The sequence below is a fragment of the Mus musculus genome, chromosome 1 (assembly GCF_000001635.26).
Source record: "Mus musculus strain C57BL/6J chromosome 1, GRCm38.p6 C57BL/6J".
Taxonomy (NCBI): Eukaryota; Metazoa; Chordata; class Mammalia; order Rodentia; family Muridae; genus Mus; species Mus musculus.
In genome coordinates, this window is record NC_000067.6 from 4,542,839 (window position 1) to 4,687,017 (window position 144,179).

General features: G+C 41.3%; 4 long non-coding RNA genes and 1 pseudogene across 10 annotated transcripts; 3 read left to right on the forward strand and 2 right to left on the reverse strand.

Annotated features, from left to right (window-relative positions):
• Positions 1-4,307: 4,307 nt before the first annotated feature.
• On the reverse strand, positions 4,308-66,165 carry Gm37323. Of its 4 annotated transcripts, XR_001778812.2 has the most exons (5): positions 65,882-66,165; positions 56,071-56,120; positions 55,275-55,403; positions 40,568-40,640; positions 40,289-40,405 (listed from the first exon to the last, which is right to left on the reverse strand). It is a non-coding gene; the product is annotated as a predicted gene, 37323 (long non-coding RNA). The 4 variants fall into 4 exon arrangements; XR_001778806.2 differs by having other exon boundaries at positions 55,275-56,120; XR_003947660.1 differs by lacking the exon at positions 65,882-66,165 and having other exon boundaries at positions 55,967-56,421.
• Gm39586 lies at positions 52,219-55,413 on the forward strand. Its single transcript, XR_003947708.1, has 3 exons — positions 52,219-52,584; positions 54,615-54,758; positions 55,322-55,413. It is a non-coding gene; the product is annotated as a predicted gene, 39586 (long non-coding RNA).
• On the reverse strand, positions 60,071-63,854 carry Gm46082. The gene is made up of 3 exons (XR_001778820.2): positions 63,643-63,854; positions 62,069-62,273; positions 60,071-61,204 (listed from the first exon to the last, which is right to left on the reverse strand). It is a non-coding gene; the product is annotated as a predicted gene, 46082 (long non-coding RNA).
• Gm29874 lies at positions 66,067-74,967 on the forward strand. Of its 4 annotated transcripts, XR_001778816.2 has the most exons (5): positions 66,067-66,164; positions 66,285-66,372; positions 72,178-72,301; positions 73,712-74,167; positions 74,683-74,967. It is a non-coding gene; the product is annotated as a predicted gene, 29874 (long non-coding RNA). The 4 variants fall into 4 exon arrangements; XR_001778819.2 differs by lacking the exons at positions 66,067-66,164; positions 66,285-66,372 and adding an exon at positions 70,091-71,362; XR_373196.3 differs by lacking the exons at positions 66,067-66,164; positions 66,285-66,372 and having other exon boundaries at positions 70,091-72,301.
• Positions 67,406-68,791, forward strand: Gm7369 (annotated as a pseudogene).
• Positions 74,968-144,179: the final 69,212 nt, after the last annotated feature.

Below are 144,179 nucleotides of genomic sequence, written 5' to 3' on the forward strand. Positions count from 1 at the left end.
TGAAAACAATAACCACCTGTAAAGAGAATACATATTGGATTGTAGCCCATGGTGCCCACACTCCAACAGCAGACACTGTACTGTCATACAAAAGAAAATATAAAACCTTCTGGGCTGAAGGTAGGGTCAGTGGTTGAGAGCACACTCAGTGTGCCAAAGGCCCTAATTAAATCTCCAGCACTGTCAGAAGGAAAGAAAATCTAGGAAATTCAGCTTATATTAATTATTTAGCACTTGAAATTTTGCTCTTGTTTATGCTTTATAAGTATACATGCTATAATATAGTAGCATATTTACATACTATATTAAATTAACAACCACAACTTCTTGTTCTGTTCAAACACTTCATTTTCTTTTATTATTATTATTTTACTGTGTGTGTGTGTGTCTGTGTGTCGTGTGTCTGTCTGTGTGTCTGTCTGTGTGTGCACACATGGGCAAGCAATAAGGGGGTTGAGCATGTGCCCTGCACAAATGTGGAGGCCATAGGACAACTTCACAGAGCTGGTTTTCTCTTTCCACCTTTTCATGTATTCCTGGGATCAAAATCAGGTTTGTAGGTGACTCTACCCACTGAGCCATCTCACTGTCTCTCAACTAGTTTAACTGATGAAGGCTACGAGATTAACTTATTGCTTGATACAGGGAAATGTTAGCTTCTCAGGGAATGGTAGTTACCATCAAAATGACATTTATGTAGGGTGAGGCTTGGTGGTAAAGCTCAGGCCTTGCATGAGATTTACACACTTAAATACAGTTTTCATTTCTTCTTTTCTGTTGCTGAGAGTGAGATTATGGGGCTCATTAGCACGAAAGGCAAAATTTATCAGAGTGAATCAAAACTGTTATGCCAGCCATAGGATCAATGTTTTTACCATAATCATTTAAAAGTATGGGAAAACATTAAAGTCCAAGAGAGAACAAAGCATTTTAACTTCCATGCCCTTAGCAAGCATTTAGCAATCTGAAAATTATGGACTGCTGAACTCCATTTAAGATGTACAGAAGCCATTTGGTTTCTTCCTGTCTTCTTTCTTCAACCCTGGGACTTGCTAGGCTATGCTACTGCTCCCCCACGGAGCTCCTAGTTGTTAACCCTCCTGCTCTGCACACTGAAGCCCAGGATCTTGGAACTATGGGAACTCCAGACATCTCTCAATTCCTCCAATTACTTCGGTCCAGGATTCAGGCGCCTAATCTGGGCCTGGCGCTCTCCAGGCCAGCTTCCCTGCCATTCTTTGCAAGAACTGTGTGTACGGCATCAGACTTACTTTCCCAGAAGTGCTTCTGGGACCAGAGTCCACACAAAGGGGCTGTTAAACGTGCTTCCCTCCCTTTTGGCTCAGCTGGCTGCTGAGCCTCAGGTCACACACAGCTCACAGTTCCTATCAACTTTTCCCAAAGGATCCCTGGGCTCCTGCAGGAGCCAGCCCGTCCCTGGGGCAGGAAGTTCTGTTTACACTGTCTTGGAGCCAGGTGCTCATCCATAAAAGGGAAAAGAGCCCTTTAGGAAAAGGGCTGGGTGCTTGGAAACTCTTTAAAAGTGAAAGCCCCAAGGCTGCTGTCTGTTGTTCTGCACTTTGGCTTGATACAGTTTTTCTGTACACAAAAGCACAGGCTGTGGGGTTGGCTGAACAGTACAATTAAAAACCAACATCCAATAAACAGAAAGTGTGAAGAGAATGCCACAGGAACCCTCAACACTGCACAACTGGGCCAAATTACTGTTTGTTTGTTTGTTTGTTTGTTTGTTTTTGTTTTTCCTTTTCCGTTGATGTAAGCGGTTACAGGTAAACATCAGGTGTCTTTCCTCAATCTCTGTCTTTTTACATTTACTTTTTCCCATTTATGTTAATAGTGCAGGGGAGGTCAGAGAACAACTTTCAGGAGTCAACTCTCTCTTTCTACCATGAGTTCAGAGATCATACACATCCAGCTTGATTAGCAAGTGCCTTTACAGCTGAGCCAGCTCTCTAGCTCCACCCTGCTATTTCATTAGCCTTCTGGAGCAGAGTTCTGAAGGATCACTGGTAAGTGAACAACTGTCTCCGTGGTGCTTTGGATAAGAAGGAATAGTCATGCAGACTTTGAAATATTATGACCTTATAGCTGCCTCCAAATTTTCACATGGTGTCTAGCAAGGAAGCTATGTTCTCTCTGTTGCAGACAAATAGATCAGTGACATATACCACAAGCATATGTGAGAGACAGGAAACGGATAGCAATGCGGTGGGAAGGAGGGCTTTGGGAATCACAACTCTCAGGGGACTCAGTCTTAACAGGTAATGCTATTAAATCAAAATGTGAGGTATTAGAATTTCTATTATTTAATAGTAATTGCACAGTTATTAGGAATTGTTACCAAGTTTTAGGTTAGGGACTTTGCAAATCCAAACTCATTTTACCTTGATGATAGCATGTTCAGTTTGGTGCTGTCAGAGTTTTCAGTACCCAGAGACACCAGGCAGTTAAATAACTCATTTAACATCAGTGACACTGGGATAGGAACCCTGGGTAGTTAGCCACCAGCGACCTGGACATTTTATTTCACTTCTGCTTGTAATGTGTGCCCTTTTACTTTCTAGACACTTGAGATATATTCATATTTTAAATATAAACAACACAAATAATGAGACAGCTTAATGAACTGAAACAACCACTCAGGAGTTGAGAAAATAGCTTAGCTGAGAGTGTGATGAGCACACAAACTTAAGGACCTCAATTCAATTCCCAGCATCCATGTGAAAAGCCAGGCATGGAGGCAAGTGCTGTAATCCCATTGGTATTGAACAGGCAGATCCCTGGGTCTTGCAAAATAGCCTAGGCTAACTGGTGAGTGCGAATCCCAGAAAGAGACCCCGTCTTCACTGGCATTTTCAGTGATACCCATGGTTTTCCTCTGGCTTCCACATGCATGTGCACATAAACACACACACACAGTAACCCCTCAGTCATTCCCTCATTTATTCAGCACTTTCTGACAATTAGGACCATACTTAGAGATTCTGATGTTGTTCTTCACTAGTGAACTCAGCCAGAGACCAGGATTCAATTATAGCAAAGTTCTCATCCAGTCTCTACCATACTGCAGAGTGGTTTTCTGTGTGCCTTATGCATGGTCTTCAATGCATAGACCTGAATCACCAACCTCTCAAACTCCAGTTTGGGCCATGTGTGTCTTGCGATCTCTGCTGAGCAGAGGAAGCCACTCTTCCTCCCTGTGTGTTCTCCAAGGGGTCTGCTAGCCCATATGTGTTCCAATGTGTACTTGCCTCATCTTACATGCCAGCATGCAGGTCCTCGAGGAGAGATGAGCTTGTACTAATATGACTTCTCATTCCTTAAATGCACTCCCTAAATATGCTACCTATCTATTGAGCTGATGTGGCAAAGCTCTTTTGAGAAGTCCCTCTCCCCAAAGTGCAGCTGCCTCAGGGAATACCCCAGGAAGCTGAGAACTGCAAGTATATACTTACCATAGTTTAGAAGTCACTGATGACATTAATTAAAAAAAAATCTTGAAATAGGACGTGAATGGTTTAGATGGTAAAAAGGTGATGAGACAACTTTGATGGTAAAAAGGTGATGAGACAACTTTGATAAGTTGTGTTTTGCGGAACAGCAATTTGACAAGCTAATAGCCACAGGAATAAGAAAGGTTCTTGTTCTTGTTGTCTAGCTGTTGCTGTAGTTAAGATGACAGAGACCTTTGAATATTTATGAGAAAGAAGGAAAGTCAGTAGAAATATGGAAGGTATGATGGAGGTTGTGGAGTGGCTCCCCTGACAATCAGATTTCTCAAATGAGGCATCTAGATTCCTTTCTTCATATTCTAAAACTCTCCCTCATCTCATGTCAGTATGTAGTTTTCTTCTTTTAAAGACCACCAATGACTTCCAAATTGCACAAACAGCAAGGGTACTTTTCACTGTAATAAGTGCAAGACTGATTTTGAGGGGAGGGGCTGGCATTTCTCTTCTCTTCTCTTCTTTCTCTTCTCTTCTCTTCTCTTCTTTCTCTTCTCTTCTCTTCTCTTCTCTTCTCTTTTCTTCTTTCCTTTTTTTGGTGTTTTGAGACAGAGTTTCTCCATGTAGCCATGTCCTGGAATTCTCTCTGTAGTCCAGGCTGGCCTTGAACTCTCAAAGATCTGCCTGCTTCTGCCTCCTAAGCACTGGGATTAAAGGCATGCACCACCACCATCCACTGGCATTTTCTTTTTTATGACATATGAAGTCAAGGCAACTGGGGTAGATAAAATATTTGAAGAAGAATTACAAAGATGTTTTAAGAGCATTGTGAAAGGGCTGGAGAGTAGGTAGACTAGAGAAGTGTGAGATTGCCAGGAGTATGTTGCACCCTGGGAGGCTGGTGTTGGAGCATTTCCAGTCATCTCTGTCTGGCTAGTTGGGCTGTCTCTCAGCAGCCCTCAGTGGCCTGGTACATATCAAGATGGAGAATGTGTTGATATGATTTGGATTTCAAGCTTGCCAGGTATGCAAGGTTCGCATCATAGGCCACAGGATCCAACCTGCACATCAGGACAAGTCATGAAGAAGGGCCCATAAATGGGAAAGAGTAGATGGGAGGGGGAGTGGAAATGGTCTAGAGAGAGGAAGGGTGACTGTGACAGATCTGAGTAAGCTTCAGGGACAGGCAATATGTCAGTGAGGAGGGTGTCTGAGACTGAGGGTGGAGGTGGAGCCATTCAAGAGATAATGTGGTTTAGACTTCTTAGCCTGCACTGTGAGAACAGGAAGCCAAAGCTAAGCAGAGAAAAGGGTCATTAGGTCAAAGATCTAGGAGGTCACATGGTCACATATGCCCAGAATAAGGGCAAATGTGAAGATGAAGACGAATGAGATTCTGAAGTTTTCCAGTAGCAGTGACAAGTGTCTAGTGGTGGGCTCAGCAGAGGGGTTCTTCAAGCTTCATTGATGAGGGACAGACAAGGAGGAGGAGGAGCTTGAAATGCAGTGATGCTCAAGTTTCCAATTGCAGGGCATAGGCTTTCAACCTGTAAGTTAAATGTATATTATTAACCAGTGCCATGAAAAGTTAGAGAATACTGAGGTATAGGGTGGCCAGTGAATGATAACAAAGGGTCTTGCTGTATAAATGACACCAGGACTTCCCAGAGGGGACTGAGTCCTATCTTCCGTTTCTCCTCCTCCCTTCATTGCCCATATCAGCCACAGGTTTGGGCACTCTCCAGGTGACATGGTTGACACTTTTCTCCAGGATCCATGCCCTGCTGGTCTCAGTCCCAAACAGTCTAGAACAGGATACAAAGGTTGACTCTGAACTTCCCTGATATTCACTGTCCCCCGCACCCACCTCTCCCACCAGCTCCCTACAACAGCTAGAATTGTTTTCTGTTTCTTCAAGGCAGCAAGCACTCATCACATCTAGGCCTTTACCATGTTCCCTGACACACCAACTCCAGCCTGTGTTACAACCTCAGAACTCGGTGTAGTAAGTATTCTCTAATGTCCACAAAACACTCACCACACTGAAGTGTAACTCTGGAATAAAGAAAGTATCTATTTCTTCTACCTGAGTATCAGCCCCAGAAGACAGGGTGAACATGGTACTTGGCAGAACTGCTAACATGTGCCAAAAATGTGCCCAGTAATCTTGCTCGAAATACCCAAATTACTGTTAAAGTGCACAAGACCCAGAATTCTCTGAAAGTGTGGGAAAACAAATGACTCCCCCCAAATACATATGTAACAAATTCCCATGAAGTACATACACCCAATGATCTTCCAAAATATTTGAAAAACAACTCCCACAAAGTGTATGAGACCCAGTGATCCCAAAGCACATGAAAAAAAAAAGCTTCTCAAAGTGTATAAACCTACATTGTTTAAAGTATATGGGACCCAGTGACACCCCAGGTCTATAAAACACAATGACCCCAAAGTGAATGAAAACAACTCCCTAAAGTATATCAGCCCTAATCCCCTAAGTGTGGGATTCAATGACCCCCCCAAAAGTATATAAGATCCAGTGATGTCCCTAAAGTATATGTGAACCAAAGACACCCCAACAACTCCCCAAAGTATTTGAGACCTAGTTACCCTTCAAAGTGCCATTTGTCTCATATTTAAGTGAATGAAGAACTCATCAACCATTGACAAGACAGTGATCACAGCAATTTGGGTTCTGGAATTGCTGTAGTATTTGCAAGACCCCACTCTGTGCTCAAACTCCCACTCCCCCAAACATAGGCCTCACCAGAGCAGAGTTTGCCTATCACCAGGCAAGAACAGTGACTCTTAAAATATACATATTCTTTAAACAATAAGAAATAAGTAAAAGGCCTTTAATCCTGACAACTTCTGTATTAGTCATTTTTTTCTGGGGCTGTTATAAAATACCACAACCAAAGACACCTTAATAAAGAGAGAGTTTGTCTTGGTTTACAGCCCAGAGAGGTACAGAACCCAGCACAGGAGGGAGAATTGGCAGCAAGAGCAGGGTACTGGGAGCTCCCATCTCCAGTAAAAACACAAAACAGAGACCAAAACTGAATCTATACAATCTCAAAGTTCACCCTGACCCCTCCAAGGAAACTTCAACCACCTTGACATCCCCAAACAGCTCCACCAACTGGAAACCAAGTATCTTAACACCCAAGCCTTAAGAGGACATCTCATCAGACACCACAACCACCTTAAGATTGCTGTTTCCCTCTCACAAGGCAGGCAAGAAAAGATAATAATTTTAAAGATGTAAAAACATGAAAGGAAGTATTTACAGCTCTAACATAGTAGAAAAGCACAGGTTTCATTCCACCTCAGAACTACATTTTCTACTGCTGTGAGACACTGTGAAACATTCCTAGCCATGAGAATGGTCATTCAAATCTAAGGATGAATCATTTCTTAAAGGTAATTAGATTAGAAACTTTCTATTTAAAGTCAGAAGATTCGGCACTCATAAACTAGACTGGTAAGAGAAAATCAAGAAATGCCTTATCTCTGCGTAAATGTGAGCTTGTGGGGCGGTTAGCACAGAGCAGGGGCACTCTGCCCTAACTCACTTTGTCCAGGAGAAACTGGCTCAGGGGACAGAGGATCTGTGTTTCCCAGCTAAGGTCAAGGGACATCAGAATTCAGTCAGTTGTTCTTGCGGTCCAACAAGTGAGGCTAAAGAAGAAGCTAAAGAGTCTTTCATTTTTCATTTTAGAGTCATATGACTCCTAAACATATTTCTTATGTAATAAAACAAGTGTTTTTCTGATGTTTCTTACATCTGAAACAGTTGTGATTTCTCAATAACAATTCCTTGGCTAGGCTTTACCATAACACATGAAGAAAGTCTATTTTTAGCTTTGCCTTCATGGCAGGAAAACACAGTCATATGTGGAAAATGATTTCACTAAGCCACCCATTGAGCAGTTCACAGGATGCAGCAGGACAAATTAGACTTCTTGAGGTTCTAGTAATACTTACAGGCAAAGAAGAATTCTTACAAAACCCTCTTGGCATCACAGTAGGGCACTAGGTAAAAGGCAGAAGTACAGAGTGCAACATACAGAAAGAGAAAGCTAGCAACAATCAAATCACACCATACACTTGCATGAAAATTTCATTATGAAAACCATTATTTTATACTAATATATGCAGATGAATACTCCATTTCAAGTGGGGGTTGCTTCCTTTCTCCATTTGTGAAAATTCTGTATCATTTCCCTTGTTAAGAGCTATGACTAAGCTCTAATATCTTTAAATTATATGTCAAGAGCAAGAGAATCAGCAATGCCCAGTCAACTTACTATACTGGTTTTGCTAGCAACCAAGCGGCCAGCAAAATATATTTAATATATAAATATATAATTTATAGATAAATATATAATAAATTACATTTTATATGCCCAGGAAACTAATATGTATGTGTATATATAATATATATAATATATACATATACATATTATATATAGTATGTACATATACATATATTGTTATATATATACATATGTATGTATACATATTATATATACACATATACTATATGTATGTCTATATATGATATTTTATAAATGTCACAAAAAGGAACTAAAGAAATGGCTCATCATATTAATATATTGCAGAGAACCCAGATTTGATTCCAAGCATCAACATAATAATCCATAATTTTCTGTAACTCCATTCCCAGGAGATACAACACCCTCTCTGGCCTCTGAGTTCACTGCATGCTCAAGATGCAGACACACATGGTACAGACACACATGCAGGAAAAACACCCATAAACATAAGATGGAGCAGAGACTGAAGGAATAGTCAACCAATGACTGGCCCAACTTGAGACCCATCCCATGGAAGAGAATCAACCCTGACACTGTTAATGATACTCTGCTATGCTTGTAAACAGGAACCTAAGATAACTGTCTCCTGAGAGGTGTCATCCAGCAGCAGATGGAAACAGATGCAGAGATCCGCAGCCAAACATTAGCTGGGGCTTGGGAAGTCTTGTGGAAGGTCTGGGGATAGAATCAGCTGGGCTGGAGGGGTCAAGGACACCACAACAAGAGTGGTGCAGAGTCAACTCACGTGGGCCCAAGGGGGCTCACAGAGACTGAACCACCAACCAAAGAGTAAGCAGGGGCTGAACCTAAGCCCCCCCAACATTTGTACAGATGTGCAGCTTGGTCTTCATGTGAGTCCCCTAAAAATTGGAGCAGGGACTGTCTCTGACTCTGTTGCCTGCCCTTGGATCCCCTTCCCCTACCCTGACTGCCTGTTTGGACCTCAGCGGAAGAGGAGATGCTTAGTCCTGCTGGGACTAGATGTTCTAGGGTGGGATGATCCCGAAGCGGAAGCCTCCCCTTTTCTGAGGAGAAGGGAAGGAGGTAATGGGGGGAGAGATTTACAAGGGCAGTACTAGGAGGAGAGAAGGAGGAGGGCCGTGATTGAGATATAATGTAAACAAAAGCAATAATTATGGGGAAAAATTTAAAATATCTGGCCAACACAAATGAGAAAAAAATGACTACTAGTTATAGCTAAAGATTTTAAATAATTTGTAATTTCTAAGGGCTGAAATAATTTTATTCAAATCTCTAATTTTTAATTTAATTTAGTTTTAGACAAGGTCCTACTATATAACCCTGGTTAACCTGGAAAACTGTACATAGACAAGGCTAGCTTCAAATTCTCAGATATACCTGCCTTTGTCTCCTATGTGCTGGGATTAAAGGTGTGTATTAGGATGCCTGGTCTGAAATCTCTAATTTTTATTATCACCATAAGCATAGCCATAAATGGTCAATAGGTTTGTCTAATCATGTCAGTTTAATGATATTTTCTGCTGTCCTCAATCTAAAGTTAAATAGTAGAAATATGTAAAGTGTTAAAATGCATCCTTTGTTGTGTGCATAGCTCCTTACATAACAAATTTCAGGATGCTCCCTTTGTTAGCTATGAAGATGAAATTGATGAATAATTCAGAAAAATATTGGGGAATTTGTAACGGATAACTTCATTCACTGTTAGAGTCTGTTTCAATGTTGTCTTGCAACTACATTGAAAGATTACTTGGGAAACAGAGGTAGTTGGATCTTTGTGAACTCCAGGCCATCCAGAGCTACAAACTGAGACCCTGTCTCAGAGAGAATAAAATAAAGAAGGGAAGGAAACAGGGAAGGAGATGTATGCATATTTCATGCAATATTATGTATGTATAAATGTGTGTACATAGACATGAATACAGATACATATGAGTACATATGCATGCATATTAATGTTTGCCATTGCTTTCTTTGACCTTTGGAATTAGAATCTCACTATGTGACCCTGGCTACCTGGAAACTAGCATGTAGACCTGACTGACCTCAAACTGGAAGCAATCTTCCTGTGAAGTGGAAATTTCTGGGTTTTTTTTTTAATAACTCAGTTGTGTCATGTGATGCTTTGCTGAATACAGACATGTGAGAGGGTGCATGATGTTAGAGAGAGTATAAATGAGACCCCACAAACAGCGAGAGGACACTCTTGTATTGCTATCCCATGCAATGCTTCCCTGCTCTTTGCTGGTCTCCATTGGACTTCACTTTGTAGAGAGAAACGTGCCAAAAAACTTCTCATGGTATTCCAGCTGCTTCTGTTGACTCATTCTACCAATAAAGATGGATGTTTGGTGTTTGCTATTGAACTGGACTGCTGGTATCCTGACAACCAAGAAGTGAATCTCTCCCAAGGAACTACTTCTAAACAGGTCCACAGCATTCTTTTCCTTTTAACCATCTTTCCCCCCTAACTCTGGTCAATGGGTTACAAGGGAGGTTGAAACATTTAAGCTCCCTAAATAAAGTAAGTTTTGAAAAAACCTAAGCCTACACTCCTGCCTTTCCTCCTGAGTGCTGAGAACACAAGCATTCAATGTTAGATTTTATTTTCTAACGGAACTGGGAGGTCATTTGTATCTAGGTTAAGAAATATGACTTGGTCAAGGATATAAATTTTAAAATAGTTTCTCTCAATCTTCAAATACAAAGACAAAGTGTATACAGCAACTAAGAGTTGATGATAACAGAAGGCCCCTATTTAACAAAAGTTCCCAAGGTATTTGGTGAAAGAGACCCTTGCCGTCGGGTTGATATTGGGTCAAATTCCTCGTATTCCAGTGCCCCAGGCAAAGAAATGAAATGATTTATCCAAGGAAAATCAGAAAGTTCAACTTGTAAAACAGTGTGGGTGCCTTGGGGGGGGGCAGTATTTTTTTATGCCCATTCAACAGGCATTTATAGAAGGTGGCAGCAGTCAGTACTATGCGGGACTGCCAAGTCACACAGATAATAAGCAGAAGGACCTCAGTCAAATTCAATGTGTCCAGAATAGGTAGCACACAGGGCATGAAGACTCCGGGGAAGGCTTCTTACTCAAGAGGCTGCCTGGACTGAGTCACGAAAGCGGGAGTTTAGACTAAGTCATTTACCCGGTAATCTACAAGTGTAGCAGGTATATTTTTACAAAACAATTAAAATTAATCTGCAGGCTATTTATGTGTCCATATGTGTGTTCTGTGAAATACAGAAAATAATTAGTTTGTACGACAATCTGCTTCAGCTACACTTTAATACAGCAAGCAAACTGACGATCTTGGCTTTTGTTAAACTCAGTTTGGCCTGCATTGAGAACACTTTCAATAATGTGTGGACTTTTCTTTGATAGCCAGTGAAAGCATAACATGAAAAGCTCAAAATGTACAGCTTCTTATATCAGAAAGAATAAGGGTAGAAGTCTCAGACTGCCTCTTCTTCCTTGACCGAGGACATGGCTGTGCTCCTGGTCTTCCTAATATAGCAGAAGCAAATTAAAATGCAGAATCTTGGGACTTCCGTGAAACTGCATTGTCAGGCTGCACAAGCCACAGAGTAAACGGTGGAAGTCAGAGGACAACTAGAAGGAGTGAGTTCTCTCCTAATGTGTGGAACTCTGACGCTGAATTTGGGTCACTAGGCTTTGTGACAAGCTCCTTTACCTATCGAGCCGTCTTGCCTGATTCTGAAATGTCAAGTTCCTTGACTGTGGCTCTAGTTACAAGCTGTGCTCAGTTTGATAAAATGCATAAAGCTGTACCCTGAAGATATTGCTCTACATGAAATAAGCAAAACACAATTATCCACACTACGAGCAGCAGCCTTGGTTTCACTAGTGTCTGAGGCTGCTGCTACAGGGGTAGCTTTCCCTCCTCCCAGAAGTCTATGCATCAAGAGCCTACCCTCCATGCGGAATGAGTAACCTCCTCCTTACCCAGCTTCCTTTGCCCCAGTTAAACCTCCCAGAGATGCACAGAAGGCCTTCTCAGCTGACTGATTTTTTAACTTCCCAGATAACTTCCTAGAGATAGTTCTTCTGAAACAAATTGTTTCCTTTGAATAAGAAAAATGTTAAAAGATATTAAGACAGTCTTGCTGATTCATCATTCTGATTTAAAGAAAAATTATTGATGCCATTTTTAATTGAAAATAAAATAACTTTTTTTTTAGTAATTAAAAAGCAGTTTATTAGACAGATACAATTGAAAGTATGTTGGTCTAGCACGGATACCAAGTCAAACACAGGGGATTTCCCCTAAGATACAGGTTCACAGGAAGAGACCTGCAGTCATTCCACCCCTTTATTTACACAATATATGTTCTTTTCTAGATATCCAAACATTCACATTTTAGCTATCAAGACTTGGGCATTTTTCTTTCCTTTTTTTCTTTTTCTTTTTAATTGTATATTTTTCTTTATTTACGTTTCAAATGTTTTCCCCTTTCCAGGTCTCCCCTTCAGAAACCCCCATTCTATCCCCCCTTCACCTGCCTCTATGAGGGTGCTCCCCCACCTACCCATCCACTCCCACCTTCCTGCCATGGCACTCTCCTACACTGGGGTATGGAACACCCTCAGGCCCAAGGACCACTCCTCCCATGGATGTCCATCAAGGCCATCCTCTGCCACATATGTGGCCAAAGCCCTGGGTCTCTCTATGTGTACTCGTTGGATGGTGGTCCAGTCACCAGACCTCTGGGGAGCTCCAGAGGTCTGGCTGGTTGACACTGTTGATCCCATCATGGGGCTACAAACCCCCTTAGCTCCTTCAGTCACTTCTCCAACTCCTCTACCTGGGACCCCGTGCTCAGTCCAATGGTTGGCTTCGAGCATCCCCGTCTGTATTTGTCAGGCTCTGGCAGATCCTCTCAGGAGACAGCTATATCAGGCTCCTGTCAGCAAGCACTTTCCAGCATCCACAATAGTGTCTGGGTTTGGTGACTGTATATGGAATGGATCTCAAGGTGGGGCAGTATCTGGATGGCCTTTTCTTCAGTCTCTGCTCCGCACTTTGTCTCCATATTTCCTCCTGTGAGTATCTTGTTCCCCCTTTTAAGAAGCACTGAAGCATCCACACTTTGGACTTCCTTCTTCTTGGGCTTCCTATGGTTGGTGAATTGAATCTTGTGTATTCCGAACTTTTGGGCTAATATCCACTTATCAGTGAGTGCATAACATGTGTGTTCTTTGGTGACTAAGCTACCTCACTCAGGATATTTTCAGGTTCTATCTTGCCTTCAAATTTCATGAAGTCATTGTTTTTAATAACTGAGTAGTATTTCGTTGTGTAAATGTACCACATGTTCTGTATCCATTCCTCTGTTGAGGGACATCTGGGTCCTTTACAGCTTCTGGCTATTATAAATATGGCTGCTATGAATATAGTAGAGCATGTGTTCTTAATTCATGTTGGAGCATCTTCTGAGTCTATGCCCAGGAGTGGTATTACTGGGTCTTCAATGACCAATTTTCTGAGGAGCCACCAGACAAATTTCCAGAGTGGTTGTACCAGTTTGCAATCCCACCAGCAATGGAGGAGTGTTCCTCTTTCTCCACATCCTCGCCAGCATCTGCTGTCAACAGAGTTTTTGATCTTAGCCATTCTGACTAGTGTGAGATAGAATCTCAGGATTGTTTTCATTTGCATTTCCCTGATGATTAAGGATGTTGAATATTTCTTTAGGTGCTTCTCTGCCATTAAGGTTTCCTCAGTTGAGAATTCTCTGTTTTGCTCTGTTCCCCATCTTCTAATAGGGTTATTTTGTTCTCTGGAGTCTAACTTCTTGAGTTCTTTGTATATATTGGATATTAGCCTTCTATCAGATATAGGATTGGTAAAGATCTTTTTCCAATAAAATTACTTCTTTAAATATTGAATTTGAGAAACATTTAGAAATCTTTTGTTGCTGTTGTTGTTGGTGGTGTATTTTTGAAATAGGTCTCACTATGTAGCTCTGGCCATTCTCACTATGTAGACCAGGCTGGCATCGAACTCAAAGAGATCCTCCTGACACTGCCTCCCAAGTGTTTGAATTAAGGTATATGCCACAACACCTGGCTAATCTTTATGATTCTTCCAAAAAAGTTTTACATACAATTTATCAGTCTGAATTTAAACTTGAGATTCCTGTTTCAGTCTCTTAAATGCAGGAATCTCATGACCCTCTAAGCGTTTATAAACACTATACAAAAGCATCACTTGTACTTGAACAAGGCAGTTTGATTAATTACCTTTAAATATTTTCAGATTTAGTGTGCGTGCGCGCGCGCACGTGTGTGTGTGTGTGTGTGTGTGTGTGTGTGTGTGTGTGTGTGTGTTCTTAATAGCGTTCTCACGCCCGGCCAGGAAGAACACAACAGACCAGAATCTTCTGCGGCAAAACTTTATTGCTTACATCTTCAGGAGCTAGGAGCGCAAACCCCCAGCCCCAAAAGCGAAAGCCACCCCTTCTTACATCTTTAGGAGCCAGAGCTCCGGCGCGCCAAAGCGCAGAGCGCGCTCTATTGTTTACATCTTTAGGCAGCGAGAGAGCGCAGGGCGCGCAGAGCCAGAGAGATGCCAGCGAGAGAGAATGGCGGAAAACCCGTCCCCTTTAAGGAGGAGTTATCCTTCGCTTAGGACGCATCACTCCCTGATTGGCTGCAGCCCATGGCCGAGCTGACGTTCACGGGAAAGGCAGAGTACAAGTAGTCGTAAAATACCCTTGGCACATGCGCAGATTATTTGTTTACCACTTAGAACACAGGATGTCAGCGCCATCTTGTGACGGCGAATGTGGGGGCGGCTCCCAACATCTCCCCCTTTTCTTTTAATAAGAGCAAATAGGCCACCCATATTAATGAGAGTGGAGATAGAGGTCAAATCCCCAGTGTGTAGGTAAAGGAGCCGTACACATAACCTCCTCCCAGGCTCATCACCCAGAGGGGTCCTGGTCTGGTCCCGTGTTGTTTTTCCTGGGGGAAGGACACTTGAACACTCAACCTTCTTGAAAGATGACATGTCTCCCTAGAATAGGCTCATTTTATGCCGCAGAGCCCTTCTATTGCAGTGCTTAGCCGTGCAACTCTCTCGGGCTGCTGAAGCACACTCACTCTATCCCGTGCAATGAGACTAGCCTCATGAGATGTAAGAGCTGAGTGGCCAGCGACCTATTGCCTAAGCATAGATAACCATATATCAGGGGGAGCACCATGTTCTAGAGCTGCAAGCGCCTGGGCAATAACCACCTTGTCTCTCCTAGTTTAGGCCTTAAGCTTACAGACCAACCAAAGAAGCAACACTAATCCACAGCAAAGTGTATCTCCAAATAATATCAATACCACCCATTCTTTAAAGAAGGAAAATGCTGAGGAGATCCAATTGGGTAATCCTTTGGTCAGGGACAGGTCCAAGCGCGTGGAGTTGACCTGAAGTCTCAATTCCCGAAGGATCTGTTCAAATTCAGCCATCCAATTCTGTAACATATACTGAAAAAGACTTTTTGACAAATTAGCTGCCCTAGTAAATTTCTCATACTGAATGGAAGTAACACACAATCCCGGAAACTTTTGTTTACACCCCAGCTGAGCTATTTGCCATAATACATCTAGTTGTATCTGGACAAGATCTATGAGTTGATTAACCAGCATGAGACCTCTCTGTATCTTGACATTAGCTGAGGCCTGTTTATCTATGACTGTAGTCACTGAGGCTGACAAAGTGTTAATGGTGTCAGTCGTCTGGACCTGTCCAGACAGAGCCAAGGCTGTCTGAATCAAGGCTAAACCCAGTTCCTAGTTAGTGGTAAAAAAGCAGGAGAATACTTGAGCATTATACATCACCGTCATCCACCTTTTGTAAGGCCTGGTTAGCAGCTAGAGTAAGAGTCCTAGGGGAGGAGATATGAGGATCTCCTTCTAAAATACCAAACAAAGGCCTTAACTCAGCGGAAGGAATCTTTAAAAAAGGTCTGAGCCAATTAATATCTCTCAACAGCTTTTGAAAATCATTTAAGGTATGGAGGTGATCTCTTTTTATCTAAACATGTAAATATTGATTTCTCTCAAAGGAGGAAATATGCGTGACATCCATTTGTCAGACCTGTAATGGCCTGACGCCACGAGGGTTTACCCCTACGTGAGTAGATAAAATTTGACAACAATCTAAAGGCATTATTAAGTAATCAGAATCATTTTTAGTAGAACCAATCCCTCTTGCAGCTCTAGGAATACCAGAGGAAGAAAAAACAGCCATGTAGGCTTGGCAAAATTATTAGTTGAGCTATTCTGTCTCTTTGTGATATAGAAAAGACAACTTGAGGACAAGAACAGAGAACCTGAAGTTCCCCTTTACAATCCTGATCTACAACTCCAGGGTGGACAATAAGACCTTGTAGGCTGTAAGAGCCTGCCTCTGTCATTATTGTCCAGTGGCTTCACCTGCTCGGGAGAGCGCCTTCCAGGCCCTAATAGCCTTTTCATCTGATTCAGAACTACTAAGAACTGGCTTCTCTAATTGATCTTTTTTCTTTTCTTTTTCCTTCTCCTTCCTTCTAATCTCTCCCCAGGTATTCTTACCTGACCTAAACTTTTCCTCGGGTTCAAGACCCTTGGAAAGGCCTGTATACTTATTTTGTGAACCATATTTTCTCTTTGCTCCTATTCTCTCTCCCCGCTTTACTTCTGATAGATTGTCCTGAACTTCATCCAGAATCCGCCCTGCCTTAACCACTTGATAACATGTGAAAAGGAACAAAAGGGCTTCTAACACTAGAGAAAGTTCAAGGCCAAACATATCTTATAAAGCTATTTTCCACTTTACTTCTGATAGACTGTCTTGAATTTCCTTAGAAAGTTCAAGGCCAGGCGTACCTCGTAAAGCTGTACTCACTGGTACTCTCGTTCCCCAGCTGAAAAGTTCTGAATTCATGCAGTTGAATCCTTCTTAACAGTCTGCTCAGGCGGAAGCACAGAGGCGCTGAGGCAGCACCCTGTGTGGGCCGGGGACAGCCGGCCACCTTCCGGACCAGAGGACAGGTGCCCGCCCGGCTGGGGAGGCGACCTAAGCCACAGCAGCAGCGGTCGCCATCTTGGTCCGGGACCTGCCGAACTTAGGAAATTAGTCTGAACAGGTGAGAGGGTGCGCCAGAGAACCTGACAGCTTCTGGAACAGGCGGAAGCACAGAGGCGCTGAGGCAGCACCCTTTGTGGGCCGGGGACAGCCAGCCACCGTCTGGACCGGAGGACAGGTGCCCGCCCGGCTGGGGAGGCGGCCTAAGCCACAGCAGCAGCGGTCGCCATCTTGGTCCGGGACCCGCCGAACTTAGGAAATTAGTCTGAACAGGTGAGAGGGTGCGCCAGAGAACCTGACAGCCTCTGGAACAGGCAGAAGCACAGAGGGGCTGAGGCAGCACCCTGTGTGGGCCGGGGACAGCCGGCCACCTTCCGGACCGGAGGACAGGTGCCCGCCCGGCTGGGGAGGCGACCTAAGCCACAGCAGCAGCGGTCGCCATCTTGGTCCGGGACCTGCCGAACTTAGGAAATTAGTCTGAACAGGTGAGAGGGTGCGCCAGAGAACCTGACAGCTTCTGGAACAGGCGGAAGCACAGAGGCGCTGAGGCAGCACCCTTTGTGGGCCGGGGACAGCCAGCCACCGTCTGGACCGGAGGACAGGTGCCCGCCCGGCTGGGGAGGCGGCCTAAGCCACAGCAGCAGCGGTCGCCATCTTGGTCCGGGACCCGCCGAACTTAGGAAATTAGTCTGAACAGGTGAGAGGGTGCGCCAGAGAACCTGACAGCCTCTGGAACAGGCAGAAGCACAGAGGGGCTGAGGCAGCACCCTGTGTGGGCCGGGGACAGCCGGCCACCTTCCGGACCGGAGGACAGGTGCCCGCCCGGCTGGGGAGGCGACCTAAGCCACAGCAGCAGCGGTCGCCATCTTGGTCCGGGACCCGCCGAACTTAGGAAATTAGTCTGAACAGGTGAGAGGGTGCGCCAGAGAACCTGACAGCTTCTGGAACAGGCAGAAGCACAGAGGCGCTGAGGCAGCACCCTGCGTGGGCCGGGGACAGCCGGCCACCTTCCGGACCAGAGGACAGGTGCCCACCCGGCTGGGGAGGCGGCCTAAGCCACAGCAGCAGCGGTCGCCATCTTGGTCCGGGACCCGCCGAACTTAGGAAATTAGTCTGAACAGGTGAGAGGGTGCGCCAGAGAACCTGACAGCTTCTGGAACAGGCAGAAGCACAGAGGCGCTGAGGCAGCACCCTGTGTGGGCCGGGGACAGCCGGCCACCTTCCGGACCGGAGGACAGGTGCCCGCCCGGCTGGGGAGGCGACCTAAGCCACAGCAGCAGCGGTCGCCATCTTGGTCCCGGGACTCCAAGGAACTTAGGAATTTAGTCTGCTTAGGTGAGAGTCTGTACCACCTGGGAACTGCCAAAGCAACACAGTGTCTGAGAAAGGTCCTGTTTTGGGCCTTCTTCTTCGGCCAGGAGGAGGTCCAAATACAAGATATCTGCGCACCTTCCCTGTAAGAGAGCTTGCCAGCAGAGAGTGCTCTGAGCACTGAAACTCAGAGGAGAGAATCTGTCTCCCAGGTCTGCTGATAGACGGTAACAGAATCACCAGAAGAACAATCTCTAAACAGAGTCAACTATAACTACTAACTCCAGAGATTACCAGATGGCGAAAGGTAAACGGAGGAATCTTACTAACAGGAACCAAGACCACTCACCATCACCAGAACCCAGCACACCCACTTCGCCCAGTCCAGGGAACCCCAACACACCTGAGAACCTAGACCTAGATTTAAAAGCATATCTCATGATGATGGTAGAGGACATCAAGAAGGACTTTAATAAATCACTTAAAGAAATACAGGAGAACACTGCTAAAGAGTTACAAGTCCTTAAAGAAAAACAGGAAAACACAATCAAACAGGTAGAAGTCCTTACAGAAAAAGAGGAAAAAACATACAAACAGGTGATGGAAATGAACAAAACCATACTAGACCTAAAAAGGGAAGTAGACACAATAAAGAAAACTCAAAGCGAGGCAACACTAGAGATAGAAACCCTAGGAAAGAAATCTGGAACCATAGATTTGAGCATCAGCAACAGAATACAAGAGATGGAAGAGAGAATCTCAGGTGCAGAAGATTCCATAGAGAACATCGGCACAACAATCAAAGAAAATGGAAAATGCAAAAAGATCCTAACTCAAAATATCCAGGAAATCCAGGACACAATAAGAAGACCAAACGTACGGATAATAGGAGTGGATGAGAATGAAGATTTTCAACTCAAAGGTCCAGCAAACATCTTCAACAAAATTATTGAAGAAAACTTCCCAAATCTAAAGAATGAGATGCATATGAACATACAAGAAGCCTACAGAACTCCAAATAGACTGGACCAGAAAAGAAATTCCTCCCGACACATAATAATCAGAACATCAAATGCACTAAATAAAGATAGAATACTAAAAGCAGTAAGGGAAAAAGGTCAAGTAACATATAAAGGCAAGCCTATCAGAATTACACCAGATTTTTCACCAGAGACTATGAAAGCCAGAAGAGCCTGGACAGATGTTATACAGACACTAAGAGAACACAAACTGCAGCCCAGGCTACTATACCCAGCCAAACTCTCAATTATCATAGAGGGAGAAACCAAAGTATTCCACGACAAAACCAAATTCACGCATTATCTCTCCACGAATCCAGCCCTTCAAAGGATAATAACAGAAAAAAACCAATACAAGAACGGGAACAACGCCCTAGAAAAAACAAGAAGGTAATCCCTCAACAAACCTAAAAGAAGACAGCCACAAGAACAGAATGCCACCTTTAACAACTAAAATAACAGGAAGCAACAATTACTTTTCCTTAATATCTCTTAACATCAATGGTCTCAACTCGCCAATAAAAAGACATAGACTAACAAACTGGCTACACAAACAAGACCCAACATTTTGCTGCTTACAGGAAACTCATCTCAGAGAAAAAGATAGACACTACCTCAGAATGAAAGGCTGGAAAACAATTTTCCAAGCAAATGGTATGAAGAAACAAGCAGGAGTAGCCATCCTAATATCTGATAAGATTGACTTCCAACCCAAAGTCATCAAAAAAGACAAGGAGGGACACTTCATTCTCATCAAAGGTAAAATCCTCCAAGAGGAACTCTCAATTCTGAATATCTATGCTCCAAATACAAGAGCAGCCACATTCACTAAAGAAACTTTAGTAAAGCTCAAAGCACACATTGCGCCTCACACAATAATAGTGGGAGACTTCAACACACCACTTTCACCAATGGACAGATCATGGAAACAGAAACTAAACAGGGACACACTGAAACTAACAGAAGTGATGAAACAAATGGATCTGACAGATATCTACAGAACATTTTTCCCTAAAACAAAAGGATATACCTTCTTCTCAGCACCTCATGGTACCTTCTCCAAAATTGACCACATAATAGGTCACAAATCAGGCCTCAACAGATTCAAAAATATTGAAATTGTCCCATGTATCCTATCAGATCACCATGCACTAAGGCTGATCTTCAATAACAAAATAAATAACAGAAAGCCAACATTCACATGGAAACTGAACAACACTCTTCTCAATGATACCTTGGTCAAGGAAGGAATAAAGAAAGAAATTAAAGACTTTTTAGAGTTTAATGAAAATGAAGCCACAACGTACCCAAACCTTTGGGACACAATGAAAGCATTTCTAAGAGGGAAACTCATAGCTATGAGTGCCTTCAAGAAAAAACGGGAGAGAGCACATACTAGCAGCTTGACAACACATCTAAAAGCTCTAGAAAAAAAGGAAGCAAATTCACCCAAGAGGAGTAGACGGCAGGAAATAATCAAACTCAGGGGTGAAATCAACCAAGTGGAAACAAGAAGAACTATTCAAAGAATTAACCAAACGAGGAGTTGGTTCTTTGAGAAAATCAACAAGATAGATAAACCCTTAGCTAGACTCACTAAAGGGCACAGGGACAAAATCCTAATTAACAAAATCAGAAATGAAAAGGGAGACATAACAACAGATCCTGAAGAAATCCAAAACACCATCAGATCCTTCTACAAAAGGCTATACTCAACAAAACTGGAAAACCTGGACGAAATGGACAAATTTCTGGACAGATACCAGGTACCAAAGTTGAATCAGGATCAAGTTGACCTTCTAAACAGTCCCATATCCCCTAAAGAAATAGAAGCAGTTATTAATAGTCTCCCAGCCAAAAAAAGCCCAGGACCAGACGGGTTTAGTGCAGAGTTCTATCAGACCTTCAAAGAAGATCTAACTCCAGTTCTGCACAAACTTTTTCACAAGATAGAAGTAGAAGGTATTCTACCCAACTCATTTTATGAAGCCACTATTACTCTGATACCTAAACCACAGAAAGATCCAACAAAGATAGAGAACTTCAGACCAATTTCTCTTATGAACATCGATGCAAAAATCCTTAATAAAATTCTCGCTAACCGAATCCAAGAACACATTAAAGCAATCATCCATCCTGACCAAGTAGGTTTTATTCCAGGGATGCAGGGATGGTTTAATATACGAAAATCCATCAATGTAATCCATTATATAAACAAACTCAAAGACAAAAACCACATGATCATCTCGTTAGATGCAGAAAAAGCATTTGACAAGATCCAACACCCATTCATGATAAAAGTTCTGGAAAGATCAGGAATTCAAGGCCAATACCTAAACATGATAAAAGCAATCTACAGCAAACCAGTAGCCAACATCAAAGTAAATGGAGAGAAGCTGGAAGCAATCCCACTAAAATCAGGGACTAGACAAGGCTGCCCACTTTCTCCCTACCTTTTCAACATAGTACTTGAAGTATTAGCCAGAGCAATTCGACAACAAAAGGAGATCAAGGGGATACAAATTGGAAAAGAGGAAGTCAAAATATCACTTTTTGCAGATGATATGATAGTATATATAAGTGACCCTAAAAATTCCAACAGAGAACTCCTAAACCTGATAAACAGCTTCGGTGAAGTAGCTGGATATAAAATTAACTCAAACAAGTCAATGGCCTTTCTCTACACAAAGAATAAACAGGCTGAGAAAGAAATTAGGGAAACAACACCCTTCTCAATAGCCACAAATAATATAAAATATCTCGGCGTGACTCTAACGAAGGAAGTGAAAGATCTGTATGATAAAAACTTCAAGTCCCTGAAGAAAGAAATTAAAGAAGATCTCAGAAGATGGAAAGATCTCCCATGCTCATGGATTGGCAGGACCAACATTGTAAAAATGGCTATCTTGCCAAAAGCAATCTACAGATTCAATGCAATCCCCATTAAAATTCCAACTCAATTCTTCAACGAATTAGAAGGAGCAATTTGCAAATTCATCTGGAATAACAAAAAACCGAGGATAGCAAAAACTCTTCTCAAGGATAAAAGAACCTCTGGTGGAATCACCATGCCTGACCTAAAGCTTTACTACAGAGCAATTGTGATAAAAACTGCATGGTACTGGTATAGAGACAGACAAGTGGACCAATGGAATAGAATTGAAGACCCAGAAATGAACCCACACACCTATGGTCACTTGATCTTCGACAAGGGAGCCAAAACCATCCAGTGGAAGAAAGACAGCATTTTCAACAATTGGTGCTGGCACAACTGGTTGTTATCATGTAGAAGAATGCGAATCGATCCATACTTATCTCCTTGTACTAAGGTCAAATCTAAGTGGATCAAGGAACTTCACATAAAACCAGAGACACTGAAACTTATAGAGGAGAAAGTGGGGAAAAGCCTTGAAGATATGGGCACAGGGGAAAAATTCCTGAACAGAACAGCAATGGCTTGTGCTGTAAGATCGAGAATTGACAAATGGGACCTAATGAAACTCCAAAGTTTCTGCAAGGCAAAAGACACTGTCTATAAGACAAAAAGACCACCAACAGACTGGGAAAGGATCTTTACCTATCCTAAATCAGATAGGGGACTAATATCCAACATATATAAAGAACTCAAGAAGGTGGACCTCAGAAAATCAAATAACCCCCTTAAAAAATGGGGCTCAGAACTGAACAAAGAATTCTCACCTGAGGAATACCGAATGGCAGAGAAGCACCTGAAAAAATGTTCAACATCCTTAATCATCAGGGAAATGCAAATCAAAACAACCCTGAGATTCCACCTCACACCAGTGAGAATGGCTAAGATCAAAAATTCAGGTGACAGCAGATGCTGGCGAGGATGTGGAGAAAGAGGAACACTCCTCCATTGTTGGTGGGATTGCAGGCTTGTACAACCACTCTGGAAATCAGTCTGGCGGTTCCTCAGAAAATTGGACATAGTACTACCGGAGGATCCAGCAATACCTCTCCTGGGCATATATCCAGAAGAAGCCCCAACTGGTAAGAAGGACACATGCTCCACTATGTTCATAGCAGCCTTATTTATAATAGCCAGAAACTGGAAAGAACCCAGATGCCCCTCAACAGAGGAATGGATACAGAAAATGTGGTACATCTACACAATGGAGTACTACTCAGCTATTAAAAAGAATGAATTTATGAAATTCCTAGCCAAATGGATGGACCTGGAGAGCATCATCCTGAGTGAGGTAACACAATCACAAAGGAACTCACACAATATGTACTCACTGATAAGTGGATACTAGCCCAAAACCTAGGATACCCACGATATAAGATACAATTTCCTAAACACATGAAACTCAAGAAAAATGAAGACTGAAGTGTGGACACTATGCCCCTCCTTAGAAGTGGGAACAAAACACCCATGGAAGGAGTTACAGAAACAAAGTTTGGAGCTGAGATGAAAGGATGGACCATGTAGAGACTGCCATATCCAGGGATCCACCCCATAATCAGCATCCAAACGCTGACACCATTACATATACTAGCAAGATTTTATCGAAAGGACCCAGATGTAGCTGTCTCTTGTGAGACTATGCCGGGGCCTAGCAAACACAGAAGTGGATGCTCACAGTCAGCTAATGGATGGATCACAGGGCTCCCAATGGAGGAGCTAGAGAAAGTACCCAAGGAGCTAAAGGGATCTTCAACCCTATAGGTGGAACAACATTATGAACTAACCAGTACCCCTGAGCTCTTGACTCTAGCTGCATATGTATCAAAAGATGGCCTAGTCGGCCATCACTGGAAAGAGAGGCCCATTGGACACGCAGACTTTGTGTGCCCCGGTACAGGGGAACGCCAGGGCCAAAGGGGGGGAGTGGGTGGGTAGGGGAGTGGGGGTGGGTGGGTAAGGGGGACTTTTGGTATAGCATTGGAAATGTAAATGAGCTAAATACCTAATAAAAAATGGAAAAAAAAAAAAAGAATATAAAAAAAAAAAAAAAAAAAAAACAGTCTGCTTTACGGGAACCTTTATTACCGCGACCCGCAGTTCTGGTTCTGGAATGAGGGATCTTCCTTGCGCCGGTCCCGAGTTTTCTTGTATTTTTTCGTCCCGGATTTTTTCTCGTCCCGGATTTCAGCACCAATTCTTAATAGCGTTCTCACGCCCGGCCAGGAAGAACACAACAGACCAGAATCTTCTGCGGCAAAACTTTATTGCTTACATCTTCAGGAGCTAGGAGCGCAAACCCCCAGCCCCAAAAGCGAAAGCCACCCCTTCTTACATCTTTAGGAGCCAGAGCTCCGGCGCGCCAAAGCGCAGAGCGCGCTCTATTGTTTACATCTTTAGGCAGCGAGAGAGCGCAGGGCGCGCAGAGCCAGAGAGATGCCAGCGAGAGAGAATGGCGGAAAACCCGTCCCCTTTAAGGAGGAGTTATCCTTCGCTTAGGACGCATCACTCCCTGATTGGCTGCAGCCCATGGCCGAGCTGACGTTCACGGGAAAGGCAGAGTACAAGTAGTCGTAAAATACCCTTGGCACATGCGCAGATTATTTGTTTACCACTTAGAACACAGGATGTCAGCGCCATCTTGTGACGGCGAATGTGGGGGCGGCTCCCAACAGTGTGTGTGTGTTTTGTCTGCATATTTCTATGCACATGTGCATTCCTGGTGCCATGGAGGTTAGAAGAAGGTGCTGGATCCCCCCAGAACTGGAGTTCTTGTGAGCCAACATGTACATGCTAGGAACAGAACGTGGGTCCTCTATGAGAGTAGTGAAGCACTATTAGCACTATGACCAAATATCTGATAAAGCAACTTAAGTGGGGAGCTCTCTGTAAGACTTATTTTTATTTATGTGTACCTGTGTCTGTGTGAGTCTATGCCTAGAGTGGGATCTGCAGAGGTCAAGAGGTCAGATCTCCTGAAACTGGAACTACAGGCAGTTGTGAACTGCCTGACTCGGGTTCTTGAAACCAAACTCTGGTCCTCTAGAAGACTAGCAAGGACCTGGAGGAAGGTTTTATTTTAGCTAATGATTTGAGGGTATATAGTCCACTATGGAAGCCATGGAGTTAAGTGGCTTCATGGTGGCTGAGCCTAGGAAAGCATTATCCCTAGGTGGTGCTTCTAAAGCAAGATGCCCTAGCGAATCGCTTTACTTAGCCTCTCAGTTTTTATTGCCTGATGTTTATTCCCAAATTCTTTATAACAACCTTTTAATGCATTGTTCTTAAACTATACATACTAAAGCTCATATTAAGTCCCACCCCAATATCATTTCAAATTTCCAAGACTTCGTAATTCAAGTTTAAACCTTGTAGTTTTCTAATGAATTAAATTCTACTCAGAGAAACAAAAACCTCTTTATTCACTGAAAGTTCTTTCTTACACACCAGAAAATATTAGGTTAAGTGTAATCTTGTTTTCTTTTGTGTTTTGAGACAGAGTCTGTCTACATAGTTCTAACTGTCCTGAAACTCGGGCTGGTTTTTAATTTACACCAGTGTGCCTTCCTCTGTCCCCTTAGTGCTGGAATTAAAGTGTGCACCTCCACACCTAGCTAGGTTCATTTTATAGTTCTAATGAGATTCTAAAGAGCAGGCAATTTGATAATTCAATTCTGCTAAAAATGTCAGGCAAAAACATTTCAGTGGTCTTAATTTCTATTTGTCATAAAAGAGAAATTCTGTAAGCTTTATATCACTATATATCCATTATCATATAGTACAGAAAGCATTACTTTTTCAAAAATAATTTTATTAAGTAGATAATAGAGCATTTTATAGGCAATGTTTTAGTGCACTAACACATTACATTATAATCACCTCTTTAGTTACTTACATGTCTCTCAAACATTTAGCATGTTTTTTGTGATAAGAACATTTGGAATCTTTCCTGCAGGCTTTGTGGACATAAAGTGACACCATGTTCCCAACGGTGATAAGTCCCGCGTAAAATAGCATGAGCATTGCCTCCTCTTGGGCTGTGGCTGACATTGTACCCATTAAGCACCTTCTCCCTCATTCCCTCACTGGCCCCTGGTAACTAATATTCTGCTCACTTGTTCTATGAGTTCAATGTTTTTATATTTCCCAGATAAGTAAAACGTAGCGGGCCAGAGCGAGTGGGGCCAGAGCAAAAGGGAAGAGGGGAAAGGGGGAGAAAACAAATTAAATGTAGCATCTATGTCTGGCTTGTTTTGCTTAACATTATCACTCTTATCCATGTTAGCGACAAATGACATAGTAACTCTTTGTGGGCTGAAATTATTCCACTCTGCAATACTACATTTTAAAAATCCATCTACAGATCAAAAGATGGCCTAGTTGGCCATCACTGAAAAGAGAGGCCCATTGGACATGCAAACTTTACATGCCCCAGTACAGGGGAACGCCAGGGCCAAAAAGTGGGAGTGGGTGGGTAGGGGAGTGTGTGGGGGGTATGGGGGACTTTTGGGATAGCATTGGAAATGTAAATGAGGAAAATACCTAATAAAAATATATTAAAAAATCCATCTACAGACAATTCAATGGGTTCTGTATCTTGGCCATACACCTAGTATGTGCTTAGCAAGCACAGGGCCCTTGGTTCGGTACCAAGTACTACATAAAAAGTAAGTGGCACATCTTTCTATTATAAATAGTATTTCATATAGCATATCAAACAAACTTCTGCTCTAGCCCATGTATATTGCAAGCTAGATCTTTGATATGTTGATTTCATATCTTTAAGGATTTCACAATGGTGTGGCATTGGTGGATCATATAGTGCGTCAATTTTAGTTTGGGGTGTTTGTGTTGTTGTTTGTTTTCTGGTATTGTTTGTTTGTTTTTGAATACTTTCTGTACTATTTTCCTTAGTGACTACAGTAACTTACACCAGGAAAGTAGGAGTTCTTCATCCTCACCAGCAAACATTTCTTTTTGGCTTTTTAGTTTAGTTCTAATACAGATCTAGTAGAGATGGTCTCTATTGTGAGTTTGGATATGCATCCCCTTGATTAGTGAATTGGGCATTTCTCATATATTTCTTCATCATTTGTTGCCCACTTTAATCCTTAATTTTCTTATTATTAGTTCTCTTCGCTGTTGCTTTCTTCAGTTCTTTTGTGTTCTGGATATCACCTCCTGTTTGAATGAATTTGTTTTCAAATGCTTTTTCCCATTCTGCAAGTGTGATCTTCAAGGAATTGTGTGGGATGTAAGAGAATGTGTTGGAGGAATTGGGTTATTAGTACCTTGTGAACGCCAGGGACAGAGACTAGAAACAGGAACTTCAGAAGCTAAATATTCTGCAAACAGGTTATAGAAACAAATCAAGAGCCTAATGTAATAAAAATGACTGGCAAAAAAAAAAAATTCTAGTGAGGGTGTTGATAAATCCAAATGAGACTTGAAAATGAGGTTGTTTGTTTGGAAAACAGTTCTCAAAAATTAAATACCATGTAACCCATAAGTCAACCCTCTGTATGTGTGTGAATGTGTGTGTATGTGTCCAAAACTTAAAATGTGTTCACATGAGGATTTAGACAAATAATACCCAGGTGGTGGCGGCACGTATCTTTCATTCCAGCACTTGGGTAGAGGCAGGTGGATCTCTGAGTTTGTTTTTTAGCTGAGGTCTGCCATTTGCCCAGGAAGGCCTCATAGTCATCTATGCATCCATCAGCTAGTGTCACCACTGTCAAGGCCATGTATTGGGAGAAGTTGTTATCCTCAGTTCTATCTAAAATCAGGTTTGCACTGCACCGAGAGGAATCCCAAGAAGCACAAAGCAAATATCTCAGCCTACAGGGTTCCGTTTCATCCTCCAGCCAAGGGTCCCAAACTTCTTTCAGTGAACATCATCTTCTTCCAAGTTCTGGTTCCGGTCAACATCAGCCTGCCAATAACTTGCAGATCCAGAAGCAGAAGTTTGAGAGCTTTTCTGGTAACAGTTGGATTAAACTGTTGACTTCTGAGAACAGGCAGCTCAAAGTTCAAAACTTTCTAGCAAAGGTTACTGCTAAATGCTCATAACCTAATTAAAATATGCCAAGCCCGAGAACATCAAATAATTTTTAATATTAAGAAAAAATCCACCTTAGTCTCTTGGGTTTTTTTTTTTTTTCCCTTGACACAATGCTACTAAGAGGACTTAATGGCTTTTTAAAAGTTTATAGTTTAATCCATACCTTTGCTTTACAGTTCCATAAATTTGAAAATAACTCAAATATACTAAAGGTCAGTGGCCAGGAGTGATGGAGAGCTAGAAGGCGCAAGGCCCTGGGATCCACCTCAAGCACTGTAAATTAAATACCCTAAAAGCTGACCACTAGGCACCAACAGTAAGTGTTGTGAGTCACATTGCCCACTTTTCCTGCAGAAGCAAGGCCCAGGCTAGATGATCACAAGTGCCAGACCAGTTTGAGCAACACAGAAAGACCTTGCCCGAAACAAACAAACCCTTATGAGTGGGAAAAAGAACGCAAGATGCTTAGGCTGAGGAAGGTATCTAAGTATTTAAAACCCCTTGAGTCAGCTCTCCATAGGAAGCTTCGCCAGCTGCTCTGGGAGCGAGGGAGCTCTACAAGCGAGTGGGACTGTGCTCCTTCCCGGGGTGGGGTGAGCACAATGGGCCGCTGCGCTGCAGCGTCTGCAGTTCCCAGGGAAAAGGTGCTACAAGCCGTCTCTGCCCTGCGGGGCGGCGAGCGCCTGGCGGACAGTTTGTGCCGCGGGGCAAGGACAGGAAGCGCGCGTTTCTGCAGCCGCGGCTGGCCCGAGATAATGCCATTGTGTCCCGGCGCGGCGACCGCTCCCACCGCCGGGCCGCGCTGGCGTCGGGCTCCCTGGCTGCGAGCCAGTCAGTAATGCAGCCTGCCGGGAGGCGCGCGTCCCCTCCCGTCCCCTCCCGTCCCCTCCCGTCCTCTCCTGTCCCCTCCCGGAGGCGCGGCCACGCCTAGTCCTCCGCAGGAAACCTGGCCACAGCACCAGACTTCGTGACTTCTCTTTTACGAGCTGCGCCCACCCGGCCTGGCCGGGCTTTTGTTCTCAGCTCACTGAGCGCTGGCGCGGAATTTTAAAGCTGCAGGCCTGCAGGAGCGATGACAGAGTTATTGCAAAGATACAGTATCTTGCTGAGCCCTGCTGCCCGCACTGCAACGCTGGGCTCTCTCATCACCTTTGCCAACACCTGCCTCTTCTGTGCAGCCTTCCATCAAGTATGACGGGAGCCCTCACCAAGGACGATTCTAGACATATTTAGCAGCAATATTGTTTGATTTCAACTAGACATTGTTCTAAACACAAAGGAGTTCAAGGCTGGGGCTTTGATTTTTGTTCTCCCCTCCTCCCGCTTCCCTATTCTTCAGGCTGTCAAGTTTCTCTGGGAAAATGGGATCAAAATGCTTGGTGACATTTCCACAATAAAACACTCACATATATATAAAATAAAACTTAATATATTTATTAAGATTTCCTTTCTAGTCGTGTCCAGATTATAACTCAAATCTACAGAAGTCAGATTTATGTCGACAGTTTCCTCCTAAAACCTTCAACAGATGGACAAGCAATGTAAGAATTCTGCTCCTAGTAGAACATTCCCAATAAGATGGAGTACCAGAAAGTTCCTTCCCTTCAGAAAGTTCCTCAGAGTGAAAAGGAGCAAATGGTTCTTTCAGAAGCCAGTAAATGATTTCATGATATAGGAGGTAAAATAATTACTTTACTGCCTCAGGTTTCTTTCTTTTTAAAATAATTTATTTCTATTTTATATGCATTGGTGTTTTGCCTGCTTTGTCTGTGTGAGGGTGTTGGATCCTCTGGAGCTAGAGTTACAGACAGTTGTGAGTTGCCATGTGGGTTCTGGGAATTGAACCCAGAGTCCTTTGGAAGAGCAGCCAGTTCTTTTAACCTCTGAGCCATCTCTCCAGTACCCTGTTTTAATTTTGTTTGTTATAATTTTACAAATAGAAAAAAAAAGGTATCTAAAAGTCTATTACCTTATATTCAAAATGCTGGAGATTGAACCCAGGGCCTTGGAAACACTAAGCAAACACTGTACCACTAAGCCATTATCCAGTTTTCTCATCTATAAAGGGCAGAGTAGGTACCTTTTGAGTTACTGAGATGTTTCTAAAAGCAGTTCCTCTACAACAGGAAAATATCCATTGGGTAAAGGTACTTATTCAAGGTTTGATGAGGAAAATAAATATAATTAAAATGAACGTCCAAAAAGCAATACCAACATGTTTTAAGTATTAGCAGAAAGGGCCTATGGAAAAAATCCTAGGGAATGAGTCTAACAAGAAAGATGCAAGGAAATCAAAGGTCTCAGAAAGAACACTAACAGAAAGCCATGACAGATACAAAGTATCACCAGGCTGCCCAGGATCAACAAGCCACCATGCTGGTTCTACAGATATAAAGACAACACATGAAATAGCATATGATCTCTATGTAATAATTTTCCTTTTTAAGAAAAGTTGATATATTATTCAGCAGGTGCAGATGGCAACAAGGGGAAAGAACTGGGAATTCTAGAAGCCCAGGAAAACTGCAGCAAAGGAAGGGCAGCCTAAAATAGTCTGCTCTCAGCCAGCTCCCCCAGACCCTACTTCATAGACTGTGAAATATAGGAAGACAGAATTTTGAGTGGTCTCAACACAAAGAAATGGCAAATGTCACAGTAGTGAGTATGCCAGTCACCCTGACTAGATGACTGAAGGTTGTATGCAGCTATTGAAATGTTAATACTGAGAATACTGAGTCCCATAAACACACACAATCGCTGTGTGTGCCAATGAATATATATATATATATATATATATATATATATATATATATACACATATATACATATATACAGTGAGCTGGGATTAGTTAATGAAAAGCTTCTAGCTAGGAAGACAGAAATGCGTTCCTGAAGTACAGAGACTATGATGTCCTCTGCCTACATCATGGCAGAATGACCCAGGGAAATGAATGTATCATTTCTCTGATGATGATGTAGCAAGAAAGTCCTAGTGGTCTACAATGACAAATCTTTTATCTCTCAACTTAGAATAGAAATTTAAAACACCAGTTTTGAACGGTAAGTAGACAGATCAGCTTAATTTTCATATCTGTAAGGATATTGTAGTTAAAAGTCATCCATCAGTCCACAGCCAAGAAGACTGTGGGAAAAGGAAGCCACTCCAGACCAATTTCACTTCCATTTATGATAGACAGTGAGCTGTGTAATAAAGGCAGAACAATGGATGTGGAATGTGCTCCCAGGGCCAGGGAGTAGGAACTTCCTTGTCAACTTTCTCAGGCCGGGCCTTCTCCCTGCCCACCTGCCTGTGGTGGCTTCTAGTTCCCAAGCCTGCATTTACTCCTTGAAGCACACAAGTTGCTTTTTGTGTGGCAAGTGTGAGGAGGAGCAGAGATCAGAGCATTGAAAGATACCTGACATGAGGGTCCTGACCCTTGCTGACTTTGATTTCTGCTTTTATTAAATGGGATCAAAATACCAGTCTTTCATGATCGCTATGTGCACACATCTTCTCCAGCTCTGGACTCTAACCAACTCCTAGACAGTTATTACAAGAAATGTTTCGTTAAATATATTTTAAACTAATTTAATACATTATATATTAACATTAATATATAATATACATTACATTGTATGATATAAGATAACATGTGATTATTATATAAAATATAGCATACAGAATATAGAATATAGAAGAGAATATAGAATACAGAGCATAGAACATAGAGCATAGAACATAGAATATAGAATATAGAATAGAATATAGAACATAGTATTTACAATGTAGAATGTAATACAATATATAGAATGTAGACTATAACATATAGAATATAGAAAATAAAAAACAGAATATAGAAAATAGAATATAGAATGTAGAATTTTGAGTATAGAATATAGAATATAGACTGTAGAATATGGAATAGAATTCAGAATACAGAATATAGAATGTATATGCCCACTAGTAAAATTACATTGAATTTTGGTCTCTTCATAGCCCCTTGCCATTCCCATGATGCCCTTTGGAGCTGGTGAGCAGCTCTCACCAAGGCCCAGAACCGTCAGGGGAGAAGCTGTCTGCTCTCAGCCAGCACTCACTGCAGGAGCTTCTTTCCACCTCACTTTTCCTCCCTTGCTTCTTTCCTTCCACCATCTGCTTCTCAGTCATGTAGGCCTGATGCTGACAAGAAAGATTCAGAACTGTAAATTCATCCATGAGACCACTCCTGTTCCCCAGCCTGAGTTTCTGGAGGGTTCAGGGTAATCAGACAATGACATTTCAGCACCTATTGGAATAAACTTGGAGTTTATCCCCACCCTCCTACTCTTTGCTATTGATTGTCCCTTTGCTCTGACCCCAGAATGACTTAGCTGAATGTTGGCATTTGTGTCCTGGATGTGCAGAGAATTGGTTATTTGTCTGGGCAGAAGGGAAGCACAGGGTGGGTGAACAGACAGTGCATCTCTCTGAGACAACGGTGGAAAAAACGATAAGGTTAAATGTGGTGATAGCACAGTGTCTGTTAGGTCAGAGAAGGGGCTGCTGACAGCCATGACTACCAGATTCTGTCTTATGATTTTAGGAGTAGCCCCATCAAAGCAAACTCTTACTGCCCGATCTCATCTTTGACTTTCTTGTACTGCCCTTCAATTCCTAGAGGAGCTTTATGGGCTTCAGTTTTCCCCAGAGGGCTTAAAATTAAAGATACCCATTGATGTCTCATGATTCTTGATCAGCTCTGTAAGTCTTAACCAAAAGCAAAGAAGGGTGGGGCAGAAGAGATAGACACTCCGATGGATACATCACCTATTCAATGAAATGATTCAGCTCTACACTGCTGAAAGCACATGGAGTGTCCAATGCTGTATGTAGAAAGCCACCCCAAACTATGTGTGAACAAGATAACTCTGCTGCTAAATAAAAGAAAAACTCAAGATTTTCCATCATGGATTAGCTCTCCCTGTCAGCTGGGTAAATAACATCTCAAACTATAAACGTAGTCAACGCACTATACTCTCAGCACATCTGAGTGTCACTCACATATTCCAGAATGCCATATTAATTTGTAATAAACTCTCATCCAATGAAAAGGATAGGACAAGTCAGCATTGCTGTTATGATACAGACTCCAGGACAACACTCTGTCCATCACAGTGTTACAATAGAGGACAGATGTGGTTGTTTCATAATTAGCAAGTGCAAAGGTGAGATCCTTTTGAAATTCAGATCTCAAGAAGGAAGAAAGGAAAGGAGTGAGGAAAATGAGATCTGAATGCTGCATCTTCTCCAACAGAGACCTTGTCATAAGCTCAATATGAGGGTGGCTTTAAGGATTTATGAAACAGTGTTTCTAATACTCAACCTGACTATCTCAGAAGATAACAAGGCACAAAGCCAGGCCTGTGGGCTGTAGGGGTCAGAAAACTGGCTCTGCCTCTTTACCACTTCTTAGTTGTGTGGCTGTGCAAATCACTTAATCTCTTAGTCTCTGTTTCTTCGTGTGTAAGGTTAAGTAAGTAACAGCAGCTCCCTTGCATGATAACCCCTCCAATCCAGGCCACTCTATCAGGCTACTTCCTGATCAGAGTTCGTGCTGCCCTGAAGATAGGAAAGATGAATAATTATGTTGTTAAATGAAAGTCATCTAAATTAAAATAACTTATAATGTAGAATTATGTATATGTGTCAATGGTATTTATAGTCATTATGAATAGTATTTACTGTCATATCTTAAGCAATTGCAAGGTTCTGAGAAACAAAGACATCTGGAGAATGTTTGTATTAAAATATGGATAAATAAAATGTGTTCCAAAAAAGTTAAACACAAAGCTGCCATATTACCAAGAAATTTCACTTCTGCATATATTTACAAAATGATCTACTTTGATCCTCTGTTGCTGTGATAACCATGATGGCCAAAAGAAACTTAGGAAGAAAAGTTTTATTTGGTGTTTAAATCCTGATCATAATATATCATTGAGGAGAAACATGTCAGGAACTCAGGTAGAAGCTGACACAGGGACCATGGAGAAACGTTGCTTACAAGCTTGCTATAAATGGCTTACTCAGCTTAGTTTCTTATACAACCCAAGATCATCTTCCCAGAGACACCACCACCCACAGTGTGCTGACCTCTCCCATATTAATGATTAACACCCCCCCCCCAACACACACAGACAGATATTCTCAGAAACAGAGATATTCTTAACATGTGCCATAATTCACTCTTTCTAAAAGCAATAAAATGTTCCATTGTGTGGATATACCAGTTTTGTTCAGAATAACTTTTTTTAAACAAAACAATCAGTAATATGATGCTTCCCTACTATTTACCTATTAGTCATTGAATCCTCAACAATGGTATATGATTTTATAGCAAAAGAAAGCAAGAAACACAAAAGTTTAGACCCTGACTAATCGAGACAGAGCACCTTGCTTATAACCAAACAGGGATTCACATTCTGGCAGATACTCTAGAAAACATTTGATTGTTTTTATGGTTCCAGAAATGGAATCCAGGAACTCACACATGCTAGGCCACACCCAAATTCTAAAAGTTACATTCATAACACAAAGTTTATCAATTATCCTTCTCACTGCTCCTTCCTTGCACAATGTCCCCTTAGTAGTGCACACACCAAAGGTAGTACCCAAGCTCCACTCGATCCTTCCCCAGAACTCTGGCTTCCATGCATGTTACTCATGATTCACTCTGCTGAAATGCACCAACCTCTATGATTGCCTGCCTCAAGTGCTCAAGCATGGCTATGGCCAGACCACCAATTAAGTATTCACTTGACATTTTTAGGGTTGGTTCACATCATAAGCATCATTTGTTGCTATGACAGCACCTTTCTGAAGCCCCTCCAGTTGTGCTATACCAGTAGAGTGTATGCTACCCTATCTCAGCTTGACTTTGGACAGCAGGCATCACCATCAGCACATTGGATGCAGTACATGGTGCATTCTATGTTCCTCTCTTTTTCTTGTCTATAGCCATATCCCCAGCACCAGAGAAGTACCTGCCTGACAGTGGAGACTGGTAATAATTGGTTTGAAAAATGTTTCAAAAAGACCAGGTATATGTCCATGGTAGAGTGACTGCCTCACAAGCATAAATCCTTAGGTTTAGTCTCATCATTATGCAAAAGTAAAGCCAATGTTTGTCTCTGCATCATTTGTCACATTTACCCATGTTGGTTAGCTATCCAGTTATTTAATGGTTATGTTTCTGAAAAACCTAGCATTATTTCAAGCTATGTTGATGACCAATTTGAGTGTTCAGATGAAGAGAAAGTTTTTAACTGTATCTTATTTCCTGTCCCCGATAGGAATTCCTCAAGTAGAATAAGCTTAATAAAGATATATATACATATATATAAACATATACATATATGTGTGCTTATATGGTGCTGCTATATAGTTTGTCATGGAGACTGTAAATGTTTTTTTTAACTATAATATTACCAGATAAGATTGATTCTCCTCTTGAGTTCTGTCTACAATAAAAAAGACCTCACCACTCATTACATAGCGCAGTCTAGCATGGAATTTATCAATCTAATTCAACTTTAAAAATATATTTCTTGAATGTCTTCAAAGAACCTGAGGTCTATTCATGGTGATGATAAACCAAATACTGGCCCCAACACTGAGACATGTATAGTCTAAGATAGGCCTGTCCAGGTGAACCCCCTGAGATGATGGAAATATTCTATCATTTGTGCCCAGACAATCTAATAGGTCCAGCCTGAGTGTTGTGCCACTTTGGAAAGTTGCAGTATTGCATTGCATTGCCTCCTGTGGTCTACAGAAAGATAACTAAATGAGATAAAAATGTTGTAGCCACTGCATTTCTGGGATGTGCAGCGGACTGGGTCAAGGATGAGGAAGTGTGACAGGAGAGATGACTGGTGGGTAAAGAAAGTACTTGTCTCCGAAGCATGAACAGATGAGCTTAGTCCATTCATCCCTAGAGCCTATGAAAAGCCAACTATGGTAGTAAGTGTTTATAAGCCTAGTCTTTTTTTGCGGTGAAATGGGGCAGGAGAAAGTAGGAAAATGTCAGACCCTTACAGGCCAGCTAGCCAGGTATACAAGCAGAAAAAGAAAGAGACTTTGTCTCAAACAAGATGAGGGCTGATACTAGAGCTTGTTGACTTCCAAACATCATATTTTACTGTGTGAGCACCTGCACTCACACAAACAAATGTGCACATGTACATACATGCACACACATTGTACACACACACACACACACACACACACACACTTCTTTAAAAAAAAAAAGGAGAAGGGGGCAGGGGCAATAGCCACATCTTAGCAGTAGCCACACTTGCCTAAAGGTTGCATGGGGAGTGACTTTCTACATGGTGTGAAGGAAGGATAGGGAGGTGTCCAAGGGATGCCTTAGTCTGCTTGAGGTTGCTGGCAGCAGCAGATTCAGTAAGGAATAAAGAGGAGAGGATAATTTTGGTTCATGGCTCTCTTCTGATGTCAAGGAGATGAGTGTGGTGATGACATTGTCCTCGGAAGTGTGGGATGAGAGGGGGGGAGAGGCTAAACTGACCCTTCTAGCTATAAGGACTGTACTCCAGTGTGACGTTCAGAGGGGAAAAAAAACATGGGGAGCATGAAAGCCTGTGAGTGAGGAAGCGTGAGGAGGAAGAGGCAAAGATTTGAGCAAGTCAGAGATGCCTGACTCATAGGCTGGTAGAAGGGTCTGAAGAAGAAGACAAAGAGGCGGGAGGCAGAGGGTTGCACAGTGCTTCCATGCCTGGCCTGAGGCTAACTTAAGTTCTCAGAAAGGTTATTTGTGCTGCGTAAAAATTTTGACTTTCTATGACTGTGACCACAAGAGGAAATGCCCTTCTTTGTTACTCCAGCAGCAATCAAGAAAACAGTTTACTCCCTCTGCAGTGAGCTGGCCCCTCAAGTGCAGTGGTGCTGCCTCAGGTCCCCTGACTTTCCTCCAGCCCAGTCACCTCCAGCCTGTGCCACATGAAGGTGTCCAGACCTCTATGTTTCTGGAACCACATCTGGAGCCATTAGAGTTGAGAGCTGGCAAAAATTCTCTAGAGGTTTGAATTTATGGATCACTTAAAGTATCATAGACTTTTTGAGGAGAAATTCAGCAATACACAGAGAATTCATGCATTTGAACGAAGCATTCCTGCTCTTTTTAATTAAAAAAATGGAATTTATTGCATAAGTAGTTACATGGTATATGATAGGCCATTCTAAGGTACAAGGGACACTAAGAATGTATGGTATGACCCTTCCTAAAATGTCATGTTCCATTAAATAGTGGTGACTTTCAAACTGTGTTCCTAAGGGCTCCTGAAATTCCTTAAGATGTTTCCAAAAGTCCAGAAACAGACAAGGTAAAGAAACATCCTAAGTCCCGCTTTAAGCTGGGCAGGGCTGGTGTGCTCTGACTTATGTGTATGCGTTCCCTTCCAGATCTCACTGGAATAAACTGTTGCACAGCGATAAGGCTGTTAACAGTCAAATATCTTCTATGTGATGAATGACATCTTAGTGTACCCCCATAGGCGGAATCTATTCTGGCCTGAGAGCATACTGGGGGGAGGGCACTATTTTGAGTATCTAGGCTTATAATTTATTTATGGCTTTATTTTTACTACTTATATGTTTTTTTTTAAAGATTTATTTATTTATTATATGTAAGTACACTGTAGCTGTCCTCAGATACTCCAGAAGAGGGCATCAGATTTCGTTACAGATGGTTGTGAGCCACCATGTGGTTGCTGGGATTTGAACTCGGGACCTTTGGAAGAGCAGTCGGCACTCTTAACCACTGAGCCATCTCACCAGCCCCTACTTATATGTTTTAATTGCAATTCTAAATAAATAGTTCTAATAGCTAGGTATGCATAGAAGCAAATAAATAACTTGAAAACCCAAATTAAGTAAAACTTTGCATTGCAAGCCATAAACTACAATTGAGATTCCATGGTTTGCTTAGACTGCTTAGACTCTGTGTAGTGTGTTTACATTTATTTCTGTTACATAGGTTCTAACTACAGGTACTCAGTAATTTTTAAGAATTTTTAAATTTTAAGTTGTAAGTGTATATGTGTGTGTGTGTGTGTGTGTGTGTGTGTGTGTGTGTGTGTGTGTAGGTGTTGGCGTCTGTGGAAGGCAGAAGCGCCTGACCACCTGGAGTTACAGGTGGCTGTGCACTGACAGATATGGATGTTTGGAACCAAACTTGGATTCTCTCCAAGAACAGAACATGTTCTTAAATTCTGAGCCACCTTTACAATCCTAATAAACTTTTGAATAAAGAGATTAACTTAAAACTCCAACAAGAATGGGGTACCTAAGAAGGCCCCAAACTCCTTATTGTAAGATAGTTAGTTAAAAGATATGAATACAGAAAAACGGAGATCAGAAATGAAGGATAAGTTGTGACTTAATATCTGAAACGGCTTCTGTGTCAAAGAGTTTTTTATTATTATTGTAATTATCATTATTACTTCTCTGTGTGTGAGGTGCCTGTGCTCTTATGTGAACACAGTAGGCCAGATATTAACACTGGGCGTATTTCTCTATTGATATCCACCTTTAAAAATTAATTAATTAATGAACCTTACTGGTCATTCTGGAACCCACTGTGTAGATCAGGCAGGCCTAGAACTCACAGAGACCTGCCTCCCTCTGCCTCTTGAGTGCTGGGATTAAAGGTGTCTACCACTACGCCTGGTTCTACATTTTTTTTTAAATTTTTTACAAGTTTATGGCTGTTCGGTCTGCATGTGTGTGTGCGCACTATGGGTGTATAGTAGTCAAGTAGGCCAAAATGGGGAAATCAGAGTCCCTGAAACTGGAATTGAAGACAAGTTTATCTACCATGTGGGTATTGGAACTCAAACCTGGGTTCTCTGATAAAGCAATGAGACTCCTGCTGGCCACCAGTTCAATAATATTGTTATTTAAATAAGGAAATACAATCGATTATAGCCCATTGGAGAGAAGAGGCAGCAGCAATGAGCTGTAGTGGGAGTCCTCAGTCAGTGTTTCCCAGATGGGAAACAGCCAAGTCTGAGACAATTCCTGTGGTTTTGAGTTTCCTGTGCACCCAGGTGACACTGACATGCCACTGGGAGTTGGGAACAGGGTCCCCTGTCTCTCAGAGGATCCACACGCCAGGCAGGAAGGGGAAGGCAGAGCCTAGAGCCCAACAATTCTTGATGAAGAGACAGTCCTTGCTTGTTCAAACGGCTTTATTTGATGGTGGATGTGAATGCATACATCTTACTCAGGGTGAACCAGGGTTTAGATGCCTTTTGCAGAAAGGAATACCCAAGAAGGGACGCTCATTGGATGAACACTTGGGGCCTTTATAGATACCTCATTAGCATAGAGAACTACAGGTTTTTATGCCATGTGACTGCCAGGATCCTCTCAGTGGGGTATCATGGTTACGTGTTCCATAGCAGGTAGTTAGGCAGGGAGTTGGCCCCACTCCTACCATTCCCAATTCTGAGTTTCACCAGTTTGGGTTCACTCAACCTTACCAGTTCTCTGTCTGGTGGCATGGTCCACTTGCCCCACATCAAAGAAAAAAAAATTTTTTTAATTCAGGGAAGTCAGGACAGGAACCTGGAGGCAGAGACTGAAGCAAAACCACAGAGGACAGCTGCTTACTGGCTCTAAGATTCACTCAGGTTGCTTTTTAACACAACCTAGGACTGCTGCCAAGGAATGACATTGGCTACAGTGGATTGGGCCCTCCCACATCAATCATTATTCAAGAAAAAGCCCCCTCAGACTTGCAGATAGGCCAATCTGATGGAGGAATCTTCACAGTTAAAATTCTCTCATCCAAGATGATGCAGCTTGTGTCAAGTTGACAAAAACTTCACCAGCACCAGAGACATCCAAGATGTGCCACCATGGGATTGGGCAATGTCCTCTGGGTAAAAAAAGACCAGCTGTTGGGAAACCTGGCATGAGTGCCTAGTCAAGGTATGGAACAAGTACCACCAGACCAAAGCATCATACTGGCTGCCAGGCCAGCCAGCAGTGCAACTGATTTCCAACCACATAAATTAGTTACCAGAAGAGACCTAAGGAAAATATTTAATGTCATCATTAAATAAAAAGGTAAATTGGGCTGCAGATGTGGATCAATGGGAGAACATATGCCTAGCATATGCAAGGGCTTCAGTCCTTTCCTCTCACTGCAAGAAAATAAATAAACATATTAATTAAATAGAAGAATAAATATGACCAGCAAGTCTTGGTGTCTCGTTACCTGTATAGTTAAGGGGAACAGGAGAGAAAGTTCAACATTCCTTATGAAAGTAGAACATGTTCTTCCTTCAGTGTCTAACAAATTTTACCTCTCTATTTCCTCCTTTGTTTCCTCAAGGACACTGAGGCTCCCACTCCTTGGCAAAACTGCCACAAAGTCATCTGTAGTAAAGATCAAACAAGAAAACAAGCAAGGAGTAACCACACCAGGTTAATTCTGAAGTAAACCTTTACTAGCTGGCAACATGATCTAATGAAGTGAGTTTAATCATATGCTCATTGAGCAAGATTGGTTAACTAGTCATATTAGAATTGTGTGACAATGTGGAAGAGCCCACCTCAGAAGGATTTAAAGCATCTGAGTACAAAATGGCAGCATCTTGATTGACACTGTCTTCAAAGCTTTCTTAATCCTCCTATCTTCAGATATTGTTTTATGACCCAAGTAGAGTCACTTGCTGAGACTGGTGTCAAAAGGAAATATTCTAAAGCAAGCATCACTTAGATTCCTTGATTATCATGATAAAGACACTATTTGCAGATTAACCTCTGAAATGTCCCAATTTCTCTCATGATATCATGACATTGATTCAGAGGATCAGGGAAGGCTTCCTTTGCTCTTACATGAAGCCACATGAGTCTCTTACCATCTACAGCATGGGAACAGCTTTCAGGCTACAACCCACAAGGCCATTCTAGCCCATCTGTAAATAATAATAACTAAACATGTATTTATCACACCCATTCAAAATGGTTAATATAAAGAAATAAAGAAAACAAATGTTGCTAAAAAAAAAAAAAAGAGTAACATTTGCTCACTGTTGGTGGGAATGTGAACTGGTATAGCCTATATAGAAATCAACCTGGAGGTTCCTTTAAAATCTAGAAACAAAACCAGCACGAGAACCAGTTATGCTTCTCCTTAGGCATATACCCAAAGGACTCTCCACTCTACATACTAGTACAGAGATGCTCATTCATCCGTGCCCACCACAGCTCTACTCACAATAGCACTTTTAAAAAAGGAACCAGCATAGATGTCTATGTGGCACACAGACACAAAGAAATTTTGTTCAGTTGTGAAGTAAGTCAGGCATAGAAACACAGGTGCTAGGTGCTCCCGTTCATGTGCTATTCCTAGCTACTTATTTTTGATTTGCATTGTTTACCTTCAATCATCTATAAAAACTAAGAAACAAAAACAGGTTTATGGGGAATGACATAAGGGAGGGGGAAATAATAGGCCACAGATTATATCAGAGTAGAGAGGGAATGCCCAAGAGTAAAAGGATTCAAGTAAAACTGGGAGGTGGAAGAATGGGGACGATGAAGGGGTGGGAGACTTATCAAAATAGAGTCCCAGTAGCCATGGAGGAAGGTTCCTCTTGCTCCATATCCTCACCAGCATGAGCTGTCATTTGAGGGGTTTGATCTTAGCCATTCTGTCAGTGTAATATAGAATCTCAAATTTGTTTTGATTTGCATTCCCTTGATGACTAAGGTTGTTGAACATTTTTTCAAGTGTTTCTGGGCCATTTGAGATTTCTCTGTTTAGTATTCTCTGTTTAGATCTGTGCCCCATTTTTTATTGGATTAATTAGTCTGTTGACATCTAGTTTCTCGAATTCTTTATATATTTTGGATATTAGCCCTCTATCAGATACAGAGTTGGTGAAAATCTTTTCCCATTCTGTGTGCTGTGGTCTCGTCTTACTGACAGAGTCCTTTGCTTTACAAATGCTTTTCAGTCTTATGAGGCCCCATTTATTAATTCTTGATCTTAATGCAAGTGCTATTGGTGTTCTTTTCAGAAAATCTTCTTTTGTGCCAATGAATTCAAGGTTATTCTCTACTTCCTCGCCATATTCAGTGTATCTGATATTACCATTGAGGTCTTTGATCCACTTGGACTTGAGTTTTGTGCAGGATGATAGATATGGATGTCTTTGTATTCTTCTACATGCAAAACATCCAGTTAGATAAGCACCATTTGTTATGCTTTCTTCTTTTCATTGTGTATTTTTGGCTTCTTTCTCAAAAATCAGGTGTCCATAGGTGTGTGGATTTCCAACTGGGTCTCCAATTCTATTTCATTAATCATTGATCAACATGCCTGTTTTTATGCCAATACCATGTGCTTTATATTACTATAGCTCTATAGTGCAGCTTGAAATCAGGGACGGTGATATCTCCAGAATCATTCGGGATTGTTTTAGATATCCTGGGTTTTTATTTTTCCATCCAAAGTTGAGTATTGTTCTTTCAAGGTCTGTGAAGAATTAATTTTGAATTTTGATGAGGATTACATTGAATTGATATACCTGGGAGGCCTACTCTTTTCTGAGGGAAGGTGGAGGGGATGGATCTAAAGGAGAGGAGATCGGAGGGAGAAACTATAGAAGAGGAGGGAGGGGAAACTTTAGTTAGGATGCAAAATATGAGAGAAGATATCAAAAGATCGAAAGAGCTCCATGCTCATTGATTGATAGGATTAGCATAGTCAAAATGGCCATCCTACTAAAAGAAACCTATAAATCACAGGGTAACATTGTTTTGTAAGCCAATTTAAAAAACAAAATAGTTTTTAAAGAGTCTAAACTATCCAGACTATCATGCATACCTGGATAATGCTTTTGTTACTGTCATGAGTTATTAAACAAAATCCTAGTACCACCTTTATGAGTTGTTGGTCAATAATGTCACCAAAATAATATTACTCCTCTTGGTTAGCCATTATAGATAGTTGATAAGAGCCTATTTTTGAAGATATCTCCTACCTCTGTTGCAAGGTATAGAGGAATGAAGCTGGAACAGAACAGTTTGAGAGTACTCAGTCCTGAACAGGACACTTCTATCACCTTGTAAGTTTCAGGGAACATGGCAAAAGGAAATATAGAAAAAAAATGTAAGAGGTAGAAGACTGGGGAAAGAGCTGTGAAATGCTATCCTCTGAGAGTGACACAGATATAACTGTCATGACCTCACAGAAGCCACTATTGCCTGCATAAGACCCAGCCTGTCATAACTCAATTATAGACTCGGAAGACCACAGGGTCACACTCTACCCTGCTGAATTAGTGGATCTTGGTGGAATCTGGGGGAGAGACAGTCATTATGTGTCATAGGTGAACTGACCAGGTGACCCTACAAATAGTTCAAATAGTCCCTACAGTCACACAGACAGTCCTAGTTAAATTCAGTGAGTCACAAGGCAAAACAAAGAGATGCGAATGAGAAAAATGAACTTGGAAGCAAGGGCGGGGCCTATGATGTGGGAGAAAGATGGGGCTGTCTAGATGAGAGTGATCAGAGTGCGTTGCATCATGTATGAAACTGTCACAGATAAAAATATTTTAAAATTAATTGTTTTTACAAAACTATACTCAAAAATTTCATAAAAGGTATTGAGAAATGCATAATGTGCATTAGAATATAGCTCTCCATAGTTATTTTGGCAACAGCTTATATAATTAGGTGGAAATAGGCAAGTTATAATTGTAGATAATTGAAAATATTTTTCTTTTTTTAATTGAAAATATTTTTATGCAATATAGTGTGATCATGGTTTTCCCTCCCTCATCTCTTGCTAGATCCTTGACACCTCCTCACAGAGCCAACTCCATACCATCTTTCTCTCTCTTTCTTCAGAAAACAAACAGACCAATAAAAAAGAACAAAAACAAAAGCAAAATGAAACACAAGAAACACACGTACACACACACACACACACACACACACACACACACATCAAATTATAAAACTGGAAATGATAATATACAAGTAAAAGACCAGTAAGATAAAAATAATCATAAAAACAAAGCACTATGAGATTTTTAAAATCTACAGAAATACAACTGAGTTTGTATTGTGATGACTATCTACTCTGAAGTATGGGGCTTACCCTTAATTGTACTTAATATATCTAGTGAAACATCATTTGAGAAAACTAGTTTTTCCTTTGCAAGCAGTTGTCAGTTGGAGATAGCTTCATGGTTAGGGATGAGAGCTCATATCTGTTTTCCTCTCTCAGCACTGGAACCCATCTGGCTTGAACCTGTGCAAACCCTGGGCATGCTGCTACAGTCTCTGTGAGTTCATATGTGTGCCAGTCCTGTTGTGTCTGGACTTTCCTTGATGTTACTCATCCACTCTGGCTCTTTCCATCTTCCTGCCTCCTTTTTCACATAGTTCCCTGAGCCCCAAGGAGATGGATGGGTTTGGTGAAGACATCCCATGTAGGACTGATTTCCAATCTCCCTCACTTTCTGAACATTGTCCAATTGTGGGTTTTGTTCAGTTCCCATCTATGGAAGCTTCTCTGATGCTGGCTGAGCATGACCCTGACCTTTAGGTACAGCAGAATACCATTGGGAGCCATTCTTTGCTATTTTCTTTTAGTAGAACAATAGTATTTTGTTCCCTCTAGGCTCCTGGTCTATCTATTCTCAGGCTCATGGCCACCTGAGCAGTGCCAGGCATAAGTTCACCTAGTGGAGTGAGCCTTAAATCATATCAGTGGTTGATTACCCTCACAATGCTTGTGACACTATTATACCCTTATATCATGTAAGCAGCTCACCCTTTTAGATTTCAGGGTCTGTAGTTGTGTCAGTGGTTACCTTTCTCTTCTGGTAGTTTACAGAGTACATTCCAGTACCATGGTCATGAGGCAGTATGGGTGAAAGCTCTAAGTAGGCACCAGCACAGCTTCTCCATATTCATGAGGTATGGAAGTATTGTCTTCAGTAATAGGACTTTATTTTATCAGTTTGTGGAGAACAACCAATATCCTTGGCAACAGCCTGAGATTTTTGGAGGTTTCCATGAGGCTCCTTTGGTCAACAACTGAATTAAATATAACATATTCCTGTCACTGTAAGTTTCACTTGTTGGCAAAAAATGTCTATTTGAGGCATGGTCTTCTCTGTTATTTTGTGACTCCACTTAGATGTCTTCCAGATATGTATACATTTTACAATGCTTTACCCAGTAATAGGCTTCAATATGACCCCTGAAATGGCCTGTAGTATTAAATGTCCCTTCCTGTATTCCCTTTTTTTATCCCTGTTTTAGAGTTTTACTGCTCTGAACAGACACCATGAACAAGGCAACTCTCATAAAGGACAACATTTAATTGGGTCTGGCTTACTGGTTCAAAGGTTCAGTCCATTATTATCAAGGTGGGAGCATGGCAGCACCTAGGCAGGCATGGTGCAGGAGGAGCTGAGAGTTCTACATCTTCATCTGAAGGCTACTAGTGGAAGACTGGCTCTCAGGCAGCTAGAACAAGTGTATTAAAGCCCACATCCACAAGGCCACACCTACTCCAGCAAGGCCACACCTCCCAACAGCACCACTCCCTGAACCAAGCATATTTAAACCATCACAATTCCTCTCTTCCTTCCCCTATTCATTTTAATCTTCCCATTCCAGTCTCATCCCCATCACTCCATAACTATATATTCTATTTCCCCTTCCCCTCCTGTAGGTCCTTACTCTATAACTAACCACTATGGTTATATGAATTTAGTATGACCCATTGAAGGCTCACATGCTAACATATACTATAAGAGAATATGTACCACATTCGTCTTTTTGGGTCTTGGTTACCTCACCCAGGATGAATTTTTTTAATTTCATCTATTTGTCTGATAATTTCTTTTTTAATAGCTAAATACTATTATATTGTGTAAATATACCACATTTTCTTTATTCATTCATGATTGGACAGCTAGGTTGTTCCGATTTCTGGCTATTATGCATAGAGCAGCAATGTACATAGTTGAGCAAGAATCTTATGTGTCTATGACTGATATAACTGGATCTTGAGATAGACCTATTCCCAGCTTCCTCATGAACTGCCATACTGATTTTCATAGTGGCTGTACAAGTTTGCAATACCACAAGCAGTGGATGAACGTTCTCCTTACCCCACATCCTCACCAGCGTAAGCTGTCATTGTTTTGTTGACCTTAGCCATTATGACTGTTATAAAATGAAATCTCCAAGAGGTTTGATTTGCATTCACCCAATGACTATTTGTGATTCATCTTTTTGGAACTCTATTTAGTTCTGTACCCCATCTTTTAATTGGGTTATTTATGTCCAGGGTTTTGTTTTTGTTGGGGGTTGTTTTTAATTCTTTGTGTATTTTAGATATTAACTCTCTACCAGTTGTGTAATTGGTAAAGATCTGCTCCCATTCTGTTGCCTGCCATATTTTTCTGAATGATGATGTCCTCTGTTATACAGATGATTTTCAGTTTCATAAAGTCCCATTTATTAATTGCTCTTCTGAAGGCCTGTGTTACTGGTGTTCTGTTCAGAAAGCCCTTTCCTGTGCCAATGAGTCAAAACTATTTCCCATTTTCTCTTTGATCAGATTTAGGTCACATTGCTTTATCAACATAAAGTGAATCCTGAATCCATTTGGAATTAAGTTTTGTGCAGGGTGATATTTTAGATGCAGCCATCCAATCAAACCAACACCAATTGTTGAACATTGAACTGTCTTTCCTTTCTGGTATTTATTTTTGGTGTCTTTGAAAAATTCAAGTATTCATAGGTGTGTGGCCTTAAGTCTGTGTCTTCAATTTGATTCCATTAATCAACATGTCTACCTTCATGACAATACCATACTGCTTTTATTATGATGACTCTGTAATACAACTTGAAATCTGGTGATACATCCAGCACTTCTTTTATTATTCTGAATGTTTAAATTATCCTGGCTTCTTTTTGTGTGTTTTCAAATGAAGCAGAAAATAGTCTTTTCAGGTTCTGTGAGAAATCGTGTTGGAATTTGATGGAAATTGCATTTAATCTGTAGATTGTTCTTGGTAGCTAGGCGATTTTCACTATATTAATCCTACTGATCCATGAGCATTGGTGTATAGGCATCGGAAGTTAGGATGATTAAGGTAATTCTAAGTATTGATATCTGGTCTTGCCTTTGTTGGGTGATTATTCAATTCTTTGGTTTCTGTTGCCTTCACTGAATCTTTTTTTTTTAATATTTTCTTATTACATATTTTCCTCAATTACATTTCCAATGCTATCCCAAAAGTCCCCCATACCCTCCCTCCCCCCACACCCCTACCCACCCATTCCCCCTTTTTGGCCCTGGCGTTTTCCTGTACTGGGGCATATAAAGTTTACGTGTCCAATGGGCCTCTCTTTCCAGTGATGGCTGACTAGGCCATCTTTTGATACATATGCAGCTAGAGTCAAGAGCTCCGGGGTACTGGTTAGTTCATAATGTTGCACCTACAGGGTTGCAGATCTCTTTAGCTCCTTGGATACTTTCTCTAGCTCCTCCATTGGGGGCCCTGTGATCCATCCAATAGCTGACTGTGAGCATCCACTTAAGTGTTTGCTAGGCCCGGCCTAGTCTCACAAGAGACAGCTATATCAGGGTCCTTTCAGCAAAGGCTTGCTAACCTTCACTGAATCTTAAGAAAGTGTGATGTCTATGGGTTGCCTGGTAAAAAGTACATCTGCAGGTCTATGGGTGACAGTGGCTATTGGTATCAGGACCTCTGAATCCTGTGACATCACACCCGCACAACTGTTGCCAAGGCAACTGCCACCATATCCCCAGAATCTACTTGGCTCACCTCCCACCTTTACCTGTGGCTTCGTCACTATCCATATATAAAAGAAAAGCCCCCTCTGACCTCCCCATTCCCCCTTCTCTTTCCATGGCCACTTTGCCCTTTTCTCTCTCAATTAACCTCATGCGGAACTGTTAGGCCTGGTGTAGTCTTTCTGAAGATGTGCGATGATCACATTGGTGCTGAAGCCTTGGAGAATTGCTACACAAGGGAGCTGCGGAGCCCAGGCGGCCATTGCTGCCAGGTGCGACCTTGAAGCTGCTGCTGCCAGAGAACTGACACCACGTGGACTGCCACCACTGTTATCACTGCCTACAGCTACACCATGTGGACTCCATCGACTGGCACCCGCTGTCATCCGCTGCGTAGATTTCCACTGTTGCCATAGACCATTGCCTCAGCCGCCTCTTCGAGACTCACAGACTTCTACCACGGGAGCTGTGAGCTGTGCGCTGTAGCCCACCACGTGCCTCTGGTCACACCCTTCCTGCTACCATACTGCAGATGCCGGAAAACACACACGGCATATTGATTGATAAGGAGTTTCTCCAGTTGGCGGGAGGGACCCTATATGCCCAGATAGTGCCTGGCCAGCCTCTTATGGGCTAAGGAGTTGGCTTTCAGTGCCCTGGTCTTTATGACCAGCCTCCTGGCTGACCTATGAGTTAAGACTTAGACCCTTGGGTGACTTCCCCCTCTTGAAAGCAGTTCACAAATCCCTCGAGCTCTTGCAGATGACCCAAAAATTCCTGGTACCAGGTTAAAATGCTTTCTGGCAATTTCCGGGAAATTGCCTCCATAGCCCCTAGTCATTCACATGCCAACCTGAATTTCTAGCTTGGCCATACACTGACCCGTCCTGAGCCCTTCTTGAAATGTCAATATGTATAGTTCAGTAAAGTTCCCATAACCCAATGGGCACTAAATTGTTTTTGAATGTACCTCCAGGCACCCCACTGGGATGTCTCCTGGAAAAATCTCAAATCTCTGAAATTAATGTCCAGTTTGAGGCCCTTGAAACTGATATACCTATACAATAAGGTCTGTACTCAATACCCTTTAGATAATAATTCCAAAGGGCCAGCCAGTGGCACCAAGACTCAATTGTTTTAAGAGATCTCCATACATACTGACAACAATCCGGTAAATGGAATGAGGTTCCATGTATCGAAGTATTCATCTATCTTTGCTCTCATCTCTCTATCTGCTCCTCCTGCTCCCCAACCCATCTTCTCTTAGCCATCAAACCTACACACCCTCCACTAGATGATGTTACAATGCTTGATCCAGCCAACGAGCTGCCTCCCCTCCGCTGAAAACCCAAACTGCAGCCTCAGTTTCTCCTTCTCATCAGGATACCCTAGAGCCTACTAGCTCTACCTCTCCAGACCACTTCACCGCTTCTGTGTCAGCTGCAGGTCACTCCAATTGCCCTGTATTGGTGCCAACCTTCACCTTATATCACGTGGCCACAGTCAGACCCCCAAATCGTCCTTCTCCACCAGGAACACCTGACCCTTCCTCTAAGGGAAATGGCTGGTGTTGACAGTCTGGTCAGAGTACATGTTTTCTCATTGAGTGAACTTTCTCAAATAGAAAGCAAACTGAGTTCCTAAACATCTAACTCCTCCTGCTTTATTGGGGAGTTCCAGTACATCACTCAGTCTTATAGCTTGATTTTCCATGATGTTCATATGATTCTTACTAATAATTTACTTCCTGATGAACACAGGAGTTTGGGAAGAAGCAAAAACGCATGCAGATGAAATTCACCAAACAGATAAAACATATCCAATGGGATCTGAGGCAATACCTCATCAGGATCCCCAATGGAATTACAATTCTTCAGGTGGGATCTTAGCCAGAGACAGGATTCTTCTGGCTAGCCTAAGAAAGGCAGTCTTAAAGCCAGTATATTTTGAAAAACTACAAGAGATTGTCCAGGACAAACAGGAGAACCCCTCTCAATTTTTAGAATGCCTCACAAAGGTTTTGTTGCAATACACTAATCTGGACCCTGAAAATCCAGAAGGCAAGCAACTTCTGATGATCTGCTTTTTCCCAGAGCTACCCCAACATAAAAATTAAACTTAGGCATTTGGAGAGGGGGCCCCTAACTCCACAGACTGAAGTCTTGGCACTGGCCTTCAAGGTGTATGGTGAGAGAGATGAGAAAGCCCGAAAACAAAAATACCACATGCTGGCAAAGGCTGTCTGACCAGATTCAGCTACTACCCTGGACTCCTGGCCTTCTAAGGCTCAGAGACTACCAGGCTCCTGCTATAGTGTGGCCAGCAAGGTCACTGGGCAAGGGCTTGCCCTACCCCTGGAAAGTCAAAAGGACTGTGTCCTAGGTGCCATCAGGAGGAAGATTGGGCTGTCGATTGCACTTGTATCACACAGAACAGAGGGACATTGCTTCTAGGTAACCCTCCAGCTGACTTCCAAGGCTTGGCTATAGACAACTGAAGGGGCCAGAGCTCCCTTGACCTGACCGTGCCTATCACTAGAAAGGAGCCTCGGGTAGCTATCATGGAATTTTGGGAAGCCCAGCTCCTTCCTCTTGGACACTGGGGCCACTTACTCAGTCCTTAGGGAGATTTGAGGACCCACTTCACTTTCCAGTTTTCCTATTGTCGGGGTAGGAGGACAACCTTATCTTCTTCATCAAACCCCACCACTTAGTTGCATTTTTAGGAGTGTACCCCTCACACATTCCTTTCTGTTAGTGCCGACATGTCCTGTCCCCTTATTGAGAAGGGATCTTTTAGCTAAGTTGGGAGCCTCTATTTCCTTTGCTTCCCCCGTTTGCCTAAACTCAAGCTCACCATCAGTTCCTTTGCTCCTTCTTCTAGTCAGTCAACCTACTAACACTTGCATGTTGTTTCCTTTACCAGCTTCTCAGGTTGACCCCTAAGTTTGAGATGTCCAGAACCCCTCTACTGCTAAATATCATTATCCTGTTGTCAGTTAATGGACTCTACCAAGTACATCGCACAAGCTCAATACCCCACCCCCTCTCTTCAGAGCCTCAGGGGACTTAAGCCTATCATTTCTGACCTCTAAAGGAAAAAACCTACTAACAGTTAAGAAACCTAACAGTACCTATCGGTTAGTTCAAGACCTCAAATGCACTAATTCTGCAGTGGTAGCCCTCCATCCATCCTGTTGTGGCTAACCCTTGCAAACTTATTTCCACTATCCCCTCAGGAATTTCCCATTTCTCAGTCCTAGAGCTCAAGGCTTCCTTTTCTCTATCCCTCTTGATGTCCAAACACAGAACATATTTGCCTTTACCTGGACAGATCCTGACAGCCATTTTTCTACCCAACTTACCTGGACTGTTTGACCTCGGGGATTCTGAGACAGCCCACACCTATTTGGCCAGGCCCTGGCTTCTGACTTAGTCTCTTTATCACTCCCTAAATCTAAGATTGTACTTTATGTAGATGAGGTCCTTCTCTGTGGCCCCTCACTAGAGATTAGCCAGGCTAATACCTCTGCTCTTCTAAATTACCTTTCCAGTTGAGGCTATAGGCTCTCACCTTCTAAAGTCCAATTGTCCACTCCTCAGGTCACCTATTTTGGACTAACAATTACTCCAACCCACAAGGCTTTTACCTTAGATAGAAAGAATTTTATTCAGTCTCTAACTGTTCCTTCTACAAAGGAAGAGATTTTTATCATTCCTAGGAATGGCTAGCTTTTTACATTCCTGGGTTCCCTCCTTTTCCCTCCTTTCTCGTCCCTTATATGAAGCAGCCTTAGGCCCCACCCACAAACCTCTTCTCAAACCTGTTACCAAGCCCTTCCAGAGGCTCCAACAGGCTCTCCTTAAGGCCTTACATCTCCCTGAGCTGACTTGTCCCTTTTCCTCTATGTAACTGAAAATAAGAGATTTTTCCTTAGAGTCTTAGGTCACCAGCTGGGACCTTCTTTTGCACCTGTAGCATACTTGTCAAAAAAAAAAAAAAAAAAAAAAAGACTAGATCTAATCATCCAGGGATGGGCCACCTTGTATTTGTACCTTAGCAGCCTCTGAACTCCTTGTTTGAGAATCAAAAAAAAAAAAAAAAAAAAACTAACCTTGGGGTTGCCTATAACTGTCCTCTCTTTTCATAACCTGTCACAGCTCCTAACTTACAAAGGCTTACAGACTCTACCTCCCTCCAGGGTTCTTTTTCTTCAAGTAGCACTAAAAAAGACCCCACACTCACCTTCCAATCATGCTTGCCTCTTAATATTTCCAATCTTCTTCCTCAACCTAATACTAACCACTCCCTATCTCACTCCTGCACTGAAACTTTAGAGGAACCATTACCTCATTCTACACACGTACAGGAGGGCACATTGCCTCAAGTCATTTACACCTGGTATACAGATGGAAGCTCCAGAAAAGCCATAGTGTCCGACACGGAGGTGGTGGAGGCACAGGCCCTTCCTGCTCACGCAACTAATCAACAGGCTGAACCCGTATCTTTCAACTGGCACAGGTACAATCCCTCAACATCTACACAGGATCCAAATATGCTTTCCATATCCTCCTGTCCTACGCAGCTATCTGGAAGGGAGCTCTGGTTACTTACAAAAGGGGGATCAGTAACTAATGCAAACCACATTATGGCTATGAGAAAGGCTTCCCATCTCCCCACAGCTATTGGGATTTTTCCACTGCAGACCCCACCAAAAGGGTTACTCTATTGTCTTCAAGGGAAACAACTGAGCCAATGAGGCAGCTGAAGCTGTGGCTCTTAGGGGCCTGGACTCATCTCACCCTTTTCAGGACATCCTTACACTGCAATTCACATTCCTACCTTCACCCCCTGACACTTGCCAAAATCTGCCCTATCTTCACCAACTCTTTCATCCTAACAGTCAAACATTGTCTTCTTTTGTCAGGACCCACCTACAGACTACTCCTGAGGACTGAAGTTTCTTAAAATCTATCACTGCCCCTTGCAAAATCTGTCAGATGTCAGACTCCAACTCGAGGAATCGTAGCACCCCTTTTCTTACCCATCAGGCTAGAGAGTCCCTTCCTGGAACTGACTGGCAACTTGACTTTACACACATGCCCACTATCAGACATTCCAAGTACCTCCTGGTCTTGCTGGACACCTTCTCAGGGTGGGTGGAGACATTTCTCACAACTAACAAAAGGGCTCATACTTTTTATGATCTGCTCCAAGAGATCATTCCATGGTTTGGTGTCCCAGCCTCCCTCCAGTCAGACAACGGTCCTGAATTTACTTCCCAGGTTTCTCAAATCCTATCTAAAGCCTTAGACATCCCCTGGCATTTTCACACTCCCTGCAACCCATAATCTTCAGGTAAGGTAGAAAGAATTAACTGTTCTTAAAAACCACTCTTGCTATGCTGTCACAGGAACTTCACCTTGATTGAGTAAAACTCCTACCTCTGACTCTTTTCAGGCTATGAGCTCTCCTCAAGCAATCTCTCCCTTTCAACTCATGTATGGACGTCCAGTCCTAACTCCTGGTCTTTCACCTAAATGCTCTCCCCTCCCAGACCATCTACTTACCCCATTACTTTGCCACCTCCATTCTCTCCTATGGAACTTTGCTGACCATCACCTACCGTGGCCACACACTGTTTCCTGTCTACTACCTGTCAACATTGGAGACCAAGTCCCTTTATCCCCTCCAGATCATCGACCTTCACCACTCTCTCCCAAATGGCAGGGCCCTTCCATGGTAATTATCATGACCCCAGTAGCTGCTAAACTCGAAGGACTCTTTCATTGGGTCCATCTGTCTCATCTCAAATCTTCCATCCCTCCACCTAAAAATAACTCTTCTTCATACACATAAACTCTAACGGTCCCATGTTCTGTTAAGCTCTGGGGGATGTCAAGACCACACACCTTGTTCCCAATGAGACCCCACTCTTGCAGTTGTGCTTGACCTCACTGGATTAGACATGGGTTTCTCATCTTCCCTGTGCTCTTATTTCCCATCCAGAGTAGCCCTTACATCTAGAGATTCTAGATTCAATAAACCCCCACAAATAACAGTCTTTCCAAATAGGGTCAGGAAACTGCTCCATAGACGGATGCCAGGAACTGTTCCAAATCACTATCGTCCCTGTATCTGTTATCCCATCTAAATATTATGATCTCTATATATGCTTTCTTTTAGACCAGACAAAAGATTATTGTAGAGAATGGCCAGACAAATATGGAGGCTGTCCATTATTGGTCTTGTCAGATGCATATGCTAGGATCACAGACCAATCATTTTTTCTATCAACACCACAAGACACTTTTTCTACAGACAAAACCCATGGGATTCCAGGTGGGAGACAGGAGTTGTTGGTAAGTTGTTAAAGACCTGTAAACATCAGCCCAGGTCCCCTGTAAGTACTACCCATATCCAGAGAAAATATGTCTCAATTGCCCAACCTCTAGATATTAGAAAAATAGAAGTAATCAAACACTCCTTCAAGGTGTTTGACATCACCCCTTATAAATGGCACTAACTTGTCATTTCACCTTTTGCTTCAGACTTTCACCTATGTGCACTGAGGACACAGATAGGATAAAAGCCATCTCTGATCATGGGGACCTTGAACCCCATAGTGGGGAATGGCAAGTGTAGGCATGAACAAAACTGAGACAACATCACTGCCATATGCTGAAACCCACCAGGTCAGTACAAGCCAGGGACTGAGGTAGGGCTGCATGGTTCAACTGGTAGGACCTGAAACTTGGGTAACTTAGGAGGTTTCTTTTAGGAGGATCTGAAGAAGATCCATGAGGTGCAGGACTTGGGAAACACATGTGAAATAGGCATCCTGAAACTCAAGCCACAGCAGGTTCACAACAAATCTACACTCTGATGAGGAGGGCACAGGCTAGGACTTGGTGTCAGTGACACAACCACGGTGTGCACAGGACCCAGAGTGAAGGCCTTTGTGACTGTGCCAGGGACTTGGGTATATAAAGTTTCTAAAGGACATAGAGATCCCTTAGGAGAAGTTTTGTAGAAGCATTGCTCAGGCCAAGGAGACCAAAATAAACTACAGTTCAGATGAGACAATAACCTAGTACCAAAAGGGTATAAAATATTAACAGAGAGTAACAGGCGTTCATGGAATGACCTTGTTTTTAAAGTTAGTTATTGAATTAGTTAGAAGGGCTTGGGTTAAGCTAAGGCCAACTGACCTCTCAAATTTGTGTGGAGTTGGATAAGAAATCACGTTTTCTTCTAGCTTGCTTTCTCTTAGTTTCATGATGAACCCTCCTGACCTGCTCTTCTCTGGTTCAACAATGAAATCAATGGCGTCATCAGATCTTAAAGGAGAAAAAAAAGGAGGTCCCATTTCTTTTCTTAGAGGAAATTGATTTGGGTGTTTTTCACTCAATGCCTAACAGCACTGCACTTTCCAGATGGATGAGGCTCTGGCAATGTCCACAACAAATGAAGAGCCTAGGAAGCATGGGCTTTTTCCATAAAAAGGCAACCTGCCTTACACACAAACAATCCATCCCTCCCCTGACCACCTGAGGAAGATAAGAGTTCTGCCTTGCCTACATCAGGCAGGTGCTGGGTGCAACAGTTTTCCACCTTCCTCCCCAAGGACAATGTAAACAGAAGCTCTGCAGGTGCTTCCCGGAGGCTGACTACAAAGGAGAGACAATCAAAGGCCTTTCATCTCTGACCTTTTACCTCTCCATCTATTCTGTGGCACTGAGGTGACAGGGCTCTTGTCCTTTGCACCCAAAGAAGTGACAGGCAACTTGTTGATCAATAGCCCCTGTAGCTAATGTCTTCAGAATGGAAAAGAGGAGCCAGGAAATGAGGCAGAATCAATAGTCTGCAGGCGAGGCAACGTTATATTAATTTCACCAGTCACCTTTGTGCTTTCTGAGGAAGCTCAGCACTGAGCCTCGGGTTTCAGGAATACCCACACTGAGATGCTGAGGCCCTCTAAGTCAGCACATGCTTTCTGCTGCTCACCAGGCTGCATCACTTGATTTACTCCCAAGCATCCCTGGTTGGACAATAACCTGAGGTAGAAGAACATAAAAGGGAGAAGTTAGAAAACAAACCTCAGACTTTAGGAATGAGCAGCTCAGTAGATAAATGGGGACGTTTGGGCGAAACCAACAAAGCAGTCCAGAGAATGGACTGCCTGAATTATGGGAAGGTGCTCCTTTGATGTCTAGCTTGTCTAATCAATGGTTTTGTTTTTCCTTTTGGACAAGGATTTGAGAGGAGGAGATAAGTAAAGGATTAAGATTAGTAATTTAGTGATGCCTGAAATAATTTTATAGGAGAGAGGAGACTGCCATTTCCATTGGCCAAGAAAGTTAAGTCAAGCTTAATTTTTTAAGAAATTAATTCAGAGCTCTTCTGTCATGACCAATCCTCTCCGATTTTACTTCTCACATCGAATATACAGTGGCTTCTTGTTAGTTTAAAATAGAAAATGAATAAAAGTTAACTTCCTAACAGGAGGATTCTGAAGTATACAAAACAATGCCTTTAAGAAACAATAACAAACCTCACCCCATGAGTATTTCAAATGACATCATCACATAGGTTGTATCAGGATGATGAAAGGATTCCACTTATCTCTTCCATCTCTGTCTGCTGTGTAAAATACAACTTAAAAATATGCTTACATTTGTTTTTAATATAACAATTTACTAATTCTTTGAGAACTTTTGTGGTGTATTTTTATCATAATTACTTACATACGTTCCCATAACTCCTACCAGGTCCACTCTTACCTATTCCCAACTTCATGCTCCCCTCCCAGATAACCCACTGAGTCCAAATTGTGCTGACTCATGAGCATGGCACCATTCACTGAAGAATGGTCACTCTATAAAAGGCCACACCCTTTGTTTTGTTTTGTTCCTATAATTTGTTTTTTCTAGTCACATTACATTCCAATCACAGCCTCTCTCCTCTCTTCCCAGTCCTGTCTTTACAAATCCCTCCGCACCCCATTACCCCTTCCTTTCTCCTGAAAGAAGGAGAAGATGCCCTTGGGTCCTATTTCACCCTGGGGCATCTAGTCCCAGCAGGACTAAGTATATCCTCTCCCACTGAGGCCCAACCAGGCAATCCAGGTAGGGGAAGGGTATCCAATGGCAGGCAATAGTCAAAGACAACCTCTGTTCCAATTGTTAGGAACCTCTATGTAGAACAAGCCGCATATCTGTTACACATGTGGCCAGTGAGGCTAGGCCCAGACCCTGCTTGCTCTTTAGTTTGGTAGTTCCGTCTCTGTTAGTCCTCATGGGCCCAGGTTAGTTGGCTCTATAGGTCTTCTTCTGATGTCCTTGACCTCTCTGGCTTGCTTAATTCTATTTCCCACTCTTCCACAAACTCCCCAGGATCTGCCTGATATTTGACTGTGGGTCTCTGCATCTGTTTCCATCAGCTGCTAAGTGAGGCTTCTCAGGAAACAGTTAAGGTAGGTCCCTATCTGCACTTCCTTTCCCAGAACCCATCACTTGTCAGGTAGCTCCTCAGTTAGAAATTCATGCTTAACTGCTAGTTGGTTTGATCTTGTGCAGGCAATAAGAACATCTGTGAGTTATGCACCCTGTTTAGCCCTAGTCCTCTCCAACTTCTGGTTCTTAAAACCTTTCCATCCCCTATTGTCCCTGAGCTGTAGGGGTGAGGGTGGCATATAGAGGTCCCATTTATGGTTGAGCACTTCACTAATACGTATTTAATGCACTTTGAGCCATTGTAGGTTCCTGCATTAGCTACCATCCATTACATAATGAAAGTCTTTGTGGGAGTCTAAAGCTGCACTAATCCAAGAGAACAGAAATAACATTTTAGAGGACAGTTTCATACTACACCTGTTTACCATAACAGTAATAAACTTACCCATGGAGTCTATAAGTTCTCCCAACCATGGGTTCTTGGTTAAATGTACAGTAAAAGGTATGCCTTTCCTCCCACAGAGTGGATCTGAATCTAAGCTGAGAGTGGTTGGGTACATCATAACACTATACCAGTATTACTATAACTCGCCAAATGAGTCATTAGTATAGTTCACATGGTTCACAGCTAGGTAAGACTAGACTCCTTTTTCCCCAGCAGCCTACAGAGCATCTTCGAGTACTATGACAGCCAGGCAGCACGGAGGACATTCCCTGTTCAATACCAACTTGATTTCTCCATGTTCCATGATCTTCTGTGTTCTGTGGTATCTTCAGTAATAATGTCTTACCATCAAGCTCTTATGGACAATCAAAAGCAATAGTGGAAGTATCTCTCACTGGCACTGGGTTTTTTAGTCTGTGTGTGTGTGTGTGTGTGTGTGTGTGTGTGTGTTTGTGTGTGTGTGTGTGTGTGTGTGTGTGTGTGTGTGTGTGTGTGTATAAACTCATGTTCACAGAGAGACTAGGTGCAGTTCAGTAGTAGAATGCTTGCCTACCATGCTCCAGGTTGTACGTGCCATGCACAACACCACAGAAAGAGAAAATATTATAGTTGGTGACATCTAAGCTTTTCCCTGTCCTAGAGCAGGTATGACTATGGCTGGGTATGTGTCTTTGTAATAGGAAATAGAGTCCTTTGGGCAGTAGTGATGTAACTAGTCATATGTTAGACCCATTTCTAGGGTGTTTTGGGAATGGCCATGCTTATTTCCACAGTGGCTAGACCATTTTGCTCTCCCACCAACAGTGATGCTGCTCAGGAAGTGTCCCTGTGGCTTTTGGTGCTCTGTGGCCCTTCAAGGTTTTCCACAATGCTTAGAAAACTCATGTTCATAGACAGAAAGAGATTGGGTGCACATCAGTGTCCAACATGTTCCAAGTTCTAAGTACCATCCACAACATTACAGAAAGCAAAAATAAAAGAAACATCATGGCAAAGAAGCGTGTATTGAAGAGGGAGAATGGAAAGCTAGTATTTAATGGCACAGAGCTTTTGTTTTTCCATAAGAAAAGTTTCTGGCAGCAGGTGCTGCAGACAACAAAAATGTGCTCAATTCCATTAAGTGGTTAGCACAACCAGCTCGGTAAACTTAAGGTATGTGTTATCTTCCCATGAAAATCACCTGAATAACTGTTAGATGTGATGCAAAAAGTGAGGGGTGAAAGATGGCTCTGAATTTTGGATTTGCAGGATGGTGAGATAGAGGCAACTCACAGGCAATGATGGGAGAACACTTAGATTTAATGTAGCTAAAAACATTTCAACTAAATGACTAACAGGCTGCAGGGGTCCTCGAGTGAGGAGCACACCCTAGAGGAAGCTTGAGCAAAGACCGGGGTTAAGGGATAACAGACTCAGCCAGAGTTACAAGACAGCACTCGGTTCACCTATTAATAGCTTGCACACCTAGTCTATGGGACGCAAACGCCGTCTGTATCGCAAGTTTTGGGAATATATTGAAAGTATACACAGTATAACATTTACTGGTACTGGGCACTACTCCCCAATGCTTTCTCTGTGGATGATTATACAGCCAAATCCTTCAGCCTAAGGTGCATGGACTGAACATCCAGACTGCACATCCCCCAACCCTCCAGCCTCCCCTTCCCTTCAGTACTACAGAGCCAAAGGGGTGTGGCCATGCAGTCATCCTGGAAATCCTGATAAAATAGGCAGTTGTTGCCTCACCCCTTCTTTGGGCTCACAGCGATTTCCAGATGCCTTATCTAGACCCTGGAATCAGCAATGCAGGTCTGACTCACCCCACATGTGCCAATGGAGGCCACAATGTGAGGAAATAAGCAATACACAATTGGGGAGGCCTTTTGTATGGCAACCAAGCTTCACTTTTCCTAAATAGCCACTTCGCTGTGGCAACATGATGTGCAAGGTCACGTTTATCTTCAGCTCTCTAAGGCAAATCTTTTAATATTATGCTCAGTGCTGAGACATATTTCTTTCATATCTCCTCTCTCTCTCTCTCTCTCTCTCTCTCTCTCTCTCTCTCTCTCTCTCTCTCTCTCTCTGCATGTGTGTGTGCACATGAATGTGTACATACAGGATGCAGGTGTGTGTGGTGGGTGGCACATGTGCATGTGGAAGGATAATTGGGGATCATCCTTAGGAATGTAATGCACCTTCTTTGAGATGGGATCTCTCATTGGCATGAGCTAGACAATTAGTTAGACTGGCTGGCTAGTGAGGCTAGAGCATCCTCTCTTGTCCTCCCCTCCCCTCCTCAGGGATGACAAATGAACACTCTCATACTCAGTGTTTTTATAACAGGCACTTTACTGACTGAGTGACCACACCAGCCCTGGCTGTTTCTTTTACTTCATATTATGAATTCTTTTACAAAATAAATAAACCTTACAGCCCCTCAAGAATTTTGAAAATCTATGTCCCCGCTTTGACTTGTAAGACTGTCATTTTTAAATTGATACTGTTGCAAGGATGCTGTTGCTAGTATATTGGAAAATTTTAGATACTGAAATTGATAAATAAAATTCATGTCATTGGAGACCATGGAGGCTAAAGTTTCTGGTCAGCCTTCACATACGTCAGTGGAGAGCACATACCCTACTCTGCGGACGATTGGAAGTCAGGTGAGAGGGCAAAGGCAAATACACAGATTCTCAGGAAGCATTCTCCAGGACTTCTGACTATACACTCAAACCTCCAGAGCTAGAAGGCAATTCACTGTACTACTGGACTGTTTCCGGATGACTTCTTTGGCAAACACCTCAACAATGCTGTTTTCCTATTCTGTTAACTGACATTCACCATTTGTCCTGTTAGCCACTAGTAAGCTTGTATTGAACTAAAAGGAACACAGGGGGCTCTCAGTAGAACGTAGATAGTAGGATAATAACATAATGAAGGACGAGGGACACAAAGTTTAGACAAGAGCTCCCAGAATTCATCCTGAGGCACCTGGGGGAAAATGAGAAAAAGCAAACCAGAGGGCTGACAGTGAGATCATCATTCTAGATAACTGGATACCAGGAGTTGGCTGTTTGTGCCCTCAGCATACATATGGTGAATTACGGTTTTTTAACTGAAATACAAAGTACATTTATCCATGTGTGTTTTATACCACATGTTGGGCACAGCAGGTGGAATTCCAATTTGGGAGACATGATTGCAATGTCCTGAAGTTCCCAAGTTAGTGAACAGGGCAGGTCTGCAGAGGAAAGAAAAGAGATTTTATTTTGATCCCTACTTCAGGTCCATTCCTGGACCCACCAAACTTCACAGAATCAGGAAACTGATACAGAAAGAGAGTTCTCCTAACTCAACCCTCTAGTTCTGCAAACACCACCAGATGGTGTCTCTCAGCACTGACACTCAGGCTCAGCTAACACAGGGAGGCTGCTTGGTGCATGTACTGCACAGTCGTTCACCCAGAACACTAAGTCACACAGAAAACCGAGGACCCTTGAGAGACCCAGCACCTGAGACCAGAAGGCCATCTGTCCCCAAGTCCAGAGCTGTGTGAGAACCAGTGGCTCTTGCACTGAATTCAGTTCCTAATGCCCCCATGGTAGCTTACAACTATTGATAACTCCAATTTCAGGGAATCTAATACTACTTCTGCCCTCCACAGACACCAGACATGTTCCTGGTACACAGACATGCATGCTGTCAATACACTCAGACACATAACAATAAAATAAATGTATCTTGAAAAATTTTGAAATCTCTAATTGTAGTGGGCATGTCAAGCAGTGAAGCTACTGTGGAAAACAATGTGGCAATTTCTCAAAAGGTTGTGTGATCTAGCAACTTTATAGCAAACTAAATACCCCTCAAAAGTCTTAAATATATCATAACCTCTGAACCTGTAAGATAGCCCCAACTAAATGTTGTTTTTATAAGAGGTGCCTTGGTCATGGTGTCTGTTCACAGAAGCAAAACCCTAATTAAGACAGTACAGCTGCAGAGAGAACACATTAAGAAAAGTCTGACAGAAGTTAAAGAGGCAGGAATCTTGAAGACACCCTGTTAAGTGAAACAAGATGGTTACAAAAAGACCAGAACTGCTAACCTTTCTTTCATGGCATCGTTACATTTACACACTCAGAAAGTAGGATTGTGGTTGCCAGGGCTTGAGGCGAAGAAGAAAAGGATGTTTGGGAGGTGTAAAATGTCCACTGTTTCCAGGTGAAAAGACCTTGAAGTAGAGTAGAATGATGGGCTCCAGAGGCCAAGGCAGCAAGGTAGACGGGCCAGACAGAGATGAGTTCATAAAACTGCAGTCAGATAGGAGAGATCCTCTGGTTAAACACCTCGGAGTGTACTGACCACACTCCTTGAATATTTCAGAGAAAGCTAAAACAAAGGACACCGAGTGTGTTTGCCAAAAAAAAAAAAAAAGTAAATGTTTGAAGATATGGATATGAGTGAACTGATTTAAATGTTACACAGTGCAGCCTATATTGTAATATCACACATTTCTCCATTACTGTGTATAAATTTTATGTTTTAAGTACCAGTTAAAATACTTTTAATTAGAGCAGGACATGGTGGCGCATGCCTTTAGTCCCAGCACCGGGGAGGCAGAGGCAGGCGAATTTCTGAGTTCGAGGCCAGCCTGATCTACAAAGTGAGTTCCAGGACAGCCAAAGCTACACAGAGAAACCCTGTCTCAAAAAAACAAAAAACAAACAAACAAAAAAACACACACAAAAAACAAAAAAACAAACAAACAACCCCCCCAAAAAGAAACCTTTTAATTAAAAAATTTTGAAATGAATACTTTTTAAAAACAGGCTGGTTATTTGACTCAGTAAGTAAAGGTGCTTGCTATATAACCTGGCAACCAGAGGTCAATTCTGGGGTTCTTGTAGTGGAAATGGAGACACATGCACACACTATAAACAAATAAACAAACAAGCAAATAAATGCAAGCAATGAAGAAAGTAGTAGGAAGAAGTAGAGACAGAGGAAACAATAATCAGGTAATATGAGGGAAAAATCTATGTTCAATGGAAGAGGAAAAGGATATATGAAATTCTCAAAGATTAAATGAAAACATTTTTAAGTGTCCACAGTGAAGCTTCCAGAGGGACCATCAGACATGCAATTCAAGTAAGGTCATGACTAAATGTTGCAATGCTATAAATTAGGTAGAAAAAAGAAGTCACCATTATGGATGGAAGAGAGAAAGATGGAAGATGGAAAAGCCCAACGTGAGCAAGCTGACCTCTCATATGGTTCATAAACTTCACTCAGAACTATTGCGCTGAAACCAACAAAATCACTGGCTGATCAACAAAAGAAACACTGGCTTGACATTTGTCACCAGGTCATAGAGACCTTAACGTACTGTGGGTAAGTTTCAGGCCCTCTAGACCGACATGCCATTTTGTTTAATTAAATTCATAAATTTTGTGCAAAGTCCTCACTAACCTTTATTGCTGAGAATGCTGCACTAAAGATAAAAACAAAAGCAGAACAAAGATGCTCTGGGTGTAGTGAGCAAATTCTAGGCTCTATGCTTCCTGCTCATCGCAAGACCCTTCTCAAGCTTTCTCAAAGAAGTTTAAAATATGAATGTGGCTGCCCTTGCATTTGGAGCGTAGATATTCAGAATTGAGAGTTCCTCTTGGAGGATTTTACCTTTGATGAGTATGAAGTGTCCCTCCTTGTCTTTTTTGATAACTTTGGGTTGGAAGTCGATTTTATCCGATATTAAAATGGCTACTCCAGCTTGTTTCTTCAGTCCATTTGCTTGGAAAATTGTTTTCCAGCCTTTCACTCTGAGGTACAGCAATGGCTTGTGCTGTAAGATCGAGAATTGACAAATGGGACCTAATGAAACTCCAAAGTTTCTGCAAGGCAAAAGACACCGTCAATAAGACAAAAAGACCACCAACAGATTGGGAAAGGATCTTTACCTATCCTAAATCAGATAGGGGACTAATATCCAACATATATAAAGAACTCAAGAAGGTGGACTTCAGAAAATCAAATAACCCCATTAAAAAATGGGGCTCAGAACTGAACAAAGAATTCTCACCTGAGGAATACCGAATGGCAGAGAAGCACCTGAAAAAATGTTCAACATCCTTAATCATCAGGGAAATGCAAATCAAAACAACCCTGAGATTCCACCTCACACCAGTCAAAATGGCTAAGATCAAAAATTCAGGTGACAGCAGATGCTGGCGTGGATGTGGAGAAAGAGGAACACTCCTCCATTGTTGGTGGGATTGCAGGCTTGTACAACCACTCTGGAAATCAGTCTGGCGGTTCCTCAGGAAATTGGACATAGTACTACCGGAGGATCCAGCAATACCTCTCCTGGGCATATATCCAGAAGATGCCCCAACTGGTAAGAAGGACACATGCTCCACTATGTTCATAGCAGCCTTATTTATAATAGCCAGAAGCTGGAAAGAACCCAGATGCCCCTCAACAGAGGAATGGATACAGAAAATGTGCTACATCTACACAATGGAGTACTACTCAGCTATTAAAAAGAATGAATTTATGAAATTCCTAGCCAAATAGATGGACCTGGAGGGCATCATCCTGAGTGAGGTAACACATTCACAAAGGAACTCACACAATATGTACTCACTGATAAGTGGATATTAGCCCAAAACCTAGGATACCCAAGATAATAAGATAAATTTCCTAAACACATGAAACTCAAGAAAAATGAATACCGAAGTGTGGACACTATGCCCCTCCTTAGAAGTGGGAACAAAACACCCTTGGAAGGAGTTACAGAGACAAAGTTTGGAGCTGAGATGAAAGGATGGTCCATGTAGAGACTTCCATATCCAGGGATCCACCCCATAATCAGCATCCAAACGCTGACACCATTGCATACACTAGCAAGATTTTATCGAAAGGACCCAGATGTAGCTGTCTCTTGTGAGACTATGCCGGGGCCTACCAAACACAGAAGTGGATGCTCACAGTCAGCTAATGGATGGATCACAGGGCTCCCAATGGAGGAGCTAGAGAAAGTAGCCAAGGAGCTAAAGGGATCTGCAACCCTATAGGCGGAACAACATTATGAACTAACCAGTACCCCGGAGCTCTTGACTCTAGCTGCATATGTATCAAAAGATGGCCTAGTCGGCCATCACTGGAAAGAGAGGCCCATTGGACACGCAAACTTTATATGCCCCAGTACAGGGGAACGCCAGGGCCAAAAAGGGGGAGTGGGTGGGTAGGGGATTGGGGGTGGGTGGGTATGGGGGACTTTTGGTATAGCATTGGAAATGTAAATGAGCTAAATACCTAATAAAAAATGGAAAAAAAAAGAAGTTTAAAATATGTGTGCAGTTAGTGTGCCAAGCAGAGAAAACTGGATTCTTCGAAACTTATTTCCAAATTTCAAAATAAAAAATAGACATCATTAAATACTTTCATATGTGTTACCTGTTAGCCTCCAAAAAACCCATAAAAGAGCACTGCATGCAAGCTCTGCATGAATGCATGTAAAGGCACAGCTGTGTCTGAGTGCACAGTACACACAGCCTAAAGAGATATTTGGTTCTTATTAGCAACTGCAACCATTTTCCACAATATTAGCTAAGAAGCAGAGTTCTTGTTTATTTTTGTACAATATTCACATTCATTGCACAAAGTGTTCAATCCAATCTGTCCATTAATAAAATGTGACCTGTAAGCTAAAAAAAAACAAAAACAAAAACAAAAAACAAAAACACAAAAACAAAAACAAAAAAACAAAAACACCAAAACCTTTTCTTTTTAGAGCTTTGGGCAGTGGTGTCTAATCACAGCAACATAATAAATCAAGGAGAGATGACTGCCAAGCCATTCAAGCAGCCTGCTACTGACCTGTTTGAATGTGATTAAAACAGAGAATTTGTTTTCTTACATTTAAAAGAAGATTTATCCAGACCCTTCAAGCTGCCGCAGAGGGCACAGTCACTGTCCTTGCTGTCTTGCTTTCCTGCTTTTGGTCATTGAGGATGAAGAGTTGATAATCACAGACTCTGTCAGCTTGTGACCTGGACTTTCTTTTGTCATTATGATCTGTTTTGTGTTGTCCCACTGAGTTAACAGGTTTGTGAAGTATTGTGGTGTCCCCGTCACCCCATTTCCCACTCCTGTTCTCATCTTAAACAGCTCATGCCTGAGTGGTCACTCTCAAAGGCAAGGTGAGCATTAACCAGAGTAGGCCACGTGGCAGCCACTGTGCTGAGCATCTGCTATTCATTATTCTCTCACAATGGTGTTTGGAGCCAGTTTCTATGATGCCCTCTGTCTTCATACTCCAGGAACTGCTTTGAAAGTTTGGGGAAGTGACCTGACCTTAGTCTACAGAACAAACCATTCTTGGAACCCAAGGAGATTCAAGACATACTGGTGAGGTGTAGTCCAAATTGTGGGAAAAGTTCTCCTCAGGAAGGATAAAGTTTGAGGGGCCTACCTCTCTCTGACTTTCCTTCCCTCCTTCCTCCTCCCTCTTCTTTCCTTCTGCCATTTTCTTACTTCAGTGTTGGGGACTGAATCCAGAGGGCAAGCAAGTACTCTTCCCAGAGAGTTGCCACACCCACTCCCTAAAGATACAATTTTCTTCAGAGACAATGGGGTTGGCTCTTAATTCTAATTTCAAAGCCTTTGATTTATTATCTTGTATTGGTTACATTGTTTCATATTTCTGATATAATGCAATAGCATAGAAAATATAGAGAGAAAGTATTAAAAAAGAATTGCATTTACTATCTTCTTTGTTCAATACTTCATTTGTTTTGATTACAAATAAATATATCTACTTAATATGTAATCTTGTATACAGTCTCCACTAACAAAACACACCATAGTTTAGCTGGGACCTGACAAACAAAAGACATAAATTAGCGGAAGGTCTCAATTGTTAAGAGCACTGACTGTGCTTCCAGAGGACTCAGGTTCAATTCCAACACCCACATGGTAACTCCAGCCCCACGGCCTGAAAGGACTCTAGGGACATGGTGCACAGACATACAGGCAGACAAAACATCCATACACACAAAAAAATACATAATTTTTTAAAGAAGTGAATTTAAAGTTCTGAAAATAAATTGATGGGAATAAGTTAAGAAACAAAGAACTACTACCATGTGAAAGAAAGAGAATGGCACTTTGTGAGTTATACTTTTTAAAAAGTGTTCACTAAGACATACATGGGCTGGACCTAGACCTCCCCGCACATATGTAACAGATGTGCAGCTTGGTTTCCATGTGGGTCTCAAACAACTGAAGCAGGAACTTTTTGTTTGGTTGGTTTTGTTTTTTTCGAGACAGGGTTTCTCTGTGTAGCCCTGGCTGCCCTGGAACTCACTCTCCATTCTGTAGACCAGGCTGGCCTCGAACTCAGAAATCTGCCTGCCTCTGCCTCCCAAGTGCTGGGATTAAAGGCATGCGCCACCACATCTGACAAGCAGGGACTACCTTAAAAGCTGTTGCCTGGTGGCGGCTCCGTGGGTCCTGCTGTGAGGTCCGAAGGCGCTTGCAGATGACGCCCAGGATGTAGAGCTGATGGTTCTGACAACAGCGCATCTGATGCTAAGTTGAGTGGGGTAGAGAGTAGGGGGCGGCAGTTGGGGTTACGGGGAGAAGGAGGTGGCAGCGAATCACTTATAAGTGGCGCCCAAGCAGAACCCGAAACCTAACTCCCAGGAGGGCGAGCGAGTGCTGTGGTTTCATGGGCCTCTTCTTTATGAAGCAAAGTGTGTAAAGGTTGCCAAAAAGGACAAACAAGTGAAGTATTTTATCCATTACAGTGGTAGGAATAAAAATTGGTATGAATGGGTGCCAGAAAGCAGAGTACTCAAATACGTGGACACCAATTTGCAGAAACAGAGAGAACTTCAAAAGGTCAATCAGGAAACAATATGCAGAGAGCAAGATAAGAGGGGCTGCTGCTCCAGGGAAGAAGACATCTGGTCTGCAACAGAAAAATGTCAAAGTGAAAACAAAAAAGAACAAGCAGAAAATACCTGAAAATGGAGATGGTGGGAGTACCAGTGAGACACCTCAGCCTCCTAGGAAGGAGAGAGCCCGGGTAGATCCTACCATTTCTACGAAAATGAAGAAACATTCATGAGCAGAGCTGAAATTAAAGTGAAGATTCCTGAAGAGCTGAAACCATGGCCTGCGGATGACTGGGGCTTGATCACCAGACAAAAGCAGCCTTTTATCTTCCAGCCAAGAAGAGTGAGGGTTCAGAGATGGTAAGGAGTACACTGTACATGAGGCTGTGGCAGGGATGAAGGAGTATTCAATGTAGTGTTGGGCACTCAGCTACTCTACAAAGTTGAGCGACCATAGTATGCTGAAATTCTCGCCGATCACCCAGATGCGCCCGTGTCCCAAGTATAAGGAGCACCACATTTGCTGAGGTTATTTGTGCGAATCGGAGTGATGTTGACCTATACACCTCTAAATGAGAAAAGCCTTGCTTTATTACTGAACTATCTACATGATTCCCTCAAGTACCCGGTGAAGAATTCTGCAACTTTGTTCAGTGCCAGTGATTATGAAGTGGCTCCTCCTGAGGACCATCGGAAAGCCGTGTGAGGGGTGTGCTCTCTTTCTCTCTCTCTCTCTCTCTCTCTCTCTCTCTCTCTCTCTCTCTCTCTCTCTCTCACTTGTGCTTGGATCTCGGTAAAGTTTGGTTCTTAGTCCTTCTCTTGTACAAATGATGTACTTCAAGACCGTTAGTGTATAACAGAGTTGTTTGTTTCCTCTTTGATTTTAAACACAGAAAATAAAAGGAGTAACTGCTCCTTTTTTCTTCCTTTTTTTTCATTTCAAAGTTTCTACCAGTGTATCAGTGATGGACAACAGAGAGACATGCTGCAGAGTGTTTGCCAGGTTGACAGAGCTGCTTTTGAATGCTGGTTGGTGGTTCTGTTCCTTTGACACTACTCCCTTTTATAATATGTGTTAATGTTCTATTGTAGTTGTAAGCCGCTCGCAGCCTACAAGAACTGGGTACTCCTGAAAGGCAGGCTGGGGCTGAAAAAGAGTCTTAGACTGCGAGAGAAGAATGAGGCCAAGACAAATTGCTCTGATCAAAGCCCAAGAGTTTACTAAGAGACTGTGCTTATAAAGGGGGAAGGCCCATCCCCCACCAATCCATTCTTGGTACCCGGAGCCAGCCCAAAGACACCTCACAATGTAGATTGTCTCAAATGTGTCTAAGCAGGCAGCAGGATCTCCGAGAAGAGCAGGGCAATTGACACATCAAAAGAAGCCAGCCAAGTCGGAAAGCTGCACCGCAGGTGGCCCTACCTCAGTGGTGACAAGGTCTGCACCAGCCCAGTTCAGGCTGGGGGAGGCTACACTCTATGACAACACGCTCTGATTCCTACTGCCAAAGGTTCACTTCAGTGAATATAACTGAACACTCATCCTTCTGTGCTTTTTTTTTAATGGTGCTTGAGGAGCCCATCCTTTGCAAGTCATCCATGTCATTCTTTGGCCATCTTATCTTTGCTCGATTGTTAAAGAATGGTGGCTTGTTTTCATGGGTTTTGTATTTGTGTCTAATGCACATTTTAATGTGATGGACGCAATGCATCATGTAGCTAAAGTTTTATGGAAAAGTCAATCTTGTAGGAGTTGTTTTTCAGATCTTCAATGAGTTTTTCTTTAAATTTCAATTTAAAAAAAAAAAAACCTGTTGCCTGTCTATGCGATATGTTCTTCTAGATGGGCTGCCTTGTCTGCCCTGGGTGGGAGAGGAAGTGCTTAGCCTCACCGTAAATTAATGTGGAGGGGGGCAGGGGAGTGTCCACCTGCTCAGAGGAGAAGGGGAGGGGAGGGAGAAAGGAATGCGGGAGGAGGTGACCCTGAGGAGGGCAGTGAGTAGGATGTAAAGTGAATAAGTAAAAAATAAAAAACAAATAAAAGAAAATATTCACCAAGGGATGGGACATAGCATGCTAAATCTCAGATACTTAGTACTTTGTACAAAATAAAACATTTAAAATTTTATGGCTATTTATTTATTTTTAGGTGGGGTGCAGATATGCCACAGCACATGTATGTTGGTATCAGAGGACACCTTTAATGAATGGTTTCTCTCATGTCACCATGTGGGCTCTAAGGATTGAATTTGGGACATTAGACTTGGAAAGTGATCTTACTGATCTTATGGACTGAGCCACCTCCCCAGGCCCAAGCTTGCGGATTTTACAAAGATTTAAATGACAATTTTCTAAGCTGTGTCCATTACCAGTACAGAAAAAGAAAGACACATGTTCTATTCTACATGCAAAAGAACCCAGCTCAGCCTGAACTGACAGCCCCTCATCCTCGGGAAGCAGGAGCTGGCCAGAGGTGAAGACCTCTGAGTCCTGTGTAGAGATAGTTTAGAAGTTCATTCCAAGAGGAATGGGTTACTTGGTAAATGGAGCAGGGAGTTAAGGAGGCTTAAGGGGATTATTATCTCTTAGGCATTTTAACTGGCACTATTAACTTTGTTTTAAAACAATGTGCTCCCAAGTAGCCAAAAAATAAATAAATAAATAAAATGTCAAAAGGAAGAACTGACATGCTGAAGTCCACCTCTAAACTGACATGCTAAAGCCCAGGCAGGCAGACTGCCCTCCCCAGTGGCTGGCAGCTTCTAGGCCACACATAAACAAATGTCTCCGACAGATGCTAGCACACACTAACAAAGCAGGGAAGTGGAGACCCCGGTTTATCCTAAAAGCCTACGTGCTACAGATAAAGCCACCCTTGAGAGGGGTGACGTGCACCAGCCTGCCATATAGAAATGCCCACTTCCTCCCATTTCTGAATCTATCTCCAAGCTGAGCCAGTGAAGAAACTGCAGGAAGGTCACAGGCCAGTCAACATAGCCATGTTAGTCCCATACTACAGAAGTCTGGCAGCTGTGCTCTTCTCCACTAAATCCAAACATTTTCTCAGTGTGTGCCTATTAAAATACAATTAGTCAGAGGTGCAGAAGATGCTGCTGGCCCAAGTTGACAAAGGGAAGCCTCAGTAAGTTTCTTGCCAGGAGACAACTGAATTCCCATGGCAGGATGCCTATCTACCTGCATCCTCGAGAAACTCTATCTATAGATTGTACCTTGCTAACCTTTCTATCCCAGCCAGCACTTGGCTCTCGAGAAGCGGTCAGCAAGTTTGTTGGTGGGAAATAAGCCCAGGAAGCCGAGAAATGAATCTCAGTGCCTCTAGGAGCAGAATAAACGGCTGCTTTTAGTACTTGATGTTCATTTTGTACTGTTAGTACCTTTGTCAAAGAGGCCTAGATCTTAACTCTTATCAGGACCCAGGTAACGCCTCTCCAGGAAAACAAGTTTGAACTGGCGATCAGCATGCTCAAGTCTTAACGAAGGTAAGCACCCCTCCTCACCCACTCTCCCACAGCCCTTCAGGAAGCCGCTACAGCAAGTCAAGCGCAACTGGCTTTCATTGGCTGTCTCCGGCTGTGTTCCTCCCCTTTCTCTGGGTTCTACCATGTTTCCAACTCTTTCCCAGCCTCTGCTGGTTTTTCTTTTTTCCCACTCTATCTTCCCTTTTCAGCTCCTCTTCGGCTGGTGAAACCATCCTGTACTGCTTCAGGACTCAGTGACATTAGACTTTCACTGCCTCCCAGCCCAGCCTTTGCTGGGCTTTCAAACTTCAGCAGCCTCTTCGCCCAGAAAAGCAGCAGACTGTGTTGATCTTACAAGAGATTTTTGCCTGACTTTTTCCTCTTTTTTTCTTTCTCTCTTTCTTTCCATACTGTCTCACTGTGTATCCCAGACTAGCCTCAATCTCTCATTTCCCTCTGCATTAATCTCCCAAATGCTGTGATTTTTTTAGGTGACTCTCGTAGTTTACATTAAAAATTTGAGTAAATATATTTTTAAATATTTCTCCCCCACCCAATAGAATATTTATGTTTTATTAACATAATGGGTTTCATCTTAGCACCCCTACACATTCATGTAATGAATTTTGGTAATACACACCCACTATTCTTTCTTCTCCTGTCCTGGGTTTGCTACATCCCCAGTATCCCCCACCTATTTTTATTTTGTGTCCTTTATTCACCCCTTAAATTCCACATGAAAGGAAAATAACTGGGATACTTTCTTCGTGAGACTGAGTTATTTCTCTAAGCTTGGTCATCTCCAGCCCCATTTTTTTTTTTCTTTGTCTGAACAGGAATCTACTGAACATTTTCTTGATGTGTTGATGACCAATGGGCTAATGTCATAGCATAGCATAACGTAGCTCTCCTGAGCAGTGCGACAGGAAGCAGCGGCATACAGGTACGCCTATGCCGAAGGTGAGTTTCCTTCTTTGTGACTGCTGAGTCTTGGGAAGTCTAGTGTTGCTTTTTGGAAGCTGTTCCACGCTGTGGCCCTATCAGTTTGCTGACTTTCCTCATAAAATTATTGTAAGACTAAAGAAAATGCTTGAGAGACAAATATTATATACAATTATATTTATCACCAGAAGTCCACTTTCCTCTACCTCTCCATTCATTACCTTAGTTGCTCAGTGCTCTCACACCCTCATACAAGTAGTGACACAAGTCTGAGAATGCAGAGTGAACTTTGCTAAGTGCAGATTGTGTGGCACCCTATTGTGAGTGCTTTACAGATAGTATCTTGGGTTCAATGAGGTGTGAGCAGCCTGGAGTGTGAGCAGCCTGGAGCAGCAAGGTTAATAGGAACCTACCACTTCTAATCCAGCAGGCTCCTTCTTGGCCCATTTGTCCCTGTAGGAGTGGTAAGGAGAAAGGATTAACTCCGTCAGTGCCAATCTCCACTTCTATGGAGAGCTGGCATTTGGCCTGCCTAATGCCACACTCTTCCCTGGGTGAATGTGGATATATCATTTGGTGCTGTCTCTCTTTATCCCTAAGAGCTTAGATCATAACCCACGACCGTATTTCTACTCAGTGCACATGAGCCCATTTCCCAAAAATTGAGCCCAATGTCCCAAAGGGCAGCAACTCATGCCTAGCAAGGTGATCTGTAAGCCAAATACCCAACCATCAGACAGAAATGCCCAGAACTGTCCTAGAAATAGTGCATGTGCAAAGAATACATGGGTGTGGGCTGCCGTTCTATTTCCCATTTATGAGCTGGGATGCTTTTGTGCCCCTGCTCCTGTCAGAACACAGTGAGAAGGAAAGCTATTTGGAGAAAAGAATGTGTTGTGGAATTATGACACCCCAGCCAGAGAATATTTTTCCTTCCTATCCCATGTCTTGTCCATGCCAAACCCCAGCCCCACAAGAAGAGGCCTCCGCTTTACACAGAACCATTTTGAATGAGGACAGACATAGACCCTGTAGTTAGGTTTTCACCCACAGAACTACAGCCCCTCGTTGGCGTGAGACTCTACGATGTCTCAATCAGAGCACAGACTAAGAGACCCTCTTTCTCTTTCCCTCCCTTTCTGTCCTTCTCCCCCGCCCCCTCTTCTGCCTCTACCCTCTTCTATAGGTCCCAGTAAACTCTCCTTTATACTAAGCGTGTTCTGCAGCTGGTTCCTCAGAGGGAATGCCTTGGCCTGGGCCCACCCACGTGCTCCCTTCCTCCACACCACCTTCAGCAGTTTATAAAACACAACACTGACATTCAAGAGGATTAAAAATCTGTAAAATCATTTTCATGAAGTTTATTCAAAACTATGACTTTAGAAATCTAAGATTATTTTTACATTCTAACATATACTTTGATTTCAGGCAACTTTTCAATGAGTGACATTTGGTTTTTGGAATTCTATAAAGAGGAGTCCGGAATAATAAGAAGTCCTATAAAGCCAAAACACAGTCCTCATGAGTACTTGATTTCTGCTACCTTCTAGAGGCATGCTGCTCCAAATGGCTGGGTGATTACATACCCACTCATGTATTTCCCCTCAATGTTTATCTTGGAAAGATGGCAAGTTATTTTGAAAGAAAGGAAGAAAAAACAGACTGCAGAGGAAACAGAATGGCCCTGCATCTCATAGGGCAATGGATTACTAAAATTACCCCAACTTCACGGAAGAGAACTGAATTCATTTGCACATTTTCTTAAGATTCATGTGAGTTACAGTAAGACCACACACTATAATATTGAGGAAAAATGAAGACCAGACATCAATAATCATCATCTTAAAATTGAGATATTTTCCCTAGAGCACAAAACTGGTCATGGTAAGAGTTACATTTTCCCTGAGCTTTAGCATCAAACAGTGTTGCTTTTACACTTTCCAGACAAATTCAGGGATAGATCTGATTATAGTGTGATAAATCATTGATTACAAAGATACAAAGATATAGAATAATTCTAAGTCAATTTTTAGGTTTTAGCTAATGTTCATGACTGGTGTTTATTTGCAACATTCAATTACTCAGTAAAAATTTACAAAATACTTCCTGTGCACTCCTAATGCAGAAGTGAGTGGCAGAGAAGCCAGGATGCTCTCAGTCCACCCATGAGGCTTCAGATGAGCCAGTGGATAAGTAGTGGCCTGGCAAGGATGAATGTGCTAAACTATCAACTCTCATACTATTCGTTGAGTGTATACTATTTCTGAAAATAATAGGTTTTTTTTCTTTCCCAAAATCAGAGAACTTTTAAACTGACTTACCTCTAGAGGAAAACCATGTCCTTCCTCAATAATGAAAATTTTCTACTGTACGACATCATTTTAATTGTGTCTTTGCAGGAAGGAACAAGCCCAGAGTGATGGGAGACTGTTGTAATCCGTGACCTCTTCTAAGATACCCGGAACTTTCCTTTGTTGTCCAGACCTTGTACGAACACTCTGCAAGTCAGGCACTTCTGGCTTACACCCAATTTAAACATGGCTCAATCTCATGATACGCCAAATCGTTATCAGACGACCCGTGCTCACACACAAACACAGCCACTATCAGCCATAGACAGGCCATAATCTGGCAAAATCTGTACAGAACAGAAATAAACACAATGCGTGGTGTGTATTAATAAACTCGGCTTCTGGCACATACTATCATCACAAAGCCCCTGGGAGGGAAAGTGTGGTGAGGCTCACTTTCCTTCTATGAGCCTTTTCTTGTATATAAACAAGGACAAAGATCAAGGAAAGAGGTGAATCCCTGGGAAAGCATATCTCATCAGTCTTAAAAATAGCTACTCACTCTTAAAAGGGGATAGTTTCCATAGTGTCATCTTCTTAGGAGTGACTGAAATATCCCTCTCTCTCTCTCCTGCCAACCAGCCTATTGACTGCACTGTGCTTGGGAGATAGGTGAATATAAGGTTTCTCAAGACCCAATTTGCAGCCTTGTTGCAGCCCCAAGACAAAATTTTTATTGATTCAAGACAATTTTTTAAAAAGCCATGAGAACAATTTTTCCATAATGCTAATTTTTAAGTATATATATTTAAGTATATATTTAAGCATATATATGATACAAACTGCAAAATACATGAAAGAATGCCGAGTCAAGAGCTAGTCTTTTCCCCACCCAGTTGGCAAGCATCCATTATTATTTTCTTAACATGCCCAGGAACAGCATCCTTTGAACATATATTCTACATAATTTTCTTCATTTTACCATTTTGTTTTTGTTTGGTTTTGCAGTGCTGAAACCCAGGACCACATTCTTATTAGATTAATGCTCTACCACATCTAAGAGCAAAATTCTTTTTGTCTTTTACAATTTTTAAACTATTATTGTCATGAGGATCTTTATCAATTGATGGAGATGTCTCCCTGCATTAGACTAAATATAGTCACACTGTCTTCATTGATCCATGTTTTTTTGATCCAGTGTTACTGTTAGTAAGTGGACTTTGGTCTAAAAATATCTTACTTAGCTAAATTAGGAATTGGTTGCCCTGTTTCTGTGAGTTGACAATAGATTCTATCCCCTCAATCCTTTCAACTCTCAGACATAGTTTGTTTGTTTGTTTTGAATTTTTCTAAAAATCTAAGAACTGATAGGTTAGAATAGTTGATTGTTCAGTAATCAAAACAGGACTTGTGAGCCATGGATTATATTAATTGAACCTCAACTGCCATTAATCTTCCCTTTAAAAAAAGTATCCTAACTTTACATCTAAAGAGGAACATACTCTCTCCTAGAAGTTGTTATTTCTATGCAAGAATAGATAGAACCTGCTATGTGTAGTCCATGTTATTTAAAGCAGGCCCATTAGACATCATCACAAACTCTGAATGAGCAATGAGAAAGGTTAGTAATTAGCTAGGCTTGGGAAGGGTTGTTTGTGTGTCTGTTTGAGACAAATTCTCAGTGTGTAGCCATGTAGGCCTGGAGACACCTTGACTATGGCAACTTTTATACAAGAAAACATTTAGTTGGGTTCTGCTTACAGTTTCAGAGGTTTAGACCCATTGTCGTCATGGTGGGGAGAATGCTGACACACAGGCAGACATGGTACTGGAGAAGTAGATGAGTATTCTACTTCTATATTCATTGGCAGCAGGAAGAGAGAGGGGTGGGTGGTCTGGCTTGGGATTTTGAAATCTCAAAGCCTATTCCCAGTGGCACACTTCCTCAAACAAGGCCATGGCTACTAGTTCCTGTCAAGTAGCACTATTTCCTGGTGACCAATCCATCATACAGATAAATCTATTGGGTTCATTCTTATTCAGATCACCACAACTCACTCCCTAGCTCCATAGCCTTGTAGCTATAGAATAAAGCAAAAATACATTCAGTCCAACTTCAAAAGTTACCATAGTCTATCATAGTCTCAACAGTGTTTAAAAGTCCAAAATTCAAAGTCTTGTCTGAGATTCAAGGCAATTTCTTAACTGTAACCCCCTGGAAAATCAAAATGAAAAAGCATATCAGATACTTCCAATATGTGATGGCACAGGATATACTTTACCATTCCAGAAGCAAGGAACGGGAGCATAGTAAGGAAATCCTGGACCAAAGCAAGACCGAAACCCAGCTGGGCAAACTCCAAATTCTGTATCTTCATGTCTGATATCAACGAGCTCTTCAGATCTCCACCTTCTTCCAGCTTTGCTGACTGTACCACCACCACCATCTCCATCCATCCATCCATCCATCCATCCATCCATCCATCCATCCATCTATCTATCTATCTATCTATCTATCTACCTATCTATCTATCTAATAATCTCTCTCTTTCTTGGGCTGTTTCTACTTCCTGTTAACAGCTCTCCTTGGCAGGTATCCCATGACTCTGGCATCTTCAACATCTTGGGGTCTCTAAGACAATCTAGGCTTCACCTTTACAACTTCACCAAAAGGCCATTCTAGGCCTCCATTTAGGGACACCCATGACACATGCCTGGTCTCAGCATCTTTTCTTAGCCATGGAAGGAGATTCCAACACCCTTTCTTTTATCCTTGACGCTAAAGTCAAAATCATGGGGCTGGTGTTATCAAGTTCTGTTGTTTTCTGGGGCTGGAAATTGGCCCATCTCATTTAAGTTATGTTGTCACCAGCTTCCTATTTTCTATGGAATCCTCTACTGTTTAAGCTTTTCTGTAATTCCCTTTTACAAGTTGGAAGCTTAGCTGGGTGGGTCTTGCCCAGAGGTCGCCACTCCCTTTATTCCATAAAGCATCAAGCCTTTCTTTAAACTTTTTGTCTCCTTGAGCACTGGAGATACATTCACTTCAGCTCTTCGTTTCATTTCCTGATGCATCTTTCTTCCTCAAACTGTACATTTTGTATTTTTCCTTGATCAGCTTCCTCCTTTTCATTATAGGTCTGTGTACGAGTGGCAACAAACACACACACACACACACACACACACACACACACACACACCACAGTCAATACTAGGCTGTCCAGAAATCTCCTCTGCTGATGTTGTTAACCCAAAAGTCTTCAATTTAGCCTCAGGCATACATTTTGGCACAAAAGAAGAAATCAGCCACATCCTTTACCACAATGCCACAAGAAAATGTCTCTAGGCCACTTACTAATAATCTCCTCCACTGAAACCTCTTAAGTTGGGCCACCATAATGTCATAATCTATGTTACTTTTGGCACCACTGTCTCACAGTCTACACCTTCTTACTAGTATGGTCCCATTAAGTTACCCTTAAAGAGTTAAACTGCTTCCCTATTCCAAAGTCCCAAAGTTTACATTCCACACACAAGGAGCACAGCCAAGCCTGTCTCCAGAATACCCAACTCCTTGGTACCAACTTCTGTTTTAGTTAGTATTCTATTTCTATGAAAACACAGCATAATCAGGGCAATTCTTATAAAATAAATCATTACATTGGAGCTTGCTTATAGTTTCAGAGTTTTAGTCCATTTTCATCATGGTGGGCAGCATGATAGCCCACAGGCAGACATTGTGCTGGAGAGGTAGCTGAGGGTTCTACATCTGCATCTGCAGACAGCAGAAAAGGAGAAATTCTGAGTCAGGTTTGGGCTTTTGATACTTCAAATCCCACCCCCAGTGATAACAAGGCCTCTAACAAGGCCATGCCTTCTAATCCTTTCAAATAGTATCCCTTCCTGGTAATCAACCATTCAACTCTATGAGCCTGTGGGAGCCACTTTTTTTCTTTTTTCTTTTTTCTTGGATATTTTATTTACATTTCAAATATTATCCCCTTTCCTGATTTCCTTCCCCCGCCCCCAAAAACCCTCCTATCCCAAACCTCTCCTCCTGCTTCTATGAGGGTGTGCCCCTGTGGGAGCCATTCTTATTCAAACCACTACACTACATGATCCAAAAATTCCCCTGCTGATTTTAGACTCTAAAGAATTGAAAGAAACACTCAAGTAGTTATATATCAGGGTTCATACAGCTCGATTCATGATAGTCAAAATGTGGGGGCTACTTATAAATAGATGAATGGATGAACAAAATGTGGCATGGATCCTAGAAAGGAATATCATTTAGAAAGGATGAAATTCTACAACATAAATAAAGCTCTAGGACATTGTGCCAAGTGGTCATTAAAAATAATGTATCTACTTTATATGTGTCACCTTTTTATGAGTCCACTTAAATGAGTTACCTAGAATTCATGGAACTAGGAGGTAACGTGATGGCTATTGGGGACTGAAGGAGAAGCCATGCAGAAGTGTTGTTTAATGGGAATGGAATTTCAGTTTGGAAGATTAAGACAAGGTCTAGATACGACTGGTGAAATTCATTAAACAGTGTGATGTACTTGATGTCTTGGAGATGTGTAAATAAAATAATTAAAATGGTGACTTTTATCTTATGTACGTTTGTACATGTCCCACAATAAAAGCCAATATTCCGAACTCTTACTATGGCCTATGAGGTCACTTGGGGTTTAGGACTTGCCTTTATCCCAGACTTTCCCTCCCCAATTTCCTCTCTGCCCCACTCATTCACACTACGACCTGCACACTAGGCTTTGTAACTTCATTAAGTCTATCTGCTACCCTGTTTTTAAAGGACCAGTAAGGGCCTAAGTCACCATTACATCAGGGCCTCAAGGCTTCCTTTTGTGATTGAAGTCATGGAAACTCAAAATGGTTGTGTGCCTCCAGTAAAGGGTTGCAAGTGTTCATCACTTGCTTAATTCATTCATCCTAAAAAGAGAGACTTTAATTTTTTTGCTGACTGTCTTTAGTAGTTTCCACAGGCAGAAGGAAAAAAAATCCTCTTCAACTTTCAGACTGAAAAATAAATACATTTCAAAAGGTTTTCTCCACCTCTGCCTTCCATCGTGGGAGTTGTTCTCCAAGGGGGAATTCCTCTGAAATAAAATTGGGAATGGTGCCAAGGCAGTTCATGTCTCCAATGCTAAGTCTTTTGACTCGAGAAGATGTAGCCCCGCCCACTCTTTAATCATATCTGAGGAAATTCCCCTGGCCTGGGTAAAAGATCATAATATCTTAAAGAAGCTGATGAGCTCATGAAAAGCAGTTGAGTTTAAAAAGCGAAGAAACTTCCAGAAACTCCTTGCGACTGTGTTTGCTGTTCATTAACCCCTTGAATTTTCCAGATGAGTACCATCCAATATTTAAAATTATTTTCAAATTTTCTTTTATTGACTACACTGCACAGCTAAGAGCTGCTTTTTCCTAACTCTTCCAGCTGCACATTTTTTCAGGAATACTACAACACTTAGGGAAGGAAGCTTTAAAATTGCCCCCTGATCTATAATAGATCTCAGGGTAAAAGTTATCTAATACCTACTCTCAAAATTTCCTAAGTAAAAGTGGTGATCTGAAAGAAAACCACCCTGTGAGTTAACACACTCACACTTACACAAGTACTAAAAGTCGGTTCATACAGCGTGTCTGACCACCTTCCACCTTTAAGGCAGGTGTGTGAAATACAGTGCAACTCACGTATAGAGAAGCTGTTTCCCCAAGCTCCTGAATACACTGCATTTCTGCGTCTGCTCTCTGACTCCTATTTACACACGGGCCTATTTTCTTGACTCATAAAACAGAAAAACTTCAGGAAACAAGGAGGGTTGAGAGGGGGTGGGCCTTCATCTGAATCTTGCTCTGTTCTTTAAGAACAAGTTTGGGAATAAAGGGGGTATCTGGACCATGACAGTTGTTTTAAATGCAGAAAACAAGAGATTGCCATTTATGGACAGTAAGTGTGTTCAAGTACAGTGTCGAGTTTTGTGTGGTGATAAGGCCAGAGCAGGAAGCCCGAGGGGCCAGGAAGGAAGTGCTCTCAAGCTTGGAGTGGCAGGGTTGAACTGTGAGCAGGGCAGGCTCAGGGCTGCAGCTAGACAGAAATGGCCCTATTTTTAAAAGATAAACAGCCTGGGTTACCCAGAATACTCACAGTGGCTGCTTCACATGCATCCAAATGAAACAAGGAACTCACTCTTTACTTTGCCTGGACACCTTCAGTCTCCCTAAACTTTTAGCTTCTGAAAACTAGATTATGACTTCTCCAGTGTCCACTGTTGGACTTGCTACCCTAGAGGACTTCAAGGTGTCTTGTTTCTGTCATCCAACCTTAAATGACTACCAGCATTGCCATGCCAAAAAAAAATTTACTATGAATTAATAGGATAAAATATTCTCACCTTATTAATAAGTTCATAGATATCTCCAAAATGGAATGAGTGGGTCAATATCTGGTGATCTTGGCAAGCTGCTGAGCACTCATATGCAAGTACAGGTTGTTATCAGTTGCTATGCTTAGCATCATGTGGGGCATAAGGCTCAGGATTTATTGGCTGCCCTGGCTGCCTTGAATACACAACACCAATTTTCATGTATGTTCTTTATATGAAGCATTATAAGCCAAGCATGATGGTGCATTCAGGAAGGAGAGATGGTAGAATCTCTATGAGGTTGAGGATAGCCTGGTCTACATATCGAGTTCCAGGATGGCCAGGACTACAAAGAGAGATGCTATCTCAAAAACAAGCAAACAAACAAAAAGCACTCTAGAAGCAAAGCAAAATACTAGTGCTTTATATGTACTTTGGTCAAGCCGTGATAAAAATATAGAATAGAACCATCAAGAAGAGTGGTGAGGTGTCTTAATCAAGTTCAGGAGGAGTGAGGACCAATAGAGACTTGAGGATAAGTGTACCCTGACCAAAGGAGTGGGAAGAAACACCAGAGGACAGATGTGTTTACAGCTATATGAGCAGGCTGCTCCAGGCACAGGACACAATAATCCCAACGTGTCCAAGGCACTTCGGCACTGCTGTGAATGACTGGCATCCCCTAGATTTTGACATGGAGCATCATTAAGGTTACAGATTCAGGAACATAGACCAACCCCTAGAAGCCCATGGTCTAATATATATACCATCTGCTATGCACAGCCTCTGTCCACCAGAGGCCAAACATCCAGTCACAGGAAAACTCAATAGCAGCACAGCATTGCTCAGAAAGACTGATTGATGTGATATATCTTTAATTTTTGTCAAAAAAAAAAACATTAAAGAGCCAGGTGTGGAAACACATGCCTTTAATACCAACCCTAGGCAGGCAGAGGCAGAGGCAGAGGCAGGAGAGTTTGTGGCTAGCCTGTTCTACAGAGACAGTTGGAGGACATCAAGAACTACACACAGAAACCTTGTTTCAAACAACAGCAGTACAATAATCAGAGGATGAACTAGCTCTGAAGAATCAAGATTTCAAAGCGGACAGACGTCTCAGGATCTTCATGAAAGAGGAATGACAAAAAAGCCAACCCCCACACCATTAGTAATTGGAGGAATGTAGCCTAAAGCCAACATAAAGACTCAGTTTTATTGTCAAGACTTTCGCTCATTTGTAATTGTTTCCTCGCTTGCTTATTTGAGACACCATCTTATTATGTAGCTCTGACTGTCCTGAAACTCATTATAGAACTCACAGAGATCTTCCTGCCTCTTTCTTCCCAGTGCTGGGATTAAGGTTATGTGCCATCACACCTAGCTCTCAAAACTTAAAAAAAAAAAAAATCTAGTCTTCTAGTCTTCTCTAGTGATGGGTCCCCAATTGGTTTTCCACTACGAAGTGGTCAGCCCTTAAGTGAAATGTATATAGATTCAGTGGGATGCAATTCCATATTTATGTGAAGATGAGAGAGAGAGAGAGAGAGAGAGAGAGAGAGAGAGAGAGAGAGAGAGAGATGACAATAATTTTAAAAAAGAAAGAGAGGCCACAAATTTGAGAAGGAATAGGGAGGAGGCATGGGAGAGGTCAAAGGGAGAGGTCAAGACAGGTAAAGGGAAGAAAGGAAAGGGGGGAGGAAAGTAATTATCTTTTAATTTAAAAAAAAGAAATCATTATGAAAAATCTTGATTCATAGCAGAATTGAGTAGAAAGTAAAGAAATCCCTGTGTTCCAGTCCCTGCTCTGGCAAAGCCTCACTGCCACAGTGATGCATCACTACAGTCCACAGAGCCCGGAGAAGGGCATCTACCCTTCACCTTGATCACAATAACCAGAACTCAGAAACATGCTAAATACCAGCCATGCAAGAAAAAATGGACAAGGAAGACAGGTTCTTTCTCAGTATCTTAGAGTGACTGGTTGCAGAAAGCATCCATAGAAACTTAAGAAGGACTGGGGATACAACTCAGTACTGGTATGGTCTTGGTCCAATTTCCACCACGGGGAAAAAATACAAAGATGCAAAATTCTCCTAAATCAGGCCCCTGTATCTGCAGAAGGGCATCTGAAGACAGTAAGCAATACTAAAAAAAAGAAAAAAGAAAGAGTAAAAGACACAAGACAATGCATGAAAAATCATTTTATTTAAGTTTCAAAAATGGTCAAACCAAACGAGTTATTATTTGTTAAATTATCGGCATACATTTCTGTGTAATTACATTCTATTTTACAATTAAGGTACCTTATTAAAATAGGAATGCTGTAAGTTTTCATTTTTCTTTCTGTGTATGTATATGCATGTGTGTGCATGTGTCTGTGTGTGTAGTATATGCACACATGAGGAACCTGCACATGAGCTAACATGTGTGAATAGAAGCTACAGGAGGATATTAGGGGCTCAGTTCTATCACTTTCTGCCTTATTTTCTTGAGATAGGGTCTCTCACTGAACCTGGAACTAGGCTGGTGGCCAGCCAGTCTCAGCAGCCCTCCTGTCCACCTGCAACATCACTGGGGTTTTAGGTGAATGTACAGCCATACTCAAGTTATATTTGGGTGCTGGGTGCTCAGTGTTCCTGCTTATGCATCAAATGATCTATCCTTCCTCCAGCCCTTAGGGTTGTTTATGCTTTTATTTTAATATCTATGTTTTGGAGGTTTTGTTTGTTTGTTGCTTGTTTTTGCTTTATTTTGTTGTTTTGGTCTTTTGTTTTGTTTTGTTTTGTTTTAGGTTTTGGAGATAGAGTTTTTCTTTGTAGTCCTGGCTATCCTGGAACTCTCTTTGTAGACCAAGCTAGCCTCAAACACAAAGATCTGCCTCTATCTTCCAAGTGTTGGGATTAAATTCATGGGCAATCACTCCTGGCATGATTTTTCTTTTAAGCAGTTACCTCTGGTATAAAAGTAAGGGGTCACTGGGAAGCTATCCAGGTGTGTGTGTGTGTGTGTGTGTGTGTGTGTGTGTGTGTGTGTGTGTGTGTGTAAGACAGAGACAGAGAGAAAGAGACAGAGACAGACAGAGAGTCAAGAGTTAGACAGAAACAGACAGAAAGAGATCTGTCCTTGAAAAAAATAACAGCCTAAGAGTTGTGTTCTCTTTTTGTGAAATAGTTTGTCCTTTTTTTTTTTTTAACTGTTTGAACTCAACCTTTACACATTCAAAATCAGCCTGGTACAATACCCTGGAGATGCACACAGCTGTAGGAATGTTTCCTTCACTCCATTTGCTTGTGTTTTTCTTACAACTTTATGGCAAAGAAATCTGCGGGGAGAGGAAATGTGATCAACCAGAGAGGTAGGAAAATAGCTCCACCCAGTATCTTCCAGAAGGAAGGGTCAAGACAGCAGAATTAGAGCAATAATACTCACTTGTCTTCTGCCACAGTGAGGGTTGTCATTATTTTATGCACCTAGGTGGAGTACAAACAGAAATCCTGGCTCCCTGGGCTTCAGGTTTTGCTCAGAGATTTTACAGAAAGCATCCACACTTCTTGAGTGAATTCCCATAATCTGACTAAGGCTCTTGCCCTGCCCTTTTGTTTTGATGGTCCCCTCATGGGGAAGAATACATCCTGGCCAGAATCATCTGCCTAGAGATTAACAGGCTGAGCATCAAGAATAGCCTAGAAATCTCAACTTTGGCCATCATTCTGTGATGGGGATTTGTCTATCACCCAGCCCACCACCACTTTCCAGGATACCCTGTCTCCTGAGCCCCATCACATGTAACTCTCACCCTTAGTTTTATCTATCTAATTTTTGACAGGCTGATCCACCTTTCAAGGGAGATGCTCTTTAGATGGTCAGAGAAAATGCCTGTACCTCCCTGGCTCTAGCTCGAGTATTTTCCCAGTACACGGAATCCTCAGCCTGACATTTGGGTTCCTATGTCCCATTTTACCAGGCATAGCCCCTTTCATTTTGATGTCAGGGTTGGCTACACTTCCAGGAAACCATCAGTCCTGCTTGTCAAGCTCTCTGTGTGTGTGTTACCTTCCTATAGAACCTGAGCAGTATTATCTGCCTGTGCCAATTCTTACAGCATTTGAGCAGCTACCTCCCTGTATACATATTCCTACAGCACCTAACTAGTTGTCTGCCTGTGCTCATATCCTATAATAGTTGAACATAGGAAACACCGTGCAATAGGCTTGTGACCTGAATGGAATATGAGGAAGAGGAGAGAACTCTCAAGACAGATGATCTCTCTGTTTCCTGGCTCTGCAAAGGGAGCTACTGTGAAAAAGGGGGAGGTTTTCATGCCAGGACAGATGGAAACCTCAGAATCCGAACAGAATAAGTACTTCTTCCTGCTAAAGTGTTTCATTCGTTGTTTATCAGCAAATGTATTTTATTTAATCACAGCAAAAGAAAAAGTAACCATTCAGAACCCTGGAAGCATATGATAACCTATGTAAATAAAACATGTCACGTGTTCCCCACCCCACCTACCAAGGCCAGTGACCTAGCATAGATAACTGTCCTGAATTTTCTTCATACTAGTTGTGGCTCTAGTAAAAATGAATGTTGTGGTAAAAGATAAGAACATGTGATTTGTGGTGCTTTGAGTGAAAATGGCCCTCATAGGCCCATAGGGAGTGGCACTATTAGGAATTGTTAGAATGGGTGTGTCCTTGTTGGAGGAAGTGTGTCACTGGGGGTAGGCTTTGAGGTTTCAGATGCTTAAGCCAGACCCAATGTCTGCCCCCCCTGTTTCTCTCTCTCTCTCTCTCTCTCTCTCTCTCTCTCTCTCTCTCTCTCTCTCTCTCTCTTTCTCTCTGTCTCTTTCTGTCTCTGTCTCTGTCTCTCTCTCTCTCTCTCTCTCATCTCTGATTCTCGTGCCTGTTCTTGGGCTCTTTTCCTTCTGTTGGTTTGTTTTGTCCAACATTGATGTGATGGTTTCATTTTATCTATAGAGAAGAAATATATTTTATTTTATTATCACTCCTTGGAAGCCTGTTCTTTTTCAATGAGAGACAAAAAGGAAGTGAATCTGGATGGTGGTGTGTGGGAACTAAAAGGGGGCTGGGAAAGATGGGGGAGGGAGGATAGCCCATGTTCAGCCAGAGTTCCTCCTATGCTCTGGGTAGGTGGATGTGGGAGGGCTGCTAGATGCTTTCCACTCGGCCCTGGGTGGGCATCTAAGGCACTGATCCCACTCAACTGGGGATGGACAAGGGGCAGCCCCTGAAACCAGGGGCCCTGGGGCGATACTCTGTGCCCCAGGGTTATGAGAGAGAGGGCTGAGGGGAGAGAGGTTTCCACGCAGGCGAGAGTAAGCACAGCGGACCTTGATGAACAGAGACAGTCTATGGCTTTAGAGCTTTATTATAGAAAGGCAAGGGGAAAGAGCAAAGGTAAAAGAGAGAGAGAGAGACTGGCCATGGCCAAGAGGAGAGAAGGAGGAAAGAGAGAAAGAGAAGAAAGGCTAGACAGTAAGAGAGAGTAGGAGGAGAAAGAGAGAGAGAGAGAGAGAGAGAGAGAGAGAGAGAGAGAGAGAGAGGAGAGAGGAGAGAGGAAAGAGAGGAGAGGAGAAAGTAAGAAGAGTGTAAGGGGAGTAAGAGGAGTAAGAGTAAGAGAGTGAGGTAGGGCCAGGCAGCCCCTCATATAGTATGCTGTTTTCTTTACTGTTGCTAGGTAACTAGAGAGGAGTCTAGCCTGAAGGTCAGAATCTTGTGACATTTACTACATGACTACTAACCATGATTCTCTTGTGGGGCTGAGGGGGTAGTAACTTCAACAGGAGCCAGGGCCCAGGAGATATGAGAGAACTCTTTCCATCCCATGTAGGTGAATTATCACCACCGGGTCCGGAGGTTCAGCATCTAGCTTCAACTGGAAACCAGACTGTCTGTGAGTGTGTGAGGAGGAACTGGAAGAAGTAGAGAAAGGGGTGATGTGTTTTTATAAAACCAAGGATATGTTTTATACAGCACGGTATGGTACACTGGGAGGGGATGCCTCATCAGGATCAAGGTGAGGCAACCCTTCCCCACTCCAGGTACCAGTCATATGGGTATAGTATAAAATAAAGTTTATTTGGGGGTATGGGAAGGGGAGGAGAGAAAGGTCTAGAGGAAGAGAAAAAGCGGGGACAAAGAAGGCCAGAGAGAGAGAGAGAGAGAGAGAGAGAGAGAGAGAGAGAGAGAGAGAGAGAAGAGGCCAGTCAGGGACACATGGAGAGAGAGGAGGAGGGGGAGGGGAGGGAGAAAGGGGTCAAAGAGAGAAAAGGAGCAGAGAGTAAGAGCTAGAGAGAGATGCTAAACAGTCCCTTTTATAGCAAGGCAGGTCTACCTGGCTGTTGCTGGTAACTGTTGGGCTGAGCATAGAATGAATGCCAATATTTTCAATAAATGGGGGGATTCTTATATATTAATGCATTCTCCACTCAGCTACTAATTCATATTAAGTGAGGTCTCTATGTTATCATTCAAATGCTTCCATTTAATTTTGCCTTTGTTTATATATTTATCTTCTCAAGTAGATTTATTTTTCTTGAATATAGTCTTATGCATATATATATATGTATATATATATATATATGTATATACATATATATATGTATGTATGTATTCTGTATATCTTCCATGTGTAAGACTCTCTTCGGTGTGTGTGTGGATGTGCAGGTATGCAAGTTCTTGTTATTCACAGCTGTAATGTTCTTTGTGGTCACTTAGAAATCATATCAGGCAACATGATACACTGGTCCTATGGGAGAGCCAGAGGAATGTTCTTCCACTTATAACATTTTTATGGCTGACTGGATTAACAAAACAATGCTTTTCGATGATTCTTTAGTTAATATACATTACTGACCTATTAACATTGAACTCCCAGCCATCATCACAAGTAACCCAAAACAAAACTTACTGTGGTGATTTAAATTTGCTTGGCCCACTGAGTGGCAGTATTAGGAGGTGTGGCCTTGTTAGAGAAGGTGTGGCCTTGTTGGAGGAAGTGTGTCACTGTGGAGGTGGGCATTGAGACCTTCCTCCTAGCTTTCCAGAAGTCAGTCTTCTAGCTTCTTTCAGAACAAGAGGTAGAACTCAGCTCCTCCAGTTCCATGCCTGCCTGAACACTGCCATGCTTCTCACCATAATGTACCTCTAATCCTGTAAGCTAGCCTCAATTAAAAGTTGTCTTTTGTATGAGTTGCCTTGGTCGTGTGGTCTCTTGACAGCAATGAAACCCTAACTAAGGGACTCTCCATGCTGCAGGCACCCTAGCATACCCAGTCTCTTGAGATCACTAATGAGTGGAATGCAAGATCTGTTCCAAAAAACCCAGAGGGGTAGCAGGAACAAGGACAAAGGACAAAGGACAAAGGCAGGCCCTAACATACCCAGAATCTTGGGATCACTGAGACCAATCTGTTGTGTCTGGACAGCGGCTCACATGTCTGGGTTCTAGTCTGGAAAGGCATCTTGGAAACCTGGAAGAGAAGAGGGGGGAGCTAGGCGGCAAGCGAGAGAGATGGAACCAAGACAAGCACTCTGATCAAGGTTCAATTTTAATGTCAGCAAACACACTTTATAAAAAAGAGGGGAGGCCCATTCCTAGCCATGCAAAGTTCCTTTGAAGTAGACAGATAGTAGAGTTCTAGTGGGAACTCTCGAAGATAACAGTTCAGTGCTAACTCCAGGAAAATCTCAGAGGAGAACCTGTTTGGCTTCAGGCAGGTTGGGCCTCAGGCAAGTAGTGGCACATCAAAGAAGAGGGATGAGAAGCAGCACAGCAGGTGGCTCCACTTAAGCAGTGGATGGTCACAGCCAGCCTTGCTAGGCTGGAAGGAGGTAACACCAGTCTACACAGGAGAGCATGTGGGCAGCAGAAGCAACAGAGCTTCTTGGACAGGGTCCCTTCGGGCCTTCATCTTCAGCCAGGAGACAGAGCTGAGACACAGACCCTTGGGCACCTTCTCTGCCAGAGGAGAGTCAGCCTCCAGGAAGGGCTCTGACCCAGAACTCAGGAGGTAGATCTGAGCTCCAGACTTCTGTGCACCTTCCCTGCAAGAGGAGAGCTTGCCTGCAGAGAGTGCTCTGACCACTGAGACTCAGGAGAGTTGGACTCCCAGGAGTGCGGACAGAGGCTAAAGAATCACAGGAGGAACAAACTCCAGTCAGAGACATTTAACACCAGAGATGACCAGATGTCGAAGGGCAAACATAAGAATCTTACTACAAGAAACCAAGACCAATCCTCAACATCAGAACCCAGTACACCCACCACAGTGATTCCTGGATACCCCAACACACCCAAAAAGCAAGATTCGAATCTCATGATGCTGGTAGAGGATTTTAAGAAGGGCATTAATGACTCATTTAAAGAAATACAGAACACTGCTAAACAGGTAGAAGTCCTTAAAAAGGAAACACAAAAAAATCCCTTAAAGAATTACAGGAAAACACAACCAACCAGGTGATGGAATTGAACAAAATCATCCAAGATCTAAAAATGGAAGTAGAAACCATGAAGAAAACCCAAAGGGAGACAACTCTGGAGATAGAAACCCTAGGAAAGAAATCAGGAACCATAGATTCGAGCATCAGCAACAGAAAACAAGAGATGGAAGAGAGAATCTCAGGTGAAGAAGAGTCCATAGAGAACATAGACACATCAATCCAAAAAGATGAAAAATGCAAAAAGATCCTAACCCAAAACATCTAGGAAATCCAGGACACAATGAGAAGACCAAACATAGGATAATAGGTATAGATGAGAACGAAGATTTTCAACTTAAAAGGTCAGTAAGACTCCATATAGACTGGACCAGAAAAGAAATTCCTCCTGACACATAATAATCAGAATAACAAATGCACTAACTAAAGATAGAATATTAAAAGCAGTAAGGGAAAAAGGTCAAGTAACATATAAAGGCAGGCCTATTAGAATTACTCCAGATTTCTCACCAGAGATTATGAAAGCCAGAAGAGCCTGGACAGGTGTTATACAGACACTAAGAGAACACAAATGCCAGCCCAGGCTACTATACCAGCAAAACTCTGAATTACCATAGATGGAGAAACCAAAGTATTCCATGGCAAAACCAAATTCACACAATATCTTTCCATGAATCCAGCCCTTCAAAGGATAATAAAGGGAAAACACCAACACAAGGACAGAAATGACGCCCTAGAACAAGCAAGAAAGTAATCCTTTAACAAACCTAAAAGAAGACAGCCACAAGAACAGAATCCCAACTCTAACAACAAAAATAACAGGAAGCAACAATTACTGTTCCTTAATATCTCTTAATATCAATGGACTCAATTCCCCAATAAAAACACATAGACTAAGAGACAGACTACATAAACAGAACCTAACATTTTGCTGCTTACAGGAAACCCACCTCAGGGAAAAAGACAGACACTACCTCAGAGCAAAAGGCTAGAAAAAAATTTTCCTAGCAAATGGTCCGAAGGAACAAGCTGGAGTAGCCATTCTAATATCAAATGAAATCGACTTCCAACCAAAGGTTATCAAAAAGGACAAGGAGGGGCACTTCATACTCATCAAAGGTAAAATCTTCCAAGGTGAACTCTCAATTCTGAATATCTATGCTCCAAATTCAAGGGCATCCACATTCATTAAAGAAGCTATACTAAAGCTCAGAGCACACATTGAACCTCACACAATAATAGTGGGAGACTTCAACACCCCACTCTCATCAATGGACAGATCCTGGAAACATAAACTAAACAGAGACACATTGAAACTAACAGAAGTTATGAAAAAATGGATTTAACAGACATCTACAGAACATTTTATCCTAAAACAAAAGGATATACCTTCTTCTCAGCACCTCATGGCACCTTCTCCAAAACTGACCTCACAATTGGTCATAAAACAGACCTCAATAGGTACAAAAATATTGAAATTATCCCATGCATCCTATCAGATCACCAGGGAATAAGGCTGGTATTCAATAACAACATAAATAATAAAAAGCCAACATTGTCGTGGAAGCTGAAAAATATTCTACTCAATGATACCATGGTCAAGGAGGAAATAAAAAAAGAAATTAATGGCTTTTTAGAGTTTAATGAAAATAAAGCCACAACATACCCAAACTTATAGGACACAATAAAAGCATTCCTAAGAGTAAAACTCATAGCTCTGAGGGCCTCCAAAAAGAAACTAGAGAAAGCATACCCTAGCAGATTGACAGCACACTTAAAAGCTCTAGAACAAAAGGAAGCAAATTCACCCAAGAGGAGTAGATGGCAGGAAATTATCAAACTCAGGGATGAAATCAACCAAGTAGAAACAAAAAGAACTATTCAAAGAACCAACCAAACCAGGAGCTGGTTCTTTGAGAAATTCAACAAGATAGATGACCCGCTATCCAAACAAACTAGAGGGCACAGGGATGTATCCTAATTAACAAAATCGGAAATGAAAAGGAGACATAACAAGAGAACCTGAAAAAATCCAAAACATCATCAGATCCTACTACAAAAGGCTATACTCAACAAAACTGGAGAACCTGGATGAAATGGACAATTTTCTAGACAGATACCAGGTACCAAAGTTAAATCAGGATCAGATTAATGACCTAAACAGTCCCATATCCCCTAAAGAAATAGAAGCAGTTATTAATAGTCTCCCAACTAAAAAATGTCCAGGACCAGAAGGGTTTAGTGCAGAGTTCTATCAGACCTTCAAAGAAGACCTAATTACAATTTTCCTTAAAGTATTCCACAAAATAGAAACAGAACGTATTCTACCCAATTCATTCTATGAAGCCACAATTACTCTGATACCTAAATCACATAAAGACCCAACAATAAAAAAAATGAGAACTTCAGACCAATTTCCCTTATGAATATCAATGCAAAAACACTCAATAAAATTTTTGCTAACCAAATCCAAGAACACATAAAAACAATCATCCATCATGATCAAGTAAGCTTCATCCCAGGGATACAGGGATGGTTTAATATACGGAAATCCATCAATGTAATCCAAATCTCAAAGACAAAAACCACATGATCATCTCGTTAGATGCTGAGAAAGCATTTGACAAAATCCAACACCCCTTTATGATAAAAGTCATGGAAAGATCAGGAACTCAAGGCCCATATCATAATAAAAGCAATATACAGCAAACCAGTAGCCAACATCAAACTAGATGGAGAGAAACTTGTAGCAATCCCACTAAAATCAGGGACTAGACAAGGCTGCCCACCTTCTCCCTACCTATTCAATATAATACTTGAAGTCCTAGCCAGAGCAATTAAACAAAAGGAGGTCAAGGGGATACAAATTGGAAAGGAAGAAGTCAAAATATCACTATTTGCAGATGATATTATAGTATATGTAAGTGGTCCTAAAAATTCCACCAGAGAACTTCTAACCCTGATAAACAGCTGCAGTGAAGTAGCTGGATATAAAATCAACTCAAATAAATCAAGGGCCTTTCTCTACACAAAGGATAAACAGGCTGAGAAAGAAATTAGGGAAATAACACCCTTCACAATAGGCACAAAAAATATAAAATAACTTAGTGTGACTCTAACTAAGGAAATGAAAGATCTGTATGATAAGAACTTCAAGTCTATGAAGAAAGAAATCAAAGAGGATCTCAGACTATAGAAAGATCTCCCATGTTCATGGATTGGCCGGATCAATATAGTAAAAATGGCTATCTTGCCGAAAGCAATTTATAGTTTCAATGCAATCCCCATCAAAACTCCAACTCAATTCTTCAACGAATTAGAAAGGGCAATTTGCAAATTCATCTGGAATAACAAAAAAACTAGGATAGCAAAAGCTATTCTCAATGATAAAAGAACCTCTACTGGAATCACCATGCCTGACCTCAAGCTGTACTATAGGAGCATTTCTGATAAAAACTGCATGATACTGGTACAGCAACAGACAGGTAGACCAGTGGAATAGAATTGAAGACCCAGAAATTAACCCACACACCTATGGTCACTTGATTTTTGACAAGGGAGCTAAATTCAACCAGTGGAAAAAAGACAGCATTTTCAAAAAATGGTGCTGGCACAACTGGCAGCATGTAGAAGAATGCGAATTGATCCATTCTTACCTCCCTGTACAAAGCTCAAGTCTAATCAAGGAACTCCACATAAAACTGGAGACACTGAAATTATAGAGGAGAAAGTTGGGGGAAAGCTTCAAAGATATGGGCACAGGGGGAAAATTCCTGAACAGAACAGCAATGGCTTGTGCTGTAAGATCGAGAATTGACAAATGGGACCTCATAAAATTGCAAAGCTTCTGTAAGGCAAAAGACACTGACAGTAAGACAAAAGGCCACCAACAGATTGGGAAAGGATCTTTACCAATCCTAAATCAAATAGGAGACTGATATCTAATATATATAAAGAACTCAAGAAGATGGACTCCAGAAAATCAAATATCCCTATTTAATAATGGGGTACAGAGCTAAACAAAGAATTCTCACCTGAGGAATACTGAATGGCTGAGAAGCACCTGAAAAAATGTTCAACATCCTTAATTATCAGGGAAATGCAAATCAAAACAACCCTGACATTCTACCTCACACCAGTCAGAATGGCTAGGATCAAAAGTTCAGGTGACAGCAGATGCTAGTGAGGATATGAAGAAAGAGGGACACTCCTCCATTGTTGGTGGGATTGCAAGCTGGTACAAACACTCTGGAAATCAGTTTAGAGGTTCCTCAGAAAATTGGACATAATGCTACTGGAAGATCCAGCAATTCTTCTCCTGGGCATATACCCAGAAGATATTCAAACTTGTAATAAGAACACATGCTCCACTATGTTCATAGCAACCTTATTTATAATAGCCAGAAGCTGGAAAGAATGCAGATGTCCCTCAACAGAGGAATGGATACAGAAAATGTGGTACATTTACACAATGGAGTATTACTCAGCAATTAAAAACAATGAATTCGTGAAATTCTTAGGCAAATGGATGTATCTGGAGGATGTCATCCTGAGTGAGGTAACCCAATCTCAAAAGAACACACATGATATGCACTCACTGATAAGTGGATATTAGCCCAGAAACTTAGAATATCCAAGATACAATTTGAAAAACACATGAAACTCAAGAAGAAGGAAGACTAAACTGTGGATACTTCAATCCTTCTTCGAATGTGGAAAAAAATACCCATGGAAGGAGTTACAGAGACAAAGTTCAGAGCTGAGACAGAAGGAAGGACCATCTAGGGACTGCCCCACTCATCCATCCCATATACAACCACCAATCCCAGACACTATTGCATATGCCAGAAAAATTTTCCTGACAGGACCCTGACATAGCTCTCTCTTGTGAGGCTATGCCAGTGCCTGGCAAATACAGAAGTGGATGCTCACAGTCATCTATTGGATGGAACTCAGCTCCTAGTGAAGGAGCTAGAGAAAGTACCCAAAGAGCTAAAGGGATCTGTAACCCTATAGGAGGAACAACAATATGAACTAACCACCCCCCCCCCCCAGAGCTGTGTCTTTAGCTGCATATGTAGCAGATGATGGCCTAGTTGGCCATCAATGGGAGGAGAAGCCCTTGGTCTTGGGAAGATCATATGCCCCAGTACAGGGGAATGCCAGGGCCAGGAGACAGGAGTGGGTAGGTTGGGGAGCAGGGCAGGGGTAGCGTATAGGGAGCTTTGGGGATAACATTTGAAATGTAAATGAATAAAATATCTAAGAAAAAAGAAGAGAAGAGAAGAGAAGAGAAGAGAAGAGAAGAGAAGAGAAGAGAAGAGAAGAGAAGAGAAGAGAAGAGAAGAGAAGAGAAAAGAAACCCTAACTAAGACACTTACCTACTGTATTTTCTTCATAAGAAGCTCCAGTCTTCCCAGTTTGGAAATGCTATGAGGTGTTTCTAAACTGTGCTTGGACACCACTTCAAATAGCAAAATCTCCAATGAAAGTACACAAAAAATGCAGAACAAGGATGCTTGTTCACGGTATGAGATGGGACACACAAAGGCAGAGATGTGTGTGTGTGTGTGTGTGTGTGTGTGTGTGCACGCACTCCTATAATAGCTTCTTGTAGAACACATTCCCGTAGTAAGTGCAAATACAGATTGATTTTCCTTAACAATAGTTGATGTTTAATATATTATAATGGTGCCACGTTATCCATACTTTCCTTTCCCATTACTTCAGTTACTCATGTTAAACTCTTGTCCAAAAACACTAAATCAATATCTCTAGAAATAAACTAAAATGCTCAGCATCCAAATGTAATCATGAGGTCCTGTACTGTCCTGCTTCCTTCTGCCCATCCCACCCAGGACTCCAGTCTTCCCTTTGTCTGCTATATCCATGTTACATGTGCTGCCTGCTCACAACCAATAGCAGCTCCCTCTGTTACAGATCAACTGTTGTAGTATCACAGTGCTTGCATTGAGGTGGCCCTTGTTTTACTAAATAACAGTCCCCAAATATCAGAGTATTGAGGCTAATACTTATAACATGGCACGTAAAGTGTCCTTTAAGTGAAAAGGTAAAGGTATTAACATAAGGAGGAAAGAAAGCAACATTGTACACTGGCTTGATAAGCTTTGTAGTGAAACAAATCTAACCTTGGAATCATGATGAAGGAAAAAAGAAACCCACAGTAATATCACCCTCATAGCGCATACTAGAAGAGTTCCAATAGTATGTAAGTACTCAGGAAAACTGAACAAAGCATTTAATACAGAAGACATTCAGAAACAGTGACATGACTAACATGTTACACCAGAGTGGTGAACCCACCCAAAGACTTCAATAAAGGTTCTTCAGAAACCAGCGGCATCAAGTTATTTGCTGCCAATAAGAACTGGCCACACAAACTCAGGAATAGGTTTGAACTGAAAAATACAAAAATTCTGGGAAAAATGGAGAAATTGCTGCCACCTGTACAGAAGAGTTCAATCTCATTAGTCAGAATAGATGTCAGTCCTCCTGCCCCAACCCACAACTGAAAAAGCCTCCAATTGTAATTCAAGCAAACTGTTGTAGAAGAAAACGCAGATTGTACCTTCATCCATAAAGTGCACAGGAGGCATTAAGGCATAGGAGGAATGGAAGGACAGATTGACTATAGCACTGTTAAATAGTGCTGCAGACCGTGAAAGTCAGCTAGGCACTAGAGCAAAGAGTCCATACACTCACCAAAACAAACAGCAGACACATCCTTGTGGAGTGCTTCCTCTAACACCTCTCTGCAGTGAGGAAGTTCTTGGAAGATGAAGGACTGCAATTTACATTCCTGTTAATGAAAGTAGCATACCTGGCTACCCTAAAGGTATCTGCAATGACAAAAGAATGGAAATGTAGACATGGGGTTTTCTCCAGTACAATCTCAATGTTTCATCCCTTGACCAGGACAGTAACCAGTTCATCAAAGTCATGTACACCTTCTTGGTAGTTGATCATGCTTCAATAGCAACTGATACAGACCTGAATGCTTAGAAGTGGGGTGAGCCTCCATACTGACCTAATTTGCTTTCTGTTGCTGTGGTTAAAACACTGACGCAACTCACCTCAGGAAGGAGAGGGTATTTTTCAGCTGCCAGGCTATAGGTCCATCATTGAGAGAAGCCAAGCACTCAAGGTAGAAACCAAGGCAGACACCATGGAGAACAGGGCTTACTGCTTTACTTCCTTTAGTTTGCTCAGCTACTTTTCTTATATAGCTCAGGCCCACTAGCCTAGGGTGGTGTTGCCCACGTTGGGCTGGACCTCTCCACATCAACAGGCAATTAAGAAAATGCCTCAGACATGCATACAAGTCAATCTGATTTAGGCAATTCCTCAACTGGGTGTCCCTCCTCCCCATGACTCTAGTTTTTGACAAGTTGACAAAAACTAATCATCATGATCACAATCCCATTTTTCCATTTATTTATTTATTTATCTATTTATTATCTGTTTATTCATTTTGCATCCCCTCCCTTCCTGGTCTTACCCACATACAGCTCCTCCCCGCCTCTTCCTCTTCTGAAAAGGGAGAGACCCCCCTGGGTATCAACCCACTCTAGCACATCAAGTCAAATTTTAAGAATGCCACAGAATGTGTTCTTCTCAGATGAGCAGGGGACACTACACTGGCACACACCACTACAAAGGGCCAGCATTGCCCATATGACATTCTCAGATTTAAGCCCTTCGTGGTTTTATTCAGTGTAGAAAGGCACATGCAAAGATTTAATTCAACATGATAACTTCAGAGAGGCTGAAGTTGCAATAGGTGAAAATGCCTGCCACAAAGTCAGTGATTCATGAGCGTTAAGTATTTTTCTTTAGTTCTTGATTTGTGCTCTTCTATATATTTCTGATTTGTTTCCATTTCAGGAGCTTAAATTATGTGCATAAAAGGAAGAGGTAGACATCTCAGTTTTGAGGTAAATGTTGGTGTTATATGAAAATTATGCATCCCAGATCTGTGTTGATGTCTTCTTCAATTTTCTTCAATAAAGAAAACCTGTGAAGGATTTTAAGCTTCAAGAGTGTTGTATGGACTTACCCTATGGAGACAAATAAGTGCCAGTGACAGGCCGCAGAAACTGTTCACTCATGTTCATCTTGGTGAAATTTGGGTTTAATTAGGTTACTGCTAGAGGCTTTAGTAAGGGCCTTACTCACAAGACTATGGGAAACTCACAGAACACCGATACAGCAACTGCAAACCTGCTATCATGAAAGGAAATTAAGACTAAAACAGGGAGTGGGAGAGAGCCCAACAGTTAAGAACACTGGCTACTCTTCCAAAGACCTGAATTCAGTTCCCAGCACCCACATTAGTCATACACACAGTCACCTGTGCCCCCAGCTCCACTCCAGGGCACCCAACACCCTCTTCTGACCCCTGTGGGCATATGAACACACATGTGTACATATACATGCACATGCAGACTCCTGCACATACACACACACACACACATATACATATACACACACATGCAAACTCCTGCACATAGACACACACACACATACACACACACATAATTTTTTTTTAAGAACAGTAAATGTGGAGTGTTAATACCAGACAGTGGGTGCAATAAACAACCACTAAGCAATTCTTTTAAAAGTTTCAACTGTGTTTCTCTACACTAGAGCCCCTCAGTATGTATTTATATTCTCAGTTTGGCTTGCTCTTCCCACTATCAAACGTCTGTTTACTCTGCAACATGTGTTAGTTTATAGAGGTTAAGAAGTAAAGAAAGGAAATTATTTGCTTGAGGGACTCTTACTTTGAAGGGGAAAGGCTCAAATAAATTCTATTGTTTCAAAGAAAATCTTCAAAGCGTTACAAAAGCACCTCCTTCTAACTCAGTTTGAGAAACTGCCTTCTGACTTAAAAGGTACAGAGATGAAAGTCTGTTGATCCTCCATGAGTTCTCCCTGCTCTTACAACCAGCGTCTCCATACAATGCCTCATAGATTAGTAGCAATAACAGTTAAAGAGGCAAGAGCTCGGGTTTAGCAGAGCTGCAGACTGCTGTTGTTTAAAGGGGCCAGGCCTTAACTTCAGGACTCCAGAGTTTCATCCTGGGTTATTCGAATCATCCAGTAAAACACCCACAATCAACACTGTGAAATGCATCTTTTCTTCTCTAAGAAATCATTTAAAGCCAAAAGCCCACTTTCTTTTACACTTTCTTTTTTGAAATGTACTTATTTTTATTTTTTATGCACTTGTGGATTTTTCCTGAATGTATGATTATGTGATGATGTTAGAGACAGTTGTGAGCTGCCATGTATGAATTAAACCCAAGTTACCTCGAAGAGGCGCTAGTGCCCTTATTCTTTAAAGTCCTACAAACCTTTTCATGGCTGATACTTAGGACTGAGTGCTTCTCCTACCCAGATGTACTCCTCCACATCTTTCTAGATTGTGTGCCAAGCTGCTGGTGATGGATTATTCATCTACTATTTTAAATTACAGATTCAAATCTTCTGGAATGACCAAGACACACTTGATTACTAAAAAAGATGCCCTTCTGTGTCATTGTGACTTGCCTGTTTCCTCTGGGTGCCTTTCCTTGGCATAAAGATCTGATGCTTGCAGTACTTGGCCTAATGCAGTCAGAAGTCTTACAGCCACTTAGCACCACTGCTTGACAAAAAGCCAAAGAAACCCAAACCTATTTCCAAAACAAACAGCAAATTCTCAAAAACAGAAGTGAAGTGGGAATCAGGGAGTTGGCTGAGTGAGGTGGTATCAATAGCTCGGAGGTACACACTACCAACACTATGAGTGTTTGCCACACCAGTCACAGCACTGTAATTGTGGCCAAGCCCTGCAGATGTACATTTCAAATAAGATGCCATTATAAATCATATGTTTTATGTTTATTACTGCAACAAAAATATTTCACAAACAAAATGAAATACTTAAATCATGAAAATAATTTATTCCTAGTAAATAAACACGAAAGCTACATGTTTTCTCTAGGGTAATGGAATAAAACATATTTCAGCCATCTACTGAGCTAAAATCCTTTAAGAGAGAGATTCCAAGTACATCAGCTTATCCTAGTGGCATGGTAAAGTGTATAAAGAAGTTATGTGAAAAAGGTGTTCCTGATAATAGTGTGTTTGTAGAAGCAAATTGGTAAAGAAATATTGGCAGGACCTAAATTCTAATAACATTATGTTAATAAATTCCACTTACAATTAGTAAATGAGTTACCCTTAGTTCCTGGACATTCCTCCCTTCTCTCTTTGCTCTTTTACCTGTTTTGACACTAAATTCAAACATTTCTCCACTTTCTTTCTTTTAATTATCATTGGTTCATTGAAACAATTGGGTACTGTCATCTTCTTTTTGCTCAGGAGCCATGGGAGGCAAGATGGATAGAGCTTTCAACATCTCAGATGGCCTCCTGTTCCTGGAATTTCCAACTCCAATAACGTCATATTAAAAAAACACACTCACAGTCTAGTTACTATAATTATAAGCTATATGTCTAGACTGGATAGATCTAACACTATACTAACTTATTCTCCAGCTATAAGACCCTTTGCTACTTGTGGTTTCTCCTGGCCATGTGGTTCTACTCTATCTGGGCTTCCTCCTCTCTCCTTCTCTTTTCATTCTCCTCTCTCTATACTTGCCCCTATTCTCAAAGACCTCCTGTCCCACCTTTCTCCTCCACTGCCTAATCACAGGCTCTAGGCTTTCTTGACCAGTTAAAATGGGGAGAAGGGTCACATGAGATCACCTGAGTATGTGAATAACTGCTCTTTGGGGGTTGGAGGGAAATGGCAATACCTCTTGAGGAAACAAAATTAATATCAAAATACAAACAACATCAGGACAACCTACAACTTCCTTTTCCTCAAGTTAGAAAGTTTGTGGTAGCACAAAAGAAAAAAGAAAAATGGGAAATTATGCTTACAATTATAGTATTGTAGGACATGCTGCATTGTGAGAGGTACTGGGTGTTCTTGGGGTGCACGTTCCTCCCCCTGAACGAGTTTAGATATGCCCAGGATGAGCTGTGGTTGAGGAAAGGAAGGAAGGGGGTAGAGATAACAGTGTATATGAATACTCAGACAGGAAAGCATATTTAGGAAACTGGATGTGTTTCCAAATAACATGATTACAAGATGCTAGGAAAGTCTAGCAAAAACTGAATCTGTGTCCAAGCTGCCACCAATCAAGTTCATTCTCAAAAATGGAGTATAGGTGGGCTGAATAACTCAGCTGAGAGAGCTTCAGTCTGGGCACGTAAAATCTGAGACATTCCAAGATCTGAACACACTTTCTGACCACCAGCAAGATGCCAAAAGTAGAAATTCCACAAATAAGTTTCTTTGAGCTATGTGCATAAAGTGTTTATGGTGTACAAATAAATTTCCTGTTGGGAATAATTCCCAAGGTATCTCATTGTACATACAAAAATACTATTAAATCTGAAATCCGGGACATTTGTAATCTCGAGCAATTTAGATGAGAGACTTTCAACTAACTAGTGCTTGGCCCCACCCGAGTTTCTACAGAAGTGGGTTACAACCGCCAGCACACCTGAATCATGCCCAACACTAAAGTCATCTGAACACCTCCATATAGTCCTGGCCCCATATAAGCTAAGTAGCAACACACTTAATTCTGGGTACCGCTCCTGACTCTCAAAGTCACTGTCACAGACTGAGTATCCATATGGTAAATTGGCATGCCCTTTGACAGGCTGCGTCTTGGAAGGTCAAGGCCAGATCACACAGAATGAGCTGAGCTGTAGCCTGTATCTGAAAGTGTTGCCAAACCCACAGAGAACTAACACCTGAACAGGCTGGCCAGAAAACATAACATGCCTCCCAGGAACCAGGAAACTTCAGGGTACTTGCACAAAACCATGGTCCAGACACACTGATCAAGAAGAAACTCAGCTTCCCAAGCAAGACTTAATAGCTCCATCCCATGTGGCAGAGTAAAATTAATATTCAGGAAAAAACCTTAATATGATAACTAACCTACATAGCCAACCTATTTAGTGATAGTTTCTTCTTAGTTCTTTTTTTCTTGTTTACCAGTACTTTCTGGGATATTAAGAGGCAAATGAATTTATTAATTTATTTTTTAATAAGATAATTATTTTAATAGAAAAAATAACCAGGAAATTCAAGGGTTTTTTTTTTTTTGAGCTACAGAATTATACTCTAGAATTCATGAGCTTTGCCAAAAACAGACTAACTTCTACATTACTTCATGTAATCTATAGGACTAACAAAATTTACTTAAGTCAGGGACTTTGGAGTTCAAAGAATGAAATCAAAGTTTTAAGTCCCCTCCGGCATTCCATTTCTATTGAGAGGTCAGCTTTGCTCTTGGGAAAATCAGATTTTGGTTCTCAATGATGGTTTTCTCTTACAAAAATTTTGTCTTTTCACTAAATCTGTACATCTTGGAAGAATGTTTCAAGTACTATTAGAAACACTCCACACTCAAGTACTCCACACTCAAGTTATCATCCTTGTACTAACTGACCAATTCTTACTATACTGTAGACTATAGCAAATCAAAGTCCAGCCCAGTGCTCTCACTAGGTTCTTCTTAGTGCACGGCTAATGTTTCCATAAGTCTCAGAAATATTTGCTTCCTGATTTTTCTTCTCACTGACCGAGAACAACTAGATTTTAGGCAGTTTCTACCTTTGGATTTGGGGATGGGCCCTATGGCTCTTGCTTCAGGTTGTTTGAAAAGGTTAACTAAATACCCACCCTTACCATTAGCACTTACCCCGCTGGGCCAGCTTATTTTATCCTGTAGATGAGAATGGTGTTTACAAAATTGTTAAAGAAACTCAGCCAAACGTGTGAAGTGGGGAGGCAAAGAGGTGTGAGAACCTGGAGGGCCTTCTCTCTCCACCCCAACAGCGAGCTGCAAGGCTGGAGGGCTAGCAACAATGCCAAAGGCAAGAACTGGGTGCTGGGAGGGCAGCTTCCACGCAATTGGGCAGGTGGTAGTGGTACCTCATTTATGACATGGAAACAAAGACTCGGAGACTTGCTAGGGCTTCATTCTCCCCAGACCTTGTGCTTCCCCACTGTTCTCACTCTCTTTGGAATACCACCCTACCTCCAAAGGCTCACACGTCTCCCAAAGGCTCTCTCTTCCCCTTCTGTCCCACCATGCAGGGTGCTCAGGGTTTCTACTCTGGAGAATAGGGTGACAGCTCCTTTCTGCTATTAAATGGACTTGAATTTTCAAATGCTTTGTTTCCCCTATATCCCACTCCCCTCCTGTGGCTGGGCGGGGTGGAGGTGTTTTACCTTCAAAAGGCATATCAGGAATGCATCAATCCACAAACTCTGCCCACCAGCCTGCAGCCCTCTGCCTCCACCTTTCTCCCTTCCTGTTCTCAGCAGGGCAGCCTTCCTCAAACATCTGCCACCACCAGGCCCAGCCTGTGACTTCCAATTCCAGGGGCAGCCCCACACCTATCTTTGGTCTCCCTTCCTACTCCAGAGCCCAAGGTTCCATCCCACTGCTGCCAGAAGTCCTAGAGTATAAGGAGGCCCTGAGATACTGTGCACTTCTTCCCTTCCCCTCTTTCTATGGATGCTGCATAGATGCCCCTGTTCTATGGACTCTGCACTCTGAGCTTTAGCTGGAGATGCTCTAGGGCAGGTCTTCTCACATACTTTCTGTACTATGTCACCATCCAGCACTGTCTTCTGCACTGTCCCCACTTCCTGGTAGAAAACTGATGGAAGGGACACTCCATCTAGTCCTGACAGCCACCTGCATTACTCCATTTGTCCTCTGACTAAGGAAAAGGAGACATTCCATAAACCAATGGTAAGTAGGAAACAATTTCATCAAAACTGTATGGTCTCCATCTGGCACACTTACCACCCTAGCTTAGCAATGCAGCTCACTGCAAGTCCTTAGCACAGTAGTCCACTCTGTATTTCTTGGTTCTTCAGGATGGAGGGTGGGGGTAGAGAAGGGTTTCACTATGTAGCTCTGGCTGTCTCAGAACTCTGTGTCTATCGGATTGTCTTTGAACTCACACATATTCTCCTCTCTCTGCCTCTCAAGTCCAGGGATTAAACAGGCAGATATCCGAATTTGAGGCCAATCTGGTCCACTTGGCCAGTGTCAGGATGGTCAGGACTACACGGAGAAAACCTGTCTCAAAAAAAAAATGGTGGAAAAAGGGGTGTGCATGACACTACACACTGCTTGTAATTCATGATTCATAACATAAAATTCATGGATGTGTAAATTTACAGTCTGGGGAATGTAGGTGTACTCACAAGGTGCTTGGCCACCCCATTATCTTCTTCCAAACAGAACCCGCACCTGTTAGATAATGTCTTATGCCCCCACCCCCCGACTCAGCTCCTGGAAGTACGATCTTGCTTTATTTCTCTAAGTTGACGCCACTGGGAACACGTACACTTATATAGTGTTTATGCTTATGTAAGTGGTTTATTGGTTTCATGGGGTCTTCGGTTTATAGGTGTTGTTCCATGAGAAAAAATGTCCTTCCTTTTTAAAGGCTGAATAATATTCTCTTGTGTGTCTATTCCACCTTGCTTTTCCTCATTTGATTTTGGCTACCTTTCAGAGTGTGAATGAAAATGAGTGTAAGAGAATGTTTGAGTCCCTACTTTCAATTTAGAAATAATTATTTACTCAAAAATGTAATTGCTAGATCATGCAGTCTTACTCAATTTGTGCTACCACAACACAATACCACAGATTGGAAGTCTTTATCAATAACAATATCACAAAAGCCTATCCAATATCTGATGAGGATATCTACTTTCCTGCTTTATCTTCAAGCAGATCTTATCATTTCTTCCCATAATCCCCCCAAGAATGTGGCAGCCTCCTGATCTAGTTCATCTTCCAAAGGTCCCACCTTCAAGTATCAGCATTGTAGGCAGTTTGGCTTCCACAAATCTGAGCAGGGCACAAGCGTTGCACCCACGGTATGCAGAAAATCTGTCTGAGTAGGACACAAGCATTAAACCCACAGTGTGCAGTAATTCTCGTCTACTTCTTGGTTTCTATTGTCCCGTAGAAACACAGGTGGCACCCTGCAAATTACCCTCCCAGTGGCTTCTGAAAGGCTTCTACCAGGAGAAGCAAATAGGACACGGGAATAAGAAGAAAGCTTAAAGGCCTTGCTTTCTATGAATGCCTAGCTGTGGGGAAAACTGTAATTCTCTATTTCCCCTCTGTGTCGCCCCTTCATTAACCAAGCATTACCTCATGGTGAAAGAGCCAGCAATGGGAAACCCTTTCTCTAAGCTCCAAAGCTATGAAAATACTACCTTGGGTCACCCAGTTCCTGGGGGTGACAGATGTCTGCTGCAGCTCTTATTGCCTAGGTCACTTTGAGCATCAACAGTGTTTTCTTCTAGTCCGGCAACTAATTGGAATGTTTGTGTCCTGCTAAATAATTTACTGGATTGAAACTCTCTACTTGTGGTACTTGACGGGGCTTCTGTTTCTGTGTTGGGGTGACCAGGTGTTGTCCTTCACTGCCTGGAAATGTGGCCAGTGAGCAAGAGCTCTGTATACTGAGATGTATCTGCCTTCTTTGCAGCATCTTTAGTTTTGATGCACAGCAGGTTGAATTCACGAATGAGATTGGCTGAATTCAAAGCTAGAGAACACAACAAAGTCGGTTCTGTACCTTCTCCAGGTTTTGACCTTGACAAAACTCTACATTTTGGCAACCTTTGTTTCTCAGAATAACCTAGGTATATGCAGTCAGTAGTCAACTCTTTACATACTAATTCTGTACTCATTTGTAAATTTAAAGCTAACTGAATCCTACTTAAGACCAAAATTCATGTAAACTTACCAACTTTAAATAAGTACGAGTTTTTTAAAGTCTTGGTTTTATTTTGATTATTAAAAATTTAAGTCATCAAAATAATATATAATAAATGCCTTTTAAATATGCATGATATCTTCTGAAACTAAAAGTAATATGCACTCAACCAGTTTTTAAAATCTATTTGGAACATAAAACATAATAGAAGTAGAAAAAATCTCTTATGAAGTCCTCTGTGAAAGGAAATTATAACAAGTTCCTGATTAGACAGGAACCACACAATCTCCAAGGGAGAATATACAGCATAACTGTGGCTTCATAGAATGAATTGGATAGTGTTCCTTCTGTTTCCATTTTGTGGAATAGTTTGAAAAGCATTGGTATTATGTCTTCTTTGAAGGTCTGATAGAATTCTGCACTAAACCCATCTAGGCCTGGGCTTTGTTTGGTTGGAAGATTTTAATAACTGCTTCTATTTCTTTAGGGGTTATGGGACTGTTTAGATGGTTTATCTGATGCTAATTTAAATTTGGTATTTGGTATCTGTCTAGAAAATTGTCATTTTCATCCAGATTTTCCAATTGTGTTGAATATAGGCTTTTGTAGTAGAATTTTTTTTAAATTTCCTGTTTCTGTTGTTATAGCTCCCTTTTCATTTCTGATTTTATTAATTTGGATACTGTCTCTGTACCCTCTAGTTAGTCAGACTAAGGGTTTATCTATCCAATTGATTTTGTCAAAGAACCAGCTCCTGGTTATTTTGTGGGGTTTTTTTTGGGGGGGGGGGGTTGTTTTGTTTTGTTTTATTCTTTTTATAGTTCTTTTTGTTCCTATTTGGTTTATTTTAGCCCTGAGTTTGATTATTTCCTGCTGTCTACTCCTTATGGGTAAATTTGCTTCTTTTTGTTCTAGAGCTTTCACGTGTGCTGTCAGGATGCTAGTGTGTGCTCTCTCCAGTTTCGTTTGGAGGCACTCAGAGCTATGAGTTTTCCTCTTAGCACTGATTTCATTGTGTCCCATAAGTTTGGGTATATTCTAAAGTCTTTAATTTCTTTCTTTAGTTCTTTCTTGACCAAGTTATCGTTGAGTAGAGCATTGTTCAGCTTCCATGTGTATGTGGGCTTTCTGTTGTTTTTGTTGCTATTGAAGACCAACTTTAGTCTGTGGAGATCTGATAGGGTGCATGGGTTTATCTGAATCTTCTTGTATCAGTTGAGGCCTGTTTTGTGACCAATTATATAGTCAATTTTGGTGAAGGTATCACGAGGTGCTGAGAAGAAGGTATATTTTTTTGATTTAGGATGAAATGTTCTTTAGATATCTGTTAAATCCACTTGGTCCATAACTTCTGTTAGTTTCACTGGGCGTCTTTTTAGTTTGTGTTTACATGATCTGTCCATTGATGAGAGTAATGTGTTGAAGTCATTATTACTTTGTGAGGTGCAGGATGTGCTTTGAGCTTTAGTAAAGTTCCTTTTATGAATGTGGGTGCCCTTGCATTTGGAGCATAGATGTTCAAAATTGAGAGTGTTTCTTGGTAGATTTTTCCTTTGATGAGTATGAAGTGTCCTTCCTTATCCTTTTTGATAAAAAGCAAATGTCACTGGAATTTTTACCAGGAAGGTTGCCATGTTAGCTTAGAGGATTAAAATAGAGTGATACTGCTCAGTTGTTGTGCCCTTAATTTTCATTAAATAAATATAATAGTCCAGTATCAATTATTTGAGAACTAGCTGGGCTAAGGGAGAAACACACTTATAAAATTGCCACTAGAAAAACCCCTGAGTGTTCAGAGTTTAGTGAGTTATTATGTCAGAGACTTGGAAGTTAGTGTTGAGAAAGATCTGAACAGTGGAGGCCTGCCTTGTGGAGTTTCAGAGAGAATTGAAGATTCTATTGGGGCTGTTTGTGTGATATTTTGTGTTAAGAATCTATGGTTCTATTCAACTATAGCAAAAGAGTCAACTGTGATTAACAAGAGACCACGGAAGTAAAACCTTTTCTTTTCTGAAACACTTGATTCTGGTCAGCTAGAGTTGAAATATCAGCTGTGATTAAAAGGAGAGCAATATCATCTAGAAAAAATCTGGGAAGTATTTATTCAGGGTGAGCACACAGAAGTAATGGTCCAGAAACAGCCAAGGCTGCACCCCTGTTTTGGCAGCTGAGCTTGGTAACGGCTAAGTGTTACTTAGGTGGTACTGGCTTTAAAGACATGAAGGGATCATGGAAAGCAGCTGAGATTTGCCCCTCTCTGGAAGGGCTGAAGTTCCTGAGGAGAGGCCATGAAAGGCCATTTGTGAAGTTGTGACCTCAGTTGCAAGTAGAAACCCCAGGATTGAAGGGGTCATGGACAGAATACCTGACCCAATTTGACAGGGTCAGAGTTCTTGAAGAAAGCCCAAGATGAAGCTACTGATTGAGTGCAGCACAGTTACTGTGGAGACCCCAATATTTTGGAGCAGGCAGTACCATGGACAAATGGACAACCTCCAAGGACAGCAACACGTGCAGTGTGGAACTAGCCTTTGAGACAAGCTGTGTGCTGCCTGCCAATGGCAAAGCTGAAGAAATGGAGTCTTTTGGGGTCCAGAAAACAGTGAATGAGTCCAAGATGTTAAGCACAAAATTCATTTCTCTTTTGTGCACATACACATAACAGGAAGTCATCTTAAACAGTGAAGGACTTTTTTTTAAAACTGTTAAACTTGAGTTTTGCTTCCATCTAATAATGTCTAAGCCCTGACTCTTTTTGAGAAAAGACGTGCAACTTACTTCTTGATTTCACAGGGCCCATAGTTAAGAGGACACTTTGGAGTTTTATAGAGAGTTTGGATATTTTACAGAGGCTTGAGTCTCTTAAGGAGGCTTGGGATATTTTCAAAGCCTTTTTTTTTCTAAGTTTTTTTTTTTATTAGATATTTTCTTTATTTACATTTCAAATGCTATCCTGAAAGTTCCCTATACCCTCCCCCTGCCCTGCTCACCTACCCACCAACTCCCACTTCTTGGTCCTGGCATTCCCCTGTACTGGGGCATATAAAGTTTGCAAGACCAAGGGGCTTCTCTTCCCAGTGATGGCCGACTAGGCCATCTTCTGCTACATATGCAGCTAGAGACACAAGCTATGGGGGTACTGGTTAGGTCATATTGTTGTTCCACCTATAGGGTTGCAGACCCCTTCAGCTCCTTGGGTCCTTTCTCTAGCTCCTCCATTGGGAGCCCTGTGTTCCATCCTATAGATGACTGTGAGCATTCACTTCTGTATTTGCCAGGCACTGGCATAGCCTTATACAAGACAGGTATACCAGGGTCCCTTCATTAAAACATTGCTGGCATATGCAATAGTGTCTGGGTTTGGTGGCTGATTATGGGATGGATCCCCGAGTGGGGTAGTCTCTGGATGGTCCATCCTTTCGTCTTAGCTCCAAACTTTGCCTCTGTAACACCTTCCATGGGTGTTTTGTTCCCTATTCTAGGAGGAATGTATTATGCACACTTTGGTCTTCCTTCTTCTTGATTTTCTTGTGTTTTGCAAATGGTATCTTGGGTATTCTAAGTCTCTGGGCTAATATCCACTTATCAGTGAGTGCATATCAAATGACTTCTTCTGTGATTGGTTTACCTCGTTAAGTATGATATCCTCCAGATACATCCATTTGCCCAAGAATTTCATAAATTAATTGTCTTTAATATCTGAGTAGTACTCCATTGTGTAAATGTACCACATTTTCTGTATCCATTCCTCAGTTGAGGGACATTTGCGTTCTTTCCAGCTTCTGGCTATTATAAATAAGGCTGCTATGAACATAATGGAGCATGTGTCCTTATTACCAGTTGGAACATCTTCTGGGTATATGCCAGGAGAGGTATTGCTGGATCTTCCAGTAGTACTATGTCCAGTTTTCTGAGGAACTGCCAGACTGATTTCCAGAGTGGTTGTAAAAGCTTGCAATACCACCAGCAATGGAGTAGTGTTCCTCTTTCTCCACATCCTCGCCAGCATCTGCTGTCACCTGAGTTTTTGATCTTAGCCATTCTGACTGGTGTGAGGTGGAATCTCAGGGTTGTTTTGACTTGCATTTCCCTAATAATTAAGGATGTTGAACATTTTTTCAGGTGCTTCTCAGCCCTTCTGTATTCCTCACTTGAGAATTCTTTGTTTAGCTCTGTACCCCATTTTTAATGGGGATATTTGAATTTCTGGAGTCTAGCTTCTTGAGCTCTTTGTATATATTAAAACCTGGTCCTTTTAAGTGTTTGAATTTTTAAAGATTTTGGGACTGTTAAAAATGGAATGTTTTACTTTGTGACATTAATATTTATATAAGCTACTGGAGATGAACAAAGAAGGAAAGGTTATGGTCTAACAGTATATTTGTGTGTCTAGTTGATAAGGGGTCAATCGTCCTGGTTAGATTTTTGTCAACTTTACACAAGCTAGATTCATTTGAGAAGAGAACCACAGCTGAAAAAAATATTTCTACTATAGCCAGTGGGCAAGCCTTCAGGGTACTTTTTTGATTGGTGATTAATATAAGAGGGCCCAGCTCATTGTAGGAGGGGCCAGTCCTTGGCAGGTGGTCCTGGGTTGTATAAGAAAGCAAGCTGGGCAAGCAATGGGGAACAAGACAGTAAGCAGTAAGCAACCTCAGTGGTCTCTGCTTCAGTTCCTGCCTCCTAGCTCTTAGCTGAGTTCCTGCCTTGATTTCCCTCCCTGACAGAGTATGCACCTGAGAGTGCCCCTTCTTCCTCAAGTTGCATTTGGTCATGATCATTATCACAGAAAACAAAACCAAACTTAAGTAGCACAACTAGACTGTTTTAAATTATTAAAATCGAACATTTTAAAGTACATACATTTTGCAACAATTAAAATAGTTTTTAAAAAAATAAAAAACACCTACTCTGTGGTGCATATAGCTCATTTTCTTTCTTTCAATTTATTTATTACGTAAACAGTATTCTGCCTGCATGCTAAGAGATCCCAGTATAGATAGTTATGAGCCACCATGTGGCTGCTAGGAATTGAACTCAGGACCTCTAGAAGAACAGCCAGTGCTCTTAACCTCTGAGCCATCTCTCCAGTCCCTTTTTCATTTTTTACGGCAAAATCTCATGTAACCCAGTTAAGTCGCAAGCACATTGTAAAGTCAAAAACAGCCTGCGTTTCTGACCCTTCTGCCGTCTGCGCTTCTGACCCTTCTGCCGTCGAAATGCTGGAATTACAGGCGGAGAAGGTGGGTGGAACTGAAAGTCTCCAATAAAGTTTCTTCCCTATTGCACAGTTAGGAAGAAAGTAATACACAAAGAGAAATTGCCGTGAAAAAAATTTATTCAATCCCCAAACATCAATCAAATGAGGGAGGGTTTCGTGAGAAATCAAAAAATCTTTCAAGATCCTCCTGCCCCAGTCTCCCATATGCTAACTTTACAGACACGAACCACAACGAAACTGGATATTGTTTTTCTTTTCAAATTAACCCAAAAAAGGCTCTCTATGATTAATTGTTCTTCACAAAGTTTGGGGCTGTGTTTCAGTCAGTCTTGACGATGGCACCTGTGACTCTATAAAACTAGAAGCTCATCATTTTCTGCACCACAGTGCACCGAATGTCATGACTGGTGAGAAAACAAAAACAAAAACAAAAATGAAGCCTTTCAACAAACAAACTGAATCACAGTCTTGGGTTCAAACTGGGAAGTGCTTTTTTCGTCCTCTTCCTGCCTTTGCTCCCACAGGCGGAGGCATCGATGCCTGCTGACCCAGACTTTTCCCTCCATAGGGTGGGATGTTTCCTCACACATTCAGTGAGAGGAAGAGGTGGACAGAAGGCAGGGGTGGCCCCTGGGCAGTGGGGGTCTTTGGGCAGGCAGGAGCTTGTGTAAGTGGCAGCCAGAAGTCCCCTGAGAGAGGACTGCACGGGGGAAGAATGGCAGGCTGGGTCGGGCCCTGCAGATAAGGATCTCGCCTCTTTGCTCCCTTTCCTTGTTCCTCCGTGCTGGCTGCTATGGCTGGTCCACCCTAGTCTTTTAACTGTCAGGGAGCCAATGCCAAGCACTGGGCCAAATCATCGACCATGACATGTGAGCTGTGTGTGTTCCAAGTTGGCCTTCCTGCTTTTCTGCAAGAAAAACAAACTTGAGCTGGACCCCAACAAACATGACAGGAAAAATAACAGCCCGTGTGGAAGGCTGATACCAAAAAAGCCGGCTGCTGTCCCCACACCAGGCCAGCCCCTGCTGAAGAAAAGGGTCTTCATCTCCCAGGCCTGGAGGCCTGCATCAATAGTGTGTACAGCAATGTGACTGTCCTTCTTAATGACGTGTGGAGGCCAGAGCTCTTTGTAAACCCCACCTTATCTCCAAAAGGCACCAAGCCCATTCTGCAGAAGCATAAATACAGCCTGAACACACCTTGCCTATAATGCCTGGGACAAGAAGTGTTTTGGATTTTGAGGGGTTTTGAGGGGCAATTGTTGGTTGGTTGGTTTGAAACCCTGGACTATCTGTATATACATAATGAGGTTTCTCCTCTGGGATAGGAACAAGGTCTAAACACAAAATTCATTTCTGTTTCATGCACATTACTTTATAATAAATGTCTTAGCCAGTACCTTATTGCTGAAAAAGACACCATGACTGTGGCATATCGTATAAAGGAGAGCATTTACTTGGGACTTGTTTAGAGTTTCAGAGGTTTAATCCATTGTCATCGTGGAGAACAGCATGACAGAATACAGGCAGACATTGAGGCTGAGAGTCCTATATCCAAATCTGCAGGCAGCAGGAAAAGAGACTATGGGCTTGGGATGGGCTCTTTGAAACCCCAAAGCTCACCCCAGTGACACACTTCCTCCAACAAGGACACGCTTCCTAGTCCTTTGAAATGGTACCACTCCCTAAGTAGTCAAATCTATAAACCTGTAGGGTCCATTCTTATTCAAACTGCTACAATGAAACAAATCTTTAAAAGTATTTTGAATAATACTTTTGAATACTTGGTATGACACCTTCTATCTGAGATGCCATATTGGCATTCACTTCTGTTGTTAGAGTATGTGGACCTTAGGATTTTCATATTAAGGATGCTCAACTGGTATATGATGTTGGATCTAAAATGACAAAGCAACAGATCACACTCATTGCCACCACTACCTAACTCTACAGTTCCCTCTTTTTGTTTTTTAGCTCTTGTCTTAATTACTTTTCCTGCTGCTCTAATAAAATACTCTGTTAAAAGCAGCTTCAGGGAGGAAGAATTATTTCAGCTCACAATTCTTGGTTATAGTCCAACATTGCAGGGAAGTCATAAAAGTGGGAGCTCAAGACAGCTAGTCTCCTTGCAACCATAGTCAAGAAGCTGAGAGGAAGGAATGTGTGTGTGTGCATTCTGCTCAGCTGGCTTTCTTCATTGTATACAGTATCCCTTGTTCAGGAAAGGCTCCCTTGTACAGTTAAGGTGCATCTTCTCAAATCAATAGATAGAATCTAGATGCATCTTCCCATATCAATGGGAAGATCTAGACAATCCTCCACAGGTCTGCAAATGAGCAGCAAAGCAGGGGAAAGGGAGGCCCGTGAAAGCCGTCTTCACTGCAGAGTAAGAAATGCAAGCATTATGTTCAGAATTGTTTTTAAATCCAAAGGAAACTGAAGATACTCTTTCAGAATTAGTAAATTTAGTTCATATTGGCATGAATACAGATAAAATACTCAGATATTAGGGATGTACGTTCCCTCAAAAATATTTTTGTATGTTTTAGAATGAGACAAGAAAAGTTTAAGTAAATAAAATTGATTTAAAAATGGCTTAATGACTGTTGACATTGGATACAGGTTTGTGTTACCTGACACAGTATTTGTTTCATGTGTTTGAATTTTTTATAATGCAAGGTTTTGCAAAAAATAAAAATAAAATAATCCAGGTGGTGGTGGCACATGCCTTTAATCCCAGAGGTAGAGAAGCAAAGACAAGCAGATCTCTGAGTTTAAGGCCAGCCTGGTCTGCAGAGTAAGTTTCAGGATAGCCAGGGCCGCACAGAGAAACCCTGTCTCAAAAACAAACAAATAAACAAATAAATTTAGATAAAAATGAGTTTGACTGGTGGGTAAGGTCAGCAGAAAAGAATCTACTGCATTCTTCTACATTAATAAAAAGAGCTATAGCTAGCAGGGTGGCTCAGCTGGTAAAATCTCTTGCTTTATGACTTAAATTGGATTCCTGGATCACACAGTGGAAGGAAGTTGGTTTTCTAACCACTGGAAAGATGGCTCAATAGTTAGAGCATCAGCTGCCCTTGCAGAGGACTCACTTTGGGAAACTTACAACTGCCTCTAACTGCAGCTCTAGGATTCAACACTCTTTTTTGGCCTCTATGGGCACTGTACTCAGGTGCACATGCCCTTCCCCCCACCTCCACCTCAACACACAAACACACACATGCACACATAAATAAATAAAATAAAATACTAAATTAATGAAAAATACAAGTCAGAGATTAAAAGCTTCTTGTAACATATATATGCAAACATGAAGAATCCAGGTGAATAATGTTAAGAATTTCAAACAAAACCACAAACATCAATGATAGAAAATGAGCAACATATTGAATGGGCATTAACAAATTAAATGTCAGAAAACAGGCATCTGGAAATGTGCTCATGTCATAAGTGGTTATGGAAGTACAAACTCAAATGGCAATGGTAGGTGGGATGACAGATGGCTCAGGGTTTGACCCACACATTAACCATTACTATCAACTCATCAGCAGGAACAATTAGTTTCATAAAATTAAGATTAGCTGTTAGTTTCCATTTTAAAAGTTTTAAACAAAAGCTACATTTTGGATCTACTGTACAAACATCAGAGTTCCTTTGTCCTGCTCTGGAGAGTGACAGTATTTTCTCTGTGCCGGGATCCAGGGCTGCCTCTGTCCCTGGATCTTGTAAGCCTACACAGGGGCAGGGAGGCGGGGCACAGTCTAGGGCTTGGAGCTGCTATTATTCAGGTCGCCTCCGTTTATCCTGTGGATAAGGAGTCCCAAGTCATTGGTTCTTTACTGAACATATTAACAGCCATTCACTTCGCTGTTTGGCTGTGCTGTGCTTACACACATCTGACTTACTTTAAAGTGTACCTTTCCAACAGTAGATATTTTTCATTTTAATTTACATGTAAGAATGTAAATTTATTAGGAGAGCATGAGAGAATAATTTTAATTTTTGTCTTGATTGATGTCAGGTATCAATCACGTTGGAAACTGCTTTTTTCTCTTAAATTTTTATTAATTAAATGCATTTTATAATCAAACATAGTAATAATAATATTGAGTGTTTTGAGAATCAAATAATACATAAAAATTTGTTCAACTTTTATATTCATATCCTTTCATACCCTAAAAATATCATTAATGAACATTTAATACTATCCATAACTGAGGATCCTATATCTAATGTTGAATGCTAAATTGTTTCAAAACATAAAAAATATTCTTTGGGAATTAAGAGGATAAAATATTAAAAATTAATCATTAAGAAATATATTCAAAAGCCCTTACATGATAGATATCACCTGACATATTGAGAGAGTATTTAAAACACATTATAAATCTGTGTACATTGTCTAACAATCAGTTTACTTAAACAAAATTATCAGTGTTTCTAGGAGAGAAATTATTTTATCAGTAAGTATATTCTAAAAATTTCAAAATAGCAAAAACTCTTTGAAGTTAAACATTAAGAAAATCCTAATTTCAAGCATGCTGAGAAAAATTATCAATAATATTTCCATGATGTTTCTAGAAAATGACTTTAATATTTTCAACTGCTAATATTCAACAGGCAGAGTAGTTATTTTAAGATATATTTCATTGTTGTGTCTCCCTTTTCACTTCTTATTTTATTAATTTGGATACAGTCTCTGTGCCTCTGGCTAATCTGGCTAAGGGTTTATCTATCTTGTTGATTTTCTTAAAGAACAAGCTCCTGGTTTGGTTGATCCCTTGTATAGTTCTTTTTGTTTCTTTTTGGTTGATTTCAGCCCTTAGGTTAATTATTTCCTGTCATCTACTCCTCTTGGGTGTATTTGCTTCTTTTTGCCCTAGAGCTTTCAGGTGTGCTGTCAAGCTGCAAGTGTAAGCTCTCTCCAGTACCCTTTTGGAGGCACTCAGGGCTATAAGTTTTCCTCTTAGGACTGCCTTCATTGCATCCCATAAGTTTGGGTATGTTGTGGCTTCATTTTCATTAAACTCTAAAAAGTCTTTAATTTCTTTCTTTAGTTCTTCCTTGACCAAGTTATCATTGAGCAGAGCGTTGTTCAGCTTCCATGTGTATGTGCGCTGTCTCTTGTTTTTCTTCATGTTTAAGACCAGCCTTAGTCGGTGGTGATCTGATAGGGTGCATGGGATTATTTCAGTCTTTTTGTTTCTGTTGAGGCCTGTTTTGTGACCAGTTATATAATCAGTCTTGGTGAAGGTACCACGAGGTGCTGAGAAGAAGGTATGTTCTTTTGCTTTAGGATTAAGTGTTCTATAAATATCTGTTAGACCCATTTGGTTCATAACTTCTGTTAGTTTCACTGTGTCTCTGTTTAGTTTCTGTTTTCATGATCTGTCCATTGCTGAGAGTGGGGTGTTAAAATCTCCCACTATTATTGAGTGGGGTGTACTTTGAGCTTTAGTAAAGTCTCTTTTATGAATATGGATGCATTTGGAGCACAGATGCTGAGAATTGAGATTTCATCTTGGTAGGTTTTTCCTTTGACCTGTATGAAGTGTCCTTCCTTATCCTTTTTGATAACTTTTGGTTAAAGTTGATTTTATTTGATATTAGAATGGCTACTCCAGCTTGTTTCTTGGGACCATTTGCTTGGAAAATTGTTTTCCAACCTTTTACTTTGAGGTAGTGTCTGTCTTTGTCACTGAGGCACCTTTCCTGTATGCAGCAAAATGCTGGGTCCTATGTATTTATCCAGTCTGTTAGTCTATGTCTTTTTATTGAGTTGATTGCTGTTAAGAGATATTAAGGAAAAGTGATTGTTACTTCCTGTTATTTTTGTTGTTAGAGGTGGAATTACGTTTGTGTGGCTGTCTTCTTTTGGGCTTGATTAAAGATTACTTTGTCGTTTTTTCTAGGGTGTAGTTCCCCTCCTTGTGTTGGTGTTTTCCATCTCTTATCCTTTGTAGGACTGGATTTATGGAAAGACATTGGGTAAATATGGTTTTATTGTGGAATATCTTGTTTCTCCCTCTATGGCAATTGAGAGTTTTGCTGGCATAGAAGCCTGGGCTGGCATTTGTGTTCTTTTGGGGTCTATATGACATCTGCCCAGGACCTTCTAGCTTTCATAGTTTCTGGTGAGAAATCTGGTGTGATTCTAATAGGTCTGCCTTTATATGTTACTTGACCTTTTTCCCTTACTGCTTTTAATATTCTTTCTTTGTTTAGTATATTTGTTTTGATTATTATATGACAGGAGGAATTTCTTTTCTGGTCCAGTCTATTTAGAGTTCTGTGGGCTTCTTATATGTTTATGGGCATTTCTTTCTTTATGTTAGGGAAGTTTTCTTCTATAATTTTGTTGAAGATATTTACTGGCCCTTTAAAATGGGAATCTTTGCTCTCTTCTATACCTATTATCCTTACATTTGGACTTCTTATTGTGTCCTGGATTTTCTGGATGTTTTGGGTTCGGGGCCTTTTGCTTTTTGCATTTTCTTTGACTGTTGGGTCAATGTTTTCTATGGTATCTTCTGAACCTGAGATTCTCTCTTCTCTTCTATCTCTTGTATTCTCTTGGTTATGCTTGCATCTATGACTCCTGATCTCTTTCCTAGGTTTTCTAACTCCAGGATTGTCTCCCTTTGTGATTTTTTTTTAATTGTTTCTATTTCCATTTTTACATCTTGGTTTCGTTTATTTCCTTCACCTGTTGTATGCCAGCCCACAACCTACTTGAACCAGGTACACCTGGGAGGCAGGCTGGGGCTGAAAGAGACTTAGACAGCGAGAGAAATTAATGGAGACCAAGACACGATTCTGTTCAAGGTCCGCAAGTTTACTCAGAAACTGTGCTTATAAAGGGGGAAGGCCCATTCCCCGCCAGTCCATTCTTGGTGTCTGGAGCCAGCCTGTAGGCAATGTGCAGGTTAGGACGTTCCTCCAGAATATCTCAGGGGCCTCTCAGCAGGTAGCAGTGTCTTGGAAGAGAGCAGTGGCAGGTGACAGAACAATAGAGCCATCTAGGTCGGAAGGCTCCACCCTAGGTAATCTCCTTCTTAGTGGCAGCAAGGTCAAAATCTGGATCAGCCTGCTTCGAGGCTGGGGGATACTACAATTTTCACCTGTTTGATTGTGTTTTCCTGTAATTCTTTAAGGGAGTTATTCATGTCCTTCTTAATGTCCTCTATCAACATCATGAGAAATGATTTTAGATCTGAATCTTGCTTTTCTGGTGCAATGTTGTATCCAGGACTTGCTATGGTGGGAGAACTGGGTTCTGATGATGCCAAGTAACCTTGGTTTCTGTTACTTATGTTCTTATGCTTGCCTCCTGCCATCTGATTATCTCTAGTGCCGCCTGCCCTCAATATATCTGACTCAATATGCCTGTGATCCTGGGTATGTCAGAACTCCTCAGAGTTCAGCTATCTCTTCGATCCTGTGATTCTGGGATCATGTGATCCTGAGATCCTGGGTGTGTCAGAGCTCCTGGTAATCAAGCTGCCTGTGGAACCCTGAGATCCTGGTGTGACCAAGCTCCTGGGATCCTGGGTGTGTTAGAGCACCTGGGAGTGGAGCTTCCTCTGGGTGTTGTGGGACTGGCTGAAGAGTTCTCGCCCAAGGTCAGGGCACCGGCCCAGACCAGAAGCGGAAACTACTTGCTAATATCATAAATATGAAGCATTTTCTAACACTTGTGGCAGTACTAGTTCTATAGAGACTATGTAACTCATGGACATTTCATGCATGAGGTCTGTGGCATTGCAAGTTAGCTTCCTTGCAGCACAGCCAGATACGCTTTGTGACCATAAACACATTTGTATTCATCTAAAAGACCGAGGATGCTGGGATTAAGGTGCTGGGCTGAGGGGATTTATTGCTTTTGTTATTGTCTTTATTTCATTTATTTTCCTGACTATCCTTATAGCAAGCATCATTAATTCAACCTTCTCTTTAGTCCTAAATAAATATGATTCTTTTTAAAATTTTTAATCTAGCTGCTGAGTGTTTTGAAAGAACCCTTTGCCTTTTCACAATAAAAGAGCAAGCCTGACCCTCCTTGGCCTCTTGTCTTCTCTTGCTTTATGTTCCCTTCCAACTGTGGCCCTGGCCATACTCAGAAGCTCCTATCATCAGAGGCCAAATGTTGTATTATAATCTGCCAATTCTGCCTCCAGAACTCTGAACCCAAATAAAACTCTTTTTTTATATATAAAAAAAATTCTCAAATATTTTGTTTTGACAACAACAACAATATCATAGCATACCGTTATGGTGAATCACATAGAGAATGAACCACCAAGGGATGAAGTCCCAGGATCCCTTATTCTGCAGGAGATGGAGTACTAAAAGCCTCTTGGGTATGTCCTTCCTTATAGTGCTGTGCTGTCTTGATGGGTATTAGTAAAACAACTAGCCACAGATGCCTATTTGGAAGAGCAAGGTGATTATATCTGTTTCAGGTAACTGGAGTATTCACTCACTAAAACCCAGTGGGTGGGTGGATTTTGTTTGGTTATTTGTTTTGAAGGTCAGTTGCATCACAGATCTGAAATCATATCAATGAAATTTTTATACTCTGTAATGATAAAATCTGCCAGTCCAATTTGAACTTTAGACTGCTTAGCCACATGGAATTTTGTAATATTATGCAGTTGACACAAGGAGAGCACTGATTCACTATTTACAGAGATCATCCAAATGTTTACACATCTCATTGTGTGGACTTCAAGAAACATATTTGTAATCACCACTATGCTATAGCACCAGTGAACCTTCAATCATTGCGGGGTAAGAGGGTGAGAGGGGAACCAGGCTCACAGTTTGGTTCACAAGCTCCCAAATTCTAATAATTTTCCCAGAGTAGAATCATGGTACTTTGTAAAGTGGTCTTTTTTATAGTTATCTCATCAGACAGCATATTGAAAAGGCACTGCTCAAAGATTGAAATTGTCTCAAATTAATAACTTTATTTTATTTTTAATAATTTTAATAATTTTATTATTTTTACTGCTTGCTCACAGATGTTCATATATGTTTGGTTATGACCCTAGATGAACCATCTCTCGACCCCCAGATGTTTCTAAGTAACACTGGAACATTTTTTCCAAGAGTGCATTACATCTTTTTTTTTTATTAGATATTTTCTTCATTTACATTTCAAATGCTATCCCAAAAGTCCCCTACACCACCCCCCCACCCTGCTCCCCTACCCACCCACTCTCACTTCTTGGCTTTAGTGTTCCCTTGTACTGGGACATATAAAGTTTGCAAGACCAAGGGGCCTCTCTTCCCAATGATGGCTGACTAGGCCATCTTAGCTATATATGCAGCTAGATACACGGGCTCTAGGAGTACTGGTTAGTTCATATTGTTGTTCCACCTATAGGGTTGCAGACCCCTTCAGATCGTTGGGTACTTTCTCTAGATCCTCCATTGGGGGCCCTGTGTTCCATCCTATAGATGACTGTGAGCATCCACTTCTGTATTTGCCAGGCACTGGCATAGCCTCATACGAGACAGCTATACCAGGGTCCCTTCATCAAAATCTTGCTGGCATATACAATAGTGTCTGGGTTTGGTGGCTGATTATGGGACGGATGCCAGGGTGGGGCAGTCTATAGATGGTCCATCCTTTCGTATTAGCTCCAAACTTTGTCTCTGTAATGCCTTCCATAGGTATTTTGTTCCCTATTCTAGGGAGGAATGTAGTATGCACACTTTGGTCTTCCTTTTTCTTGATTTTCTTGTGTTTTGCAAATGGTATCTTGGGTATTCTAAGTTTCTGGGCTAATATCCACTTATCAGTGAGTGCATATCAAGTGACTTCTTTTGTGATTGGGTTGCCTCACTCAGGATGATATCCTCCAGATACATCCATTTGCCTAAGAATTTCATAAATTAATTGTTTTTAATAGCTGAGTAGTACTCCATTGTGTAAATGTACCACATTTTCTGTATCCATTCCTCTGTTAAGGGACATTTATGAAATTCTTGAACAGGGAACAAAATACCCATGAAAGGAGTTACAGGGACAAAGTTTGGAGCTAAGATGAAAGGATGGACTATCCAGAAACTACCCCACTCAGGGATCCATCACATAATCAGCCACCAAACCCAGACACTATTGCATATTCCAGCAAGGTTTTGATGAAGGGACCCTGGTATAACTGTCTCGTATGAGGCTATGCCAGTGCCTGGCAAATACAGAAGTGGATGCTCATAGTCATCTATAAGATGGAACACAGGGCCACCAATGGAGAAGCTAGAGAGAGCACCCAAGGAGCTGAAGGGGTCTGCAACCCTATAGGTGGAACAACAATATGAACTAACCAGTATCCCCAGAGTTCGTGTTTCTAGCTGCATATGTAGCAGAAGATGGCCTAGTCGGCCATCACTGAGAAGAGAGGCCCCTTGGTATTGCAAACTTTATATGCCTCAGTACAGGAGAATGCCAGGGACAAGAAGTGGAAGTGGGTGGGTAGGGGAGTAAGGCGGGGCATGGGTATAGGGAACTTTCAGGAATGCATTTGAAATGTATATAAAGAAAATATATAATATAAATAATTAATAAATAAATAAATAAATAAATAAATAAATAAAATGGATCAATTCTATATTTTTTGTGACTATTGTGAAGGGTGTTGTTTCCCTAATTTCTTTCTCAGCCTGTTTATCCTTTGTGTAGAGAAAGGCCACTTATTTGTTTAAGTTAATTTTATATCTAGCCACTTTGCTGAAGTTGTTTATCAGGTTTAGGAATTCTCTAATGAAACTTTTGGGGTCACTTATATATACTATCATATCATCTGCAAATAGTGATATTTGACTTCTGCCTTACCAATTTGTATGATCTCCTTTTGTTGTTGAATTGCTCTGGCTAGAACTTCAAGTACTATATTGAATAGGTAGGGAGAAAGTGGGCATCCTTGTCTAGTCCCTGATTTTAGTGGGATTGCTTCAAGTTTCTCTCCATTTAGTTTGATGTTGACTACTGGTTTGCTGTATATTGCTTTTATTATGTTTAGGTATTGGCCTTGAATTCCTGATCTTTCCATGACTTTTATCATGAGGGGTATTGGATTTTGTCAAATGCTTTCTCAGCATCTAGCGAGATGATCATGTGAGTTTTGTCTTTGAGTTTGTTTATATAGTGGATTACATTGAAGGATTTCCGTATATTAAACCATCCCTGTATCCCTGGGATGAAGCCTGCTTGGTCATGATGGATGATCATTTTGATGTGTTCTTGGATTCGGTTTGCAAGGATTTTATTGAGTGTTTTTGCATCGATATTCATAAGGGAAATTGGTCTGAAGTTCTCTTTCTTTGTTGGATCTTTGTGTGGTTTAGGTATCAGAGTAATTGTGACATCATAGAATGAATTGGGTAGAGTACCTTCTGTTTCTATTTTGTGAAATAATTTGAGGAGAATTGAAATTAGGTCTTCTTTGAAGGTCTGATAGAACTCTGCACTAAACCCATCTGGTCCTGGTTTGTTTGTTTGTTTTTTTTCCGTTGGGAGACTATTAATGATTGCCTCTTTTTCTTTAGGGGAAATGGGACTGTTTAGATCATTAATCTGATCCTGATTTAACTTTGGTACCTGTTATCTGTCTAGGAAGTTGTCCATTTCATTCAGGTTTTCCATTTTTGTTGAGTATAGCCTTTTGTAGTAGGATTTGATGATGTTTTGGATTTCCTCAGGTTCTGTTGTTAAGTCTCTTTTTTAATTTCTGATTTTATTAATTAGGATATTGTCCCTGTGCCCTCTAGTTAGTCTGGCTAAGGGTTTATCTATCTTGTTGATTTTCTCAAAGAACCAGCTCCTGGTTTGGTAGATTCTTTGAATAGTTCTTTTTGTTTCTACTTGGTTGATTTCAGCCCTAAATTTGATTATTTCCTGCTATCTACTCCTCTTGGGTGAATTTGCTTCCTTTTGTTCTAAAGCTTCTAGGTGTACTGTCGGACTGCTAGTGTATGCTCTCTCTAGTTTCTTTTTGGAGGCACTCAGGGCTATGAGTTTTCCTCTTAGGACTGCTTTCATTGTGTCCCATAAGTTTGGGTATGTTGTGCCTTCGCATTACCTCTTAAGGTAATTACCTCTTAAGGAGTGAATTGATCCACTGAATTTGGTGGATCTGCCAGGAGCCAGGCTCAGAGACTACAGGTTGAATGGCCCTAATTAATTTAAAAGATCTAAAATTCTTCAAAATTAAAAACTTTTTGAGTATTGACTTGAAGCCTGGTGGAGAACTCCATAACTTGAAATTCCATTTTGTATATAAAATTATTTAAAACATTATGTATAATACCTTAGGCTTTGTACACACAAATGATAAATGCACTTTTCTTTAGAGTTGGTATCCTTCAAGAGATATTTTATCATATATATGTAGATATTCCAAAATCTACAAAAATCTCAAAACAAGAAAAAAATCGCATTGGAACTTCTGGTTCCAAAGATCTTAGAAAAGGAATGTGTATTGTCTGTTGTGATTTTTGCAAGTCTATTTTGAAAGCCCCCTTGATCTTCCTAATCTAGATATACATTATTTTGCCTTTGATAATTAATATTCTCCTAGGAATTTACCAACCAGAAATCTACACTGAGGCTCATCAAAAAATGTGTAAAAGGCTCAATACGGAGGAATATGCCTTTAATCCCAGCATTCAATGGCAGAAGCAGGCAGATCTCTGTGAGTTGGAGATCAGTCTTGTCTACTTAGCGAGTTCCAGGTAGCCATGGCTACATAGAGAGATCCTGATTCAAAAAACAAAAACAAACAAAAATGACTAAGGGCACTGGCAATATGATTCAGTAAGTGAATGTATCTCCACACAAGACTGAGGACCTGAATTCAATCCCTGCAGCCACATAAGGATGAAAGGAGGAAACTGACTCCAGAACACTGTCATCTTTCTTCCACATGCATACCATGGCACATATGCATAGGCACACATAAACAAACAAACAAACAAACAATCAAATGAATAAATATTGTAAACAAATTAAAACACAAAAGAATGTCTACAGAAGTATCATTCATAAAAGGCCAAGTTAAAAACAACTTAAAGGCAAATAAAGTAGGCGTGAAGTGCTACAGAATACCCACACGATGGAATATTATGAGGAAACGAAAACAAATTTTAAAACATCATTAAGAGAAAACATTAGTCACAAAAAAACAAAGTAATATGTAATTCCATGTGCATATACTTTATTTAAATAGTTAAAATGAAAACAGAAGACAATTTGTGGATAGAATCAAAACTTTAACAGTATCAGTAGATGGCACTAGCAAATTCTTTTGGCTTGTGAAACTATAAGGCACAGTCAAGTTAAGTTTATGAGAAAATGGGGATTTAGCTATATTGAAACTTATAAATCAGATGGTGGTGGCTCATGCTTGTACACTGAGGAGGTCGAGAAAGATGAGACATGGGTCCCATGGGTTCCAAGCCAACCTGAGCTACAGAATGAGACCCTAAATAAATAAAAATAAATACATTAGAATAGATTAGATTAGTTCATTAGAAAATGTCTTAAAGTGCAAAGATAAATTTAGAACTCAGAAAATAGTCACTACACATGACCAGAAAAAAATAATTAGAATCCTCTACAAAGTTCCTGCCAGGGTGAGAAAAGAAGACAGAACCAAATAGATGAAGTTGATGCCCGAGAGAAGAGGTAACACTTTTGACATTGAGTATGTGAGCAGATGCCCAGGGAGATGGAAAGCAAGAAGACAACATGATGTCATTATAAATACATCTGCTTAGGCAAAAACTAGCCATCTGTGTGAATGACATGCTGGAGAGGAGGAGAGGCCACAGATGCCATGGACTTTGGAAGTCCCGTCCTCAGCCACCTGTGGCTGTGTCAGAGGAAAGCCTCACAAAGGGAGGTCAGGCAAGAATACACACTACGGCATTGCTCACAGCTGCAAATGTTTGTAAATAACCCAAATCAAAAAAGAAATGCATGAAAAATTCTGTAGTGTGCTCAAACAGAGGAATATTAGACAAGAGCCAAAACAGGCACAGGAGGAGAACCCAAGGTAGAAGAACATGGCAATAAAATAATAGAAAAGGAATGTTTCAGCAGTTGTATAAACCATGGCTTTTGAAAATCAACTAAAATTAAAGATCAGAGATCTGATTTTAGATGCATGGGTAAGTCAGGATGCACAGAAGGTCCAAGTTGCTAACTTCCTTTAATAAAAGCAGGCAGGACTCAGGAATGGGATCTTCTTGTCTGTGGTCTGCCTTTCCAAGACCCTAGCTTTTCATCTGATAATGAGACCACAGCAGGCGAGAGACCGTTTTCCACAGGTAAATTAGGCAAAGTCCATGAACAAACCCTGACCATCCACCATGAACAGGGATTGTGATTAATCCCAATCACAGCTACCAGAAGTCCTTCATTTAAAAAACATCAACTAAGAAAATATAAGAATTGTGTTTTTTAGAAGTAAAATGTTTGCTATAACAAAATGATAGAGTAGCTCAGATACATGGAAATTTATTCTCTGATGATTCAGGAGCTAGAAGCCCACAATCAAGGTGCACACAACCACGCTCCTGAGAGACCAGGGAAAGATCTACAAATCCTGATGATCGCTTAGCTTGTGACAAGCTCAGTCATTCTTCCCTGAGTCTTCTCAGTGTGTGCCTCCACAGTGGACATTGAAATTAGAGATCCACTTTCTCTGGTGCAGCATCGGCTTAACAAATTACCTCTGCTACCACGCATTTCCAAAAAGGTCATATTGTGAGGACTGAGGGTCAGGAGTTCAGCAGCCAAATTCCTTAGGTGTGGGGATAAAAGTCTACCCATAGTAAAACTCCATCACATTGTACTACACACGTTTTCCCTCTGTAATGACGGGATTAGTTCAGTCCCTCCCCATAAGGATTCACATCAATATCCTGTATGAACTGATGTAGCACTTACAGCTTATGTACACCTCCAGGCTACTCTAGATTACTTGATAGCTAATGAAATGCAAACTATTTGAATAGTTTAGCTTTCTCCTCATGTTCACTGCAGATACTCTTCCCCCAAAATTTCTGGCCAGCTGGTTGGTTAACCATCATGGGAAGAATGGAGATATTTTAAAGAGATAGTTGTATCCTTCCCTTTGGCTGTCAGACCACTGAAAAGATAAGCACCAAGAAATTACAACTTCCACGGGTCTCTCAGGTTAGGAGGCAAAAACGTTTGGAGGCCTTGGTTTCGAGAAAAAGGTCACACACGGTTATGACAACTTGTCAGATCATCTTGCTAGAGAAAATAGAGCTTAGACAATGATAATAGGCTGGACCGCACCTGAGCAGGACTGCTCAGTTATGTGTATCTCCTGTCCTCTTGTTCACACCTAAACCTTACATTCAGACCCAGACTTGGATGGTGCATGGCGGGCGGGGGGAGAATGAGACGGTCACTGTTTCCTCTTTCCAATGTGACCACATTGAATATATCTTCATTTTCTTCTTCTCGCTCATATTTGATTCTTTAATTGGCATATTGAGGACAGGTGGAAAAACCTAGCTTGTTAAGCTATCTGAAGATGTCTGAGGACACGGAGCCATGGATACAGAGCCCACTCCACCTCACATCCTCCCTGCTCTCCAGATCAGCAGTACTCTTAACTTGAAAATAATTTTTAGGGCCAAGTTATCTGAATATTTTAGCATGGTGATACACTCTTTCCTTGGTCCACAATTCCCAATGGCTAACAAGGCTCAGAACCAAAATGAATGGTGTGATACACACCCTGGAGAGGGGAAACATTCTATTCCTCAACGTGAGCCTAACAAGACTAATAAGAGCAAGTTCATGCCTTGAATAGGGCAGCTGGTCAGCCAAGGAGTCCAAAACAGGACAACTACTGTCACAATAGCTGGAGATGGGACACCACAGGAATGGGCCAATTTTAAGTCATGCATGTGTTCTTTGTCTTACTCCTCAGAAAGGTTATCATGGAAAAGAAATTCTTATAGATTTATGTAAAATAATCCTTTTTGTTGTAGTTGTTGGCTTTGGTTTGTTTTTTTTTTTTAACACAATGTCTCACTATGTATTCCTTGCTGTCCTGAAACTCAATATTTATTTAGACCAAGCTGGCCTCAAACTCACAGAAATCTCCCTGCCTCTGCCTCCCAAATTTTGAGATTAAAGGTGTGTGTCACCATTCCTAGCCTGTAAAATAATTTTTAACAAAGACCTTCATTCCAGAAGAGATCAAACACTACAAATAGAGTAAAGCAAAATATAAACTTTAAAATAACATATCTATACATACATATATACACATATACATATATGTGTACATATATGTACATTATATGCACATATATACACATACATATATGATGTCCTAGGCAGGTGAATAGTGAAGAGACACTAACTGGCTGCTCTTGCTTCCTTTTTTGTTGTTGTTGTTGTTGTTGTTGCTTGTTATTGTTGTTTTTCAAGAGACAGTTTTTCTGTCTCTCAATTCTCACCTGCCACTGCCTCCAGAGCACTAGGACTAAAGGCATGTACCACCACCTGCTGGAATGAAAAGTGATCTCAACAAACAGGGTTCTTAACCCTTCCACCTTCCTCCAGGGAAGCCTGGCCCAGCCTTGCAGAACAGTCTCTGCCTGGAAGGCTGCCGGGAGTTTTCAAGGTCTGCACATCTTACACTAAATAGCCAGAGACCTGATGGCTCAAGTTCTCTAGCAATTTTTAGTCTGCACTACATGTTCAAAGCATGTCAGCTATTTCCTAAAACTAGCAGTTACTCACTTCACATGATAACAAAAATCTGAGCTAAAATATTGAATTATTTTTAATCCTTACAAGTCTTACTTGATGCCTACAGTGTTTCTGTTATATGAATTCTCTGAAGGGAGTGAAAGCCTGTTTGTTTTCTCCAGTGAGAAAACTGAGCTCAGGGAACCTTGTTCAGTAGGTGGGGTTACAGAAATAGGAAGCGCTCTACTCCCTCTTCAACATGGATTTAAAGTCCTACTTCAAAAATTAGAATTTTTTTTTTACATCAAAAGCCAAAAAGGAATACATTGATTTGTCAGACAGAAATGACCACAGAAGGAAATTTGAGACCATGGACTTTTGGGGTCAGAAAGTCCTGTGTTATCTGGGTGAGCTCTTGGAAGCCTGTGGTTTCTATGCATTGTCTTGGATGCATAGAAAAAGGAAAGAAGAAAAAAAGCAATGCTACCCTTTGTCAAAGAAACTGGGCCAAACCTAGAGATTTGGAGAAATCAATATACTTCAAAAGAATTGTTTCTAAGATAACACTATCCAACTTCAAAGAAGCAGTAGAAGACACTGATTTAGAATCCCCAAACTGCAAATGTGGTTTTCAGCCTAGGGGAGGAGGCAGCAGGTCACCCTGGCCAGGTGAGCGATGGAATGAAAGAATCTGGCTAACAGCCTGACTCACCGCTTCCTGGTTCCAGGAAAAAAAAATGGATTTTTGCAGCAAGCCATTCAGTTTGCTCAGTGATTCCAATACTGCTAGCAAGACCTTCCTAGGCAAGCTGTCTAACAGTGAGTTTCAAAGAATTAAGTAAACAGCACCAGAAAGGAAAAAAAGTACAAAGCAAAATTATTACTTCTTGGCCAGGGGGGGGAAAAATCCCACACCAAAAAGCAACTGACTGAATGGTCCACCCAGGGAGCACCCATGGGTATAGTACAATTGGTCATATGAAATACAAAATGAAACTAGGATTTCATATAGGGCTGAGTCCCAGGGTCTCTAATATCAGATTAAATGTCCTATTGCTCCTTGATAAGAAAGTCTTCACTTTAGAGTCTGATACACTGAAGGCCAGCCAAGTCCCTCAAAGCTCCTGCTGTTTTATCAGATCAGTTAGAATCCTTTTTTGATAAGATAAAGTACTCAGTATTTGCATGCTCCTACACAAATGCTGATATAATGGAAATTTTCCTTGTCTGTAGATTATAGCAAACAAACACATGCATGCAATGTGTGGTATCAGATTGGATTTTTGCAAGAAGGTAGTTGTAAATTTGGAAGCAATTGGCTGCCCTTTGACTAGTAGTACACAGTTAAAGCAACAGTTGACCAATGAAACAGTTGGCAGGATGTGTGCACACAATGATATCATTTTAGTAATAATAGTTACATCCTCATGTGGACACACAGAAAAATCATCACAAGAATATGCAAGATTGTGGCAGTCCCAGGAACAGGTGATGCCCTCACTGGTATTTCTGCTTTACTTTCTGATTCTCTACAGTGACCATGTGCAGTTTTCTGTATCTATAGCAAGTTACAGCTGACTGATCTAGCTGAAACCAGGCCACATTTTCCCCCTGAGGCTTTGAAGTTGAGACTTGTGAAACTACATTGGCTTCCTTCCAGGTTCAAAACTGTGACTTACTAACAGAAAACGCAACTTGGCTTCTGATAGCTGATGGATTGTCACCTCAAATTCATGGCCCTTGCCTCACCCCATGACAGCATAAAATGAATCTGACCCCAAGGGGACTGTGGAACACTGAGAACATTTTGGAAACATTCCCAGTTCTTGACACCACCCACATGAATACCTGGAAGCCCAGTGTTACTATAGTAACCCCCTAGGCCACAGCAAGCTAGCCCTGCAAACCTAACACATCCCACACTGGCATCTCATGCAACGAATTAAGGACCAAGAACAAAGCAGTGGTGACTGTCAGGTTTCCTAACCCTGAAGGTCAAAGACTAGGTTCCATGACAAGGGGACATGACTCCTACTGATTTATCTTTCCTCCATCCTGTAACTGGAAATCTCAAGAAGTTTGTTTCGTGACTATATATCAGTAATTTTGAGGTGGAGGTTTTTGTGGGGGCAAAATGTCCACAAATGTCCCTTCCACACCAAAGCAGACTTATAATCTTCAAATCCCAAAAGAAAGCAAGGAGAATGGTAAGGGCAGAGCCTGGGTTTACCAAGAATAAAGAGCGAGCAAAGTTCAAAGATTTGGGGAAAATCAAAACAGGCAACTACCCAATGGTATTAACTTAAATAAACCAAATGTGGGGTTAAAAAAGCTTGTGGATATTAAAGGTTACATCATCATCAGTCAACTTCAGCCTCCTGGGACAACGCACAATGTGAGTAAAACTGCCTTTCATCATAAATCGTTCTTACCCACCCCGAATCCCAGGGAGAACTGACAAACAGCCTGCCTGTGAGAGGAAAGGCAGATGACTCCTTCAACTTCGAGGTAGGAGCAAAACATTAACCCAGTGCAACCACAACAATCTAGGCAGGATGAAGGGCAGAGAAAGGAGGAGCTCTTCAAAGAGCCTGGAGAGTGGGTTTCACCAGATTTAATATTCTGATGTTTTAATAATATACAACATCTCACAAAGTGACTGGTGTAACTAGCTTTATAGGGGCTCTCTGGATCCATTTGAGAATAAATGCACAAATAAACAAAAGACACCATCACCCCCCCAAAAAATTATCTTGATTACAGGTACACTGTGTTTGTGGGTTCTCTGTTGCTATATTGCTTTTTATTCCTGAAAGTAATTAACCAGATGCATCAGGGTATTAATGTCTTAGGTCCTTGATTTGGGGTGGGGTCCTCTTTAAGTAACTAAATATCAGAGCTTTAAGGGATCTGAGCGTCTTCTTTCACAGAGGGTCCAATGAGGCCCTAGAAATCCCAGGAATTCTCCTGGGGGAGCTATGTCTACTTATTCTAGGAGGGGCAGTAATGACATACCAAAGGAATCGTTCTACCCAAGTCTACCTCGAGGAACCAATGGCTTATTGGACTTACTGGTAGACTTAAATGAAAACTGCGGTTTTTAAAGGTAATAGACCCTGGGGGGAAAAATTCTCCCTAAATTTCTATCAAGATTTTTTTCTCCATCAGTTTTATTGGGGTCATTATTTCAAGGTTCATTAAACGTAAAGCAGAAGTAACACATATTTCTGTTAGTTACAAACTTGGATGAAAAAGTTTTATATTACTTTCTCCTATCCATATTCATGGAAAATGTGTAATAAATGGTAAACTTATAATGTTAGTTATATTTCTGGTGATTTATTCTTTAGGAATAAGCCATGTACTTATTAAGCAACTTTGTAAGTTCTTGACCAATCAAATAAGGTATGCTTATAAAATAGTTCAATTTCTATTATACAATTATTCAAAACTGTCAAAATAAGGCAGTCATCTATCACCCTTTAGCCCATTTTGTACAACACTTGAGCCAGTAGTCACTCAAAGGAAACTCAAGTAGAAAATCCACAACAATGCGAGTCAAACACATTTACAACAATGGTAACATCCCCCAAAGTGGCAACATTGCTTCCTGCTGAGAATGTAGGGCTCCAGGAACTGATTGTGGCTGGTGAACTCACATCACCATTTAGAAGCCAGTTTGATGGTTTCTCACAAAGCTGAACATAATCGTATATGGTTCCATACTGAGATCCTAGACATTTAGCCAATTTACCTGAAAACTTGTCCACAGGCAAACACTGTAACTATTGCAAAATGCTGAAATATTTAAAACAGAATAAAGCCCTATGCCATGGAATATTACTCAGAAAGAAAAGAAGATAAACTACAAATGAGAAAAGACATGGATGAGTCTTGAGTGCATTTTCCTTGAAAGAATCCAGTCTGAGCTGCTGTATTGTGTTTGCTCTCAATTATTTGATATTATGAGAAAGGCCAAAGTACAAAATTGCCGAGAGTTTGGAGGAAAACACTAAACAGACAATCCACAGGATGGAGGAGGAGTTTGTTTGTTTGTTTGTTTGCTTGCTTGTTTACTTGCTTGCTTGCTTGCTTTATTTTGAGTTTTGTAGGGTTAAATTTTGCTTTTTTTTTTTTGTTTTTGAGACAAGCTTACTATACAGTCCTGGTTGGTCAGGAACTCTCCATGCAGACCAGGCTATTCTCAAACACACAGAAGTCAGTCTGCTTCTGCCTCCCATGTGCTGGGGTTAAAGGCATATGGTATTATATGTCTTTATTGGGAGGTTGTTTTAGTATGGTGGAACTCTTCTGTGTATCATAATTATAAGCAGTATGCAGTTTCTGAAACTCATAGAACTTTGTAGCATACAGGATGATCTTTAACACATTTTTTAAAAATTAAAACTATTTAGGGGTAGGGTTTCCCAGAATAAAATGCAGACTGAGATAAGGAGTCCAACTGTCACAAATGGAATGCAACTATCTTACTGGGGTGGGGGAGATAAAAGCAAAGACTCGGTAACTTTGAGAATGAGTAGCGCCTCCGATTTAAAGTGGAATGCTACTTGATAATGTTGTTTCCCATGGGAGTATGGGTCAACAATGTCGAGACAACACTACTAGAACAGAACAATGAAGTAAATGGATGGAAGCTGATGGGAGCCACATTTCTTACTGTTAGAGGGAGGGTTTACAGTTAATCAAGCAAAGATTGAGCCGATCCATACGATAATGGAAGCTTCAATGTGAACTCACATTAGCCTAATACAAATTCAGTGGTCTTGTATAGATAGCGACAGATACAGGGATACACATAAGTTGATATGCCCACATAAGTTTGCTGGCCATCAGCTAAAATGCCTAGAAGCAATGCCACCAAGTAGCAATAATTGCTTGTATGTCCCAGATCATAGCTCCAAATAATAAAACTAATAAAACACAAACCCAAAAACAAAACAAAACCACAGCTTCTTAGAGAAATACTGGTTCTAATTCTATGACAAGGACATACATGATCAGCATGTCATTCAGAGCATGAAGTAAATACTGTGATCCATGATAATATAAATAAATAATGGCATAAAAAATGAAAGAGAGCTGAGGAGATTGCAAAACAGGTAATGTGCTTGCCATGCAAACTTTGTCACTTGAGCCTGAATACCCAAAATCACATAGAAGCTAGACGCAGTAGCACACATATCTGTAATCCCTGAGCTTCTACAAGAACAACAGGAGGTAAATATCAAAGAATACTTAGTAGCTCACAGGGTATCTCTCCCACTATAGGCAGCTGTGAACTACAAGGAAGTTTGTCTCAAACAACATGGAAGGTGAGGGCCCACATCTGCATTGTCTTCTGACTTCCCCATGTGGTCATCACATGGAGGGCCCACACTCGACTATAAATGCATACACCATAAATACATGACACATGAACAGAGGAATATGTGAATGAGTAAAGGAGAGAAGACTAATCTTTTGACAGGAGAATCCCAAGCAATTTATGAAGATATTCTGCCCTTAGAAATATGAGGAATTGGCAGAGCATGGTAGTGTATGTCTTTAATCTCAGCACTAGGGAAGCAGAAGCAGGCAGATCTCTGAGTTTGAGGCTAGCCTGATCTACAAAGCAAATTCCAGGACAGCCAGGGCTACACAGAAAAACTCTGTCTTGGAAAAAGAAAGAAAAGAAAAGGAGAGGAGAGGAGAAGAGAGGAGAGGAGAGGAGAGGAGAGGAGAGGAGAGGAGAGGAGAGGAGAGGAGAGGAGAGGAGAGGAGAGGAGAGGAGAGGAGAGGAGAGGAGAGGAGAGGAGAGGAGAGGAGAGAAGAGAAGAGAAGAGAAAAGAAAAGAAAAGAAAAGAAAAGAAAAGAAAAGAAAAGAAAAGAAAAGAAAAGAAAAGAAAAAGGAGAAAAGAAAAGAAAGCAAGTTTGAGGCCAGCCTGGTCTACAAAGTGAGTTTCAGGACAGCCAGGGCTACACAGAGAAACCCTGTCTCAAAAAAAAAAAAAAAAAGAAAGGAAGAAAGGAAGAAAGGAAGGAAGGAAGGAAGGAAGGAAGGAAGAGAAAGAAAGAAAGAAAGAAAGAAAGAAAGACAGAAAGAAAGAAAGAAAGAAAGAAAGAAAGAAAGAGAAAGGTGAGAAATGATTCCCACTGTTCATTGCATAAAATGACTTCATGACAAGAAGTAGTTCAGAAAGCAGTTGTACAATGGAGATGAACTGTCACTGAGGTGATCAAAGTCCACACAAGTGATACATTGTGCTGATGGTGGGTACCTGTGGAGTGATGTGTTCTTTCTCCTCAAAACTATCTTAAGCTGATCTCAGCTAAGCAGCAGAAGAAGAACACTTGATAGCTAGTCTGCAAGATGCCTTGTCAGCATCCAGCAAGATTATAAAAAGTCTGGGAATGATCACAGATTCTGAGAATCTTTTTCAGCGAAGAGGAGCCAAAGGAGACTGAAGTAGTGAGTATTTTTCTAGAGTACAAAGGTCTTGAGTTTGATCCCTAAACAAATAATCAATATGATACCCTGGCTGGTAGAGTGAAATCATAACAGAAAAGGAATACTGAGAAAAATTACAGTTATCTGAAAAGAAAATGAACTTCAATTTATAATGATACTAGTTCATTAAAATTTCATACTACTGTAAAGTGTCAATTGTGAAGGAAACAACATAGTGTGTGTGGGAATGCTCTATACCATTGTCTCAGTTTTTAAAGAATTAAAGCCACCCAAAAAAGGGGCAACATATTTTAAAAGAATTAAAGGGCTGTGGCTGTATATAAGTAGCAGAACACTTGCCTAGAATGCATAAATCCCTGGTTTCCGAGGTTCAATCTTCAACACTGGAAACAATACATAAAAATAGTTAAAATAGTATTTGACAGTATGTAAAGGGTTAAATAACAACTCAGTTACCTAGAAAGAAAAAAAAAAAGAATATCCTTCAAGTTGTTAGTCACATTAGAATTTTATCCTAATTTAAACGTGTTCTTCCTTAAAATGGGGAAATAAATCGAATATTGAAACAATTATTGGGGTAATATTCTTGGTAAGTACCAAAACAAGAAATGTAAATCAAGAGACCCCAGGGGATGGTGCCTGTTTACTGAAATAACTACTGAATTTTGTGTCTCAGAGGGGGTTTCTTACTTCCTTAATAGGGAGGGCAAACCAAAATATAAACAAATGAATAAGTGGAAGAAGAAAGTAACAGAATCAAAAGCATATCTAACAGTCACACAAAACAGAAGCATCTTTCCCAGAGAGAGTGTCTCAAATCTGCTCTAGGGACAGCTAGTGCAGCAGCAGGACAGAGGGGTAGCCCATGAAGGTCCCAAGGATGGAGGTGGTATGAATGAGAGCATCCTCCACACGCTGTGTTTAAACACTGGTCCTCAATAAGTCACCCTGTTTGGGAAGGTTTCAGAGGTAAGACCTTATTGGAGGAAGTGCGTCACTGGAGACAGACTTGTTTTTATTTTACTTTTTGTTTGGTACTATTGTTGTTTGTTGGTTGTTTGTTTATTTCAAGACAGGGTTTCTCTGTGTAGCCCTGGCTGTCCTGGAATTACTCTGTATACAAGGCTGGCCTTGAACTCAGAGATCTGCCTGTCTCTGCCTCCCCAGTGGTGGGATTAAAGGCATGTACCATCACTGTACAGCAAGGTAGTTTTTGAGAATTTAAAAACATACCATTATCCAGGTGGCTCTCTCTGCTTTCTGTTTACTAATGGAAATGTGAGCTCTCAGCTTTCTGCTCCGCATTCATGCCTACCACTTGGTACCACATTGTTGCCACTATTGTTAGACTCCAGCCCTCTGAAACCATAAGCCCAATAAAATTGTCCTTCTATAAGCTGCCTTGGCCATGGTGTTTTTATCATAGCAACAGAAAAAGAATTGATAAGAGGACCCATTGCAAAGCTTCAATCTCCATGCCTTGCTGAGAAGTTTGGACTTGAGAAGGCAATAGGCATCCCTGGCAGACCAGAGCAGGAAATAGTGTGATAATACTTAAACTTTATAGAATTACTCAGAGATATATGGCAGTAAAGAAGGAGAGTGAAATGCGTGATGATGGGAATCTGAGATACGATGGAGTAGTCACATCAGGGACATGCATACTATCAGGATGAACAAATGCAAACTCAACAAGAATGAACAACAGATCATTCATGAATAATGAGGAAGGGACCAAGGTGGACTCCCATACCTCTGGTTTGAGACTCCCAGTGAATGATGGAATCATTTATTAAAAGGGGGGAAAAGGTGCAATATCAGGGTCCTGTCAAGTCTGAAGTGCCTGCGTAACATCTTGATAACAATACCCAACAAACATCAGTTTGAAATTAGAGCAGAACACATGAAGAAGGGCAGTCTGTGGTATGTAGAGATAACAAGCAGAGTCCCTAGGAAGCAGATTTTATTGTGAGTTTGCTACTCATAAAGTTTATTGTGGAAATCCTGAGAGACAACACCTTTGGAGAAATAAAAGGAAATGAATTCCCTTAATTTTAAAAGTGGTTTTGAGTGGAGATTGACCTTAGGAATTAACTTAAAATTAAAGAAGAGCCTGAATGTTTAAACCCTAGATCAGCAGGTTTTAGGATGTAACTGCCCCTGGGCAGGGTCAAGAGGTGCTGCTCCTATACTGAAGGCAGAGGAGGCTCAAGTGAAAGAAGTCTTGTAGACAAGTGAGTGAGTGCCTCCATCCTGAGGGACACCGATGTAAGACCACTCCACATCCTCTACTAGAAAACTTAAAGATCTTGAACCAAGCAAGTGCACCCACTGAGAGACCAGCAGGGCAGAGGAGGAAATGACAATGGACATGCAGAGAAAGACAGTTTCTCCTAGAGTCAGAAGGAACAGACAGACAGACCATGGGCCAGTGAAGAGGTCAGCTCAGAGGCATTGGAAAATTCCATCACACCCCTCTCCCCCTAGAATAGACAGGGCAGAGAGTATGTAGGCCAGAAGGAAGAGGCCAACTAATACCCTACTACCTCATTCCCTAAAGACCATCAGTTTAAAGGGCATACTGTTCCACCAATCAAATTGTGCCGTAGAGTTGTTGATGCTCTATTCTGCCCCTGGAAACAGTATAAAAACTCACCAAACAGGTTGATTCTTTGAATAGTTCTTTTTGTTTCCACTTTGTTGATTTCAGCCTAAGTTTGATTATTTCCTGCCATCTACTCCTCTTTGGTGAATTTGCTTCCTTTCATTCTAGAGCTTCTAGATGTATTGTCAGACGGCTAGTGTATGCTCTCTCTAGTTTCTTTTTGGAGGCACTCAGGGCTATGAGTTTTCCTCTTAGAAATGCTTTCATTGTGTCCCATAAGTTTTGGTATGTTGTAGCTTCATTTTCATTAAACTCTTAAAAAGTCTTTAATTTCTTTATTTCTTCCTTGACCAGAGTATCATTGAGTAGAGTGTTGTTCAGTTTCCATGTGAATGTTGGCTTTCTATTATCTATGCTGCTATTGAAGATCAGCCTTAGTCCGTGGTGATCTGATAGAATGCATGGGATAATATCAATATTTTTGTATCTGTTGAGGCCTGTTTTTTGACCAATTATATGGTCAGTTTTGGAGGAGGTACCATGAGGTGCTGAGAAGAAGGTATATCCTTTTGTTTTAGGATAAAATGTTCTTTAGATGTCTGTTAAATCCATTTGTTTCATAACTTCTGTTAGTGTCCAGATGTCTCTGTTTAGTTTCTGCTTCCAGGATCTGTCCATTGGTTAGAGCGGGGTGTTGAAGTCTCCCACTATTATTGTGTGAGGTGCAATGTGTGCTTTGAGCTTTACTAAAGTTTCTTTCATGAATGTGGCTGCCCTTGAATTTGGAGCATAGATATTCAGGATTGAGAGTTCCTCATGGAAGATTTTACCTTTGATGAATATGAAGTGCCCCTCCTTGTCTTTTTTGATAACTTTGGATTGGAAGTCAATTTTATTCTAGATTAGAATGGCTACTCAGAGTTGTTTCTTCGGACCGTTTGCTTGGAAAATTGTTTTCCAACCTTTTACTCTGGGGTAGTGTCTCTCTTTATCTCTGAGGTGGGTTTCCTGTAAGCATCAAAATGTTGGGTCCTGTTTGTGTAGCCCGTCTGTCTGTTAGTCTATGTCTTTTGTTTGTTTGTTTGTTTTGTTTTGTTTTGTTGTTTTTCGAGACAGGGTTTCTCTGTATAGCCTTGGCTCCTGGAACTTGCTTTGTAGACCAGGCTGGCCTCGAACTTAGAAATCCACGTGCCTCTGCCTCCCAGGTGCTGGGATCAAAGGCGTGCACCACCACGCCCGGCTTAGTCTATGTCTTTTTATTGGGGGAATTGAGTCCATTGATGTTAAGAGAAATCAAAGAAAAGTAATTGTTGATTCCTGTTATTTTTGTTGTTAAAGTTGGGAATCTGTTCTTGTGGTTATCTTCTTTTAGTTTTGTTAAAGGATTACTTTCTTGCTTTTTCTAGGGTGTAGTTTCCATCTTTGTGTTGGTGTTTTCCCTTTATTATCCTCTGAAGGGCTGGATTCGTAGAAAGATATTGTGTGAATTTGGTTTTGTCATGGAATACTTTGGTTTCTCCATCTATGATAATTGAGTGTTTGGCTGGGTATAGTAGCCTGGGCTGGCATTTGTGTTCTCTTAGGGTCTGTATAACATCTGTCCAGGATCTTCTGACTTTCATAGTCTCTGGTGAGAAGTCTGGAGTAATTCTAATAGGCCTGCCTTTATATGTTACTCAACCTTTTTCTCTTACTGCCTTTAATATTCTATCTTTATTTAGTGCATTTGTTGTTCTAATTATTATGTATCAGGAGGAATTTCTTTTCTGGTCCAGTCCATTCGGAGTTCTGTAGTCTTCTTTTATGTTCATGGGTATCTCTTTCTTTAGATTTGGGAAGTTTTCTTCTATAATTTTGTTTAAAATATTTGCTGGCCCTTTAAGTTGAAAATCTTCATTCTCATCTACTCCTATTATTCATAGGTTTGGTCTTCTCATTGTGTCCTGGATTTCCTGGATGTTTTGAGTTAGGATCTTTTTGCATTTTGCATGTTCTTTGATTGTTGTGTCCATTTTCTCTATGGAATCTTCTGCACCTGAGATTCTCTCTTCCATCTCTTGTATTCTGTAGCTGATGCTCACATCTATGGTTCCTGATTTCTTTCCTAGGATTTCTATCTCCAGAGTTGTGTCCCTTTGGGTTTTCTTCATTGTTTCTACTTCCATTTTTAGATCTTGGATGGTTTTGTTCAATTCCATCACATATTTGGTTGTATTTTCCTGTGATTATTTAAGGGATTTTTGTGTTTCTTTTACCTGTTTAGCAGTGTTTGCCTGTAGTTCTTTAAGGACTTCTACCTGTTTAGCAGTGTTCTCCTGTAATTCCTTGAGGGATTTTTTCTTTAAGGGCTTCTACTTGTTTAGCAGTATTCTCCTGTATTTCCTTAAGTGAGTTATTAATGCCCTTCTTAAAATCTTCTACCACCATCATGAGATAGGATTTTAAATCCGTGTCTTGCTTTTCGGGTGTGTTGGGCTATCCAGGACTCGTTGTAGTGGGTGTACTTGGTTCTGATGATGCCCAGTTTTCTTGGTTTCTGTTAGTAAGATTCTTACATTTGCCTTTGCCATCTGGAAATCTCTGGTGTTAATGTTCAAGCTGTCTCTGGTTGGAGCTTTATCCTCCTGTGATTCTATTAGCCTCTGTCAGCACTTCTGGGAGCCCAACTCTCACCTGAGTTCCAGTGGTCAGAGCACTCTCTGCAGGCAAGCTCTCCACTTGCAGGGCAGGTGTCCAGCAGTCTGGAGCTCTGATCCACATCCTGAGTTCTGGGGTCAGACCCTCCCTGTAGGCCAACTCTCCTCTGGCAAGGAATGTGCCCAGGGGTCTGGGTCTCAGCTCGGCCTCCTGGCTGAGGATGAAGGCCCTAAGGGACCCTGACCAAGAAGCTCTGTTGCTTCTATCGCCTACATGTTCTCAGGTGATCAGGAGGTCCTGGGTGTGCTAGGGGTCCTGCGGTGTGGAGAGTCCTCTGGTGTCCTAGATGCCCTCGGCCAGGTTCATGCAGAAGATGGCAGGGCTGGCCCCGACAAGTGATCCTGAGGTGATCCCGAAGTCCTGCAGCCTCTGCTGGGCTCAGAAGGAAGATGATGCAGAGTGGCCATTTCTTTCTGTTTTTATTTTTGGAATAATTAGAGGAGTGTTGGCATTAGATCTTCTTTGAAAGTCTGGTAGAATTCTGGGCTAAAACTGCATGGTTCTGGGCTGTTGTTGTTGTTGTTGTTGTTGTTCTTTGGAAAACTGTTAATGACTGACTATTCCCTTACATATTACAGATCTATATAAATTGTTTATATGATCTTGACTTAACTTTGGTAAGTGGCATCTATCAAGAAATTTGTCCATTTCTTTTAGACATTCAAATTTTGTGGGGTAGAAATTTTTGAAGTATGACTTACTGATTCTTGGGATTTTCCCAGTGTCTGATGTTAGGTCCCCCATTTTATTTCTGATTTTATTAATTTGGATACTGTTGGTTTGGTTAAGGGTTTGTCTATTTTGTTGATTTTTTTTTCAAAGAAACAACTCTTTGTTTCATTGTTGTTGTTTTTTTTTGTATTGTTTCTATTTTATTGATGTCAGCCCTGAATTGATTATTTCTTGCCATCTATGCCTGTTGGGTGTGTTTGCTTCTTTTGTTCTAGAGCTTTCAGGTGTGCTTGCAAATTGATAGTATGAGATCTCTCTGATTTCTTTATGAAGGTACTTAGTGCTATGAACTTTCCTCTTAGTACCACTTTCATTGTATCCCATAAGTTTGGGTATGTTGTGCATTCATTTTCATTGAATGCTAGGAAGTCTTTAATTTCTTTCATTATTTCTGCGATGACCCAGTGATCACTCAGTAAAGAGTTGTTCAGTTTCCATAACTTTAAAGATGTCTGCTGTTTCTGTTGTTGTTGAAATCCATCTTTAATTCCTGGTGGCCTGATAGGATACAGGGGTTAGCTCAATTTTCTTGTATCTGCTAAGATTTTCTTTATGACCAAGTATGTGATTAATTAATTTTGAAGAAGGTTTCATGGGATGTTAAAATCAAGATTTATTCTTTGTTTGGATAAAATGTTCTGTAAATATCTGTTAGGTACATTTGAGTCATAATGTCTGTTAGTTTCATTATTTGTTTGGTTTTTGTCTGAATGACTGATCTATTGGTGAGAGTGGAGTGTTGAAGTCTCCCCCTATTAAAGTATGGGGTTCGATGTGTGATTTAAGTTTTTGTGATGTATCTTTTCCAAAAAATGACTTCCCTTGCATTTGGGGCATTGATGCTCAGAACTAAGACAGCCTCTTGTTAGAGTTTTCCTTTTGTGAGTATGAAGTATCTCTTTTGAGTCATTTTTGTTAGAAGTCTATTTGGTTAGGTATTGGAATAGTTCCATTCTTTGGCTTGTTTTCCAACTCTTTTCCAACTGTTTTCTCTGGTGTGATGTCTATCTTTGATGTTGAAGTGTATTTCTTGTATACAGCAAAAGGATGGGTCCTATTTTCGAATCCATTCTATTGACCTGTGTCTTTTTAATAGGCAATTGTACACAATGATAGTGAGAGATATTAATGACCAATGATTGTTAATTCCTGTTCATTTGAGGGTAGTAGCAGTGGTGGTGTGTATGTTTCCACCTCTTGGTTTTGCTGGTGATGTTATTTATTCCCCATGTTTTCATAAGTGTAGTTAACCTTCTTAGGTTGGAGTTCTCCTTCTAGTATCTTCCACATGAATGGATTTGTGGATAGATATTGTTTAAACTTTATTCTGTCATAAAATATCTAATTTTTTATCTATAGTGATTTAAATTTTTGCTGGATATAATACTCTGGGTTGGCATCTGTGGTTTCTTAGAGTCTGCAAGACATCTATCCAGGGCCTTCTGGCTTTTAGAGTCTACATTGAGAAGTTAGGTGTAATTCTAATAAGCCTTTCTTTACATGTTACTTGGGCTTTTGTCCTTGCAGCTTTTAATATTTTTCCTTTGATCTGTACATTTATTATTTCCTTACTATGTGACAAGTGGATTTTCTTTTCTTGTCCTATATGTTTGGTGTTCTGTAATCTTCTTGTACTTCCATAGGCATCTCCTTTAAGTTAGGAAATTTTTCTTCTATGATCTTGTTGAAAATATCTTCTGGGTCTTTGATCTGGGAATCTTCTCTTTCTTCTATTACTATTATTGTTAGGTCTTTCTTTTCATAGTGTCTCATATTTCCTGAATGTTTTTGTTTCAGGAATTTTTTAGATTTAACATTTTCTTTGGCCAATGTATCTTATTTCTTTTAGTGTATCTTTTATGCCTGACCTTCTTTCTTCCATCTCTTCTATTCTGTTGATGATGCTTGTATCTGAAGTCCCTGTTCACTTACCTAGGTTTTCCATTTTCAGGATTCCCTCAGTTTGTTATTTTCTTTATTGCTTTTATTTCCATTTTCGGGTTTTGAATGGTGTTATTTATTTCCTTCACCTGTTTGTGTTTTCCTGGATTTCTTTAAAGGGTTTATTCGTTTTCTCTGTAAGGGCCTCTATCATCTTTATAGGAACATAAGATGTATACCTATAACCTTAACACAAGAAACTGAGGCAGGGAAATCACCTTGGGCTGTGCAGTGAGACTCTCCCATGTTAAAAGAAACAAAGCTTTCTAGATTTAATTTTGATTTCAAAGAATAAAGCAGAGGCCTGAAACACCCTGTTGAAGTTCCATGGCTCTTAAGATTCCTAAGAAATGGGAACAAATCTGCAAAAGAGACAAAGTATACACAAGAAGAACATATTCAAAAGTGAGTGAGAAGTCTCTAAAATTTACCACCAGTGACATTTGTTCGTGTTCTGTTTCCCATGATTAATGTGCAGACTCAAACTGCAGTTATGTTTCTTTTCACTAAAACCATTCTAGTTAATGTGGTGACCATCATATGATTCTAAATTTCAAAATAACAACTTTTACCTTAGGAAGCACTGGAGCCTTGGTAAAACAAACTATGTTTTAGTACCTAGAAAATGATCCTCAGACTGGAGAGGTAAAACACTTGGCACCCGAGTGTGATACCTGAGTTTGACTCTCAGAGCCTATGGTGTTTTATTTTGTTTTTAAGCTGGCTGTGGTGGCATGGTCTTGTAATTCTAACTGCAGGGAGGCAGAGGTGGGCAGATCCCTGGAACTTTCTGACCAGCCTCTCTAGTTCAGTCTGAGTGCCGGGCCACTGAGAGACCATGTCAAAATCATATTGTACAACACTTATGTTATGACTCCAAGGTTACTGTCTGGAATCTGCATGCATATATACACGCAGACCTGTATACACATACCAGCAAAGACAAGAATAAAGAGGCCTCAATTAGCAAAAGTAACAGTTATGTAAGTATGGGTGTGGGCTTGGTAAGAAATAAAAATACCATAAAGAGTAAAACTTCCCAGATAGGTTGTCCTAAATAGCAGAAATGTCCATTCTCACGATTCTGAAGGCTACCAGACCCTGATCAAGGTTCTGCATAAGGGCTGTCTTCCTGGATTGCCGACAGTTGTCTTTGGTTCTATCAAGGAAAGAAATCTCATGTCCCTTCCTCTTCCTAGAAGGGACACCAGTGCTTCCAAATTAGGGCTCCACAATTATGATTTCCCTTAACCTTAATTGCCTATTGAGGTTCTGTGTAAATGCAGTTGCACTGAGGGATTATAAAAAACAGATGTTTATTGATTAAGGTACCAAATCTGTGGTATTTTGTTAAAGCCCTCTAGTACAGGACTTCAGTGTGAGTCATAGGTTGGGGACTGTGTCAGTCCATGTGTCTTAGTACTCTTATTCCTATGCTATCAGATGAAGCAGAGGCCCCGGAACAGGCTATTGGAGTCAGAGCAGAGTGAAGAAGACAATTCTATACAAGCACTGCCTGGAATGAGACCAAGAGTCCTGTGGGGGGCAGAAAGATATCTACACAGATGCATTATCCAGCATAAGCAACCACTGAATTTGTAAAGTAATAAATACATTTCTTCTTTACCGTTGCCTTCACACACACACACACACACACACACACACACACACACACACACCTTCAAAGTGAGAAGCTGGTGTTTTATCTCAACCAAATCTTTGTGTAGCTAAGACAGAGACAAACTAACTTGGGTTTTTAAGCAAGCACTCTGAGATCCTGGAGGCTATCTCTGCATCAATGGGAACCCTGGTCTCATTCTCTGGCTAGGGATGGGGGACAGCGTCATGAGAGCTGTGTGCCAGGCAATAAGAACAAGGCACATTCTGAACATTAGGTTACCTGTTGTTACAATGGTAGCAGTTCCTGAAAAACCATGCAGCTCGTTTCAACGCTGGCTCTGTCTCTCAAGTTCTACATTTTTTTAAATAAAGATTTATTTATTTATTTATTTATTTATTTATTTATTTATTTATTATATGTAAGTACACTGTAGCTGTCTTCAGACACTCCAGTAGTAGGCATCAGATTTTGTGACAAATGGTTGTGAGCCACCATGTGGTTGCTGGGATTTGAACTCAGGACCTTTGGAAGAGCAGTCGGTGCTCTTAACCGCTGAGCCATCTCACCAGCCCAAGTTCTACATTTTTAATGGCTGGCATTTCTTAGCATAAAAAAGCTTCCCAGATATCAGTGGCTGGCAATGGAAGCCACCAGACCCCCAACCCCCCCCCCCCAGCCCACCCCCGTGAAGTGTGTTTGCAAGGCTGTCACATAACACACACTTCTCTTGCCTCTTGCCTCTTGCCTACCTTCCTCAACAGCTGTGGATATTAATAAAAAGTGATTTTCTTTAGGCCTGGTGGGTCCCTCCAGATATTTTGAGGCTGGGTGATAGATCAAAACAACCAACCAACAATTCTGAAAC